This window comes from Rutidosis leptorrhynchoides, chromosome 4 (assembly GCF_046630445.1).
Source record: "Rutidosis leptorrhynchoides isolate AG116_Rl617_1_P2 chromosome 4, CSIRO_AGI_Rlap_v1, whole genome shotgun sequence".
In the NCBI taxonomy this organism is placed as follows: Eukaryota; Viridiplantae; Streptophyta; class Magnoliopsida; order Asterales; family Asteraceae; genus Rutidosis; species Rutidosis leptorrhynchoides.
Genome location: NC_092336.1, coordinates 454,216,943 through 454,361,121, shown reverse-complemented (window position 1 = coordinate 454,361,121; position 144,179 = coordinate 454,216,943). Strand labels below are relative to the sequence as shown.

The 144,179-nt window shown below is 32.4% G+C and overlaps 1 pseudogene; it reads right to left on the bottom strand.

Annotated features, from left to right (window-relative positions):
* Positions 1-29,728: 29,728 nt before the first annotated feature.
* LOC139842187 (probable protein phosphatase 2C 44) lies at positions 29,729-91,697 on the bottom strand (annotated as a pseudogene).
* Between the last annotated feature and the right edge of the window lie 52,482 nt (positions 91,698-144,179).

Genomic DNA, 144,179 nt, shown 5'->3' with positions numbered 1-144,179 from the left:
AAAATAGCTGTACAGGTTCGATAGTTTAGAAAATAAAAACATAAATCATGATTTTAATTTCTAGATTGTTTTAGCTTATAATTATAACATGAAATATGTTTTAAATCCCTCTTAGAAACTTTCTATAACCTTAATTTAATCTAAAACATCGAATTGAACTCGAATTTTATGATGAACAAGAAGTTTGACTTTTGAAACGTAACCTTTGACTCCAAAATTCTTACTCGATACTAATAATTGGGATTTGAAGCTTTCCAGAAAGTTTAAATGAAAGATTTAGAGCAGAACTGCATTAATAGATTTTGAAGTAAAACAAGAATTCGAAACTTTTGGAAAATGATACAAGAATAGAGTTAATACCTGTTCTTCATTCTTTTCTGATTGAATTTGTTTATTTAAAAGCTGTTAATGTTATTTGTAATTGATATTTGATAAAGTAAGACATAACACTGAATGTGATCGAGTCTTATAGCATTTGAGGGTCGACAAGAATTATTCTATCAGGTACAGAAATATTATAAAAAATAAAGAAGATTGTGACTTCAAACAGATTTTGTAATCTTCTGTGATTGAATCTCTAATTGGTACGATTCAGGAGACAGAAAACAAATTACATAAAGCTTGAAAACGATTGGAAACAGAATACGCATTTTTCTTGCATTTATGTATATATATACGGTATTTATATATTTATATATATATGTGTATATATATTTATATATATATGTATTTATATTTGTATAATTATATATCAAATATATATATATATATATATATATATATATATATATATATATATATATATATATATATATATATATATATATATATATATATATATATATATATATATATATATCTGTATATTAAATATATAATGAAACATAATAATATTAATTATACACATATTAATATCTAATATTAATGAAACAAATAATAATAATAATGATAATAATATCAAAAATATTAATAATAATACTAATAATAATAACTAAAATTATAATTTCACTATTAGTTATAATAATAATGATATTAACAATGTTAACAATAATATTAATAATAATGGTACTATAACAAATCAGTGTATCAAATTTCATATTATAATCTTTATTAATATTTATAGTAATAGTATTGATATTAATAATAATAATGAATGTAATAATAATATAACAACTTAAATGTATCAAATCTTATTTCTATATATAATAATATTCATAATACTGATATTAGTATTAATATTAATATTTATTTTAATATTGAATGTAATAATAACAATATTAATATAATAATTATATTTTAACTTGTAATTGCATATATATTATTAGTTATGTAATATTTTATATTTATATAATATACATTATATATTTAATATTTATACATTTTAACAATATATATAGAGTAATAGTTATGTATCGAAATCATATATATATTCAAACTACTATATATAATTATGTTTTAAATATCAAGTTTTATTGTATATCATAAATTATCTTACGTCTTTAATTCCAGAAACTAAATCGTATAATATTTTATTAATGTATTTCAAGTTATCATGTTATCATATGTATATCTACACATATATTCATATACATATATCTATTTATAATTGATTGTTCGTGAATCGTTGGAAACAGTCAAGGGTTAAATGAATATATGAACACAGTTCAAAATTTTTGAGACTTCAACATTACAGACATTGCTTATCGTGTCGAAACCATATAAAATTAAGTTTAAATTTGGTCAGAAATTTCCGGGTCGTCACAAAACACACCACAACCGCCACCATTTAAACCAAATTATACTGCTCAGATTATTATTTTTTCTGCTATTGATCATACCCGTTTACAACTACTGCAACACGTTCATTTTCTATTTTATTCAAACCACAGCCATCATTACTACTCTTCGTTGTCAATGATACAGTGAAAAGGTGATGATACCCGATTGAGTGATAGTGCTACAGCTGTGTTTCTACTCCTATTACTATTAAGATAACGATGAGAATGTGATATTGATAATCACAAATGATGAGGAGAAACTAGGAAGAATGAAGAAACATGGTAACAATGATACTGTGATATTGATGATGAGAAACGATGATGATGGATGGTAGATATCATGATGATGATTTCCTTTTTCGTTTGTTATTGAACCAAAAGCCAACTCACCAATTTAAATATATCTGGGCCACAAAACTGAATTCATTAAATCCACATCTTTTATTGTTGGGCTTATGTTTTTAGTTTGAGCCGTGATATAGTTGCTTTATTGGACTGACATATTCTAGCTTCTATATGGGCCGTTTATTTATTGTGTTAATTGGGCCGAGACCCAGTTTATACTTCCTACTGAAAACGAAATAAATGAGATAATGATAATCGATAAATATAGTGATCGTGATGATGTTAAGCTGGTGATAAAATGATGAGTTAATTAGAAGAAGAAGAAGAAGAAGAAGAAGAAGGAAGCAGATAAGATATAGGTTAAAAGAATATTAGAAGCTAACTTAAACAGAGAAACAATAAGCAGCTCAATGGTTGGGTGTTAAGCGAGAGGTCGCGGGTTTGAGCCCGTGCTGTGGCATTTTTTTTTTTAAAAAGCTTGCTTTAAAGGTAGTAATATTCTTATTATTTATATTATCATTATTATTATTATTAAAATTAAAATTAGTATTATTAGTATTATTATTATAATAATTATTACTATTAAAACTATCATTTTCATTAAAAATTATCATTTTATTAAAAGTATCCTTATTATAAAAAATAAAAATAAAATATCATTATTATTAAAAATTATTATTTTTATTATCATTAAAAACTATCATTACTATTATTATTAGAATTATCAATATTTTTATTATTATTATTATTATTATTATTATTATTATTATTATTATTATTATTATTATTATTATTATTATTATTATTATTATTTTTAGGAATATTACCATTATTCTTATGAATATTACTATTATCATTAATTTTATGAATATTATTATTATTATTATAACAAAATAATACAACTCTTTATTCATTATCATTATTAATATTATTTTATCAAATAACTACTTATATATAAAATATATATAAAATTATATATAGAAAAATACAACAATTGAAATAATATATATAAACTTGTTCGATTACGATTATATGTTTTAATATATATATATATATATAAATGATGGATTATGAATACCGAATATCGCCCCTTTTTAGCTTGGTAGCCTAAAAATTAAGGAAATGGCCCCTAATTGACGTGAATCCTAAAGATAGATCTATTAGACCTAACAAGTCCCATCCGGGTTACGGATGCTTTAGTACTTCGAGGTTTATATATATATACAGACGATACATGTATATTACAGACTGAAAGTTCTGTTTATTTTGGGGATATTCTTGATGCGCTTTATATGTTAAGGTCGGTTACCAGCGTTCATCATATGAATGATATTTTTATGCAGATTACGAAATGCTTGTATGATGTTTATGAAAATGAAATCTTGTGGTCTACTAAAAATATTAAAATGATTGATATGATAAACCTGTGAACTCACCAACCTTTTTGTTTGACACTTTTAAGCATGTTTATTCTTAGGTACGAAAGAAATCTTCCGCAGTGCATTTGATCATTTTAAAGACATTACACGGAGTCGTTCATGGCATATTTCAAAAGATGTTGCATTCAAGTCATTTGAGTTCAAAAAGATAATTATTAAGTAAATAACAGATTAATCATTCATATTATGGGATTCATATATCATTTGTATCAAAAGGTTATATTTTAAAATGAGTTTGTCTTTTAAACAAATGCAATGTTTGTAAAACGTACCATATAGAGGTCACTACCTCGCAATGTAACCAGATGTTAAAGACTTTGTCCAGATGGATTAGGACGGGCCTTTACAGTTGGTATCAGAGCTGGTTTAATGCTGTCTCGTCGGCTTAATCGTAGAGGGGGTTCTCACAGTGTTACCTGTGACGAAGCATGGCTCTTACTCCTCGCGATCATTTTATCGTTGGCTTTCGTTGAGAGGCGGGCCGTAAAATCAGTGTCTGAGGTACGCTCAATGGTCACCAAGCGGTTAGCTGGGAAGGCACAGGGTGGGACGTGGTCTCCAATATTTACAGTTGGTATCAGAGCGTAGGTCTTAGAGAACCAGGTCTTACATTAGTGTGTCTAACTGATAGTTGTTAAGATGCATTAGTGTGATGACCCGGATTTTTCTGACTACTTGATTATACTATTTACATGATTTAATAATTCTGACTTGATAAGCAATGAATTTTAATAAGTCTTGAACCTCCGGAAAGAGTTTTACACAAGCTTTTGGTCACCCTTTTATTCCTACGATTCACGAACTTCATAACTTGTATTAATTATATATATGTATATATATATGTATATATATATATATATATATATATATATATATATATATATATATATATTTATTTATTTATTTAACTTGAAAATATGATAATTTAATATCTCATTAAGTATATTAACAAGGTATTATATACACATTTTCATACTACTAATTTAAAGAGTTTTCGAACAATATATATGTTATTTTTTAAACGGCGTAATTAACTTATGTTAAAATGTATTTACATACAATGTATTCTGAGTATAAATACATCCTTAAAAGTATTGAATACACTTAATACAGATAAGGGATAGCTATATTCGTATTTCCGTTCATTTTTCTCAAGAATTCTACTCGTATTTATACGGTATTTATACAGTATTTATACGCGTATTATACGCAGCTTCTAGAAGTATTTACTATTGGTATATACCAATAGAAATCTACAATTACGTATTTATATGGTATTTATACGCGTATTATACGCAGCTTCTAGAAGTATTTACTATTAGTAATCTATAATTATTTATGTATTATGTCATGCATGACCTAATGGTTTTTAACTTATCTTAGATAATTTTCACTAAAAACCAAATTTATGAACCTATAAATAAGCACCATTTCTAACTCATTTTTACACATTCATTTTCCAAATTTTACTTACAATTTTCACACACACTTGCAAGAACTCTCTCATTTTTTGTTCTACTACTTCTTTCCAGCAACTTTACATTCTAAACTTGAGGTAAAAATTCAACTTCAACTCTTGTTCAATACATATGTTTATAGCTATCTATATAAGAGTTTATAAACTAGAACATAGTTTAGTTGATTCAAAACTTGTTTGAAAAACTAATCTAATCATTCTAACTTAACTCTAATAACACTTATTTACATGTATTATGATGTTATTCAAGTTAATATAAGAACTTATAAATTATACATATGAAGAACACCTTGAAACTTAACATATATCGTTTAATCTCCATTCGGTAAAAAGCAGGCTGTTTTGGGTTGGGAATTAAAAACCTATCTTAGACTTTGAGTTCGAGGCTAAGACTTTGGAAATATGTTAATATATGTAAATAAGACTTCCAGTAATTTTTTCATTATTTTAGACAAAGTGGAAGTATTTTATCAAAAATCATATATCGGGTGGATGCCGGGATTCTTTCAAATCTGACCACCGTCACAAAAAGAGGGTAAAACTCTAAACATTACTACTTGGGCTGAACTTTTCGAATTGGTTTTGAAAAATTAACTTCTTAAGGAATCCATAGCAATTTGATTCACTTTAAACAGAGTTGTAATGAATATTTGGCGAGCAAAACAAAATCTGCTAAAATTACCTTTATATGGACGAAATTTATCTTATAAAAACTATATTAACCATATCCTTGCTAACTTTTCCAATATCCTATATATATTTGGACATGTTATCATTAGTATAATAAAATATTATAATCTTGGTTAATTCCGAGATTGTATATATATAATAATCTTAGTACGTTCCATGACAATACGTATACAATACGTTCGGATAAATCGAAAGACACCATGTACACAATACGTCTGGGTTAATTCTAAGACAATACACGTACCATGGGTCATGATTGAGTCTATAATAATACGTATAAAATATGTCGTGGGGTAATTCTAAGATTATATATACATACCGATTATTGGACTGTTGGACTATTGGACTATTGAACTATTGGACTATTAGACTATATTTGGACTACTAACATAGGACAACTAACAAAGGACTACTAACATGAGAATGTTAAATATTAATAAGTATTCTATGAACTTACTTTATTTTATTCATATGTCGTATTATTATCTGAATCATTATTATTGTTATAAGTTCGTGAATCCAAGGACGACGACCATATTTTTAATAAGTTGAAAACTTGTTATTAATATACCTTTACTACTGTGAGTATATAGTCCCATTTTTAAACTCTAAAAATATTTTGGAATGAGAATACATGCATTTTATGTTTTACGCTATGGACACAAGTACTTAAAATATATTCTACGTTGAGTTGTACAACCTTGCATATCTTCCCTAATAGATTGGTAACTAATATTTACATATTGTAAGAACATGTAAGCGCGAATCCTATTGTTAGATCTATCGGGTTTGACAACCCCAACCAGGCTAGTCGCTCTAGTATCGTAAACGGTTGCATAGTACTTCGTTTTTACTACACTTGGTACAGTGTAGGGAGATTTCATAATAAAGGGAATATGCCACATTATTGGTTAAGTATGGTTACCGAAGCGCTCAACAACTTATAGAATATCTTTATTGAAATGTTTATAACTATGAAATCTTGTGGTCTATATTTATATCGATGCTAGCTTTAAACCTATATATCTCACCAACCTTTGTGTTGACTGTTTAAGCATGTTTCTCCTTAAGAAAGTCTTCCGCTGTTGCATTATCTGAGCAAGCTGTGCATGGAGTCTCATGCTTTTGTTTAAATGAAGTGTTGCATTCAATAAAACTTTTGTCATGTAATATATTCGACTTTTATGTCACGTTTGTAGTATTTATGTAATATGAGGATTATTCCTTAAATAATCGCCCACTTGTTTAAAACATGCATTATATATAATAATGGTGTGCTTTTTAAGAAACGAATGCAATATTTTCTAAAAACGTATCATATAGAGGTCAAATACCTCGCTATGGGACCAATGAATAACGTACTACGTTTATAGTAATATGGATGGGTCGTTTCAGTTGGTATCAGAGCGTTGGTCTTAGCGAACCAGGTCTTACATTAGTGTGTCTAACTGATAGTTGTTAAGATGCATTAATGAGTCTGGACTTCGACCGTGTCTGCATGTCAAAAGTTTTGCTTATCATTTCTTGTCAAAAATAACCTGCTCATCATTTAGTCTAGACACGTCATAGTGCAATTATTGCATAGATAGTGTATAGACAAATTCATATCTTAGCATATCTGTTACTAAAAATTTTGCCTGACAGCTTCCGAAAATTCCTCCGTAATCTACGGGATCTTTTGTACTATATATATAGGTATTCTATGTAATTAGAATATCATCTGATATCCAAAAATCATTTTATATCAAAAATCATTTCCCTGCTCTGTACGAGATGAATCCTGCAACTAGTTCAAGTTCCTCAGATTCCGACAGCTATTCCGATATGGATTTCTACCTGAGCTCCGAAAGCAGTGTAACAAGAATGGATCAATCAATTAGCCATCATCAATTCTGGATGAATCGGGGATGGGTTCGTAGCCGACTAAATTAATGGAGATAAGAAGAAGGCGATCCCTTCCATCAACCAAATTGCCCTCTTGGCGAAGAACCTGAAGCACTTACCGGCGAACCAGTTCGAAACACCATTTTCACTCTCATTGCCAGGATAGCTCGCAACGATTACGTAATATCTACTATTCTAAACCTTATTCATCCATTTATTCTAACCGCCAATCATCCCGAAGTAATAGAAGAAGTCAACGAGCTTCGCGCTCGAGTAGTGACTTTGGAGAGTATGATGCACAACTTGCAGGCATCACAGACATCACCAGCATCAGTACCACCAACACCTGTACCACCAACAACAACATCCTCATCACCCACCTCAACATCACGATCCGTACCTCGAGCATAATCTCCGTCCTACATCCCTCATTTTTGTTCTGCATATCGTTCTACATCAACATCATACGCCTCGTAGACACCAAGGAAAACCAACAACGATAAACGATGAAGTATTGATTCATAACATCATTGGAGAAATATTCTGCGGCGATTATGTAATGTTTAAAGTCTTAGAGATTATTTATTCTAGTTCTAGTCGTAGATCGGATAAACGGATGGATAGTAACGATAGAGGGTGGAGAAGAAACCTTGGCAAGTGTAATGCGTGACTCACAAACTAGACTTGTTATACAAGCACCACTAACAGAACCGCCAACATCACCGGTAGTATCACCAACACCAGCAACACCTGCAGCACCACAATATCTGCAAGCTCCATAACCACCGACAATATCAGCACCTCAATCAGAGTTATGATTCTTTCTGCAGAATTTATATGCATATTATATATATATATGAATTCTGAAACCAAAAGTTATCTTTTCGTACTAAGCTATTACATATGAACTTTTAAAGGGTAGATACTACTCGGTAAATTCATATTACTAATATGCTATGATGTACATCCTTCGTTAACAACTTAACAAACGTTAACTATATTTTCGAATTCGGCTCAATGAATTCTATTTCATAATAAACCAAGTGTATCATTCAATTACATGTTTGATTTTACACTTTCATTTCCGTTGTACTTGAGACCTTCTAGAAAATATCATTCGTGCCTTGCGAAATAAACAAGAATTCCACGAACACCAACATCTTTCACCGAGAAATAATTAAGTTCACAATTAATATGTTACACTGTACACTCTTCAATTATTCGATATTCATACTCACTATTTTCACAACGATATATATTTTTTCATAGAATCAGAACAACCATTCTCATTCAGACTCAATTACGTATTCTGATTTTGCCAGATCGGAATCCAAGTCAAGATATAACAGATAGCAACACTCTTAGATTCCCACACCTTTCAAAATCATACTTTGAATTCAAACCTATACTAGAACATCACTTTTATTCATAAACACAGAAAAATATTCGTATCATTCAAAATTCACGATGATTCATCTTAAACATCATATGTACATTGAAGATTACTACATGCATTCAAACCCTTTATGATTCTTGAAAACACCTCAAACTATCGAGAAGATGAACCAACCACACATTATTGACAGAAGGAAAGAGTTAAACTTATAGTCATACACCTGGAAAGCTCTCGAAACCTAAGTAAAACTGTAACACGTATCCATGATAAATCCTTCGGCATTATTATTACTGAAAATAACTTTGCAAATCCTTTTCAAGTATCCAGTTTTGTCACACCTTCAGCAAGACAACTTCGACTTTTCATTTGGATAAACCTCAATTAAACCTTGATATATACGATTGCCCTTTCTGTCGTTGTTACCGGGGAACCTTTTATATCCCACCATATTAACAGTAAACGTACCAGCAACTCCGTTACTATGCGACTTAAATATCTCCTAAAAATCACTATATTTATTCATTGAAACCTTATCATGTACTCATCAATGCCTTGTAACGATAATTATCATACCAGATACCGTGAAGCATCAATCGTTAACTTCGAAATTTGCAACGTTTCTACGTCAACAATTATATACATACATATAACGTCTATCTCCTGGAATTTTGAAAGCACCCCAACCTACAAATTAGTTCTTTGAGTTTCGAAAATGATGATGAAGCAGCAAAAAACGGTAATGACCTTAATGATCAAAAGTTTGACGATAAAGAGAAAATTTGGTACTGAAAAACGGATTGAGCAAACCATGAAAGAGACTGTGGACAGATCACAAGAAATAAACCTGTAATCCAGATATTCCAGTATCTGATAAAATCTTTCACGAATACCTTGCTCCTTATTTATTTTAAATCTTTGCAGAAAAATTTCAAAATATCATCTTATCTTTATTATAAATATCTTCAATATTTCTGAAGATATCTTCATAACTATTCTTGTCCAAAATCACTTATCTTTTCGTGCTATATGTGTTACATTATAAAGGAAACTGTTTTAGTTTCTATATTTCTATAATCTTCGAGTTTAAACCATGAATGTTTTTGAAGTAGTGTTGGGAATTGAAGCATGAGTTAGTATAATATAATGACGCCTGATCAACGTGGTTATACTACAGTAAGTCATGCTGAGTTTCTAATGGAACGTGATGATTCATAGATTATACCATCATCATGTGCCATGTTACATGATTCTTTCATTCTATTTAACCTCTAAACATATCAAGAACATATTTTCTTGATAGTTCTATCTTTTCCGTGATATCGGTATTTTACCAAATTAAATCGTGCTATTACAATTCCTTTCTGCTTAAAACATTAGTTATGTTCATTTGAAATTTAGTACCTACAATCGAGATATCTTGATCACTTTACTTAAAGTCGAGAAGAGAGAACAAAAGCATGGAGCTCCGAAATATAAAGAAAAATATAAAGCCCGATAACAAAACAGAAATTACAAACCGTGTATATCAATGCGTATAGAAATATAAAGACACGGCAGAATGATAAATACAACAATCCCTAGAGCATAATATAAGTAAACAAATTCCTCCGGTGGGAGCTGGAAGAGAAGGATGATTGTGGCGAACGTCAATATTAGGTCAAGAACCAGAATTAGATTGAGCATTTTCACAAACTTTTGAATGTATGAATTGAGGAAGAAAGTAGGGATGGTGAAAATATTGAGACGGAAGAGGTCAATTTATAGGGGTAATATCAGACAGAGTAATCGAGGCAGATTACCGCATTTCATTAAAGAGGATCCTAATTTCCTTAAATCCCGAAGAATCAAATCTTATATAGATTTCGAAGATTTTCTTTACATTTCGTGAAATTACGAAAATCAACCGTAACTAAGTCAAAAGTTAAGACGAAACTTTATTTTCTCAATTCCATATTTTACGATAGCTTCATTCATACTCTTCGCGTAATCGAATTGTTCTATCCATATTTTCGCAAAGATGAAAAACTCTCTATTTATTACTCATACTTATCATAAACGGGACTCGACTCATTCAAGGTATTCAAAATATTCCATTTATCTATTATATTCCCTTGATGATGATCTTATGAACAATTGAATTCATGATTAGAATTCAAGTTATATCATATTTCTTGATACGAGAATATTCTGGTTTTCGTTATCAACTTTCCCTAAACCAAATTTCGGGACGAAATTTCTTTAACGGGTAGGTACTGTGATGACCCGGATTTTTCCGACTACTTGATTATACTATTTACATGATTTAATAATTCCAACTTGATAAGCAATGAATTTTAATAAGTCTTGAACCTCCGGAAAGAGTTTTACACAAGCTTTTGGTCACCCTTTTATTCCTACGATTCACGAACTTCATAACTTGTATTAATTATATATATGTATATATATATATATATATATATTTATTTAACTTGAAAATATGATAATTTAATATCTCATTAAGTATATTAACAAGGTATTATATATACATTTTCATACTACTAATTTAAAGAGTTTTCGAACAATATATATGTTACTTTTTAAACGACGTAATTAACTTATGTTAAAATGTATTTACATACAATGTATTATGAGTATAAATACATCCTTAAAAGTATTGAATACACTTAATATAGATAAGGGATAGCTATATTCGTATTTCCGTTCATTTTTCTCAAGAATTCTACTCGTATTTATACGGTATTTATACGGTATTTATACAGTATTTATATGGTATTTATACATAGCTTCTAGAAGTATTTACTATTGGTATATACCAATAGAAATCTACAATTACGTATTTATACGGTATTTATACGCGTATTATACGCTGCTTCTAGAAGTATTTACTATTGGTATATATGAATAGTAATCTACAATTATTGATGTATTATGTCATGCATGACCTAATGGTTTTTAACTTATCTTAGATATTTTTCACTAAAAACTAAATTTATGAGCCTATAAATAAGCACCATTTCTAACTCATTTTTACACATTCATTTTCCAAATTTTACTTACAATTTTCACACACATTTGCAAGAACTCTCTCATTTTTTTTGTTCTACTACTTCTTTCCAGCAACTTTATATTCTAAACTTGAGGTAAAAACTCAACTTCAACTCTTGTTCAATACATATATTTATAGCTATCTATATAAGAGTTTATAAACTAGAACATAGTTTAGTTGATTCTAAACTTGTTTGAAAAACTAATATAATCTTTCTAACTTAACTCTAATAACACTTATTTACATGTATTATGATGTTATATTAAGTTAATATAAGAACTTATAACTTGTACATATGAAGAACACCTTGAAACTTAACATATATCGTTTAATCTACATTCGGTAAAAAGCGGCTGTTTTGGGTTGGGAATTAAAAACCTATCTTAGACTTTGAGTTCGAGCCTAAGACTTTGGAAATATGTTAATATATTTAAATAAGACTTCCAATAATTTTTTCATGATTTTAAACTAAGTGGAAGTATTTTATCAAAAATCATATATCGGGTGGATGCCGGGATTCTTCCAAATCTGACCACCGGCACAAAAAGAGGGTAAAACTCTAAAAATTACTACTTGGGCTGAACTTTTCGAATTGGTTTTGAAAAATTAACTTCTTAAGGAATCCATAGAAATTTGATTCACTTTAAACGGAGTTGTAATGAATATTTGACGAGCAAAACAAAATCTGCTAAAATTAACTTTATATGGACGAAATTTATCTTATAAAAACTATATTAACCATATCTTTGCTAACTTTTCCTATATCCTATATATATTTGGACATGTTATCATTAGTATAACAAAATATTATAATCTTGGTTAATTCCGAGATTGTATATATATAATAATCTTAGTACGTTCCATGACTGTGACGATCGCTCCAAATCCATATGGACGAACACGTCATTCATTGATTTCATTGCGAGGTATTTGACCTCTATGTGATACATTTTGTAACATTGTATTCGTTTGAAAAGGTATTTCATAAATGAATATATAAATTCCAGGTTTTTAACATCTGATGATTCCTACGTATAGACAATCACCATTTAAATGGTTTACAATAATACATCTGTTGACAATACAGTCAAAATAAGATATATGGTAATGGTTTGGTGAATGCAAGTTTCTTGTATATAGCATGTATGACTCCAAGCACATATCTTGTATCACGTATAAGCAAACAGCGGAAGACTTCTAGACACCTGAGAATAAACATGCTTCAAGTGTCAACACAAAGGTTGGTGAGTTCATAGTTTTAATATTACACATAATCCGTATATCAATGTGGATTACAAAAGTTCAGTTGTTTTATTCAAAACGTTTATCAATAGGTTTTACATAAAAGGTGGATCACAAGATTTCAGTTGTTTCATCCGAAACGTTTATCAATCGGTTCTACAAAATTGAGCACCCTGGTAACTAAACTTTAACGTTTATATAATTTGTACCCTTTGTATAATCATCTTAATAATACACGCAAACCAACGTGTACGCTTCTCAAATAGAATACGTCCGTTAAAAGGCTAGTGCTCTAGCTCGGACGGGGATATCAAGCCCTATGGATCCATATACTGTTATTCGCGCCCACCAGTCCATATCCTATGTACTGGCAGCTACTAGTTACCAAAGCTAAGGGATTTTCGGTTCAAACTCAGTGTAGAATTAAGTATGTACTCGTATCCATTGCGTTTAAAATAAAGTGCATGTATTCTCAGCCCAAAAATATATATTGCAAAAGCAATTAAAAAGGGATCAATGAAACTCACGCATATAAATATTGTATATCGGTTAATAAAGCATTTGCATGTATTCTCAGCCAAAAAATGTAGAGAGTAAAAGGGATCTTATGAAACTCACTCAAATCAGTTTTAGTTTTTGTATTCATTTTATAAAACAGCGCATGTATTCTCAGCCCAAAAATATGTATAAAAAGGGATCAATGAAACTCACTCAAATCAGTTTTAGTTTTTGTATTCATTTTATAAAACAGCGCATGTATTCTCAGCCCAAAAATATGTATAAAAAGGGATCAATGAACTCACTGTTTTATATTGATATACAATATTGCAGGAAAGCACGTAGACGCATCGGAGATGATAAACACGAGGTTTGATTCACAAAAATACCCCCGAACATTACCCATAACCTCCTTGGTAATAACCCATATTTTTCTTAGCTCTAGCTCGCTCGGAAACTCGTTTTGAAAATTACTTGGACAGCACTCCGTCGTAATATTTTATGTACATTATTATTTTTGTATCGCAAAAATAATAACATTAATAATAAAAATAATAAGATTAATAATAATCTTATTAATAATAATAATAATAATAATAATAATAATAATAATAAATAAAATAAAATACGGAGTAATATATGTTAAAACAGAAGCAGAATGATCGAGTTTTTATAGGTGTGGCCTGTCCCCAGACCCCATGCGATCGCATGGTTCTGAAGGCCATTGGCCATGCGATCGCATGGCCCATTTTTCCAGCTCACATAATTTTGTCCTAATGCTTGTCGACATAATTAAATAATATATATATAATATATAATTTAAATTAATTAATTATATATTATATTTTATTCCCGTGCATAGTTGATTTGTAATTTTTGTTCCGATAAGTCGTACGTCATCACTTGACTTATGTCCCGGTTCCGGTTTTTCGAATGTCCTTTCGTACCTTTAGAAAACTTGCATTTTACGTTTCGTGTCACGTACCTTTGTCAAAATATAGCCTTAAGTTATCCATAAACTATACCACTCAAAGTATATCTTAAACTTTAGAGTGTTTTGGTCATTTACTTCTATAAATCATCGTCTCACTATTTGTTAAAATACATTTTTAAAATAGTGTTTTAATGTAGCAAGTTACTATAGCAAAGTCAATTTTTACTGTAGCAATTCACTGTAGCAAAGTAAATTTTACTGTAGCAAATAGTGATTTTCGAAAACACTGTAGCATTTTGGGTACTGTAGCAATTTGAAAATACTGTAGCAAATTAGTGTTTTACTTGTTCATCTTAAACGTTTTAGTTAACTTATCTAAATATCAATCGAATCAATAATCGAATGTTACTATCGGTTACTAAATAACTTGAAATCATATATATTCAAATAGATATATAAACCAATAAGTTTAATGTACGGTAACATGCAATTAAAACTTTGTTACGTTTTCAAGTTATAGTATATATATGTATCTATTTACATATAATGGTTCGCGGATCGTTGAGAACAACTGAAGGGTATTTGAATAGTTTAAAATTTTTGAGATTCAGTTTTACAGACTTTACTTATCGTGTCGAAATCATTAATCATTTAAGATTAAGTTTAAATTTAGTCAAAATTTCCGGGTCATCACAGTACCTACCCGTTAAAGAAATTTCGTCCCGAAATTTGAGTGAGGTCGTCATGGCTAACAATAAAAATGTTTTCATGACGAATATGAGTTGGTAAATAGAATTTTATCACCGTTGAATAATATGGATAAAACAATCCGATTTCTCGAAGCGTATGAGAGAAGTTATCGTAAAAGAGTGAAATGAAAGAATAGAGATTCGTCTTAACTTTTGAAGTAGTAACGATTGATTTCCGGAATTTAAGGAATAGAAAATCTTCATAATCTAAATAAGATTTGATTCTTCGAGAATTAAGGAAATTTTGATTTCCTTTGATTAAATGCGTAATCTACCTCGATTGCTATGTCTGATATTTCGCTATAAATTGACCTCTTCCGTTTCATTTATTTTCACCACTCCTACTTTCTTTCCCAATTAATACATTCAAAAAATTGTCAAAATGCTTAATCCAGTTCTGGTTCTTGACCTAATATTGACGTTTGCCACACTCATCCTTCTTTTCCAGCTCCCACCAGAAGAATCTATTTATTTCTATTATGCTCTAGGGATAGTTGTATTTATCATTCTCCCGTGTCTTTATATTGCTATACGCATTGATATACACGGTTTGTAAATTTATGTGTTTTTTTCTGGCTTTTATTTTCCATTATATTTCGGAGCTTCATGCTTTCGTTTTCTCTTCCCGACCTTAAGTCAAGCGGATACTAGTCCAGAATTCGTAGCTATACATTTCAGAATGAACATAGTTAATGTTCTAAGAAGGTAATCGTAATGGTACGATCATGATTTGTCAAATTACCAGAATATCCGGAAAAGACCGAATCATCAAGAAAATATTTTCTTGATATGTTTAGAGGTTAAATAGAATAAAAGAGTTATGTAACATGGTTCATTATGAGGGTGGGATCTGTGAACCTTTATCACGTTCCATTAGAAACTCAGCATGACTTACTGTAATATAATCACGTTGATCAAGTGTCATTATATTATAGTAATTCATGCTTCAGTTCCCAACACTACTTCAAAACATTCAAATTTTAAACTTGAAGGCTTCAGAATTTAGAAACTAAAATAGTTTCTTTTATGATGTAATACAGATAGCGCGAAGAGATGAATGATTTCAGATAAGAATGCTTATGAAAATATCTTCAGAAATATCGAGGATATTTATAATAAAATATACGATGATATCTTAGAATTTCTAATATCGAAGAATGATGAAGAAGATTTATTCGTAACGGATTTTGAGTTAGTAGCAAGGTATTCGTTAATGACTTCAGCAGATACTGAATCATTTGTGTTCTTTGAAGGCAGGTTTAGTCTTTGTGATTTATCCACAGCCCTCCTTCATACTTTGCTCAATCCGTTTTCCAGTTTCAAACCTTCTCTTTTTCTCAGCTTTACCACCATACTACTCTTTATCATCAAACTTTTGACTGTTAAGGTCGTTTATAGTTTTTGCTGCTTCATCAGCATTGTTCCAATTTCAGAGAACTAGTTTCATAGTTTGGGGTGTTTTTCGAAAACTTCACATTCGAAGTATGTAATTCGAGGAGGTAGATGTTATATGTACACATATAACTGTTGGCGTAGACGTGCTGCAAGATTTCAAAATACTGATTGCAAATTCCCGATAGTTGGAACGGTAACTATTGTTACAAGATGTGGATGAGTACATGATAGGGTTTCAATGTATATATAGTGATTTCCGGAGAGATTCAAATAGCAGAGTGACGGAGTCGCTGGTACATTTACTGCTAATATGGTGGAACATAAAAGGTTCCCCAGTAACAAAAACGTATATGCCAAAGTTATAAGTCTGAAAGGTCGTCGTTGACTAGTTGAATGGGTGATAATACTGGATACTTTTAAAAAGGAATTGCAAGGTTATTTTCAGTAATAATAATGCCGAAGGATTTATCACAGATACGTGTTAAAGTTTTACTTAGGTTTCGAGAGCTTTCCAGATATATGATTATAAGTACAAATCTTTCTTCTCGTAGATATCGTGTAGTTGGTTTGTCTTCTCGTTTGTTCATTAGTTGAAGTGTTTCCAAGAATTTCGATGGGTTTGAATGCAAAATGTAATCATATGATGTTCTAGTACTGTTCTGAATTCAAAGCATGGTTTTCGAAGCATGGTTTTGAAAGATGTAGGAATCTAAGAGTGATGTTTTTCGTTTAATCTTGACTTGGATTCCGATCTATCGAAATCAGAATATGAAATTGAATGAAAATGGTTATTCTGCGATGAACAGATACGTATATCTATAGGTTTGAGCAGTATAGTTAATGATTGCTGAATCAGAATTGAAGAGTGTATAGTGTAACATATTAATGTGGAATTTATATATTTCTAGGGTATTACCTACCCGTTAAAATATTCTCATCATTAACAGTTTGTACAAAAGGATTTTCAATTACAATCTTTATGAAAATATATGTATGTATATTTCCTTCAGATGTAATATAGATTTAATGAGTTATTAAACTCATTTGGTTTTCGGTTGGAACTAGAAACGAATAATCTCTTCTATATTAAAGATTACATAATCGTCGCAGGATATTTCTCCAATGAAGTTATGAATTAATACTTCATCGTTTATGGTTATTAGTATTCTTCGTTGCCTATGGTGCGTATGAGGTTGATACTCGCGGGACAGATTGTGAGGTTAAGGTTTACGGTGCGGATGTTGTTGTTGGTGGTACTGGTACTGTTGTTGGTTGTGCTGTTGGTTCTGGTGGTGCTACCGGTGCTGCCTGTGATGCCTGCAAATTGTGCATCATATTCTCCAAAGCCACAACTCGAGCGCGAAGCTCGTTAACTTCTTCTATTATTCCAGGATGATTCGCGGTTGGTATGAGAGGATGAATAAAGTTTAAAATTCTAGTTATCATATAATCGTTGCGAAATATCCTGGAAATGAGGGTAAAGATAGTGTTTCGAACGGGTTCGTCGGTAAGTGCCTCAGGTTCCTCACCAAGAGGTGAATTCGGTTGGTGGAAAGGATCGCCTTCCTCTTGTCTCCATTGATTAAGTTGATTACGAACCCATCCCCAATTCATCCAGAATTGGTGATGACTGATTTGTTGATTCATTCCGGTTACACTGCTATCGAAACTCAGGTGGAAATTCATATCGGAATCCGAAGAACTCGAATTACTTGCAGAATTCATCTTACACGGTTAGATAAATAATTTTCGATGTGAAATGATTTTCGGATATCGGATGATATTCTAATTACATAGAATACCTTTATATAGTACAAAGGATCCGTAAATTACGGAGAAACTTTCGGAAACTGTCAAGTAAAGGTAACAGTAACAGATACGCTAAGATATTCATTTTGTCTATACACTAGTCATGCAATCCATGCAATAAGGTGTGTCTAGACTACAAATGATAAGCAGGTAATTTTCCACACAAGGAATGATAAGCAGGTAATTTCTAACAAAAAAATTATAAGCAACAACTTTTATCATGCAGACATGGTCGAAGTCCAGACTCACTAATGTATCCTAACAATAACCGGTTAGACACACTAATGCAAATTCTGGTTTGCTAAGATCAACGCTCTGATACCAAATGTGACGATCGCTCCAAATCCATATGGACGAACACGTCATTCATTGATTTCATTGCGAGGTATTTGACCTCTATGTGATACATTTTGTAACATTGTATTCGTTTGAAAAGGTATTTCATAAATGAATATATAAATTCCAGGTTTTTAACATCTGATGATTCCTACGTATAGACAATCACCATTTAAATGGTTTACAATAATACATCTGTTGACAATACAGTCAAAATAAGATACATGGTAATGGTTTGGTGAATGCAAGTTTCTTGTATATAGCATGTATGACTCCAAGCACATATCTTGTATCACGTATAAGCAAACAGCGGAAGACTTCTAGAAACCTGAGAATAAACATTCTTCAAGTGTCAACACAAAGGTTGGTGAGTTCATAGTTTTAATATTACACATAATCCGTATATCAATGTGGATTACAAAAGTTCAGTTGTTTTATTCAAAACGTTTATCAATAGGTTTTACATAAAAGGTGGATCACAAGATTTCAGTTGTTTCATCCGAAACGTTTATCAATCGGTTCTACAAAATTGAGCACCCTGGTAACTAAACTTTAACGTTTATATAATTTGTACCCTTTGTATAATCATCTTAATAATACACGCAAACCAACGTGTACGCTTCTCAAATAGAATACATCCGTTAAAAGGCTAGTGCTCTAGCTCGGACGGGGATATCAAGCCCTATGGATCCATATACTGTTATTCGCGCCCACCAGTCCATATCCTATGTACTGGAAGCTACTAGTTACCAAAGCTAAGGGATTTTCGGTTCAAACTCAGTGTAGAATTAAGTATGTACTCGTATCCATTGCGTTTAAAATAAAGTGCATGTATTCTCAGCCCAAAAATATATATTGCAAAAGCAATTAAAAAGGGATCAATGAAACTCACGCATATAAATATTGTATATCGGTTAATAAAGCATTTTCATGTATTCTCAGCCAAAAAATGTAGAGAGTAAAAGGGATCTTATGAAACTCACTCAAATCAGTTTTAGTTTTTGTATTCATTTTATAAAACAGCGCATGTATTCTCAGCCCAAAAATATGTATAAAAAGGGATCAATGAAACTCACTCAAATCAGTTTTAGTTTTTGTATTCATTTTATAAAACAGCGCATGTATTCTCAGCCCAAAAATATGTATAAAAAGGGATCAATGAACTCACTGTTTTATATTGATATACAATATTGCAGGAAAGCACGTAGACGCATCGGAGATGATAAACACGAGGTTTGATTCACAAAAATACCCCCGAACATTACCCATAACCTCCTTGGTAATAACCCATATTTTTCTTAGCTCTAGCTCGCTCGGAAACTCGTTTTGAAAATTACTTGGACAGCACTCCGTCGTAATATTTTACGTACATTATTATTTTTGTATCGAAAAAATAATAACATTAATAATAAAAATAATAAGATTAATAATAATCTTATTAATAATAATAATAATAATAATAATAATAATAATAATAATAATAATAATAATAAATAAAATAAAATACGGAGTAATATATGTTAAAACAGAAGCAGAATGATCGAGTTTTTATAGGTGTGGCCTGTCCCCAGACCCCATGTGATCGTATGGTTCTGAAGGCCATTGGCCATGCGATCGCATGGCCCATTTTTCCAGCTCACATAATTTTGTCCTAATGCTTGTCAACATAATTAAATAATATATATATAATATATAATTTAAATTAATTAATTATATATTATATTTTATTCCCGTGCATAGTTGATTTGTAATTTTTGTTCCGATAAGTCGTACGTCATCACTTGACTTATGTCTCGGTTCCGGTTTTTCGAATGTCCTTTCGTACCTTTAGAAAACTTGCATTTTACGTTTCGTGTCACGTACCTTTGTCAAAATATAGCCTTAAGTTATCCATAAACTATACCACTCAAAGTATATCTTAAACTTTAGAGTGTTTTGGTCATTTACTTCTATAAATCATCGTCTCACTATTTGTTAAAATACATTTTTAAAATAGTGTTTTAATGTAGCAAGTTACTATAGCAAAGTCAATTTTTACTGTAGCAATTCACTGTAGCAAAGTAAATTTTACTGTAGCAAATAGTGATTTTCGAAAACACTGTAGCATTTTGGGTACTGTAGCAATTTGAAAATACTGTAGCAAATTAGTGTTTTACTTGTTCATCTTAAACGTTTTAGTTAACTTATCTAAATATCAATCGAATCAATAATCGAATGTTACTATCGTTTACTAAATAACTTGAAATCATATATATTCAAATAGATATATAAACCAATAAGTTTAATGTACGGTAACATGCAATTAAAACTTTGTTACGTTTTCAAGTTATAGTATATATATGTATCTATTTACATATAATGGTTCGCGAATCGTTGAGAACAACTGAAGGGTATTTGAATAGTTTAAAATTTTTGAGATTCAGTTTTACAGACTTTACTTATCGTGTCGAAATCATTAATCATTTAAGATTAAGTTTAAATTTAGTCGAAATTTTCGGGTCATCACAATGACAATACGTATACAATACGTTCGGATAAATCGAAAGACACCATGTACACAATATGTCTGGGTTAATTCTAAGTTAATACGTGTACCATGGGTCATGATTGAGTCTATAACAATACGTATACAATACGCCATGGGGTAATTCTAAGATTATATATACATACCGATTATTGGACAGTTGGACTGTTGAACTATTGGACTATTGGATTGTTGGACTATTAGACTATATTTGGACTACTAACATAGGACAACTAACAAAGGACTACTAACAAAGGACTACTAACATGAGAATGTTAAAAATTAATAAGTATTCTATGAACTTACTTTATTTTATTCATATGTCGTATTATTATCTGAATCATTATTATTGTTATAGGTTCGTGAATTCAAGGACGACGGCCATATTTTTAATAAGTTGAAAACTTGTTATTAATATACCTTTACTACCGTAAGTATATAGTCCCATTTTAAACTCTAAAAATATTTTGGGATGAGAATACATGCATTTTATGTTTTACGCTATGGATACAAGTACTTAAAATATATTCTACGTTGAGTTGTACCACCTTGCATATCTTCTCTAATAGCTTGGTAACTAATATTTACATGTTGTAAGAACATGTAAGCGCGAATCCTATTGATAGATCTATCGGGTTTGACAACCCCAACCGGGCTAGTCACTCTAGTATCGTAAACGGTTGCATAGTACTTCGTTTTTACTACACTTGGTACAGTGTAGGGAGATTTCATAATAAAGGGAATATGCCACATTATTGGTTAAGTATGGTTACCAAAGCGCTCAACAACTTATAGAATATCTTTATTGAAATGTTTATAACTATGAAATCTTGTGGTCTATATTTATATCAATGCTAGCTTTAAACCTATATATCTCACTAACCTTTGTGTTGACTGTTTAAGCATGTTTCTCCTTAAGAAAGTCTTCCGCTGTTGCATTATCTGAGCAAGCTGTGCATGGAGTCTCATGCTTTTGTTTAAATGAAGTGTTGCATTCAATAAAACCTTTGTCATGTAATATATTCGACTTTTATGTCACGTTTGTAGTATTTATGTAATATGAGGATTATTCCTTAAATAATCGCCCATTTGTTTAAAACATGCATTATATATAATAATGGTGTGCTTTTTAAGAAACGAATGCAATATTTTCTAAAAACGTATCATATAGAGATCAAATATCTCGCTATGGGACCAATGAATAACGTACTACGTTTATAGTAATATGGACGGGTCGTTTCAATTTGTGAGTCTGGACTTCGACCGTGTCTGCATGTCAAAAAGTTTTGTTTATCATTTCTTGTCGAAAATTCACTGCTTATCATTCTAAGTCTAGACACGTCCTATTGCATTTATTGCATATATAGTGTATAGATGAATTCATATCTTAGCGTATCTGTTACTGTAAATTCTGCCTGACATCTTCCGAAGATTCCTCCGTAACTTATGGGATTTTGGTATTATATATGCATATGTAAATTATGTATTGCAGGGTGCTAAATCTACGTCCTATAATCTATTCCATATCGAAAAATCATTTATCTAACTGTGTAAAATGAATTCTGCAACCATTTCAAGTTCCTCGGATTTCGACAGCTATTCCGATATGGATTTCCACTCGAACTCCGAAAGCAGTGTAACCGGAATGAACCAACCAATCAGCCATCATCAATTCTGGATGAATTGGGGATGGGTTCGTAGTCGACTTAACCAATGGAGACAAGAAGAAGGCGATCCTTTCCACCAACCGAATTCACCTCTTGGTGATGAACCTAAAGCACTTACCGGCGAACCAGTCCGAAATACCATTTTCACCCTCATTGCCAAAATAGCTCACAACAAATATATACTATCTACAATTCTAAACCTTATTCATCCGCTCGTTTCAACCACCAATCATCCCGGTGTAATAGAAGAAGTCAACGAGCTTCGCGCTCGATTAATCAATCTGGAGAATATGGTGCACAACTTACAAGCACCAGCAACACCAGCATCAACAGTACCACCAGCATCAACATCACCTGTACCACTGACAACATTCGTATCCCACGCCTCAACATCACAATCTATACCTCGAATATAATTATCATTCTACATCATTTACCTTAGTTTTACATATCGTTCTACATCGATTATCTTCGTTCTACCTATCGTTTTACATCATTTATCTTCGTTCTACATGACGATTATGTAATCTCTAAAGTTTTAGAGATTATGTATTCTAGTTCTAATCATAAACCAGATGAGTTTAGTATTATATTAACTCATTAAATTCATGATTACATCTGAAGAAAATATATATATGTACATATATTTTCATAAAGATTGTAATTAAAAATTCTTTTGTACAAACTATTAATGGTGAGAATATTTTAACGGGTAGGTAATACCTGAGGAATATTTAGATTTCACATTAATATGTTACACTGTACATTCTTAAATTTTGATTCAACAATCGTTGACTATCCTACTTACAACCACCGATATACGTATCCGTTTACCAAGAATAACCATTTTCATTCAAATTCAATTTCATATTTGAATTTTGACAGATCGGAATCCAACAAGTGGCATAATGAAGAAATAATGGACACAATAAAATTTGTTAGAAACAAATTAATTATGTATGTAAATTTTATTAAGAATCCACGCTAACAAAATCCTAGCTAACTGTTCCTATATCCGTTATGCCTACTTCCTTATTACATTTTATTTATTGTTATTTTAATTATCGTAATTTTAATACTCGCAATTTTAATTATCGTCATTTAAATACTGTTATTTATTTTACGCACTTTAAATATCGTCATTTAAATACGGTCATAATATATTAGTCTTGGTTAAACCTGAGATAATATAATATAATCTTGATTAATTGAGACAATAGTTATGCAATACGTCGGATAAATCGGGACACATGTACACAATACGTCTAGATTAATTCTAAGACAATAGTTGTACAATGGGTCGTGATTGAGTCTTAGGCAATACGTATACAATACGTTGATTAATTCTAAGATTATATATTGGACCATTGCACTATTGGGCTATTGAACTATTGGACTATTTGCCTATTGTACTATATTTAGACTACTAACTGTGGACTACTAACATTGGATAATTAAAAAGTATTAAAATATTGATTATAACATATGAAACTAAACATTTCTTCGAGTTTGCCACTTGATTTCATCTTAAACATCATATGAATCTTAACGAATACAATCAGCGTTCAATCATCTAAAAACAAAATTTTCTTGAAACACCTCGGATTGATAACCAACGACTCAATTATGGTAATATTGAATGCTGTTGAAACATCAAAAGTTGTAAATGGTCTTAATGGTCAAAAGTTGATGATAAAGAATGGATTGTTGGAAACGTTCAATAGAAAATTTGATACTGGAAAGCGGATTAAGCAAACCATGAAGGAGATTGTGGACAAATCACAAGGACTAAACCTATACGTACATAATCCAGATGATTCGGTATCTGACGAAATCTTTAACGAATACCTTGCTCCTTACATATTCTAAATTCTTGCGGAAAATTTTCTTCATCAACCTACGATTTTAGAAATTCCAAAATATCATCATAAATATCTTCGATATTTCTGAGGATATTTTCATAATTATTCTTGTCTGAAATCATCTATTTCTTCGTGCTATCTATATTACATCATAAAAGAAACTATTTTAGTTTCTAAATTCTATAACCTTCGAGTTTAAATTATGAATGATTTCTGGAGAAGTGTTGGGAATAAAAAGCATGAGTTAGTATAATATAATGACGTCTGGCCAACGTGGTTATATTACAGTAAGTCATGCTGGAATTTCTAATGGAACGTGATGATAGTTTACAGATCTCAACCTCATCATGTGCCATGTTACATAACTCTTTCATTCTATTTAACCTCTAAACATATCAAGAAAATATATTCTTGATAGTTCTATCCTCAGTGATTCTGGTAATTTAACAAATCAAATCGTGCTATTACCTTTTCCTTTCTGCTTATAATCTTAGTTATGTTCTTTCGAACTTCATACCTACAAACCGAGACGTGTTGATCGCTTTACTTAAGGTCGGGAAGAGAAAACAAAAGCATAAAGCTTTGAAAAATAAACAGGAGTATAAATCACAGCAAATAGAAGAGATCATTAACCGTGGATGTCAATAATTATGGAAAGACAGATGCAAGGAAGGATTATGAAAACCACTACCCCAAGGGCGAAGTAGAAGTAAACAGATTCCTCCGGTGGGAGTTGGAATAGAAGGATAATTGTTGCGATCGTCAGAATGAGGTCAAGGATCAGAACTGGATTAAGTATTTTCACAATCTTTTGAAAGTATGAATTGAGGAAGAAAGAATAAGGACGGTGAAAATAATGGAACGGAAAAGGTGAATTTATAGCAAAATATCAGGCATAGCAATCGAGACAGATTACCGCATCTTATCAGAGAGGATTCTAATTTCCTTAATTACCGAAGAATCAAATCTTATATAAGATTATGAAGATTTTCTTTAAATCCCTTGAATCCCGGAAATCTATCGTGACTCCGTCAAAAGTTAAGACGAACTTTATTTTATTCATTTCACTCTTTTGTGACAGCTTCACTCGTACGCTTCACATAATCGAATCGTTTTATCTATATTAATCAATAATGATAAAACTCTATTTATCAACTCATATTCGTCATGAAAACATCTTTATTGGTAGCCATGACAACCTCACTCAAATTTCGGGACGAAATTTCTTTAACGGGTAGGTACTGTGACGACCCGAAAAATTTCAACTAATTTTAAATCAAACTCTCGATACGATTTAATATTTTTGACACGATAAACAAAGTCTGTTAGGTTGAGTCCCAAAAATTTTGAATTGTTTTCATATATGCAATTACCCTTCGACTATCTCCGACGATTCACGAACAACTATTTGTAAATAGATATGTGTATATTTAAATAAATATATATATATATAATTTGAAATATAATTTATGATGTAATTGTTAGAAATTAATTATGTAAAAATAATAATTATTATTTGAAACATTTCTATATATATATAAATAAAGTATATTGAATAAGTATATATAGTTTCGAATTTATTTTGTAATCGTCAGTAGCACTCAATTGTCATTCGAGGGATATTAAGCAAGTAAAATGCGAGCTTGTGAGAGTATAAAAATAAATATCAGATGAATCTTTTTGATCACGTTTTTCACATATAATGACTAAAATAATTAAATATAGTTAATAAAAATTTGGGGTTTTTCTGGAGATTTTTATCCGCCACTGATTTATAACGGAGTACGAAATCCAGTCCGTAAAAGACGACGGCTAATATTATGACACGTTTTAATTTTAAATTATATTATATTATAATTATTATTATATTATTATTATTCTAATCTATCGTTTGCAGTGTTGTAAAAGACGGCCGAAACGGGCTCCGAAACGGACGCCGCAACGGATTTGCCTTAGTATCGTTGCAACGGGTCTTGAAACGGAAAAAAAGACGGTCAACACTTAAAAAACGGTCAACAACGCTAAAAAACGGTAAAAAACGAGAAAAAACGGTCAAAGACGGAAAAAAACAGAAAAAACGGTCAAAGACGGAAAAAACGGTCAACTTTATATTTATATATATATAAATATATATTTATATATATATATATATATATATATATATATATATATATATATATATATATATATATATATATATATATATATATATATATATGTATAAGTCAACGTTAGTCAACATCCGTTTCGACCCCGTTTTTTCCGTTGCGACATTTTGAGGTCGCTAACGTTTCGGCCCCGTCTCACGTCTTTTTCAACCTTGATCGTTTGAGAGATATTTTAGATTTTGAATTATGTGTTTTTGTCTACATATATCCCATCCATCCTATTTATTATATCGGATCTAATCTATCTATATATTTATTATATACATATGCTTATATGAATCATCACCATCACAACCTCTCTCCTTCTCCTTATTATTTTCATTCAAACCAAGTAAAACTTTATTCCTTTGATTCTTTCTTTAATTACACTATCATCCATCCATTCATCACTTCATACAACCATAATCTTTATTATTCTTTATCGGTCTTTTAGTTTATGCTTTTTCCCCACTTCCTATCACCCTCATTGAATTAATCACCACATCACGATATTTTTTTTTTCTTTCTTTCTGTTTTGAGTCACCATCAAACTCCACAAAAACCACGAAAGTCCAACTCAACAAATTAACACATTTTGTTATTATAGTATAATTACTAGCTTAAGACCCGCGAATTCGCGGGTTTCGGCAATAAAAATTACAAATATTATTATATATGAGTACATTAATTTAATCGACAAGAATTTTATATAAGAAACAAATCAAGTCAAATGATGAAGTTGAAGAAAATTGTAGTGATTCTCAGGGTTTGAGAATCTTGGATCTATGGGACTAGAATCTGTCAACGTGATTCCCAGGGTGTCCAAAATGGCCTCAGCTTGAAGTTCTTGACCAACAATAGAGGGTTCAGTAGCATAAACTGGTTAGGTGGCAAGTGGCGGAAATAGGTGGGGGGCAGGGGGCACCTGCCCTTAGTGGATTTTCATTTTTTAGTGCAAAAATTTGGGTTTTTTCATTTTGTCCTCAGTGGATTTTTTTCCTCGTATTTTGCCCAAAAATCTCCATATTTTGGCCCAAAAAATTTGATACGTTTTTAAAAAAAAAATTGGCCCCGGTGAAAAAAATTTCTGTTTTCGCCACAGTTGGTGGCACCTAACTTGTATAAATGTTGGTTACGAATTTTGTGAAAAAAATTCTGTGATAACATAAGTTTAGAACAACACATAACTTCGACAATCATAATCAACTATATCAAAATAGGAATCGTGTTTATGATCTAAATCCATAATTGATAGAAACCCTTTTCAATTGAATGCGACAAAATTCGAGCAACATACCGGTCTTCACATTCCTCGAAGGTCTCTTCAGAGAAGTAACAAAATGTTCGGTTTTATCAAAGATAAACGATTCCGGTGATAAATTTGCAAATAAATTCGTCGAAGGCCTCTAAACTTGTTCCCCACCCCTTGTCCTCATTTTCATAGCCCTCTTACACAAATAGGTGCCAAATGTAAAAATATATTTTTTTATTTTTATTTTCTTTTTTGAAACCACCCAGACGTTTATCTCCCGCAGTTGCATAACCCGCACCCAAATGCTGCCCAGGAAGAAACCCCGCCCAATCTTATAGCATGTGCGGTAAAATCCCCCCTCCCCACTGTCAATTAATAAATTAAACTATAGAATGAATAAAAATCGATAGGAGTTCGCAAAATCAAGTAACAACAATTCTCTCTCTATATATAGACCGAATGTAAATGAAAACTTATGCTGTAACGTGTTAATCTATATCCACTTACCTGACTTAATCTGTAGTTTACCTGAACTATTATTTTTTCCTTTCAAATGGTCAAAGTCAAACAAACAACATGAGTAAACAGGCAAATAGTCAATCTCAAATTAATACCAACAACCAAGAGGATGTTGAAAATTAATGACGTTATTAGATTGAATACCTATTAATTTAAGGTAAAATTTAACTACTAAAGTACTAAATGATATGTCAAATTGTCAACTTTTGATAATATGAGTGTATTATGAGAACGAATGAAGCAAACCCTTCATAATAGTATCAAATCAAAAGCTATACATGAATCCCCTCATAGGTCTTACTATGTATAACACTTATACAAACCAAAAAATAAATAAATTATAAAAAAGAAAGAAAGAAAGAAAAGAGTACAAAGAACATGTGATTAAGAGGGGAGTGCATTTTACGCTCTATAAACAAATGCTTCTTTGCATGGCAGTATATTATATAGAAGATTTTAATATTTACTTACCCAAATAACCATCTAAACCAATATAAATATGAGAGATCGATTTGGTAAAAAGAAAGAAAGAAAGAAAAGAGTACAAAGAACATGTGATTAAGAGGAGAGTGCATTTTACGCTCTATAAACAAATGCTTCTTTGCATGGCAGTATATTATATAGAAGATTTTAATATTTACTTACCCAAATAACCATCTAAACCAATATAAATATGAGAGATCTATTACCAAATCGCATCCGTTTTCTGAATATGGACCAAGTAGAAATGATGTGGTGGTCATCCGAATCGAATAACAATGCAAGAGATATCATCTTTGCTTTTTCTTGCAAATGCCTCTGTTGTTAAATGCTTCGCTGAATCGCTGCTGCTAGGGGGTCTTTGACGGATTTTGCAACCTCAATTACCTCATGGTTGCTCATCACCTATACAAAAACATAGTAATGTAAGCTTTGATAAATTTATTTAAAATGAAAATCGGGTAAACAGGTCAAATGGCTCAAAAATCAACCAAGGTGTATTCGCAAAGCATCAGAACTCCTAAATCATTTTCTTTCAAAAAACAAGAATAACACAGGTCATTTTTAGAAGATTTTCAACGATTTGAAGCAAAACAACAAAGGTAGGTCCGGACCAACCCACCCGTTTTGATTCAATACCTGCTCGCACAGTTAACTACCTGTATTAGGAGTGGTTCAAGCTTGTAAATCTTATTCATAGAAAGTGTGCCACCATTTCAGACTCTATATTAAAAGTAAAAACTCTAGAAAATAAGATAGCTCGATTTACCCGATATTATTAATGTAATGGAAGAAGATAGGAAATTTATATATTTTCGAACATATAGTATGAAACATATAATTCTAAAAAGGAGTTAACAACTGACCTTCCATAAGCCATCACTTGCCAATATCACAAGCTCTATGGTCTTATGTCGGGTTCTGAACTTAGATGTGGTTTAAGGCTTTAGTCTCCAAATGCATGAGCAACAGCAAGTTGACCGTTGACTCAAGGTACATCACCTACAGAATAAATGACGTATTCAACTTATTACTTAATTATGACATGTGTGATAATAAACTTGTGTGATACTAAAGTGTTTGTAATAATATTTAACGCACAACTTATATAGAAAACAAAATATATCTTAAAAGAATTGGACAAGAAGTGGCCCAGGCCACTTAACCCAGTCCATACAAAGTTACCAATCGTTACCTTCTTACCCCTTACATCCGTGACCCGCCCGTTTTGTCACTTCGAATTTTTTACTAAACATAATGCTGCATGCTTAGAATTGAAATTCTTTGGACAAAGTTACCTTGAAGATTAGTTACAAATCCACCCTGTTTTTCAATCCTTCTCCATTCTACGTGCGGTTCATGGTCCATCGTAAGTTAATTGGCTGATCCTCTCTCACATAAAACAGATCTGGAATCTCTTATATTTGCCACCCACATATATTTACCATCCAACTATTGCTTTTAGTGCAGTTGAATCGCCAGGTCCTAATTGGCCAACGTTCTCAAAGAATGAAGATAGCAGGGCATTGGCGTATCATCTATGGAACTCAGTAGACCAATCTTTTTTGTTTTGTGAAAGGTTGTTGATGTGATGATGCCTAATTGATGTGCGTAGAGGTGTATACAAAATAGTTTATATTTTACTAGAAAATACTATTAAATACGATACAATTTTACACAAGTTATTTATTTATTTATAAAGTGGATATACATAAACCTTGCTACAACACTTATAGGCAGTGTACCTAATCGTACAGTAGTGTAGTTTTTAGTAAGTCCGGTTCGTTCCACAGGGATCTTAGCCAAGTTAAACGCTATATTTTTAAAACTATAATTGTAAAAATACAAATATATATATAAGTAGTATTATTATTATAAAAGGGGGTTTTTACCGTTTAACGACCGGTTTGTCAATTTTTAGTGTTTTAGCGTAAAGATAAATGACAATAATAGTGCGTAAAATAAATAACGATAAATAAAATAGCGATAATTAAAAGTGCAATTAAATATGAAATAAATAAAAGTGCGATAATTAGAAGTGCAATTAAATATGAAAATAAAGGAATTATGCTTATTTAAACTTTCGTAATCATGATGTTTGACGTGTTGATTTTAGTTTTATTATCATGGGTTAATTGTCCTTTGTCCTGGATTATTCAATATGTCCGTCTGGTTTTTGTCCATAACAGTCCATCAGTCATAAATATAAAGTGCGAGTATCCTCGTCAAATTATCCTTATATCCGAAGTCAAATATTCCAACTAATTGGGGACTTAAACTGTAACAAGGTCTTAATACTTTGTTTAATAATTACACCAGGATATCGACTGCGTGTAACCCAAGGTTTTAATACTTTATTAACAATTACGCCAAGTGTCCTTGTACATAATTCACCCCTGTTTTAATAAATTCATTAACTATTAATCCATTCCCGTGTCCGGTCAAATGAACGATTATTAGTACTTATAAATATTCCGCCCATCGTGTCCGATCGAGTTTATATGGTTATTTATAGGTACGTCTAATTGTAAATCTTTATATTAAATTAACAAATTATCATTTAATTAAACAAATATAAAGCCCATTAATAGCTCATAGTCTAATTTCCACAAGTGTCGTTCTTTTGTCCAAACCCCAATTATGGTACAAAACCCAATTACCCCGTCTTTAATATTTTAGCCCAACATCACGATTACTTCAGCTTAAATAAGCATAATAATAACTTAGTTACAAGACATTAATTTAAAAAGGAGAACATAACTTACATTGATTATTTATCGCGTAGTATTACACGGACAGAATTTCGATTTTAAAACCCGTAAAATAAACGTTACGCTACCCAAACTTGTAGAAATGTAACCACTAAATTAACTTACTCCTACTCCTAAAACTAAATTACATAAAATAAAAATTAAAAACTGAATTTGAAAATATAAAAGAGTGTGTTTGAAGCTCGAGCACAGGCCTGGTATTTATAGCATTTTGGCCTGCTACAGTAACCCATGCGATCGCATGGGTTTTATGCCTATTTCCCATGCGATCGCATGGCCGCCAGATCCAGCTCACATATTTTTTGTACACTAGCTTGTCGATATATTTAATAAATATATATAATATATATATAATTTTATATAATTATATATATATTATATTATATTCTTGTGCATAGTTGACTCGTAATTTTGGCTCCGATGTTTCGTACGTTTACGCCCGGTTTATGTCTCGGTTCCGGTTTCTCGAACGTCTTTTCGTACAATTTAATATCGTGCAATTTGCGTTCCGCGACTTGCGTTCTTGTTAATCTTTAGACGTTTTTTTTCAATAAATTAAACCACTTGGAGTGTAACTTGTACGTTTGAGCATTTTGGACGTTTTCACCTTTTAAATCTTCGTTTTCGACTTTAAATCTTCGTTTTCGAGCGATCTTCGTCTTTCGCCTTCACACTTATTTATTTTAAACAATTACAACTAAAAATAAAATAATTACAACTAAAAACTTTACATATTGGGATGATATTGCGACTAAATATATGTTCATTTGGAGCACTATCAAATATTCCCACACTTGAGCGTTGCTTGTCCTCAAGCAATCCAGAACTTGAAATTAAATCACACGAATCACTTCTTTATTCTTCACACTTTATACATTAGTGATTTTGATACGGCGGTATAAACAATGATAGTAACGATGTGGTTTACAGTCCCACATGACTATAAAAATTTAGATCCTTAAGGAAATTGGATCTTTATGAAAACATTTGATCTTTTGAAAATTCAAGCTAGGTTTTACCGTAGACAGGTTTTCCGGAATAACCCTTCACCGGTGTTTGCAAAATTATTTTTGTGGGTTGTGGGTTTCAAATTTTAAAATTTTAGCTCAAAACTTATGGTTCCACTTGCTAACCTTGTATTAGGAAAGCAACACGTCCAGTGTACTTGTTCCGTATATTACCTTTCGGTAAACGACCGTCCGGTTGTAAAGGAAAGCGATGAACAAGCAACTGTTAAGGCGATGTCTAATGACATGCGTACGATTATGGTCTAAAACGTGTCGGATGCAATTACTATCCTTGGTAGGAGCAATAGTAAAGATCACCCTATAGTTTTTCGGCCTGGCACAAGGTCCTGTCTTTGACCATGCTATGCAACCACCATTCTTACGGTTGACACCCGATTTGGTTCAGGTGACCTAATGAATTCCATGTGAATTCCTAGGATTTTACGTTCAATGGTAATGAACGCATTAAAAATGGGTTTTCAGAAAACAAATCGGTTTTAGTTTTGATCAAAATATTTTCTCGTTCAAGCTCGAGTTTAGATATCATTGAATTCCATGAGTTTGAGTTCTCAATCTTTAAGGTCAATCTCAAGGATTGAGTAATATCAGGCTTAAAAGCTGATTTTTAATCTTTAAGGAGATTATCCTTACTGGGGATCTGATTCATTATTCTTATCCAGCTAATTTGCACGGCGCCCTCCCCATTTTACGAGACAGATCCTCTCATGGTTAGGATAAGTCTGACCACTTGGCGACCCTGTTTGATGCTGAGGTCCGTGGATTTCCTGCTGATTTTAGAGATGACTTTTCTAGATTTTTCGTCAACCTACAACTGGTCTGGACGATAACTTCTTGACCTAAATCAAGAAGCGCGTGTCTTTTTCTGAAGACTTTACTTCCTATAATGATGGAATTGATTCATCGTGTAGATCCATCTTTCTCATATATTTTTATTACAGTAAACTGGGTAAAACTGATTAATATTGTCCAAAGCAAAAGCACCTGCAATAACTTTACAGAAACATGTGATAGATAGTTTTTAATTGAATAACTTGGTACATTCTCCCCACACTTGGCTTTTATTTGTTTCTTTCTTTGCCTTTTTATTCTTCTTTTTTCCATTTTAAATGAATTCAAGCATTTTAGGGTGTTTCTCAATTTATGTCCTTTCCGAGGTAACGATAATTTCGGTATTAACACCTAGTTTTCATCGTTCATAAATATGTATAAACATGATTTTGAATTCATTTATTTGAAAATTTTTAAAATTTTCACAAAATTTGGCAAATAAACCAAGTATAAACCCGAGAGAATTTATAACCCTTCCCCACACTTGTGATCATGCAATGCCCTCATTTGCATGAAATCAGACTATAATTATAAATTCATGAGGGTGATTAGTGTAGAAAAGTGATTAAAAATACCGAGTTTGCAATTACTAAGGTCGTCGAATGATAGATGGCGCGCCTCATCGTTCATTCCTTCTTGTTTTATCACACATGTTTTTCTTCAAAAACGGTTGCTTTTCTGAACTGTTTGCTAATCTTTGAAAATGCGTCTTTTACCCTTACTCATCATGCATGTTTATTAATGAGTTATGCACTAACCCGAACCCCTAATTTAACGTTAAGTGGGGTTAGACTTTCCCATACTTAGCTGACGACATGTGAAGTCGGTAGAATAAGTTCCACGAATTAGAATAGTGAGCCAGTTATTTATATCTCGGGTGGTGTATAATATATCAATGGGTTTAAAGTTTAGACCCACCCTATCATCACTACTTAATTCTTTTTTAAGTGTAGCTTTTAGTAAATGGATATGTCTCTTTTCTGGTTCTTGGTCAAATGGATCGATATACACCGACATACATATTTCTATAGGGTGGACAATTCCTAACATTTCCTTCCGTTTATTCTTGGGATCAAGGTTTTCACCTCTATTACCCAATTGGGTGAAATTCGAGGTGTCAATATCTATTACAGCTTGTAGTTCATCTTTGGTAGATGACTTGTCTATTGAGAATATTGGGTTGGAAGGTTGTGGAATGGTAAATTTCGGGATCGAAACAAATTCTTCTTCATTAATGCTACTTATCGGTCCCACCATTTTGGTCTCGGGGGTAAAATTTTTAACGTTATCGTTTTCCCAAGAGTACCAATTTGTCACCCTTACTTCTTCTTCTTCATCCATTGATGGATCATTGATTTCATCGGTAGAGGTTAATGTGTCGATATGTTGTGAAATTGGTAAAGCTGAATAAAAAGTATCATCGGGATAATTGGTGATTTCGGAGCTCTCGAATTCATCAAAATTCGATGATATGAGATTTTCTTGCACAATACTCCTCAGATCAACAGGTGTGTAATCTGATAGAGTTTCAGCTTGCCAATTTACAAACTCTCTCATTTGTTCATTTTGAGCATCGAGTTCTTCGAGTTTGATTTTCATATAATCTAAAGAATTTTCAGGCACATAATTTTTCTCGTCTTCTGGTTGTTGAGTTTGGATATATTCTTGGGAATAATCCCAATTAGAATTGTATTCCTCATAATCATTCCATTCAGGTTCCATGGGGTGCATAATTTTCCATAGGAACGTAATAATAACATTCCCATGTTGAGTGATAATCTCCACAGATTTCACAACCAGTTATTGTTTCGTCATTCGTGATCCAAGATTGACCGAACGAATTGTCATCAACACCCGTTTGAGAGTATTGATTAAATTGATTTCGGATGTCATAAAGAGTTTCCAAAATATTCTCGAGATTTTCCATAATGCGTTTATTACCAAATTTTAGCTACAATGTGGTGCATTTACTAATTATCATATTAGTTATAAAATAATATAAAAAATTATATAAGTTATCAAATTAATAGACTTTTCTGATTTTGCCCACGTTTCGAATAGCCAATAGATGCAGCAGGTAGCCAGGACCCTTTAAATCGGAAGCCCACAACTTGCCACTAACAAATCCAACCATTACTACGAACTAGAAAATTTGAATGTCTATCTATTTAACTGCTTAAAATAATTTTTTGTTTTGAAATTTTAGAGAAGAAATAGAAAAAAATTCTAAGTCCTAAAAACTAGAGCGTCGAGAAATAAGAAAGAAAAAGAGCGCGTCGAAAAATAAAAGGTCAAAAAATAAATGTCGAAAAACAAACAGTCGAAAAATAAAAATAAGAAAATAAACGTCGAAACTTAGTATTCTAAAAACTAAATCTAAAAAAATTTACGCCTAAAGGTATTAAAGCTTAAAAGGAATTCTATATCCAAAACGACAATAACTTAAAAAGTACTAAAATCTTATAACGGCGTCGCAAAATTCTAAAGCATCTAAATCTTAGTCTAAAGAAAAAGCACTTAAGGGATTTTACGGCAAAGCCTAAAAATCTAGAAATAAAAAATAACTATGGCAAAAACTATGACTTAAAACTAAATACGAACGAAAAATACAAATATTACGCTAAAACAAATAAAAAGATACAAAATATAAAAATAAACTTAAAGTTGTAAAAAGTATAATTTTTATAAAAATGTTATTTCTATATTAATATTTTATAAAACTATTAATTTTATATATTAATTAAAACTAGATTAAAACTAAATAATACAAAATAATAATAAAACTAAAACTAAATATTAAAAATTAATTAATTAATAAACCCTAATTAGGGTTAATAATATTAATTAAAATTAAATTAAACCCTAAACTTGTCGGCTGAGATTACCAGGCCTGTCAAATCAAGTCATACGATCGCATGACTTTTGCGTTATAAATCCATGCGGTTGCATGGAGTAGGGTTTCGGGCCAGGTGTTGGGCTGCTACAGTTCTCGGTCCGATTACTTTATATATATATATATATATATATATATTTTTTTTTTTTCTGTTTTATATTTAATTTTCAGTTTTTATAAAATATTTATATAAATAAAAACTTATATTTTAAGAACTAAAATAAGAATAAAGAAACTTTATAATTTTATATATATTTAACAAACTATTAAAAATATATAATTTTTGTTTTTGTTTTTATATTTTTATATTTTTAATATTTAAAACGTATTTTTACAAAAGCATATTTTTACAAAATTTTTTATTTTATTTTATATATAGCGTTTCGCTTCCGGCATTTAGGGAGTTGTCCCTGGCAGCGGCGCCAAAAATACTTGATGTGCGTAGAGGTGTATACGAAATAGTTTATATTTTACTAGGAAATACTATTAAATACGATACAATTTTACACACGTTATTTATTTATTTATAAAGTGGATATACCTAAACCTTGCTACAACACTTATAGGCAGTGTACCTAATCGTACAGTAGTGTAGTTTTTAGTAAGTCCGGTTCGTTCCACAGGAATCTTAGCCAAGTTAAACGCTATATTTTTAAAACTATAATTGTAAAAATACAAATATATATATAAGTAGTATTATTATTATAAAAGGGGGTTTTTACCGTTTAACGACCGGTTTGTCAATTTTTAGTGTTTTAGCGTAAAGATAAATGACAATAATAGTGCGTAAAATAAATAACGAAAAATGTGACAACCCGGAAATTTCCAACCAAATTTAAACTTTAATATTTATATGTTTCTGACACCGGAAATTTCCAACCAAATTTAAACTTTAATCTTTATATGTTTCCGACACGATAAGCAATATTTGTTAAGTTAAATTGCAAGAATTTTAAACTATGTTCATACATTCATTCAACCTCGACCAAGTTCCAACGATTCACGAACCATTCAACGAATATGATTATATATGTATATGTGTATATATATTATAACTTGAAACGTAAACAAAATATTAGATTAAATACTTTATATGATTGTATCTGTTTCAAAATATTTATCAATGGAATTAGAAGATAAGATCAAATGATTGAATTATCAGATATATTGAATTATGATTACAAGTCTCTGTTGAAAGGCCCACGTTGATTTGAGAAATCTTTCCGTTTTAACAATATTCGGAAAATGGTAAAGTGATTTATAAATAAGAACAAATTGTCAATCATTGAGAACTAGACAAAGGATAGTGGAAGATTGAATCTCATAAAGACTCGATTGATCTATTTAGTTTCAAACGTACAAAAACGTTTTCAATTTAAAAAGAACTTTATTATTAAAACGTATATAACTTTTATAAATATCTAGAACCACTTTTGACAACTCATTACTTAACTAGTATGATAAAGATAATGATATTTATATTTTATTTTATTAAATATATATAACGATTTAAATTAATATTATATATATTTATACGTGTATTATACGTACATAGTTTTATACTTTTACTATACTTAAACTTTACCTTTACTTTATTTTTACTGTACTTTAACTTTAATAATTCACTTTAATAATTCATACTTTAATAATTCACTTTAATAATTCATACTTTAATAATTCACTTTAATAATTCATACTTTAATAATTCACTTTAATAATTCATACTTTAATAATTCTCTTTAATAATTTAAAAATCTATTATAAATAGAATTCAATAGGTTTCATTATTTCATAGAAACTTGAAAATATTTTTCTCTAAACTCTCTCAATCGATTTACATATATATATATATATTTACTCTGTATTATTTCAAGATATTATTAGTATACATAAAATATTACGACGGAATTATGGGTTATAGCTATGGAGGAAAATATTATGAGTGATTTCGAAATTGTTTTTCGAGTAGGATAGGATTAAGGAAATTATGGGTTATAGCTATGGAGGTGATTGAGTATGGTTCATGGGTATGCTCGTGAGGTCAATATAGTGTCTATCATTTCCGTTGCGTCTACGTACCTTTCCTGCAATATTGAATCTCAATATTGATACGTGAGTACTCATAATTTAACTTTTACATACTAATAGTGTATCCCTGACTAGTGCTCGAGTATTTAGGATTATGCATGCTTGTACTTTTGATATTGCCCTTAGACAGGTTAGGTTGAATCTTGAATTAGTTACACTTGCGGTTGAGATAAGGTATAAGATATGCATGTCCTTGGAAAGCTAGCGAAAAATTAAGAACTTTTCCTTTAGATATCGAATGGTTTCGATGAACGGATTAGAAGTTATAATCAATTGAATTTTCGATATTTTTATTAAAAATGATTATTATTATTATCGTCGTTTTTATCGTCGTTCTAGTTTTATCTTATTATTATCATTATTATTATCTTTATCAATAAAAGGGATTTATCATTAAAAATTGTTATTTTTATTATTACTATCGTTATTATCGTTAAAGTTATAATTAGTATTATTATTATTATCCAATTATTATTATTATTATTATTATTATTATTATTATTATTATTATTATTATTAGTATTATTATTATTATTATTATTATCATTATTAATATATATATATATATCATTATTTAAAAATGGTTATTGTTATTGTTATTATTATTATTACTATATTATCATTAAGATAATTATTAGTATTATCGTTAATAATGTTATAGTAACTATCATTATTAATATTAGTGTAATTAAAACAAATATTTGTAACACCTAATTATTTTGATTACTATTATTATCATTATTATGAACACGATATAAAAGACGATTAAAAGCTATTAAATGAAACGATTAGGAAATAATGAGTAAGAGTATCATGATGAAATTAAAATATTATAAGATATTGATTTAGATAAAATTATCGTTCTTATTATTTTTATCATTACTATTATTATTAAAAGTATCGTTAGTATTAAAACTATCATTTTAACAAAAATTATCATTTTAATAGAAATGTCATTGTTACTATAAAATATCATTATTATTATTATTTTAAATAGAATTATTATTTTAAAGATAATATTAAAAATTATCGTAAATATTAAAGTTATCATAATTAGAATTATCGTTTTATCATAATGTCATCTTAGTAATTATAAATATTGATATTTTTATAATAATAATTATTATTACAAAATAATACAACTTTTACTTACTATCATTATAGATATTATTTTATCAAATAAATATGTGATACAAACATATTTTACTACGTGTAATAACTTACTTTAATAATACGTATCATATTATCTTTATGATATTAAATGAACCCTATAAATTTTATTACTTAATATATATAAAAGTATATTTTATTATATAAATGTAATATAAAATTTTATTTATTAATAAATAAATTATATTATTTACTCTAATAAATCTTTTAAAAATATTTAAAAATATAAAATGACGATATTTAAACTATATATTAATCATGTATAGATTTTTGGAAATTATTTTGAGTCATATTTACTTTTGTTGACTTTTGCATATTAGTCTCGAGCATTAGGATTGTGGTACACTATGACTTGACCTAATTTGTTAGACAAATATTGACCAACACATAAATATATATAATTAATTTAGGTTCGTGAATCCGAGGCTAACCTTGCACTTGTTCAATGACGTTATATGTATTTTTACTACGAAATACAGTATGGTGAGTTTCATTTGCCTTTTTACCCTTTATATTTTTGGGACTGAGAATACATGCGCTTTTATAAATGTTTGATGAAATAGACACAAGTAATTGAAACTACATTCTATGGTTGAATTATCGAAATCGAATATGCCCCTTTTTATTAAAGTCTGGTAATCTAAGAATTAGGGAACAGACACCCTAATTGACGCGAATCCTAAAGATAGATCTATTGGGCCTAACAAACCTCATCCAAAGTACCGGATGCTTTAGTACTTCGAAATTTATATCATGTCCGAAGGAGGATCCCGGAATGATAGGGGATATTCTTATATGTATCTAGTTAATGTCGGTTACCAGGTGTTCACCATATGAATGATTATTTTTGTCTCTATGCATGGGACGTATATTTATGAGAACTGGAAATGAAATTCTTGTGGTCTATTAAAATGATGGAAATAAATGATTATGATAAACTAATAAACTCACCAACCTTTTGGTTGACACTTTAAAGCATGTTTATTCTCAGGTGTTAAAGAAATCTTCCGCTGTGCATTTGCTCATTTTAAAGATATTACTTGGAGTCTTTCATAGCATATTTAGAAGAACGTTGCATTCGAGTCATTGAGTTCATCAAAGATTATTATTAAATCAATTTATAGTTGGATAGTGGATATTATGAAATGGTATGCATGCCTGTCAATTTTCGATGTAAAGAAAGTTTGTCTTTTAAAAACGAATGCAATGTTTGTAAAATGTATCATATAGATGTCAAATACCTCGCAATGTAATCAACTATTGTGAATCGTTTATAATGTATATGAACGGGTCCTTTCAGTTGGTATCAGAGCGGTGGTCTTAGCGAACCAGGTCTGCATTAGTGTGTCTAACTGATAAGTCGATAGGATGCATTAGTGAGTCTGGACTTCGACCGTGTCTGCATGTCAAAAGTTTTGCTTATCATTTTGTGTCAAAAATTAACTACTTATCATCCTCAGGAAATTACCTGCTTATCATTTTTAGTCTAAGACACGTCTTGCTGCATTGATTGCATGAATAGTGTATAGACAAAAATTCATATCTTAGCATATCTGCTAAATCATATCTTATCGTATCTGTTACTTTAAACTTTGCCTGACATATCCAGCAAAGTCCTCCGTAATCTACGAAATCTTTTGATATATATATATATATATATATATATATATATATATATATATATATATATATATATATATATATATATATATATATATATATATATATTCTATGTAATTACAATACCATCCGTTAGCCAAAATCATTTCATATCGGGAAAAAAAAATCCTTTATCCAATCGTACGAAATGGAATTCGTCATCAGTTCAAGTCACTCAGATTCCGAAATGGAATCCCATTCAAGCTCCGAAAGCAGTGTGACCGGAATAGATCAACCAATCAGTCATCACCTATTCTGGATGAATTGGGGATGGGTTCGTAGCCTCCTCAATTATTGGAGACAAGAAGAAGGTGATCCCTTCCATCCAACACATTGCCCTCTTGACGAAGAAACTGAAGCACTTACCGGCGAACCTGTCCGAAACACCATTTTCTCGCTCATTTCCAGAGTATCTCGTCACGATTATATATTACATCAAATTTTAGATTTTATTTATCCGCTCGTCCGAACCAACAATCACCCCGGTGTAATAGAAGAAGTCAACGAGCTTCGCGCTCGGGTAGTGGCTTTGGAGAATATGGTGCAGAGATTACAAACACCAGCAGCAGCATCAGCAGCATAATCAGTACCACCATCATCAACACCAACAGTACCATTACCACCTCCAACCACAACCGCGTCGTAAACCTCAACTTCACAATCTGTCCCACGAGCTTCAATGTCATACGCACCATAGATACCAAGGAGTACCAACAACAATAATTGACGAAGTATTAATTCATAACTTCATTGGAGAAACATTCCGCGGCGATTATGTAATCTCTAAAGTCTTAGAGATTATCTAATCTAGCCCTAACCATAAATCAGTTAAGCGAACCAAAATGATAGAAGGAAGAGTAGAAACCCTGACAAAAATGGTGTGTGATTAACAAGCTAAGCTTGCTTTACCAACAGCATCAACAGTACCGTCAGCGTTACCAGCATCGTCAGTACAGTCAACATCCGAATCAACAACACCGATAACATCAGAAACTCCGTCAGTTCAAGAATCACTGTGGACATCATTACGAATCAATAACGTGTATATTGTATCAACGAGTTATGAAGAATTAACTCATTCCCTCTGAAGAAATTATATGTATATGTATATGTATATATATATATATATATATATTGAAATAAATCTTTCCGTGCTAAGCTATTGTGTGTGAATCTTAACTACTCGGTTAATTCATATTACAAATATGCAATAATGTACGTCCTTCGACCGCATCTTAACCAGCGTTAACTACAATCTCTGTCGCAATTCAACAAATTCCAATTCATAATAAATCAAGTATATATTTGATTTTACACTTTCATCATCGATGTACCCGAAACTTTTCAGATAACATCATTCGTACTTTGCGAAATTCACAAGAATTCCACGAACCGAACATCATACATCAACAAATAACGAAGTATTGATTCATAATTTCAATGTCATTAAAGAAATACTGCGTAAAAGTTATGTACTTTTTAAAGCCTTTAGGGATTATTCAATTCTAGTTTCAACCGTAAATCAAATGAGTTTAATTTAACATTAACTCATTAACATCTGAAGAAAATATACATATATATATATTTTCATAAAGACTGTAGTAAAATTCTTTTGTACAAAATATTAATTGTGAAAATTTTTTAACGGGTAGGTAATACCCGAGAGATATATAAATTCACAATTAATATGTTACATTCTTCGAATCTGATTCAGCAAATCATCCATTATACTCCCTACTTTCACAACAATATACATTCTTTTATAGAAATCAAAACAACCATACTCATTCAAAATTTAATTACATATTCTGATTTTGAAATCTCAAAATTCAACTTGAGATATGACCAAAATCATCACTCTTAGATCCTTACATCTTTCACAAGCTATATTTTGACTTCAAAACTGTGTTAGAACATCAAATGTATGTTAACGATTACAATCTGTGTTCAAACCCTTCGAAAATTTCTGAAGACACTTCGAATGATGAGCAATCGAGATGATGATCCAACCACATGTTACCCACAGTTATGTACCCGAAAAACTCTTGAAACCAAAGTAAAAGTTTAAACAACGTATCTGCATCAGATTCTTTGGCATTTATTAGCAAAAATAACTTTGCGACTCCTATTCAAAGTAGCCAGTTTTGTCACAGCTCCAGCAAGTCAACTTCGACTTTTCAGTCAGACTAACCTTATTATAACCTTGAGATATACACCATCGTTACCAGGGAACCTTTTATATTCCACCACATTATTAGCAGATGTACCAATAACTTCATTACCCTTTGACTTTAGCCTCTCCAAAAAGTCATTATAATTATTCATTAAAACCCCATCATTTACTCATTCGCATCTTGTAATGAGAATTGCCATACAAATCATTGGGAATTAGCAATCAGTATTTTGAAATCTCGCAGCATGTCTACGCCAACAGTTATATGTGTATATATAACGTCTATCTTCTGGACTTAATTTGAATGTGAAGTTTCTGAAAAACACTCCGAACTACGAATTGGTTCTCCAAAAATGGAAAAAAAAATGCTGATGAAGCAGCAAAAACTATAAACGACTTTAAATGGTAAAAGCTGGATGATAATGATGAAGTGTGTTGGCAAAGCGCAGGAAAAGAGAAGTTTTGGAACTGGAAAACGGATTGAGAAAAGTAGGAAGGAGGCTGTGGACAAATTACAAAGACTGAACCTGACTTCAAAGGATCTAAATGATTCAGTACCTACTGAAGTCATTAACGAATACCTTGCTCCTGACTCTAAACCCCTGCGGACAATATTCTTCATCATTATCTGATATTAGAAATTCTAAAATATCATCATATCTTTCATTATAAATATCCTCCATATTTCTGAAGATATTTTCTTAATTTTTCTTATTTCAAATCATTTACCTCTTCGCGCTATCTGTATTACATCATAAAAAAAACTATTTTAGTTTCTAAATTCTGAAACATTCAAGTTTAAAATAGGAATATTTTGAAGTAGTGTTGGGAACTGAAGAATGAATTAGTATAATATAATGACACTTGATCAATGTGATTATATTACAGTAAGTCATACTGAGTTTCTAAATAGAACGTGATGATTCACAGATCATAACATCATCATGTGCCATGTTATACGACTCTTGTATTATATTTAACCTCTAAAATATCAAGAAAATATTTCTTGATGATTCGACCTTTTCCATGGTATTCTAGTAATTTGACAAGTCAAGATCGTGCCATCACAATTTCCTTTATAGAACATTAACAATGTTCATTCCGAAATTCATATTTGTGAATTCTGGACCATTACAAGCGGTGCTTAATCGCAAGAAGAAGAAACGAAAGGACAAAACTCCGAAATAGAAATTGGGGTATAAATTGCAGCAAATAAAAGAGAGTATTAACTGTGAATGATAATGATTATAGAAGACAGAAGCAGAGACTTTGAAATAAAAGGGAACATATAAATCCCAACGACAAACCAGAAATTATAAACTATATATATCGATGCATATAGCAATATAAAGACACGAGAGAACTAGAAACACTATAAACCCAAGAGTATAGTAGAAGTAAATAGATTCTTCCGGCGGTAGATGAAAAAGAAGAATGACCGATATGAAAGTTAGAAGTATATCGAGAATCAGAACTGGATGGAGCATATTGATGAATACTTTAAAATCTGAGTTGAGGGGGAAAGAATAGAAGGTGATGAAACATGACTAGGAACTTAGAAATCCACAGATTTAACTCACACAATGGCGGAATAAGTGAATCAAACCCTCTAGTGAATAGGTTAAGTTTTTTTTGATTAATTTAGTCAAACCACAACTAAATCAAGTGTGATTAGATCAACACCTAGAGCTATTATTCACCACCTGGGTGATTTGGACTGAGAGAGAATCGGAGGAGCTCACTAGATCTGAGTGTGTGTAACAAATGAGAGGCTTAACCTAAAATGAAGAACATAAGACTTTATATACCCCTGCTGTTGACTCACCCATACGATTCATTCATCACACGTACGAGTTGGCTTCATCAGTCGTACGGGTGATCACTCACTCGTGTCTTCTCATTTAGGTTGTAATTGTGACTTAGCTCAGCATCAACCGTGCGTATGAGCCTTTCAGCTGTACTAGTGAGGCTTCACTCGTACGTCTGACTAAGTCTATGAAATGTCCCGTTCTTATTGATTAAAAACGTTCCATATTAATTGATTTCGTTGCGAGGTTTTGACCTCTATATGAGACGTTTTTCAAAGACTGCATTCATTTTAAAACAAACCATAACCTTTATTTCATCAATAAAGGTTTAAAAAGCTTTACGTAGATTATCAAATAATGATAATCTAAAATATCCTGTTTACACACGACCATTACATAATGGTTTACAATACAAATATGTTACAACAAAATAAGTTTCTTGAATGCAGTTTTTACACAATATCATACAAGCATGGACTCCAAATCTCGTCCTTATTTAAGTATGCGACAGCGGAAGCTCTTAATAATCACCCGAGAATAAACATGCTTAAAACGTCAACAAAAATGTTGGTGAGTTATAGGTTTAACCTATATATATCAAATCGTAACAATAGACCACAAGATTTCATATTTCAATACACATCCCATACATAGAGATAAAAATCATTCATATGGTGAACACCTGGTAACCGACATTAACAAGATGCATATATATAAGAATATCCCCATCATTCCGGGACACCCTTCGGATATGATATAAATTTCGAAGTACTAAAGCATCCGGTACTTTGGATGGGGTTTGTTAGGCCCAATAGATCTATCTTTAGGATTCGCGTCAATTAGGGTGTCTGTTCCCTAATTCTTAGATTACCAGACTTAATAAAAAGGGGCATATTCGATTTCAATAATTCAACCATAGAATGTAGTTCACGTACTTGTGTCTATTTTGTAAATCATTTATAAAAGCTGCATGTATTCTCATCCCAAAAATATTAGATTTTAAAAGTGGGACTATAACTCACTTTCACAGATTTTTACTTCGTCGGGAAGTAAGACTTGGCCACTGGTTGATTCACGAACCTATAACAATATATACATATATATCAAAGTATGTTCAAAATATATTTACAACACTTTTAATATATTTTGATGTTTTAAGTTTATTAAGTCAGCTGTCCTCGTTAGTAAGCTACAACTAGTTGTCCACAGTTAGATGTACAGAAATAAATCGATAAATATTATCTTGAATCAATCCACGACCCAGTGTATACGTATCTCAGTATTGATCACAACTCAAACTAAATATATTTTGGAATCAACCTCAACCCTGTATAGCTAACTCCAACATTCACATATAGAGTGTCTATGGTTGTTCCGAAATATATATAGATGTGTCGACATGATAGGTCGAAACATTGTATACGTGTCTATGGTATCTCAAGATTACATAATATATAATACAATTTGATTAAGTTATGGTTGGAATAGATTTGTTACCAATTTTCACATAGCTAAAATGAGAAAAATTATCCAATCTTGTTTTACCCATAACTTCTTCATTTTAAATCCGTTTTGAGTGAATCAAATTGCTATGGTTTCATATTGAACTCTATTTTATGAATCTAAACAGAAAAAGTATAGGTTTATAGTCGGAAAAATAAGTTACAAGTCGTTTTTGTAAAGTTAGTCATTTCAGTCGAAAGAACGACGTCTAGATGACCATTTTAGAAAACATACTTCCACTTTGAGTTTAACCATAATTTTTGGATATAGTTTCATGTTCATAATAAAAATCATTTTCTCAAAATAACAACTTTTAAATCAAAGTTTATCATAGTTTTTAATTAACTAACCCAAAACAGCCCGCGGTGTTACTACGACGGCGTAAATCCGGTTTTACGGTGTTTTTCGTGTTTCCAGGTTTTAAATCATTAAGTTAGCATATAATATAGATATAGAACATGTGTTTAGTTGATTTTAAAAGTCAAGTTAGAAGGATTAACTTTTGTTTGCGAACAAGTTTAGAATTAACTAAACTATGTTCTAGTGATTACAAGTTTAAACCTTCGAATAAGATAGCTTTATATGTATGAATTGAATGATGTTATGAACATCATTACTACCTTAAGTTCCTTGGATAAACCTACTGGAAAAGAGAAAAATGGATCTAGCTTCAACGGATCCTTGGATGGCTCGAAGTTCTTGAAGCAGAATCATGACACGAAAACAAGTTCAAGTAAGATCATCACTTGAAATACGATTGTTATAGTTATAGAAATTGAACCAAAGTTTGAATATGATTATTACCTTGTATTAGAATGATAACATACTGTAAGAAACAAAGATTTCTTGAGGTTGGATGATCACCTTACAAGATTGGAAGTGAGCTAGCAAACTTGAAAGTATTCTTGATTTTATGTAACTAGAACTTGTAGAATTTATGAAGAACACTTAGAACTTGAAGATAGAACTTGAGAGAGATCAATTAGATGAAGAAAATTGAAGAATGAAAGTGTTTGTAGGTGTTTTTGGTCGTTGGTGTATGGATTAGATATAAAGGATATGTAATTTTGTTTTCATGTAAATAAGTCATGAATGATTACTCATATTTTTGTAATTTTATGAGATATTTCATGCTAGTTGCCAAATGATGGTTCCCACATGTGTTAGGTGACTCACATGGGCTACTAAGAGCTGATCATTGGAGTGTATATACCAATAGTACATACATCTAAAAGCTGTGTATTGTACGAGTACGAATACGGGTGCATACGAGTAGAATTGTTGATGAAACTGAACGAGGATGTAATTGTAAGCATTTTTGTTAAGTAGAAGTATTTTGATAAGTGTATTGAAGTCTTTCAAAAGTGTATAAATACATATTAAAACACTACATGTATATACATTTTAACTGAGTCGTTAAGTCATCGTTAGTCGTTACCTGTAAGTGTTGTTTTGAAACCTTTAGGTTAACGATCTTGTTAAATGTTGTTAACCCAGTGTTTATAATATCAAATGAGATTTTAAATTATTATATTATCATGATATTATCATGTATGAATATCTCTTAATATGATATATATACATTAAATGTCTTTACAACGATAATCGTTACATATATGTCTCGTTTAAAAATCATTAAGTTAGTAGTCTTGTTTTTACATATGTAGTTCATTGTTAATATACTTAATGATATGTTTACTTATCATAGTATCATGTTAACTATATATATATCCATATATATGTCATTATATAGTTTTTACAAGTTTTAACGTTCGTGAATCACCGGTCAACTTGGGTGGTCAATTGTCTATATGAAACATATTTCAATTAATCAAGTCTTAACAAGTTTGATTGCTTAACATGTTGGAAATATTTAATCATGTAAATATCAATCTCAATTAATATATATATATATAAACATGGAAAAGTTCGGGTCACTACAGTACCTACCCGTTAAATAAATTTCGTCCCGAAATTTTAAGCTGTTGAAGGTGTTGACGAATCTTCTGGAAATAGATGCGGGTATTTCTTCTTCATCTGATCTTCACGCTCCCAGGTGAACTTGGGTCCTCTACGAGCATTCCATCGAACCTTAACAATTGGTATCTTGTTTTGCTTAAGTCTTTTAACCTCACGATCCATTATTTCGACAGGTTCTTCGATGAATTGAAGTTTTTCGTTGATTTGGAGATCATCTAACGGAATAGTGAGATCTTCTTTAGCAAAACATTTCTTCAAATTCAAGACGTGGAAAGTGTTATGTACAGCCACGAGTTGCTGAGGTAACTCAAGTCGGTAAGCTACTGGTCCGACACGATCAATAATCTTGAATGGTCCAATATACCTTGGATTTAATTTCCCTCGTTTACCAAATCGAACAACGCCTTTCCAAGGTGCAACTTTAAGCATGACCATCTCTCCAATTTCAAATTCTATATCTTTTCTTTTAATGTCAGCGTAGCTCTTTTGTCGACTTTGGGCGGTTTTCAACCGTTGTTGAATTTGGATGATCTTCTCGGTAGTTTCTTGTATAATCTCCGGACCTGTAATCTGTCTATCCCCCACTTCACTCCAACAAATCGGAGACCTGCACTTTCTACCATAAAGTGCTTCAAACGGCGCCATCTCAATGCTTGAATGGTAGCTGTTGTTGTAGGAAAATTCTGCTAACGGTAGATGTCGATCCCAACTGTTTCTGAAATCAATAACACATGCTCGTAGCATGTCTTCAAGCGTTTGTATCGTCCTTTCACTCTGCCCATCAGTTTGTGGATGATAGGAAGTACTCATGTCTAGACGAGTTCCTAATGCTTGCTGTAATGTCTGCCAGAATCTTGAAATAAATCTGCCATCCCTATCAGAGATAATAGAGATTGGTATTCCATGTCTGGAGACGACTTCCTTCAAATACAGTCGTGCTAACTTCTCCATCTTGTCATCTTCTCTTATTGGTAGGAAGTGTGCGGATTTGGTGAGACGATCAACTATTACCCAAATAGTATCAAAACCACTTGCAGTCCTTGGTAATTTAGTGATGAAATCCATGGTAATGTTTTCCCATTTCCATTCCGGGATTTCGGGTTGTTGAAGTAGACCTGATGGTTTCTGATGCTCAGCTTTGACCTTAGAACACGTCAAACATTCTCCTACGTATTTAGCAATATCGGCTTTCATACCCGGCCACCAAAAATGTTTCTTGAGATCCTTGTACATCTTCCCCGTTCCAGGATGTATTGAGTATCTGGTTTTATGAGCTTCTCTAAGTACCATTTCTCTCATATCTCCAAATTTTGGTACCCAAATCCTTTCAGCCCTATACCGGGTTCCGTCTTCCCGAATATTAAGATGCTTCTCCGATCCTTTGGGTATTTCATCCTTTAAATTTTCCTCTTTTAAAACTCCTTGTTGTGCCTCCTTTATTTGAGTAGTAATGTTATTATGAATCATTATATTCATAGATTTTACTCGAATGAGTTCTCTGTCCTTCCTGCTCAAGGCATCGGCTACCACATTTGCCTTCCCCGGGTGGTAACGAATCTCAAAGTCGTAATCATTCAATAATTCAATCCACCTACGCTGCCTCATATTCAGTTGTTTCTGATTAAATATGTGTTGAAGACTTTTGTGGTCGGTATATATAATACTTTTGACCCCATATAAGTAGTGCCTCCAAGTCTTTAATGCAAAAACAACCGCGCCTAATTCCAAATCATGCGTCGTATAATTTTGTTCGTGAATCTTCAATTGTCTAGACGCATAAGCAATCACCTTCGTTCATTGCATTAATACACAACCGAGACCTTGCTTTGATGTGTCACAATAAATCACAAAATCATCATTCCCTTCAGGCAATGACAATATAGGTGCCGTAGTTAGCTTTTTCTTCAATAACTGAAACGCTTTCTCTTGTTCATCATTCCATTCAAATTTCTTCCCTTTATGCGTTAATGCATCAAGGGTTTTGCTATTCTGGAAAAGTCTTGGATGAACCTTCTGTAGTAACCAGCTAGTCCTAAAAACTGGCGTATGTGTTTCGGAGTTTTCGGGGTTTCCCACCTTTTAACAGTTTCTATCTTTGTCGGATCCACCTTAATACCTTCTTTGTTCACTATGTGACCGAAGAATTGAACTTCTTCCAACCAAAATGCACACTTTGAAAACTTAGCGTACAATTCTTCCTTCCTCAATACTTCTAACACCTTTCTCAAATGTTCACCGTGTTCTTGGTCATTCTTTGAGTAAATAAGTATGTCATCAATGAAAACAATGACAAACTTGTCAAGGTATGGTCCACACACTCGGTTCATAAGGTCCATGAACACAGCTGGTGCATTAGTTAAACTAAACGGCATGACCATAAACTCGTAATGACCGTAACGTGTTCTGAAAGCAATCTTTGGAATACCATCTTCTTTCACCCGCATTTGATGATACCCGAAACGTAAGTCAATCTTTGAATAAACAGACGATCCTTGTAGTTGATCAAATAAGTCGTCGATTCCCGGTAGTGGATAGCGGTTCTTGATGGTAAGTTTGTTCAACTCTCGGTAGTCGATACACAACCTGAATGTACCATCTTTCTTCTTGACAAACAAAACAGGAGCTCCCCACGGTGATGTGCTTGGTCGAATGAAACCACGCTCTAAAAGTTCTTGTAATTGGCTTTGCAGTTCTTTCATCTCGCTGGGTGCGAGTCTGTAAGGAGCACGAGCTATTGGTGCAGCTCCTGGTACAAGATCTATTTGAAATTCAACGGATCGATGTGGGGGTAATCCCGGTAATTCTTTCGGAAATACATCGGGAAATTCTTTTGCAATGGGAACATCATTGATGCTCTTTTCTTCAGTTTGTACTTTCTCGACGTGTGCTAGAACAGCATAGCAACCTTTTATTATTAGTTTTTGTGCCTTAAAATTACTAATAAGATGTAGCTTCGTGTTGCCCTTTTCTCCGTACACCATTAAGGGTTTTCCTTTTTCTCGTATAATGCGAATTGCATTTTTGTAACAAACGATCTCTGCTTTCACTTCTTTCAACCAGTCCATACCGATTATCACATCAAAACTCCCTAACTCTACTGGTATCAAATCAATCTTAAATGTTTCGCTAACCAGTTTAATTTCTCGATTCCGACATATATTATCTGCTGAAATTAATTTACCATTTGCTAATTCGAGTAAAAATTTACTATCCAAAGGCGTCAATGGGTAACTTAATTTAGCACAAAAATCTCTACTCATATAGCTTCTATCCGCACCCGAATCAAATAAAACGTAAGCAGATTTATTGTCAATAAGAAACGTACCCGTAACAAGCTCTGGGTCTTCCTGTGCCTCTGCCGCATTAATATTGAAAACTCTTCCGCGGCCTTGTCCATTCGTGTTCTCCTGGTTCGGGCAATTTCTAATAATGTGGCCCGGTTTTCCACATTTATAACAAACTACATTGGCATAGCTTGCTCCGACACTACTTGCTCCGCCATTACTCGTTCCGACACCATTTGTGTAACGACCCGGATTTTTCCAATCGTTTTATACTTATGAGATTAATATTTACATAAATTAAACCTTACCAACATGATAAGCAATCCAAATTATTGAGACTTGTGTTTTTGAAAAGAGTTTTACATAACGTTTGATCGTCCAATTTGACCGATGATATCACGAACTATATAACATACGATAATTATACGTTTGTGTATATATATGTATTTATATATATTTAACATGATCTAAGGATGGTTTAACATCTCATTATGTACTAATGACAATGAGTTATAAGTATATTTTGAAACTACTAACTTAAGTTTTCAAAACGATAACTATATGTAACATTCTTTGATATATATACTTATAACTTTTAATGCTTATACATGTATCGTATATATAATGTATTTAATCACTTTTTAAGGACTTAAATACATAAAACAATATAAGTATATTCACAAAAGATAGCTATATTTGAATTCTCATTCCGTTTCCTCAAGATTTCTATACGTATATCTAGGGTATATGTACCCGTATCATACCCAACTTCTATATGTATTTACTATTGGTATATACACATCAAATCAACATCCTAATCAACATTATTACTGCCCTAGATATGAGGTAACTAGGATTTGTCAAGTAGCATGAATTATTAGTAAGAAAACAAAATTAGGAATCCTTTTCTTTCTTTATAAACTAAAAACGTTTTTATGAATGAACACCATTTCTTCACTCCATTTTCTCATACCTACACCCTCATTTCTCTCTAAAAATACTCCTAACTTCATACTTGATCATCTCCAAGCATTTTCCCCATCATTTAGCTTCAATTACAAGCCTTAAACACCATAAGAAAACTCTTTCAAGAACATATCAAAATAACCACCCATTTGAAGAAGTATACTTCCAACCTTTTGATCTAACTCCACCACTCTTTGATTCCAAGATTTTTTATTATCTCTTACAGTAACTTTGTCCAAGTAACTTGAGGTAGTAACCTTGTTCGATTCATAATTATATAGCTATCTTATTTTATGTTGTAAAATTTTAACAACAAGAACATAGTTTGAATGATTTCAAACTTGTTTGCAAACTAAATAGATCCTTCTAACTTAACTTTTAAAACACTTCAAGACCTGTAATATATCATAATGATATGCTAACTTAACAATATATAACTTGGTTTTACAAAGAACACCTTAAAAACTGAATCTACGTCGTCGGAGTGCAACCGGGGGCTGTTTTGGGTTGGATAATTAAAAACCATCTTGAACTTTGAATTGGAAGTTCATGTTCTGGAAAAATGATATTTCTTATGAATATGTTAGCACATAAAAATTTCATGGTTTAACTCAAAGTGTAAGTATTTTTAAAAAAATGATCATTAAATGTTGTTTTTATGATGGAAAATGATCACTTTCATAAGTTTTACCAAAGTTTGACCTATAACCTGTGATTTCGAATACAAACTAAGGTATTTTCAGTTCATATTCTTAAAATATAACTCGATCCAAGGAAGTGGCAAGTTGAACCAACAAAAACGGAGTTGTAATGAAGAAACTATGACTAAAACAAGATTGGGTATCCGAAGCTAGTTTAGCTACGAAAATATTTGGAGATAAAGTAAATTAATCATATCTTTTCTAATTAATTTAATATTTTATATATAATTACTTATGATTTGATTTTATATATTTCAGGACCACCCGTAAACAACACGAGAAGATTAATCATAAGTCCTCATGATTGTACGCAACACGTCATTTGACAACACGGTACTTTATGTACGCAACACGTCATTTGACAACATGGTACCATGGGTCGAGATTAATTCTGATCAATAAAAATACGATGGGGTCTTTATTTATTTTATTGAGCAACTAATTGTGGACCACTAACATCGGACTGCTAACTACGGACTAAGAAAATATTAAAAGTATTAAAAGTATATATATATATATATATATATATATATATATATATATATATATATATATATATATATATATAATGATTACTTGAAAAAAAAATATGTTGATATATTATATATATATGGTTAGGTTCGTGATATCTATCGGAGACCAAGTCGAGTTAAATACCTTCAAGGCAAAAGTGAGTATATAGTCCCACTTTTAAACTCTAAATATTTCGGGATGAGAATACATGCATTTTATGATTTACGTTATGGACACAAGTGAAAAAAAAAATATATTCTACGTTGAGTTGTACCACTGGCATACTTCCCTGTAGCTTGGTAACTACTATTTACATGTGGTATTGTAAACGCGAATCCTGTTGATAGATCTATCGGGCCTGACAACCCCAACCGGACTGGACGACCAATATTCAACGGTTGCACAGTACTTCGTTTCGGTGACTACACTTGGTACAGTGTAGTGAGATTTCATAATAAAGGGAATATGCGACGTTGATTAAATGTTAAGTATGGTTATCAAGTGCTCAACAACTTAGAATATTTTTATTAAAACGTTTATATATGAAATCTTGTGGTCTATATTTATAACGCTGCTAGCATTAAACCTATATCTCACCAACTTTATGTTGACGTTTAAAGCATGTTTATTCTCAGGTTCCTAGAAGTCTTCCGCTGTTTGAATATATGTTAGAGAAACCATGTGCATGGAGTCATACATGTTTTATTCGAGGAAGCATTGCATTCACAAAATCATCACCGTGTATTTATTTTGACTGCATTGTCAACGAAAGTATTCTTGTAAACTGTTATTTACGGTGATTGTCTATATGTAGAAATCATCAGATGTCGAAAACATTGAATTTTAAATATTCATTTATGGTATATCTTTTCAAAAGAATGCAATGTTTATAAAACGTATCATATAGAGGTCAAATGCCTCGCGATGTACTCATATGTTATTGTATTCGTCCCTATGGATTGGGTCGGGTCGTTTCATGTGGTATCAGAGCAGTGGTCTTAGCGAACCAGGTCTGCATTAGTGTGTCTAACTGATAAGTCGTTAGGTTGCATTAGTGAGTCTGGACTTCGACCGTGTCTGCATGTCAAAATTTTGCTTATCATTTTGTGTCGAAAATCATCTACTTATCATCTGTAGGAAATTACCTGCTTATCATCTTAAGTCTAAACGTGTCTTACTGCATTCATTGCATGAATGGTGTATAGACAAAATTCATATCTTAGCATATTTGCTAATTCATATCTACGCGTATCTGTTACTCTAAACTTTGTCTGACATATTCCGTAAATCCCTCCGTAATCTATGAGATCTTTTGTTCTATATATGTGGATATTCTATATAATTAGAATACCACCCAATAGCCGGAAAATCATTTCATATCGAAAAATCCTTTATTCAATCATATGAAATGGAACTCGTCACTAGTTGAAGTCCCTCGGATTCCGATATGGAATACCACTCAAGCTATGAAAGCAGTGTGACCGGAATGGATCAACCAATCAGTCATCATCTATTTTGGATGGATTGGGGATGGGTTCGTAGCCTCCTCAATCATTGGAGACAAGAAGAAGGTGATCCCTTCCATCCACCAAATTTCCCTCTTGACGATGAACCTGAAGCACTTACCGGCGAACCTGTTCGAGAAACCATTTTCTCTCTCATTTCCAGAGTATCTCGTCACGATTATATACTACATCAAATTCTAGATTTTATTTATCCACTCGTCCGAACCGACAATCACCCCGGTGTAATAGAAGAAGTCAACGAGCTTCGCACTCGGGTAGTGGATTTGAAGAATACGGTACGAAGGTTACAAACACCATCAGCAGCATCAGCAGCATAACCAGTACCGTCAATAACATCAACATCGCAAGCCTCAATACCCTAAGCACCAGCAGCATCACCAGCATCAACGTTATCACCATCATCAACATCAACATTATCATTACCACCACCAACAATCACATCCGCATCACACGCCTCAATATCACCATCCGTACCTCGGATATCAACGTCACACGCACCATAGATACCAAGAAATACCAACAATAACAAACGATGAAGTATTGATTCATAACTTTATCGGAGAAACATTCTATGGTGATTATGTAATCTCTAAAGACATAGAGATTACCTATTTATGCCTTAACCATAAATTAGATGAGTGGACAGAAATGATAAAAGGAAGAGTAGAAACCCTGACAAGAATGATGCGTAAGGTACAAGCTAGACTTATTTTACCAACAGCATCAGCAGTACCCTAGCCTCACCAACACAGTCAGTGCTATCAACATCGTTAGAATCGTCAGCAACTTTAACATCACAAGCTCCACTAGTTCAAGAATCACCATGGACATCATCAATAACGCGTATATTGCATCAACGAGTTATGAAGTATTAACTCATTCTTCTGAAGAATTTATATAAATATTTTATATATATGAATTCGGAAACCAAAATAAATCTTTTCGTACTAAGCTATTAAGTATGAATTGAAAAAGGGTAGATACTACTCGTTTAAATTCATATTACAAATATGCAATGATGTACGTCCTTCGTCAGCAACTTAATCATCGTTAACTACAATCCCTGTTTCAATTCAATGAATTTCGTTTTATAATAAATCAAGTGTATTATTCAATAATATGTTTGATTTTACACTTTCATCTTCAATGTACTCGAAGCTTACTGGGAAACAACATTCATATCTTGTGAAGTTAGCAAGAGTTCAATGAGTATCAGCATGATTCACTAAGGAAATATATATAAGAATAAATAATGAAGTATTGATCCATAACTTCATTAATATTATGTGAAGAATATGTGGTTCCTAATCGTTTTAGAGATTACTTATTCTAGCTCAAATCGAAAATCAAATGAGTCTAATATTATATTGACTTATTAAATTCATGATTACATCTGAAGAAGATATATATGTACATATATTTTCATAAAGATTATAATAAAATTCTCTGGTACAAAACATTACTTGTGAAATTTTTTTTTAACGGGTAGGTAATACCCGAGAGATATATAAATTCACAATTAATATGATTATATTCTTAAACTCTGATTCAACAATCATCAACTATACTCACTACCTTCACAATAATATACATTCTTTCATAGAAATCAAAACAACCATTCTCATCCAAATTTGATTACGACAAAACGAAATCCAAGTCAAGACTTAACAGAAGACATCACTCTTAGGACTCTTACATCTTTCAAAACTATACTTTGACTTCAAAACTATGCTAGAACATCATTCGATTCTTGGAACCCAGAAAAATATTTGTATCATTCAAAGTCCTAAAATATCATATGTATATTAACGATTACAATCTATGATCAAACCCTTCGAAATTCCTGAAGACACTTCAAATAATGGACAATCGAGATGATGATCCAACCACACATTACCCGCAGTCTTGCACCTAAAAAGCTCTCGAAACCAAGGATATAATTTAACACGTATCCGCGTTAAATCTTTTAGCATTTATTAGCAAAAATAACTTTGCGATTCCTTTTCAAAATAGCAAATTTTGTCACAGTTTCAGCAAGTCAACCTCGACTTTCCATTCGAAGTAGCCTTATTATAACCTGTAATACATACGATTACCCTTTTGTTACCAGGGAACCTTTTATATTCCACGACATTATCAGCAGATGTACCAGCAACTCGTTACCCCTTTGGCAGAATCAACAATTGGTATTTTGAAATCTCGCAGCATTTCTATTTCGGCAGTTATATATATATACAACGTCTATCCCCAATAATTACATATTTCAAATGTGAAGTTTCTGAAAAATGTTCCAGTCTACCAATTAGTGCTATTAAGTTTTGGAAAAAAACTGATAAAGTGGTAAAGACAGTAGACAACAATTACGGTCAGAAGTTTGACAATAAAGAATAATAGATTGGAGAAGCTAGAACAAAAAATTTGGTACTGGAAAACGGATTGAGCAAAGTATAAAGGAGGTCGTGGACAAATCACAATGACGAAATCTACCTTCAAAGGATTCAGTGTCTGCTGAAACCGTTAGTAAACCTTACTCCTTATTCTAAACCTTCACAGACAGATTTTCCGCGTCATTCCCTGATCTTAGATATTCTAAGATATCATCGTATTTTTCATTATAAATATCTCCGATATTCCTGAAGATATATTCCCAACTATCCTCATCAAAAATCATTTATCTCTTCACAATTTTTGCGTTACAACATAAAAGAAACTGTGTTAGTTTCTAAATTCTGAAAAATTCGAGTTTAAAATATGAATGTTTTGAAGTAGTGTTGGAAACTGAAGCATGAATTAGTATAATATAATGACACTTGATCAACGTGATTATATTACAGTAATTCATGCTGAGTTTCTAAATGGAACGTAATGATTCACAGATCATAACGTCATCATGTGCCATGTTACACAACTCTTACATTCTACCCAATCTCCAAACATATTAAGAACATATCTCCTTGATAATTCTATCTTTTCGGACATTCTGGTAACTTACCAAATCAAGATCGTGCAATTACTATTTCCTTCTTAGAACATTAACTATGTTTATTTCTAAATCCATACCTACGAATTCCGGACCATTATTCGCTTGACTCGAAGTCGGGAAGAGGAAACAGAAGTATGGAACTGTTGAATATAAAAGAAAATATAAAGCTCGACAACAACAAATAAATTACAAACCGTGTATATCAATACGTATTGCAATGTAAAGGCACGGGAGAATTAACAATACTATAACCCCAAGGTAATAGTAGAAATAAATAAAATCCTCCGGAGGTAGATGAAAAAGAAGAATGACAGAGATGAAAGTTAAGAGTATATCCAAGATCAGTACTGGATGAAGCATACTGATAAATGTTTTAAAGTATGAATTGTGGGAGGAAGAATAGAAGGTATGAGTTGTAAGGAAATGAAGGGAGGTGGATTTATAGTAAAAGATCCGGTAGAGCAATCAAAATAGATGATCGCATTTAAAGCGGATTCTAATTTCCTTGATTATCGAAGAATCAAATCTCATTATGAAGATTTTACTCCAAATCTCTTGAACTTGGAAATCAATCCTATCTACGTCAAAAGATATGACGAATCTATACCTACTCATTTCACCCTTTGGTGATAGCCTCACTCGTACTCTTCACAAAAATCAAATTGCTTTATCAATAATACTTGATGATAATAAAACTCTAATTTCCAACTCGTATACGTCATGAAAACATACTTATTGTCAGCCATGACCATCCCATTCAAATTTCGGGACGAAATTTATTTAACGGGTAGGTACTGTAATGACCCGGATTTTTCCAATCGTTTTATACTTATGAGATTAATATTTACATAAATTAAACCTTACCAACATGATAAGCAATCCAAATTGTTGAGACTTGTGTTTTTGAAAAGAGTTTTACATAACGTTTGATCGTCCAATTTGACCGATGATATCACGAACTATATAACATATGATAATTATACGTTTGTGTATATATATGTATTTATATATATTTAACATGATCTAAGGATGGTTTAACATCTCATTATGTACTAATGACAATGAGTTATAAGTATATTTTGAAACTACTAACTTAAGTTTTCAAAACGATAACTATACGTAACATTCTTTGATATATATACTTATAACTTTTAATGCTTATACATGTATCGTATATATAATGTATTTAATCACTTTTTAAGGACTTAAATACATAAAACAATATAAGTATATTCACAAAAGATAGCTATATTTGAATTCTCATTCCGTTTCCTCAAGATTTCTATACGTATATCTAGGGTATATGTACCCGTATCATACCCAGCTTCTATATGTATTTACTATTGGTATATACACATCAAATCAACATCCTAATCAACATTATTACTGCCCTAGATATGAGGTAACTAGGATTTGTCAAGTAGCATGAATTATTAGTAAGAAAACAAAATTAGGAATCCTTTTCTTTCTTTATAAACTAAAAACGTTTTTATGAATGAACACCATTTATTCACTCCATTTTCTCATACCTACACCCTCATTTCTCTCTAAAAATACTCCTAACTTCATACTTGATCATCTCCAAGCATTTTCCCCATCATTTAGCTTCAATTACAAGCCTTAAACACCATAAGAAAACTCTTTCAAGAACATATCAAAATAACCACCCATTTGAAGAAGTATACTTCCAACCTTTTGATCTAACTCCACCACTCTTTGATTCCAAGATTTTTTATTATCTCTTACAGTAACTTTGTCCAAGTAACTTGAGGTAGTAACCTTGTTCGATTCATAATTATATAGCTATCTTATTTTATGTTGTAAAATTTTAACAACAAGAACATAGTTTGAATGATTTCAAACTTGTTTGCAAACTAAATAGATCCTTCTAACTTAACTTTTAAAACACTTCAAGACCTGTAATATATCATAATGATATGTTAACTTAACAATATATAACTTGGTTTTACAAAGAACACCTTAAAAACTGAATCTACGTCGTCGGAGTGCAACCGGGGGCTGTTTTGGGTTGGATAATTAAAAATCATCTTGAACTTTGAATTGGAAGTTCATGTTCTGGAAAATTGATATTTCTTATGAATATGTTAACACATAAAAATTTCATGGTTTAACTCAAAGTGTAAGTATTTTTAGAAAAATGATCATTAAATGTTGTTTTTATGATGGAAAATGATCACTTTCATAAGTTTTACCAAAGTTTGACCTATAACCTGTGGTTTCGAATACAAACTAAGGTATTTTCAGTTCATATTCTTAAAATATAACTCGATCCAAGGAAGTGGCAAGTTGAACCAACAATAACGGAGTTGTAATGAAGAAACTATGACTAAAACAAGATTGGGTATCCGAAGCTAGTTTAGCTACGAAAATATTTGGAGATAAAGTAAATTAATCATATCTTTTCTAATTAATTTAATATTTTATATATAATTACTTATGATTTGATTTTATATATTTCAGGACCACCCGTAAACAACACGAGAAGATTAATCATAAGTCCTCATGATTGTACGCAACACGTCATTTGACAACACGGTACTTTATGTACGCAACACGTCATTTGACAACATGGTACCATGGGTCGAGATTAATTCTGATCAATACGAATACGATGGGGTCTTTATTTATTTTATTGAGCAACTAATTGTGGACCACTAACATCGGACTGCTAACTACGGACTAAGAAAATATTAAAAGTATTATAAGTATATATATATATATATATATATATATATATATATATATATATATATATATATATATATATATATATATATATATATAATGATTACTTAAAAAAAAAATATGTTGATATATTATATATATATATGGTTAGGTTCGTGATATCTATCGGAGACCAAGTCGAGTTAAATACCTTCAAGGCAAAAGTGAGTATATAGTCCCACTTTTAAACTCTAAATATTTCGGGATGAGAATACATGCATTTTATGATTTACGTTATGGACACAAGTGAAAAAAAAATATATTCTACGTTGAGTTGTACCACTGGCATACTTCCCTGTAGCTTGGTAACTACTATTTACATGTGGTATTGTAAACGCGAATCCTGTTGATAGATCTATCGGGCCTGACAACCCCAACCGGACTGGACGACCAGTATTCAACGGTTGCACAGTACTTCGTTTCGGTGACTACACTTGGTACAGTGTAGTGAGATTTCATAATAAAGGGAATATGCGACGTTGATTAAATGTTAAGTATGGTTATCAAGTGCTCAACAACTTAGAATATTTTTATTAAAACGTTTATATATGAAATCTTGTGGTCTATATTTGTAACGCTGCTAGCATTAAACCTATATCTCAACAACTTTATGTTGACGTTTAAAGCATGTTTATTCTCAGGTTCCTAGAAGTCTTCTGCTGTTTGAATATATGTTAGAGAAACCATGTGCATGGAGTCATACATGTTTTATTCGAGGAAGCATTGCATTCACAAAATCATCACCGTGTATTTATTTTGACTGCATTGTCAACGGAAGTATTCTTGTAAACTGTTATTTACGGTGATTGTCTATATGTAGAAATCATCAGATGTCGAAAACATTGAATTTTAAATATTCATTTATGGTATATCTTTTCAAAAGAATGCAATGTTTATAAAACGTATCATATAGAGGTCAAATGCCTCGCGATGTACTCATATGTTATTGTATTCGTCCCTATGGATTGGGTCGGGTCGTTTCAATTTGTTCCTTTCGTTCTATTAACCCCTGGTTCGTAGACCTCACACTTCGCCGCGCTATGACCATTTCTTTTACACTTGTTGCAAAATTTGGTGCAGAACCCCGAGTGATACTTTTCACACCTTTGGCATAGCTGCTTCTGATTGTTGTTGTTGTTGCGGTTATTATTGTTGTTGGGATGATTGTTGTAGTTGCTGTTATTGTTGTTGTTGTTGTTGTTGTTGTTGTTGGGCCGTTTGTTGTAGTTGCGATTGATGTTGCGATTGTTGGGATAATTGTTGCGATTGCTGTTGTTGTTGTATTGGTGATTCTTATCACCATTTTCCTCCCACTTTCTTTTGACTTGCTTCACATTGGCCTCTTCAGCAGTCTGTTCTTTAATTCTTTCTTCAATCTGGTTCACTAGTTTGTGAGCCATTCTACATGCCTGTTGTATGGAGGCGGGCTCGTGTGAACTTATATCTTCTTGGATTCTTTCCGGTAATCCTTTCACAAACGCGTCGATCTTCTCTTCCTCATCTTCGAATGCTCCCGGACACAATAAGCACAATTCTGTGAATCGTCTTTCGTACGTGGTAATATCAAATCCTTAGGTTCGTAACCCTCTAAGTTCTGTCTTGAGCTTATTGACCTCGGTTCTGGGACGGTACTTCTCGTTCATCAAGTGCTTGAATGCTGACCACGGTAGTGCGTACGCATCGTCTTGTCCCACTTGCTCTAGATAGGTATTCCACCATGTTAACGCAGAACCTGTGAAGGTATGCGTAGCGTACTTCACTTTGTCCTCTTCAGTACACTTACTTATGGCAAACACCGATTCGACCTTCTCGGTCCACCGTTTCAATCCGATCGGTCCTTCGGTTCCATCTAATTCCAAAGGTTTGCAGGCAGTGAATTCTTTGTAGGTGCATCCTACACGATTTCCTGTACTGCTAGATCCAAGGTTATTGTTGGTATGTAGCGCAGCCTGTACTGCGGCTATGTTTGAAGCTAGAAAAGTACGGAATTCCTCTTAATTCATATTCACTGTGTGTCGAGTAGTCGGTGCCATTTCCTTCAAAATAGTCAAATGGAACAAGTTAATCATACAGAATATTAAGAGTAGTTAATAGTATTTCGTAGCATAATATGAACTCATTTATAAAAGCTTTTTCTTCATATTAGCGTTTTATAAGTTTAAATTCGGGTAGTACCTACCCGTTAAGTTCATACTTAGTAGCTAATATAAAATTCAACTACTACAATTCTATATGAAAAACTGATTATAATAATATTTCGCGTTCAAACTTTTACACAATATTTTACAAACTTACAATACCGCTTATTTTACAGATAGCATGAAATATAGCACACAATAAATTTGATACAAGATGGTTGTGAAGATAATTCTAGCTAGTACACAAGTCGTTCAGCAAAGGCAATAAAGACACGTAATTCATACGTCCAGAAACAAGTCATGCATTCTGGTTTTACTAGGATTACTTCCCATCCTTGGTCTTGTGGAACATAACCGTTATGGCCGTTGATAAGACATCGTGTTGTAACGTCGTCAAAGGGACGAGGGTTACGTAATGTCCAACAGTCCCGTAACAATCTAAAAACCTCATTTCTTACCCCAATTACCGACTCCGTCACTTGTGGGAACGTTTTGTTTAATAGTTGTAGCCCGATGTTCTTGTTCTCACTTTGGTGAGAAGCGAACATTACTAATCCGTAAGCATAACATGCTTCTTTATGTTGCATGTTAGCCACTTTTTCTAAATCACGAAGTCCAATATTCGGATATATTGAGTCAAAATAATTTCTTAACCCATTGCGTAAAATAGCATTTGGGTTCCCCGCAATATATGCGTCAAAGTAAACACATCGTAACTTATGGATTTCCCAATGTGATATCCTCCATCTTTCGAACGAAAGCCTTTTATAAACCAAGGCATTCTTGGAACGTTCTTTGAATGTCTTACAAACTGATCTCGCCTTAAATAGTTGTGCCGAAGAATTCTGACCGACTCTAGACAAGATTTCATCAATCATGTCTCCGGGTAGGTCTCTTAAAATATTGGGTTGTCTATCCATTTTGTGTTTTTATACTGTAAAATAGACAAGAGTTGGATTCATAAAAAAATACTTATTAATACAAGCAATTTTTACATATATCATAAAGCATAAGCACACTATATTACTTATATTACACCACACGAATACAACTATCTTATTCCGACTCGCTTGTTTCTTCTTCTTCGGTTTTGGTTCGTTTTTCCAAGTTTCTAGGGATATATGATGTTCCCCTAATACGAGCCGTCGTTACCCACATTGGTTTAGAAAAACCTGGTGGTTTAGAGGTTCCCGGGTCATTGTTACAACTTAAGGACTTCCGGGGTTGACGATACATATAAAGTTCATCGGGGTTGGAATTAGATTTCTCTATTTTTATGCCCTTTCCCTTATTATTTTCTTTTGCCTTTTTAAATTCAGTTGGGGTAATTTCTATAACATCATCGGAATTCTCGTCGGAATCCGATTCATCGGAGAATTGGTAATCCTCCCAATATTTTGCTTCCTTGGCGGAAACACCATTGACCATAATTAACCTTGGTCGGTTGGTTGAGGATTTTCTTTTACTTAACCGTTTTATTATTTCCCCCACCGGTTCTATTTCTTCATCCGGTTCCGATTCTTCTTCCGGTTCCGATTCTTCTTCCGGTTCCGACTCTTCTTCCGGTTCCTCTTCGGGAACTTGTGAATCAGTCCACGAATCATTCCAATTTACATTTGACTCTTCATTATTATTAGGTGAGTCAATGGGACTTGTTCTAGAGATAGACATCTATCACATAATATCAAACGCGTTAAGAGATTAATATATCACATAATATTCACATGTTAAAAATATATAGTTTCCAACAAAATTTGTTAAGCAATCATTTTTCAAGTAAACACGGTCGAAGTCCAGACTCACTAATGCATCCTAACAAACTAGATAAGACACACTAATGCAAAATTCTGGTTCTCTAAGACCAACGCTCGGATACCAACTGAAATGTCCCGTTCTTATTGATTAAAAACGTTCCATATTAATTGATTTCGTTGCGAGGTTTTGACCTCTATATGAGACGTTTTTCAAAGACTGCATTCATTTTAAAACAAACCATAACCTTTATTTCATCAATAAAGGTTTAAAAAGCTTTACGTAGATTATCAAATAATGATAATCTAAAATATCCTGTTTACACACAACCATTACATAATGGTTTACAATACAAATATGTTACAACAAAAAAAGTTTCTTGAATGCAGTTTTTACAAAATATCATACAAGCATGGACTCCAAATCTCGTCCTTATTTAAGTATGCGACAGCGGAAGCTCTTAATAATCACCTGAGAATAAACATGCTTAAAACGTCAACAAAAATGTTGGTGAGTTATAGGTTTAACCTATATATATCAAATCGTAATAATAGACCACAAGATTTCATATTTCAATACACATCCCATACATAGAGATAAAAATCATTCATATGGTGAACACCTGGTAACCGACATTAACAAGATGCATATATATAAGAATATCCCCATCATTCCGGGACACCCTTCGGATATGATATAAATTTCGAAGTACTAAAGCATCCGGTACTTTGGATGGGGTTTGTTAGGCCCAATAGATCTATCTTTAGGATTCGCGTCAATTAGGGTGTCTGTTCTCTAATTCTTAGATTACCAGACTTAATAAAAAGGGGCATATTCGATTTCGATAATTCAACCATAGAATGTAGTTCACGTACTTGTGTCTATTTTGTAAATCATTTATAAAACCTGCATGTATTCTCATCCCAAAAATATTAGATTTTAAAAGTGGGACTATAACTCACTTTCACAGATTTTTACTTCGTCGGGAAGTAAGACTTGGCCACTGGTTGATTCACGAACCTATAACAATATATACATATATATCAAAGTATGTTCAAAATATATTTACAACACTTTTAATATATTTTGATGTTTTAAGTTTATTAAGTCAGCTGTCCTCGTTAGTAACCTACAACTAGTTGTCCACAGTTAGATGTACAGAAATAAATCGATAAATATTATCTTGAATCAATCCACGACCCAGTGTATACGTATCTCAGTATTGATCACAACTCAAACTATATATATTTTGGAATCAACCTCAACCCTGTATAGCTAACTCCAACATTCACATATAGAGTGTCTATGGTTGTTCCGAAATATATATAGATGTGTCGACATGATAGGTCAAAACATTGTATACGTGTCTATGGTATCTCAAGATTACATAATATACAATACAAGTTGATTAAGTTATGATTGGAATAGATTTGTTACCAATTTTCACGTAGCTAAAATGAGAAAAATTATCCAATCTTGTTTTACCCATAACTTCTTCATTTTAAATCCGTTTTGAGTGAATCAAATTGCTATGGTTTCATATTGAACTCTATTTTATGAATCTAAACAGAAAAAGTATAGGTTTATAGTCGGAAAAATAAGTTACAAGTTGTTTTTGTAAAGGTAGTCATTTCAGTCGAAAGAACGACGTCTAGATGACCATTTTAGAAAACATACTTCCACTTTGAGTTTAACCATAATTTTTGGATATAGTTTCATGTTCATAATAAAAATCATTTTCTCAAAATAACAACTTTTAAATCAAAGTTTATCATAGTTTTTAATTAACTAACCCAAAACAGCCCGCGGTGTTACTACGACGGCGTAAATCCGGTTTTACGGTGTTTTTCGTGTTTCCAGGTTTTAAATCATTAAGTTAGCATATCATATAGATATAGAACATGTGTTTAGTTGATTTTAAAAGTCAAGTTAGAAGGATTAACTTTTGTTTGCGAACAAGTTTAGAATTAACTAAACTATGTTCTAGTGATTACAAGTTTAAACCTTCGAATAAGATAGCTTTATATGTATGAATTGAATGATGTTATGAACATCATTACTACTTTAAGTTCCTTGGATAAACCTACTGGAAAAGAGAAAAATGGATCTAGCTTCAACGAATCCTTGGATGGCTCGAAGTTCTTGAAGCAGAATCATGACACGAAAACAAGTTCAAGTAAGATCATCACTTGAAATACGATTGTTATAGTTATAGAAATTGAACCAAAGTTTGAATATGATTATTACCTTGTATTAGAATGATAACCTACTGTAAGAAACAAAGATTTCTTGAGGTTGGATGATCACCTTACAAGATTGGAATTGAGCTAGCAAATTTGAAAGTATTCTTGATTTTATGTAACTAGAACTTGTAGAATTTATGAAGAACACTTAGAACTTGAAGATAGAACTTGAGAGAGATCAATTAGATGAAGAAAATTGAAGAATGAAAGTCTTTGTAGGTGTTTTTGGTCGTTGGTGTATGGATTAGATATAAAGGATATGTAATTTTGTTTTCATGTAAATAAGTCATGAATGATTACTCATATTTTTGTAATTTTATGAGATATTTCATGCTAGTTGCCAAATGATGGTTCCCACATGTGTTAGGTGACTCACATGGGCTGCTAAGAGCTGATAATTGGAGTGTATATACCAATAGTACATACATCTAAAAGCTGTGTATTGTACGAGTACGAATACGGGTGCATACGAGTAGAATTGTTGATGAAACTGAACGAGGATGTAATTGTAAGCATTTTTGTTAAGTAGAAGTATTTTGATAAGTTTATTGAAGTCTTTCAAAAGTGTATAAATACATATTAAAACACTACATGTATATACATTTTAACTGAGTCGTTAAGTCATCGTTAGTCGTTACCTGTAAGTGTTGTTTTGAAACCTTTAGGTTAACGATCTTGTTAAATGTTGTTAACCCAGTGTTTATAATATCAAATGAGATTTTAAATTATTATATTATCATGATATTATCATGTATAAATATCTCTTAATATGATATATATACATTAAATGTCTTTACAACGATAATCGTTACATATATGTCTCGTTTAAAAATCATTAAGTTAGTAGTCTTGTTTTTACATATGTAGTTCATTGTTAATATACTTAATGATATGTTTACTTATCATAGTATCATGTTAACTATATATATATCCATATATATGTCATTATATAGTTTTTACAAGTTTTAACGTTCGTGAATCACCGGTCAACTTGGGTGGTCAATTGTCTATATGAAACATATTTCAATTAATCAAGTCTTAACAAGTTTGATTGCTTAACATGTTGGAAATATTTAATCATGTAAATATCAATCTCAATTAATATATATAAACATGGAAAAGTTCGGGTCACTACAGTCTAACATAGTCAAATATCTAAATCTCGTTCCTGCAGTTCCTGTAACCACATACAAACACGGATAGGATAATAACGAGCAATCATGGTGGCCTATAAACTGTTGTACCTGCAATGGACGTGGGTAGATGTCTAGGGACTTGCATAAAATGCATCAACAGAAGGTGTGAGTTGTAAGGAAACGAAGGAGGTGAATTTATAAGAAAATCTCCGACAGAACAATTAAAATGGACGATCGCATTTAAAGCGGATCCTAATTCCCTTGATTACCGGAGAGTCAAATCTTATTAAGAAGATTTTCTTCAAATCTCTTGAAATCTGGGAATCAATCATATCTACGTCAAATGATAAGATGAATCTACACTTACTCATTTCACTCTTCTATGTTAGCTTCATTCGTACTCTTCATATCAATGGATTGTTTATCTAAATTATTCGCTGATGATAAAACTCTAATTTTCAGCCCGTATGTGTAGTGACCCGAACTTTTCCATGTTTATATATATTAATTGAGATTGATATTTACATGATTAAATGTTTCCAACATGTTAAGCAATCAAACTTGTTAAGACTTGATTAATTGAAATAGGTTTCATATAGACAATTGACCACCCAAGTTGACCGGTGATTCACGAACGTTAAAACTTGTAAAAACTATATGATGACATATATATGGTTATATATATAGTTAACATGATATTATGATAAGTAAACATATCATTAAGTATATTAACAATGAACTACATATGTAAAAATAAGACTACTAACTTAATGATTTTGAAACGAGACATATATGTAACGATTATCGTTGTAACGACATTTAATGTATATATATCATATTAAGAGATATTCGTACATCATAATATCATGATAATATAATAATTTAAAATCTCTTTTGATATTATAAACATTGGGTTAACAACATTTAACAAGATCGTTAACCTAAAGGTTTCAAAACAACATTTACATGTAACGACTAACGATGACTTAACGACTCAGTTAAAATGTATATACATGTAGTGTTTTAATATGTATTCATACACTTTTGAAAGACTTCAAGACACTTATCAAAATACTTCTACTTAACAAAAATGCTTACAATTACATCCTCGTTCAGTTTCATCAACAATTCTACTCGTATGCGCCCGTATTCGTACTCGTACAATACACAGCTTTTAGATGTATGTACTATTGGTATATACACTCCAATTATCAGCTCTTAGAAGCCCATGTGAGTCACCTAACACATGTGGGAACCATCATTTGGCAACTAGCATGAAATATCTCATAAAATTACAAAAATATGAGTAATCATTCATGACTTATTTACATGAAAACAAAATTACATATCCTTTATATCTAATCCATACACCAACGACCAAAAACACCTACAAACACTTTCATTCTTCAATTTTCTTCATCTAATTGATCTCTCTCAAGTTCTATCTTCAAGTTCTAAGTGTTCTTCATAAATTCCAAAAGTTCTAGTTTCATAAAATCAAGAATACTTTCAAGTTTGCTAGCTCACTTCCAATCTTGTAAGGTGATCATCCAACCTCAAGAAATCTTTGTTTCTTACAGTATGTTATCATCCTAATACAAGGTAATAATCATATTCAAACTTTGGTTCAATTTCTATAACTATAACAATCTTATTTCAAGTGATGATCTTACTTGAACTTGTTTTCGTGTCATGATTTTGCTTCAAGAACTTCGAGCCATCCAAGGATCCATTGAAGCTAGATCCATTTTTCTCTTTTCCAGTAGGTTTATCCAAGGAACTTAAGGTAGTAATGATGTTCATAACATCATTCGATTCATACATATAAAGCTATCTTATTCGAAGGTTTAAACTTGTAATCACTAGAACATAGTTTAGTTAATTCTAAACTTGTTCGCAAACAAAAGTTAATCCTTCTAACTTGACTTTTAAAATCAACTAAACACATGTTCTATATCTATATGATATGCTAACTTAATGATTTAAAACCTGGAAACACGAAAAACACCGTAAAACCGGATTTACGCCGTCGTAGTAACACCGCGGGCTGTTTTGGGTTAGTTAATTAAAAACTATGATAAACTTTGATTTAAAAGTTGTTATTCTGAGAAAATGATTTTTATTATGAACATGAAACTATATCCAAAAATTATGGTTAAACTCAAAAGTGGAAGTATGTTTTCTAAAATGGTCATCTAGACGTCGTTCTTTCGACTGAAATGACTACCTTTACAAAAATGACTTGTAACTTATTTTTCCGACTATAAACCTATACTTTTTCTGTTTAGATTCATAAAATAGGGTTCAATATGAAACCATAGCAATTTGATTCACTCAAAACGGATTTAAAATGAAGAAGTTATGGGTAAAACAAGATTGGATAATTTTTCTCATTTTAGCTACGTGAAAATTGGTAACAAATCTATTCCAACCATAACTTAATCAACTTGTATTGTATATTATGTAATCTTGAGATACCATAGACACGTATACAATGTTTCGACCTATCATGTCGACACATCTATATATATTTCGGAACAACCATAGACACTCTATATGTGAATGTTGGAGTTAGCTATACATGGTTGAGGTTGATTCCAAAATATATATAGTTTGAGTTGTGATCAATACTGAGATACGTATACACTGGGTTGTGGATTGATTCAAGATAATATTTATCGATTTATTTCTGTACATCTAACTGTGGACAACTAGTTGTAGGATACTAACGAGGACAGCTGACTTAATAAACTTAAAACATCAAAATATATTAAAAGTGTTGTAAATATATTTTGAACATACTTTGATATATATGTATATATTGTTATAGGTTCGTGAATCAACCAGTGGCCAAGTCTTACTTCCCGACGAAGTAAAAATCTGTGAAAGTGAGTTATAGTCCCACTTTTAAAATCTAATATTTTTGGGATGAGAATACATGCAGGTTTTATAAATGATTTATAAAATAGACACAAGTACGTGAAACTACATTCTATGGTTGAATTATCGAAATCGAATATGCCCTTTTTATTAAGTCTGGTAATCTAAGAATTAGGGAACAGACACCCTAATTGACGCGAATCCTAAAGATAGATCTATTGGGCCTAACAAACCCCATCCAAAGTACCGGATGCTTTAGTACTTTGAAATTTATATCATATCCGAAGGGTGTCCCGGAATGATGGGGATATTCTTATATATGCATCTTGTTAATGTCGGTTACCAGGTGTTCACCATATGAATGATTTTTATCTCTATGTATGGGATGTGTATTGAAATATGAAATCTTGTGGTCTATTATTATGATTTGATATATATAGGTTAAACCTATAACTCACCAACATTTTTGTTGACGTTTTAAGCATGTTTATTCTCAGGTGATTATTAAGAGCTTCCGCTGTCGCATACTTAAATAAGGACGAGATTTGGAGTCCATGCTTGTATGATATTGTGTAAAAACTGCATTCAAGAAACTTATTTTGTTGTAACATATTTGTATTGTAAACCATCATGTAATGGTCGTGTGTAAACAGGATATTTTAGATTATCATTTTTTTGATAATCTACGTAAAGCTTTTTAAACCTTTATTGATGAAATAAAGGTTATGGTTTGTTTTAAAATGAATGCAGTCTTTGAAAAACGTCTCATATAGAGGTCAAAACCTCGCAACGAAATCAATTAATATGGAACGTTTTTAATCAATAAGAACGGGACATTTTAGTTGGTATCCGAGCGTTGGTCTTAGAGAACCAGAATTTTGCATTAGTGTGTCTTATCGAGTTGGTTAGGATGCATTATTGAGTCTGGACTTCGACCATGTTTACTTGAAAAATGATTGCTTAACAAATTTTGTTGGAAACTATATATTTTTAACATGTGAATATTATGTGATATATTAATCTCTTAACGCGTTTGATATTATGTGATAGATGTCTACCTGTAGAACAAGTCCCATTGACTCATCTAATAATAATGAAGAGTCAAATGTAAATTGGAATGATTCATGGACTGATTCACAAGTTCCCGAAGAGGAACCGGAAGAAGAGTCGGAACCGGAAGAAGAATCGGAACCGGAAGAAGAAATAGAACCGGTGGGGGAAATAATAAAACGGTTAAGTAAAAGAGAATCCTCAACCAACAGACCAAGGTTAATTATGGTCAATGGTGTTTCCGCCAAGGAAGCAAAATATTGGGAGGATTACCAATTCTCCGATGAATCGGATTCCGACGAGAATTCCGATGATGTTATAGAAATTACCACAACTGAATTTAAAAAGGCAAAAGAAAATAATAAGGGAAAGGGAATAAAAATAGAGAAATCTAATTCCAACCCCGATGAACTTTATATGTATCGTCGACCCCCGAAGTCCTTAAGTTGTAACAATGACCCGGGAACCTCTAAACCACCAGGTTTTTCTAAACCAATGTGGACAACGACGGCTCGTATTAGGGGAACATCATATATCCCTAGAAACTTGGCAAAACGAACCAAAACCGAAGAAGAAGAAGAAACGAGCGAGTCGGAATAAGATAGTTGTATTCGTGTGGTGTAATATATGTAATATAGTGTGCTTATGCTTTATGATATATGTAAAAATTGCTTGTATTAATAAGTATTTTTTTTATGAATCTAACTCTTGTCTATTTTACAGTTTAAAAACACAAAATGGATAGACAACCCAATATTTTAAGAGACCTACCCGGAGACATGATTGATGAAATCTTGTCTAGAGTCGGTCAGAATTCCTCGGCACAACTATTTAAGGCGAGATCAGTTTGTAAGACATTCGAAGAACGTTCCAAGAATGTCTTGGTTTATAAAAGACTTTCGTTTGAAAGATGGGGGATATCACATTGGGAAACCCATAAGTTACGATGTGTTTACTTTGACGCATATATTGCAGGGAACCCAAATGCTATTTTACGCAACGGGTTAAGAAATTATTTTGACTCAATATATTCGAATATTGGACTTCGTGATTTAGAAAAAGCGGCTAACATGCAACATAAAGAAGCATGTTATGCTTACGGATTAGTAATGTTCGCTTCTCACCAAAGTGAGAACAAGAACATCGGGCTACAACTATTAAACAAAACGTTCCCACAAGTGACGGAGTCGGTAATTGGGGTAAGAAATGAGGTTTTTAGATTATTACGGGACTGTTGGACATTACGTAACCCTCGTCCCTTTAACGACGTTACAACACGCTGTCTTATCAACGGCCATAATGGTTATGTTCCACAATACCAAGGATGGGAAGTAGTCCTAGTAAAACCAGAATGCATGACTTGTTTCTGGACGTATGAATTACGTGTCTTTATTGCCTTTGCTGAACGACTTGTGTACTAGCTAGAATTATCTTCACAACTATCTTGTATTAAAGTTATTGTGTGCTATATTTCATGCTTTATGTAAAATAAGCGGTATTGTAAGTTTGTAAAATATTGTATAAAAGTTTGAACGCGAAATATTATTATAATCAGTTTTTCATATAGAATTGTAGTAGTTGAATTGTATATTAGCTACTAAGTATGAACTTAACGGGTAGGTACTACCCGAATTTAAACTTATAAAACGCTAATATGAAGAAAAAGCTTTTATAAATGAGTTCATATTATGCTACGAAATACTATTAACTACTCTTAATATTCTGTATGATTAACTTGTTCCATTTGACTATTTTGAAGGAAATGGCACCGACTACTCGACACACCGTGAATATGAATGAAGAGGAATTCCGTACTTTTCTAGCTTCAAACATAGCCGCAGTACAGGCTGCGCTACATACCAACAATAACCTTGGATCTAGCAGTACAGGAAATCGTGTAGGATGCACCTACAAAGAATTCACTGCCTGCAAACCTTTGGAATTTGATGGAACCGAAGGACCGATCGGATTGAAACGGTGGACCGAGAAGGTCGAATCGGTGTTTGCCATAAGTAAGTGTATTGAAGAGGACAAAGTGAAGTACGCTACGCATACCTTCACAGGTTCTGCGTTAACATGGTGGAATACCTATCTAGAGCAAGTGGGACAAGACGATGCGTACGCACTACCGTGGTCAGCATTCAAGCACTTGATGAACGAGAAGTACCGTCCCAGAACCGAGGTCAATAAGCTTAAGACAGAACTTAGAGGGTTACGAACCCAAGGATTTGATATTACCATGTACGAAAGACGATTCACAGAATTGTGCCTATTGTGTCCGGGAGCATTCGAAGATGAGGAAGAGAAGATCGACGCATTTGTGAAAGGATTACCGGAAAGAATCCAAGAAGATATAAGTTCACACGAGCCCGCCTCCATACAACAGGCATGTAGAATGGCTCACAAACTAGTGAACCAGATTGAAGAAAGAATTAAAGAACAGACTGCTGAAGAGGCCAATGTGAAGCAAGTCAAAAGAAAGTGGGAGGAAAACGGTGATAAGAATCACCAATACAACAACAACAGCAATTACAACAATAATCGCAACAATTATCCCAACAATCGCAACATCAATCGCAACTACAACAAATGGCCCAAAAACAACAACAACAACAGCAACTACAACAATCATCCCAACAACAATAATAACCGCAACAACAACAACAATCAGAAGCAGATATGCCAAAGGTGTGAAAAGAATCACTCAGGGTTCTGCACCAAATTTTGCAACAAGTGTAAAAGAAATTGTCATAGCGCGGCGAAGTGTGAGGTCTACGGACCAGGGGTTAATAGAACGAAAGGAACAAATGGTGTCGGAACGAGTAATGGAGGAGCAAGTAGTGTCGGAGCAAGTTATGCCAATGTAGTTTGTTATAAATGTGGAAAACCGGGCCACATTATTAGAAATTGCCCGAACCAGGAGAACACGAATGGACAAGGCCGTGGAAGAGTTTTCAATATTAATGCAGCAGAGGCACAGGAAGACCCGGAGCTTGTAACGGGTACGTTTCTTATTGACAATAAATCTGCTTACGTTTTATTTGATTCGGGTGCGGATAGAAGCTATATGAGTAGAGATTTTTGTGCTAAATTAAGTTACCCATTGACGCCTTTGGATAGTAAATTTTTACTCGAATTAGCAAATGGTAAATTAATTTCAGCAGATAATATATGTCGGAATCGAGAAATTAAACTGGTTAGCGAAACATTTAAGATTGATTTGATACCAGTAGAGTTAGGGAGTTTTGATGTGATAATCGGTATGGACTGGTTGAAAGAAGTGAAAGCAGAGATTGTTTGTTACAAAAATGCAATTCGCATTATACGAGAAAAAGGAAAACCCTTAATGGTGTACGGAGAAAAGGGCAACACGAAGCTACATCTTATTAGTAATTTGAAGGCACAAAAACTAATAAGAAAAGGTTGCTATGCTGTTCTAGCACACGTCGAGAAAGTACAAACTGAAGAAAAGAGCATCAATGATGTTCCCGTCGCAAAAGAATTTCCCGATGTATTTTCGAAAGAATTACCGGGATTACCCCCACATCGATCCGTTGAATTTCAAATAGATCTTGTACCAGGAGCTGCACCAATAGCTCGTGCTCCTTACAGACTTGCACCCAGCGAGATGAAAGAACTACAAAGCCAATTACAAGAACTTTTAGAGCGTGGTTTCATTCGACCAAGCACATCACCGTGGGGAGCTCCTGTTTTGTTTGTCAAGAAGAAAGATGGTACATTCAGGTTGTGTATCGACTATCGAGAGTTGAACAAACTTACCATCAAGAACCGCTACCTACTACCGAGAATCGATGACTTATTTGATCAACTACAAGGCTCGTCTGTTTATTCAAAGATTGACTTACGTTCCGGGTATCATCAAATGCGGGTGAAAGAAGATGATATTCCAAAGACTGCTTTCAGAACACGTTATGGTCATTACGAGTTTATGGTCATGCCGTTTGGTTTAACTAATGCACCAGCTGTGTTCATGGACCTTATGAACCGAGTGTGTGGACCATACCTTGACAAGTTTGTCATTGTTTTCATTGATGACATACTTATTTACTCAAAGAATGACCAAGAACACGGTGAACATTTGAGAAAGGTGTTAGAAGTATTGAGGAAGGAAGAATTGTACGCTAAGTTTTCAAAGTGTGCATTTTGGTTGGAAGAAGTTCAATTCCTCGGTCACATAGTGAACAAAGAAGGTATTAAGGTGGATCCAGCAAAGATAGAAACTGTTGAAAAGTGGGAAACCCCGAAAACTCCGAAACACATACGCCAGTTTTTAGGACTAGCTGGTTACTAAAGAAGGTTCATCCAAGACTTTTCCAGAATAGCAAAACCCTTGACTGCATTAACGCATAAAGGGAAGAAATTTGAATGGAATGATGAACAAGAGAAAGCGTTTCAGTTATTGAAGAAAAAGCTAACTACGGCACCTATATTGTCATTGCCTGAAGGGAATGATGATTTTGTGATTTATAGTGATGCATCAAAGCAAGGTCTCGGTTGTGTATTAATGCAACGAACGAAGGTGATTGCTTATGCGTCTAGACAATTGAAGATTCACGAACAAAATTATACGACGCATGATTTGGAATTAGGCGCGGTTGTTTTTGCATTAAAGACTTGGAGGCACTACTTATATGGGGTCAAAAGTATTATATATACCGACCACAAAAGTCTTCAACACATATTTAATCAGAAACAACTGAACATGAGGCAGCGTAGGTGGATTGAATTGTTGAATGATTACGACTTTGAGATTCGTTACCACCCGGGGAAGGCAAATGTGGTAGCCGATGCCTTGAGCAGGAAGGACAGAGAACCCATTCGAGTAAAATCTATGAATATAATGATTCATAATAACCTTACTACTCAAATAAAGGAGGCGCAACAAGGAGTTTTAAAAGAGGGAAATTTAAAGGATGAAATACCCAAAGGATCGGAGAAGCATCTTAATATTCGGGATGACGGAACCCGGTATAGGGCTGAAAGGATTTGGGTACCAAAATTTGGAGATATGAGAGAAATGGTACTTAGAGAAGCTCATAAAACCAGATACTCAATACATCCTGGAACGGGGAAGATGTACAAGGATCTCAAGAAACATTTTTGGTGGCCGGGTATGAAAGCCGATGTTGCTAAATACGTAGGAGAATGTTTGACGTGTTCTAAGGTCAAAGCTGAGCATCAGAAACCATCAGGTCTACTTCAACAACCCGAAATCCCGGAATGGAAATGGGAAAACATTACCATGGATTTCATCACTAAATTGCCAAGGACTGCAAGTGGTTTTGATACTATTTGGGTAATAGTTGATCGTCTCACCAAATCAGCACACTTCCTGCCAATAAGAGAAGATGACAAGATGGAGAAGTTAGCACGACTGTATTTGAAGGAAGTCGTCTCCAGACATGGAATACCAATCTCTATTATCTCTGATAGGGATGGCAGATTTATTTCAAGATTCTGGCAGACATTACAGCAAGCATTAGGAACTCGTCTAGACATGAGTACTGCCTATCATCCACAAACTGATGGGCAGAGCGAAAGGACGATACAAACGCTTGAAGACATGCTACGAGCATGTGTTATTGATTTCGAAAACAGTTGGGATAGACATCTACCGTTAGCAGAATTTTCCTACAACAACAGCTACCATTCAAGCATTGAGATGGCGCCGTTTGAAGCACTTTATGGTAGAAAGTGCAGGTCTCCGATTTGTTGGAGTGAAGTGGGGGATAGACAGATTACGGGTCCGGAGATTATACAAGAAACTACCGAGAAGATCATCCAAATTCAACAACGGTTGAAAACCGCCCAAAGTCGACAAAAGAGCTACGCTGACATTAAAAGAAAAGATATAGAATTTGAAATTGGAGAGATGGTCATGCTTAAAGTTGCACCTTGGAAAGGCGTTGTTCGATTTGGTAAACGAGGGAAATTAAATCCAAGGTATATTGGACCATTCAAGATTATTGATCGTGTCGGACCAGTAGCTTACCGACTTGAGTTACCTCAACAACTCGCGGCTGTACATAACACTTTCCACGTCTCGAATTTGAAGAAATGTTTTGCTAAAGAAGATCTCACTATTCCGTTAGATGATATCCAAATCAACGAAAAACTTCAATTCATCGAAGAACCCGTCGAAATAATGGATCGTGAGGTTAAAAGACTTAAGCAAAACAAGATACCAATTGTTAAGGTTCGATGGAATGCTCGTAGAGGACCCGAGTTCACCTGGGAGCGTGAAGATCAGATGAAGAAGAAATACCCGCATCTATTTCCAGAAGATTCGTCAACACCTTCAACAGCTTAAAATTTCGGGACGAAATTTATTTAACGGGTAGGTACTGTAGTGACCCGAACTTTTCCATGTTTATATATATTAATTGAGATTGATATTTACATGATTAAATGTTTCCAACATGTTAAGCAATCAAACTTGTTAAGACTTGATTAATTGAAATAGGTTTCATATAGACAATTGACCACCCAAGTTGACCGGTGATTCACGAACGTTAAAACTTGTAAAAACTATATGATGACATATATATGGTTATATATATAGTTAACATGATATTATGATAAGTAAACATATCATTAAGTATATTAACAATGAACTACATATGTAAAAACAAGACTACTAACTTAATGATTTTGAAACGAGACATATATGTAACGATTATCGTTGTAACGACATTTAATGTATATATATCATATTAAGAGATATTCGTACATCATAATATCATGATAATATAATAATTTAAAATCTCTTTTGATATTATAAACATTGGGTTAACAACATTTAACAAGATCGTTAACCTAAAGGTTTCAAAACAACATTTACATGTAACGACTAACGATGACTTAACGACTCAGTTAAAATGTATATACATGTAGTGTTTTAATATGTATTCATACACTTTTGAAAGACTTCAAGACACTTATCAAAATACTTCTACTTAACAAAAATGCTTACAATTACATCCTCGTTCAGTTTCATCAACAATTCTACTCGTATGCGCCCGTATTCGTACTCGTACAATACACAGCTTTTAGATGTATGTACTATTGGTATATACACTCCAATGATCAGATCTTAGCAGCCCATGTGAGTCACCTAACACATGTGGGAACCATCATTTGGCAACTAGCATGAAATATCTCATAAAATTACAAAAATATGAGTAATCATTCATGACTTATTTACATGAAAACAAAATTACATATCCTTTATATCTAATCCATACACCAACGACTAAAAACACCTACAAACACTTTCATTCTTCAATTTTCTTCATCTAATTGATCTCTCTCAAGTTCTATCTTCAAGTTCTAAGTGTTCTTCATAAATTCCAAAAGTTCTAGTTTCATAAAATCAAGAATACTTTCAAGTTTGCTAGCTCACTTCCAATCTTGTAAGGTGATCATCCAACCTCAAGAAATCTTTGTTTCTTACAGTATGTTATCATCCTAATACAAGGTAATAATCATATTCAAACTTTGGTTCAATTTCTATAACTATAACAATCTTATTTCAAGTGATGATCTTACTTGACCTTGTTTTCGTGTCATGATTTTGCTTCAAGAACTTCGAGCCATCCAAGGATCCATTGAAGCTAGATCCATTTTTCTCTTTTCCAGTAGGTTTATCCAAGGAACTTAAGGTAGTAATGATGTTCATAACATCATTCGATTCATACATATAAAGCTATCTTATTCGAAGGTTTAAACTTGTAATCACTAGAACATAGTTTAGTTAATTCTAAACTTGTTCGCAAACAAAAGTTAATCCTTCTAACTTGACTTTTAAAATCAACTAAACACATGTTCTATATCTATATGATATGCTAACTTAATGATTTAAAACCTGGAAACACGAAAAACACCGTAAAACCGGATTTACGCTGTCGTAGTAACACCGCGGGCTGTTTTGGGTTAGTTAATTAAAAACTATGATAAACTTTGATTTAAAAGTTGTTATTCTGAGAAAATGATTTTTATTATGAACATGAAACTATATCCAAAAATTATGGTTAAACTCAAAAGTGGAAGTATGTTTTCTAAAATGGTCATCTAGACGTCGTTCTTTCGACTGAAATGACTACCTTTACAAAAATGACTTGTAACTTATTTTTCCGACTATAAACCTATACTTTTTCTGTTTAGATTCATAAAATAGGGTTCAATATGAAACCATAGCAATTTGATTCACTCAAAACGGATTTAAAATGAAGAAGTTATGGGTAAAACAAGATTGGATAATTTTTTTCATTTTAGCTACGTGAAAATTGGTAACAAATCTATTCCAACCATAACTTAATCAACTTGTATTGTATATTATGTAATCTTGAGATACCATAGACACGTATACAATGTTTCGACCTATCATGTCGACACATCTATATATATTTCGGAACAACCATAGACACTCTATATGTGAATGTTGGAGTTAGCTATACAGGGTTGAGGTTGATTCCAAAATATATATAGTTTGAGTTGTGATCAATACTGAGATACGTATACACTGGGTCGTGGATTGATTCAAGATAATATTTATCGATTTATTTCTGTACATCTAACTGTGGACAACTAGTTGTAGGTTACTAACGAGGACAGCTGACTTAATAAACTTAAAACATCAAAATATATTAAAAGTGTTGTAAATATATTTTGAACATACTTTGATATATATGTATATATTGTTATAGGTTCGTGAATCAACCAGTGGCCAAGTCTTACTTCCCGACGAAGTAAAAATCTGTGAAAGTGAGTTATAGTCCCACTTTTAAAATCTAATATTTTTGGGATGAGAATACATGCAGGTTTAATAATGATTTATAAAATAGACACAAGTACGTGAAACTACGTTCTATGGTTGAATTATCGAAATCGAATATGCCTTTTTTATTAAGTCTGGTAATCTAAGAATTAGGGAACAGACACCCTAATTGACGCGAATCCTAAAGATAGATCTATTGGGCCTAACAAACCCCATCCAAAGTACCGAATGATTTAGTACTTCGAAATTTATATCATATCCGAAGGGTGTCCCGGAATGATGGGGATATTCTTATATATGCATCTTGTTAATGTCGGTTACCAGGTGTTCACCATATGAATGATTTTTATCTCTATGTATGGGATGTGTATTGAAATATGAAATCTTGTGGTCTATTATTATGATTTGATATATATAGGTTAAACCTATAACTCACCAACATTTTTGTTGACGTTTTAAGCATGTTTATTCTCAGGTGATTATTAAGAGCTTCCGCTGTCGCATACTTAAATAAGGACGAGATTTGGAGTCCATGCTTGTATGATATTGTGTAAAAACTGCATTCAAGAAACTTATTTTGTTGTAACATATTTGTATTGTAAACCATCATGTAATGGTCGTGTGTAAACAGGATATTTTAGATTATCATTTTTTTGATAATCTACGTAAAGCTTTTTAAACCTTTATTGATGAAATAAAGGTTATGGTTTGTTTTAAAATGAATGCAGTCTTTGAAAAACGTCTCATATAGAGGTCAAAACCTCGCAACGAAATCAATTAATATGGAACGTTTTTAATCAATAAGAACGGGACATTTCAGTATGCATCATGAAAACATACTTATTATCATTCACAACCTTTTCACCCAAATTTCGGGACGAAATTTCTTTAACGGGTAGGTACTGTGACAACCCGGAAATTTCCAACCAAATTTAAACTTTAATATTTATATGTTTCTGACACCGGAAATTTCCAACCAAATTTAAACTTTAATCTTTATATGTTTCCGACACGATAAGCAATATTTGTTAAGTTAAATTGCAAGAATTTTAAACTATGTTCATACATTCATTCAACCTCGACCAAGTTCCAACGATTCACGAACCATTCAACGAATATGATTATATATGTATATGTGTATATATATTATAACTTGAAACGTAAACAAAATATTAGATTAAATACTTTATATGATTGTATCTGTTTCAAAATATTTATCAATGGAATTAGAAGATAAGATCAAATGATTGAATTATCAGATATATTGAATTATGATTACAAGTCTCTGTTGAAAGGCCCACGTTGATTTGAGAAATCTTTCCGTTTTAACAATATTCGGAAAATGGTAAAGTGATTTATAAATAAGAACAAATTGTCAATCATTGAGAACTAGACAAAGGATAGTGGAAGATTGAATCTCATAAAGACTCGATTGATCTATTTAGTTTCAAACGTACAAAAACGTTTTCAGGTTAAAAAGAACTTTATTATTAAAACGTATATAACTTTTATAAATATCTAGAACCACTTTTGACAACTCATTACTTAACTAGTATGATAAAGATAACGATATTTATATTTTATTTTATTAAATATATATAACGATTTAAATTAATATTATATATATTTATACGTGTATTATACGTACATAGTTTTATACTTTTACTATACTTAAACTTTACCTTTACTTTATTTTTACTTTACTTTAACTTTAATAATTCACTTTAATAATTCATACTTTAATAATTCACTTTAATAATTCATACTTTAATAATTCACTTTAATAATTCATACTTTAATAATTCACTTTAATAATTCATACTTTAATAATTTACTTTAATAATTCATACTTTAATAATTCACTTTAATAATTTAAAAATCTATTATAAATAGAATTCAATAGGTTTCATTATTTCATAGAAACTTGAAAATATTTTTCTCTAAACTCTCTCAATCGATTTACATAGATATATTTACTCTGTATTATTTCAAGATATTATTAGTATACATAAAATATTACGACGGAGTGCTGTCCGAGTGATTTCGAAATTGTTTTTCGAGTAGGATAGGATTAAGGAAATTATGGGTTATAGCTATGGAGATGATTGAGTATGGTTCATGGGTATGCTCGTGAGGTCAATATAGTGTTTATCATTTTCGTTGCGTCTACGTACCTTTCCTGCAATATTGAATCTCAATATTGATACGTGAGTACTCATAATTTAACTTTTACATACTAATAGTGTATCCCTGACTAGTGCTCGAGTATTTAGGATTATGCATGCTTGTACTTTTGATATTGCCCTTAGACAGGTTAGGTTGAATCTTGAATTAGTTACACTTGCGGTTGAGATAAGGTATAAGATATGCATGTCCTTGGAAAGCTAGCGAAAAATTAAGAACTTTTCCTTTAGATATCGAATGGTTTCGATGAACGGATTAGAAGTTATAATCAATTGAATTTTCGATATTTTTATTAAAAATGATTATTATTATTATCGTCGTTTTTATCGTCGTTCTAGTTTTATCTTATTATTATCATTATTATTATCTTTATCAATAAAAGGGATTTATCATTAAAAATTGTTATTTTTATTATTACTATCGTTATTATCGTTAAAGTTATAATTAGTATTATTATTATTATCCAATTATTATTATTATTATTATTATTATTATTATTATTATTATTATTATTATTATTATTATTATTATTATTATTATTATTATTATTATTATTATTATTATTAGTATTATTATTATTATTATTATTATCATTATTAATATATATATATCATTATTTAAAAATGGTTATTGTTATTGTTATTATTATTATTACTATATTATCATTAAGATAATTATTAGTATTATCGTTAATAATGTTATAGTAACTATCATTATTAATATTAGTGTAATTAAAACAAATATTTGTAACACCTAATTATTTTGATTACTATTATTATCATTATTATGAACACGATATAAAAGACGATTAAAAGCTATTAAATGAAACGATTAGGAAATAATGAGTAAGAGTATCATGATGAAATTAAAATATTATAAGATATTGATTTAGATAAAATTATCGTTCTTATTATTTTTATCATTACTATTATTATTAAAAGTATCGTTAGTATTAAAACTATCATTTTAACAAAAATTATCATTTTAATAGAAATGTCATTGTTACTATAAAATATCATTATTATTATTATTTTAAATAGAATTATTATTTTAAAGATAATATTAAAAATTATTGTAAATATTAAAGTTATCATAATTAGAATTATCGTTTTATCATAATGTCATCTTAGTAATTATAAATATTGATATTTTTATAATAATAATTATTATTACAAAATAATACAACTTTTACTTACTATCATTATAGATATTATTTTATCAAATAAATATGTGATACAAACATATTTTACTACGTGTAATAACTTACTTTAATAATACCTATCATATTATCTTTATGATATTAAATGAACCCTATAAATTTTATTACTTAATATATATAAAAGTATATTTTATTATATAAATGTAATATAAAATTTTATTTATTAATAAATAAATTATATTATTTACTCTAATAAAATCTTTTAAAAATATTTAAAAATATAAAATGACGATATTTAAACTATATATTAATCATGTATAGATTTTTGGAAATTATTTTGAGTCATATTTACTTTTGTTGACTTTTGCATATTAGTCTCGAGCATTAGGATTGTGGTACACTATGACTTGACCTAATTTGTTAGACAAATATTGACCAACACATAAATATATATAATTAATTTAGGTTCGTGAATCCGAGGCCAACCTTGCACTTGTTCAATGACGTTATATGTATTTTTACTACGAAATACAGTATGGTGAGTTTCATTTGCCTTTTTACCCTTTATATTTTTGGGACTGAGAATACATGCGCTTTTATAAATGTTTGATGAAATAGACACAAGTAATTGAAACTACATTCTATGGCTGAATTATCGAAATCGAATATGCCCCTTTTTATTAAAGTCTGGTAATCTAAGAATTAGGGAACAGACACCCTAATTGACGCGAATCCTAAAGATAGATCTATTGGGCCTAACAAACCCCATCCAAAGTACCGGATGCTTTAGTACTTCGAAATTTATATCATGTCCGAAGGAGGATCCCGGAATGATAGGGGATATTCTTATATGTATCTAGTTAATGTCGGTTACTAGGTGTTCACCATATGAATGATTATTTTTGTCTCTATGCATGGGATGTATATTTATGAGAACTGGAAATGAAATTCTTGTGGTCTATTAAAATGATGGAAATAAATGACTATGATAAACTAATGAACTCACCAACCTTTTGGTTGACACTTTAAAGCATGTTTATTCTCAGGTGTTAAAGAAATCTTCCGCTGTGCATTTGCTCATTTTAAAGATATTACTTGGAGTCTTTCATAGCATATTTAGAAGAACGTTGCATTCGAGTCATTGAGTTCATCAAATATTATTATTAAATCAATTTATAGTTGGATAGTGGATATTATGAAATGGTATGCATGCCTGTCAATTTTCGATGTAAAGAAAGTTTGTCTTTTAAAAATGAATGCAATGTTTGTAAAATGTATCATATAGATGTCAAATACCTCGCAATGTAATCAACTATTGTGAATCGTTTATAATGTATATGAACGGGTCCTTTCAATAAATAAAATAGCGATAATTAAAAGTGCAATTAAATATGAAATAAATAAAAGTGCGATAATTAGAAATGCAATTAAATATGAAAATAAAGGAATTATGCTTATTTAAACTTTCGTAATCATGATGTTTGACGTGTTGATTTTAGTTTTATTATCATGGGTTAATTGTCCTTTGTCCTGGATTATTCAATATGTCCGTCTGGTTTTTGTCCATAACAGTCCATCAGTCATAAATATAAAGTGCGAGTGTCCTCGTCAAATTATCCTTATATCCGAAGTCAAATATTCCAACTAATTGGGGACTTAAACTGTAACAAGGTCTTAATACTTTGTTTAATAATTACACCAGGATATCGACTGCGTGTAACCCAAGGTTTTAATACTTTATTAACAATTACGCCAAGTGTCCTTGTACATAATTCACCCCTGTTTTAATAAATTCATTAACTATTAATCCATTCCCGTGTCCGGTCAAATGAACGATTATTAGTACTTATAAATATTCCGCCCATCGTGTCCGATCGAGTTTATATGGTTATTTATAGGTACGTCCAATTGTAAATCTTTATATTAAATTAACAAACTATCATTTAATTAAACAAATATAAAGCCCATTAATAGCTCATAGTCTAATTTCCACAAGTGTCGTTCTTTTGTCCAAACCTCAATTATGGTACAAAACCCAATTACCCCGTCTTTAATATTTTAGCCCAACATCACGATTACTTCGACTTAAATAAGCATAATAATAACTTAGTTACAAGACATTAATTTAAAAAGGAGAACATAACTTACATTGATTATTTATCGCGTAGTGTTACACGGACAGAATTTCGATTTTAAAACCCGTAAAATAAACGTTACGCTACCCAAACTTGTAGAAATGTAACCACTAAATTAACCTACTCCTACTCCTAAAACTAAATTACATAAAATAAAAACTAAAAACTGAATTTGAAAATATAAAAGAGTGTGTTTGAAGCTCGAGCACATGCCTGGTATTTATAGCATTTTGGCCTGCTACAGTAACCCATGCGATCGCATGGGTTTTATGCCTATTTCCCATGCGATCGCATGGCCGCTAGATCCAGCTCACATATTTTTTGTACACTAGCTTGTCGACATATTTAATAAATATATATAATATATATATATAATTTTATATAATTATATATATATTATATTATATTCTTGTGCATAGTTGACTCGTAATTTTGGCTCCGATGTTTCGTACGTTTACGCCCGATTTATGTCTCGGTTCCGGTTTCTCGAACGTCTTTTCGTACAATTTAATATCTTGCAATTTGCGTTCCGCGACTTGCGTTCTTGTTAATCTTTAGACGTTTTTCTTCAATAAATTAAACCACTTGGAGTGTAACTTGTACGTTTGAGCATTTTGGACGTTTTCACCTTTTAAATCTTCGTTTTCGACTTTAAATCTTCGTTTTCGAGCGATCTTCGTCTTTCGTCTTCACACTTATTTATTTTAAACAATTACAACTAAAAATAAAATAATTACAACTAAAAACTTTACATATTGGGATGATATTGCGACTAAATATATGTTCATTTGGAGCACTATCACTAATCATGAACCAACAAATACATATCATCATGATTCATTACAGAATTGTTTGTATGCTGATTTTTAAGCAATGATGATAGCCCAATTGAAGTACATATATTTAGGTGTTAGACATTATTAAACATGGCAAAGAAGAACGACAAACCTATTTGAATAAGATAAACAACTTGTGGAAGCAATTCGTCTCTAGACATGTAAGTAAGACGAGTGAGTTGTAAAGATAATACCTGTTGAAGGAATGGTGTAATCATTAGAAGCAAAATATGATAAACACAAATTTACTTACTTCCGAGTTCCAACATCAACACCATTACAACATTTGTACAGTTAGAATTGAACCTATTTTAAAAATGCTCTTGAATCTTCATTCTTTTGCATCAGTTCATCCAATCCAACAACATTTAATTAGCTTAGAAAGATAATGTAAAAAAAGGAACATGCCTATGAAAGGTTGTATGACACTGAATTACCATACATATTTATTCTTCATTCCTAACCAAACATGAAAACACATATAAACATATGAAAGTTATAAACATACCCACGGATTGTAAATTTATAATGATCATAATTTTTTGAAAAGATGAGTCATCATTTTTTACTTTCTAATGGTCATACCTGTGATATATCAGAGATTTGTGTAACAGTTGGGTGACTTGGTAATACATAAAAGCGGCTGCAAAAAAAAAATTACATTTTTATATACAAAAAAATAAAAATTAACTATTTGAAACTTATATGATCCATTATTTTCGTATATCCTGTTAAAACAGTGCCTCATGTGTTCGGAAATTCCCACCTGCTGGCTGCTGTTATGCATTGTTAAGTTAAAATGTAGCAGAATACTTTAAAAATGATCTAACGTGGGTTTACCACCAGGTCGATCTGCTGCATTTCATTCGTATGTGATTTTCAAATGAATCAACATGTATATTGGTTATCGTTTCATACCTGTAGCAGTGGGCAAGTCGTTAGACATACATAATCTGATCATGATATGAACCCTACACAAATAACAACTTTATCAATAACAACTAAATCAGTATACACAAATAACACCTACCTGTGTTCTTCTTACATGTGATCTTCTTCCCTTTTGTCTTTAACAACATCAAATATTATAGACATACATTATTATTCAATATGATCAAAATAAAATAAAAACTCATATCTGATTGAATGCTATATCTTCTATTATAGCCATGTCCAAACGATTCCACTCAAGCATTTTATCAAATACCTGAAATGCAAACCAAATTTGGCATTCAGTCCTTAAACGGGCATATTTAAATAAAAAATATAGCATTCATTCTATCCAAAAATCAAATAGAATAAAATTAAAAATATTTGAAGGAAGGGTACATACATCGCTGTGTATAAACTTGTATCCCAAATATTAAAATATGTTCTTTAAACATAAATCGATAAAGCATGCCTGAGCCTAATGAATAGTCTAATAGAAAAAGTTGTTTTGGCACATATCAGGCCCAGAAACAGCTAAATTCCATTTAGTCAAGCAGATGACCTGACCATATCCCAATTTAAGTTCTTGCATGTATAACGAAAGCCAATTTGCTATTAGTAACAACTGACCTGTTTTGTTGTGAAAATCCTTGTTTAATCCAGTTTAAGTATGATGAACATTTATGATGACCTGACCCGTTTTGCTATTAGTGACACCTGACCTAATGAAATTTCATTTGAATCAGTAGCAATTCTTATTCTTATTAAATCTAACAAAAGACTCCTAAATTGACCATCGAAAAAATTAACTGTAAATGAATCGTTGTACTACTAACCCTAAATTGGGTTTCGGTATAGACATTCATCGTTGTACAATAAGAACCCTAAATCAGAAAATCATAACAAAAATATTATAACAACTAACCTTTGTTTCCCTAATTAATGATGATGATGATGATACAGTAAAGAATAAACCGCCAAACTTGTATCGATAAAGATAAAAAAATAAAAAATTTAAAATCAACTAACAACTCGAAATGACTATGAAAAAATTATCTGTAAATGAGTAGTTGTACTACGAACCTTAATTTGGCATAGAGTAAGAACCCTAAATCACAAAATCGAAACAAAAATATTATAAAAACTAACCGTTGTTTCCCAAATTAATGATGATGATACAGCATAGACCAACCCGCTAATACTGAAATTCTATTGATTAATGGGTTTGATTTATGAAGAAAATTCATTTAGAAGGAACCGATTTTGAAGAGGTTGACCTAGGTTTTTCTTGTGCGACGTATTCGCCTATTGTGAATTAGCTGGGCTCCAAATTTCAGGGGCATTAATGGAATAAAGTCATTGGTGATTGAGTTATAAGCTTATAATTAAATCAAACGGTTTATAAGTAGGGGTAGTGTTCGTCAATAATTCAATCCAATGGTCAAGATCAAGTATTTTGAATTTAATGTATCTCAATTAAGCTTTTCTTATAATATATAGTATAGAAGTATAGATAGATATAGATAGATATAGATAGTATAGAAGTATAGATATTGATAGATAGATAGATAGATTATATTATATATATATATATATATATATATATATATATATATATATATATATATATATATATATATATATATATATATATATATATATATATATATATATATATATATATATATATATATATATATATATATATATATATATATATATATATATATATATATATATATATATATATATATGGATACATGTATCAATCACCACCTAAAACACTCAATTACCTTTATTAAACCCCACCACTTGGAGATATTCGTCTCTGTTTTTAGATTACCACTTAAACCACCATCTAATTTTATATATATATATATATATATATATATATATATATATATATATATATATATATATATATATATATATATATATATAAACATATTACTTGAAAACCCACAAACCACCTCCCTTCTTCTCCTTCTTTCTTTCTTGATTCATCTTTGTCCACCTCACAACCATCACCATAACCCGCCAACCATACCACAATCGTAAACCCCCAACCAACATCATCACCTTCTTCGACACCACACAACAAGTACTTGTTGTTTTGCTGAACCGAAACCCAACCACATAGGATTACTAATTGTAAGCTACTGCTATTGCTTGTCACTGTACGAGGACCCCCTGCAACCCTTGTTAGAGGCTACTGCTACTGTCAAACTACTTAATTCCGTTCAGTCAACAGCCAAGAACCACCATGTTGGCTGCCATAAGTTGCGTGCAGCTGCTACAGCTATATTTTTTTTCTGTTCAACTTTAAATCGAACACAACACAACCCATTTAAATTGCTACTATTAATCATAAACCATTATCAACTATTACCTCCTTCTGTTCCTGGTTCTTTTCGCTATGAAACACACCACAACCGCCACCATTTAAACCAAATTCTACTGCTCAGATTATTTTTTTCTGCTATTGATCAGACTCGTTTACAACTGCTGCAACACGTCCATTTTCTGTTTTATTCAAACCAAAGCCATCATTACTACTCTTCGTTGTTAATGATACAGTGAAAAGGTGATGATACTCGATTGAGTGATAGTGCTACAGCTGCGTTTCTACTCCTATTACTATTAAGATAACGATGAGAATGTGATATTGATAATCACAGATGATGAGGAGAAACTAGGAAGAAGGAAGAAACATGGTAACAATGATACTGTGATATTGATGTTGATAAACGATGATGATGGATGGTAGATATCATGATGATGATTTCCTTTTTCGTTTTTTATCGAACCAAAAGCCAACTCACCAATTTAAATATATCCGGGCCACAAAACTGAATTCACTAAATCCACATCTTTAATTATTGGGCTTATGTTTTTAGTTTGGGCCGTGATATAGTGGCCTTATTGGACTGATATATTCTATCTTCTATATGGGCCGTTTATTTATTGTGTTAATTGGGCCGAGACCCAGTTTATACTTCCTACTGAAAATGAAATAAATGAGATAATGATAATCGATAAATATAGTGATTTTGATGATGTTAAGAGGGTGATAAAATGATGAATTAATTAGAAGAAGAAGAAGAAGGAAGCAGATAAGATATAGGTTAAAAGAATATTAGAAGCTAACTTAAACAGAAAAACAATAAGCAGCTCAATGGTTGGGTGTTAAGCGAGAGGTCGCGGGTTTGAGCCCGGGCTGTGGCATTTTTTTTAAAAAGCTTGCTTTAAAGGTAGTAATATTTTTATTATTTATATTATCATTATTATTCGTATTAAAATTAAAATTAGTATTATTATTATTATTATTATAATTATTACTATTAAAACTATCATTTTAATTAAAAATTATCATTTTATTAAAAGTATCCTTATTATAAAAAAATAAAATAAAATATCATTATTATTAAAAATTATTATTTTCATTATCATATTATTATCATTAAAAACTATCATTACTATTATTATTAGAATTATCAATATTATTATTATTATTATTATTATTATTATTATTATTATTATTATTATTATTATTATTATTATTATTATTATTATTATTATTATTATTATTATTATTATTATTATTTTTATGAATATTACCATTATTCTTATGAATATTACTATTATCATTAATTTTATGAATATTATTATTATTATTATTACAAAATAATACAACTCTTTATTCATTATCATTATTAATATTATTTTATCAAATAAATACTTATATATAATATATATATATAAGTATATATAGAAAAATACAACAATTGAAATAATATATATAAAATTGTTCGATTATGATTATATGTTTTAATATATATATAAATGATATAGGTTCGTGAATCCGAGGCCAACCCTGCAATTGTTCAGTTCAGTCGTATGAATATTCTTACTACAAAATATAGTATCGTGAGTTTCACTTGCTCCCTTTTTAAATGCTTTTACAATATATTTTTGGGCTGAGAATACATGCGCTGCTTTCATAACTGTTTTACGAAATAGACACAAGTACTTAAAACTACATTCTATGGATGGATTATGAATACCGAATATCGCCCCTTTTTAGCTTGGTAGCCTAAGAATTAGGGAAATGGCCCCTAATTGACGCGAATCCTAAAGATAGATCTATTGGACCTAACAAGTCCCATCCGGGTTACGGATGCTTTAGTACTTCGAGGTTTATATATATATACAGACGATACATGTATATTACAGACTGAAAGTTCTGTTTATTTTGGAGATATTCTTGATGCGCTTTATATTGTTAAGGTCGATTACCAGGCGTTCATCATATGAATGATATTTTTATGCAGATTGCGAAATGTCTGTATGATGTTTATGAAAATGAAATCTTGTGGTCTATTAAAAATATTGAAATGATTGATATGATAAACCTATAAACTCACCAACCTTTTTGGTTGACACTTTTAAGCATGTTTATTCTCAGGTACGAAAGAAATCTTCCGCTGTGCATTTGATCATTTTAAAGACATTACACAGAGTCGTTCATGGCATATTTCAAAAGACATTGCATTCAAGTCATTTGAGTTCAAAAAGATAATTATTAAGTCAATAACAGATTAATCATTCATATTATGGGATTCATATATCATTTGTATCAAAAGGTTATATTTTGAAATGAGTTTGTCTTTTAAACGAATGCAATGTTTGTAAAACGTACCATATAGAGGTCACTACCTCGCAATGTAACCAGATGTTAAAGACTTTATCAAGATGGATTAGGACGGGCCTTTACAGTAACTAATCCAAAGGTATGGAAACTCTACTTTTCCTAATTGGGAAGGATTATTTACTACTCGTAGGCCTGTATATAAGGATTGGTGTGTTGAATTATTAAGTACTATAGAAATAAATACCGAGGTACAAGTGTTAGAAGATAAAAGTTTTCTTAGATTTCTGTTAGGTAGGAGGATTGACAGGATGTCCATGATGGACATGGCTAAAGCCTTACTTATTTACACACCCGCTGAGTTAAGAACACCCGATTGTAAAAATTTGATTTGGCTAGGCGAAAGGGTAGATAGAGATTTTGATGCTAATGCCATTTGGAGTAGAATGTCAAAATTTGAGGTGTTTAGGCGGGGTGGTAAACACTCCTATTTGGATATAGACAGAGCGGAGCTTCGCGTGATTCATAGATTTTTAGCGAACTCGATTACACATAGGGGTAAAAATAAGGAAAAGATTACTTTACACGATATGTTCTACCTTAAGTGTATTCGAGACCATAGAAGCTTTGTTAACATCCCATACTGCGTTGGTTATTATTTGTCTAAAGTTGTAGAAGGATTATAGGGAGGTAGTATAATAGGAGGTGGTATTTTTGTTACTCTTATTGGAGAGTATTTAGGGGTGAATAAGGAACAAGGGGGTCCAATGGCTGAGGTTTCTGAACAAACTGAAACTATAGGTCTATCGGTTTATCATGGGGCACAGGTACATTCAAGGAGACAAAACAGGGCAATACCATATCAGGGTAGCCGACCACAAATGGAAAGAGGGTCGGACGAGGAAATGGAGGAAGCTGATATTAGGGATGTCGTGAGAGACAGTTATATAGATGTATATCAGCGTATGGAGGAGTTGGATATGAATGCCGAGAATTGACATAATGAGTATAGGGAATGGAGAGCCGAAGATGTTTATGAGACATCTAGGAGGCGACAACATGATTGATGGAACGTTCATCAACATCAAATCATGAGCCATCTTTCATATCAGATACCCGATAACTACATTCTGACTCAACCTGCACATTACCCGCCATTTCAGAGTGATATAAGACCGCCTTATCCCCTATATGACCCGAACCAAGCCTATCAAGACACATATAACCAACCTTGGGACCCGAACAACAACATGAACTGGAACCCGTATCCAGATTGATTATCTATTCTGTTGGTTATTATTTATACTTATTATGTTTAAACAATTTAATATTTTTATTTTTGAAATTTTTAACCTTTTATTATTATGCTGATATTATGTAGTTTTTATTAATTTGAAAGTGGGATATTAAGTCCCATTTCAAATTACCTTGCATGTTTATATTTGTATTGTATGCATATTGTCAATTGTACACAACATGGTAAAACAGCGCACTCTCAAAAACTGTCATTAAGTTCAGCAAAAGCTACTAATTTTGACGACAATAGGAAAAACAAATGTGATGTAACAAATGACGGAATGAACAAATAATGTGCACCATTTATCATTCAAACAAACAACAATATGTTTGGAAACTTTGGTAAATTTTAACTATCTTTTTACACTAATCACCCTCATGAATTTAAATTTTTACTGATTTCTTGCAAATGAGGGCATTGCAAGATCTTAAGTGTGGGAAGGGATTAAATTCTTTCGGGTTAATTTCAATTGCCAAATTTTATAAAAATTTGAAAAAATTTCAACTAAATGAATTCAAAATCATGTTTATACATATTTATGAACGATAAAACTAGGTGATAATACCAAAATTATTGTTACCTCGAAAAGGACATAAATTGAGAAACAACCCAAAACGCTAGAATTCATTTAAAATGGAATAAAGGAGAATAAAAAGGCAAAGAAAAAAAAAAAAAAAAAAAGCTAAGTGTGGGAAGAATTTACCAAGTTATTTAAAACATATATCACATATTTTTGTACAAGATTATTGCAGGTACTTTTGTTTTGGACGATATTAATCAGTTTTACCCGGTAAATTGTAATATAAATAGAAGAAAAGATGGATCTACACGATGAATCAATTCCATCATTAAAAATGAAGTAAAGTCTTCAGAAAAAGACACGCGCTTCTTGATTTAGGTCAAGAAGTTGTCATCCAGACCACCTGTAGGTTGACAAAAAATCTAGAAAAGTCATCTCTAAAATCAGCAGGAAATCCACGGACCTCAGTATCAAACAGGGTCGCCAAGTGGTCAGACTTATCCTAACCATGAGAGGATATGTCTTGTAAAATGGGGAGGGCGCCGTGCAAATTAGCTTGATAAGACTAATGAATCAGACCTCCAGAAAGGATAATCTCCTTAAAGATTAAAAATCAGCATTTAAGCCTGATATTACTCAATCCTTGAGATTGACATTAAAGATTGAGAATTGCAAACTCATGGAATTTAATGATATCTAAACTCGAGCTTGAACGAGAAAATATTTTGATCAAATTAAAACCGATTTGTTTTCTGAAAACCTATTTTCAATTCGTTCATTACCATTGAACGTAAAATCCTGAGAATTCATCAGAATTCATTAGGTCGCCTGAACCAAATCAGGTGTCAACCGTAAGAACGGTGGTTGCATAGCATGGTCGAAGACAGGACCTTGTGCCAGACCAAAAAATTTATAGGGTGATCTTTACTATTTCTTCTACAAAGGATAGTAATTGCATCCAACACATTTTGGACCATTATTATATGCATGTAATTAGACATTGCCTTAACAGTTACTTGTTCATCGATTCCCTTTACAACCGGACGGTCGTTTACCGAAAGGTAATATACGGGACAAGTAAACTGGACGTGTGCTTTCCTAATACAAGGTTAGCAAGTGGGTGACACAAAACTGCAAGTTTTGAGCTAAAATTTTAAAATATGAAACCCACAAAAATTTTTTGCAAACACCGGTGAAGGGTTATTCCGGAAAACTTGTCTAGGGTAAAATCTAGCTTGAATTTTCAAAATAGATCAAATGTTTTCATAAAGATCCAATTTTCTTAAAGGATCTAAATTTTCATAGTCATGTGGGACTGTAAACCACATCGTTACTATCATTGTTTATACCGTTGTATCAGAATTACTGATGTTTAAAGAATGAAGAATAAAAAAGTGATTCGAGTGAAGTTTTATTTCAAGTTCTATATTGCTTGAGGACAAGCAACGCTCAAGTGTGGGAATATTTGATAATGCTAAAAATGAACACATATTTCATAGCATTATCATTCCAGAAAGACAAGCTTTTAGTTGCAATTGTTCTATTTTCAAGTGATAATCGTTTAAATAAAAAAATAAGAAGACGGAAGACAAAAACGAAGATTTGAAGACATAAATGACTAGAATACTCAAATGTACAAGTTACACTCCAAATGATACTATTTATTGATGAATTATGTCTAAAGATTGATAAGAGTACAAGCAGCGGAACGCAAAGTACAAGATATCTAAGCATACGAAAGGACGTTCAAAAATCCGGAACCGAGACATAAACCGAGCATCAACGCGCAAGTCAACGGAGCTAAAATTACAAGTCAACTATGCACAAGAATATAATATATATATATATATATAAATATATATATATATATATATATATATATATATATATATATAAATATCAGCAGCCCACATTTTAATCGAAGATGGGAGCATGGCCAGGCTAGCCATGCGATCGCATGGGAATAACACTGAAATTCCATGCGATCGCATGGGCCTCAGGATCACAAAATGTCTATAAATTGATTCGTTTTCTGCCGAACACCATACACCTTCACAATTTTCTTTCTTCCTCTGTAAGAATAATATTTATATTTATATTTATATTTATATTTATAATATTAAGTTTAAGTTAAGATTAATAATAATTGGGTTATTGTAACGAATGTTTTACGGTTTTTAAAGTCTGAACTCTGTCCGTGTAACGCTACGCGATTAATAATCATTGTAAGTTATGTTCAACCTTTTTAAATTATTGTCTCGTAACTAAGTTATTATTATGCTTATTTAAGCCGAAGTAATCGTGATTTTGGACTAAATATTAAGACGGGGTTATTGAACTTTGGACCATAATTAGGGTTTGGACAAAAGACCGACACTTGTGGACATTGGACTATTGACTATTAATGGACTTTATATTTGTTTAACTGAATGATAGTTCGTTAATTTAATATAGAGATTTACAATTTGATGTATATATAAATGAAATGCCCCGTCACTATTGATTATAAACGTTTCATATTAATTGGTTTCATTGCGAGGTTTTGACCTCTATATGAGACATTTTTCAAAGCCTGCATTCGTTTTAAAAACAAACCATAACCTTTATTTTATCGACAAAGGTTTAAAAGATATAATATAGATTATCAATTAATGATAATCTACAAATATACGTTACACACGACCATTACAAAATAGCTTAATAATATGTTACAATAAAGATATTCCGAATGCAGTTTTTAAACAATATAATACAAGCATGCCGACTCCAAATCTTGTTTTAATAGCATGCAACAGCGGAAGTCTTTAATAATCACCCAAGAATAAACATGCTTAAAATGTCAACAAAAATGTTGATGAGTTATAGGTTTAACCTATATATCAAATTATAGTAATAGGCCACAAGATTTCTTTCATAAACATACAGGAATAACCATCTGTAAAAATCATTTATATGATAAATTGCCTGGTAACCGACATTAACAAAAATGCATAAAGAATATCCCCAAACGTACAGGAATAACCATCTGTATATACAAGTATCATCTGTATAATAATCGAAGTACTAAAGCATTCCATTTTCCAGAATGGGGGGTGTTAGTGCCCATAGATCTATCTTTAGGTTTCGCGCTAATTAGTGCGTACACTAATTATTAAGTTACCAAGCGAAAAGAAACATAGGCATATTCGGTATACCAAATCCATCATAGAATGTAGTTTCGTTACTTGTGCCTATTTTGTAAACCATTTATAAACTGCATGTATTCTTTCATCCCAAAAATATTAGATAGTAAAAATGGGACTATAACTCACTTTCACAGATTTTCAATTCGTCAAAAATCAGACTTGGCCACGGATCGATTCACGAACCTATAATAAATATATATATATATATATATATATATATATATATATATATATATATATATATATATATATATATATATATATATATATATATATATATCAAAGCATGATAGAAATACATTCACGTCATATTTTTAATTATGTGTTGATGATTTAAGTTGTCAAGTTAGCAGTCCAACGTTAGTAGTCCAACGTTAGTAGTCCAATGTTAGTAGTCCATATATATAGTCCAATATATCACCCTGGAATAATCAAGACGTATTATATACGTATTGTACAAGACTCAATCATGACCCAAGGTACAACTATTGTCTTAGAATTAATCTAGACGTATTGTGTACATAGTGCCTTTCGATTTATCCGACGTATTATATAACTATTGTCTTAATCAATCAAGATTATATTATATTGTCTCGGACTTAATCAAGACTAGTATATTACAAGGAAATAGTCATGACATGTTTAAATACATGTATAATACAAGAAAAGTTAGCTAGGATATGGTTAGTATAGATTTTGTAAAAACAATCCCGTAGTCATTTTAGCCATTTTTAACCAACATTGTTTTGTCCATATCTTTGATGTCTTGGAAGTTCTTGAAGTAGAATCTTGACACGAAAACAAGTTTAAGTAAGATTACCACTTGATTTAAGATAGTTATGTTTATAGAATTTAATCAAAGCTTAAATATAATTATTACCTTAATTTAGAATGAATACCTACTGAGATGAATGAATATTTCTTGAAGTTAGAAGATTATTTAAAATGGATTTGAAAGATTGAATGTAATCTAGCAAATTTGAAAGGATTTTCGAAGTGTTCTTGAAGTGTTTTTCCTATGATGATTATAGCTTGATTATTGAAGTAGTTTTTGATGAAGATGATGATTAGTTTACTAGAAATTTCGTTCTTGAGGGTGTGTGTATGTTTTAAGAGAGAATTAGAAAGAAATTGGAAATGAAATGAAGTGAATGATGAGTGGTGAGTGGTGAGTGGGGTTAAAAGGAGTTCTTGTTTTGTTTTCTTGCTCATAAGTTATGCTAGTTGTCTAATGGTTGGTTTCACATGTTTGTTAACTCATCAAGGGCTGCTAAGAGCTGATCATTAAGTATATATACCAATAGTATATACATCTAGAAGCTGGGTATTATACGGATGAAAATACCGTATGAATACGAGAAGAATTCTTGATGAAAACGAACGAGAATACGATTACAACTATCTTTGTCAAGTATAAGTATTTTGATATATGTGTTTAAGTCTTTCAAAAGTGTATTAATACTTCTTAATACATTACATATATATACATTTTAATTAAGTCGTTATTTCGTCGTTAATCGTTACATGTATATATTGTTTCGAAACCCTTAAGTTAGTAGTCTCGTTTTATGTATATAGTTCATGGTTAATACACTTAATGATATACTTAATTATCAGTTTATTATGTTAAACATAGTGTATTAATATATCTTAATACGATACATATGTATTTATTTTAATTAAGACGTTATTACGTCGATAATCGTTATATATATATCGTTTCGAATTCCTTAATTTAGTAGTCTCATTTTATGTATTTAACCCATTGTTAATATACTTAATGAGATACTTACATATCATCATATCATGTTAATTATATATATATATATATATATATATATATATATATATATATATATATGTATATATATATATATATATGTATATATATATATATATATGTCCATATATATCATCATGTCGTTTTTACAAGTTTTAACGTTCTTGAATCGTCGGACAAACTAGGTGGTCAAAGTTTATGTAAAATCCGTTTCAATTAATCAAGTCTTAACAAATTTGATTGCTTAACATGTTGGAAACATATAATCATGTAAATAATAATCTCATATAATATATTCATGGAAAAATTCGGGTCGTTATAGTACCTACCCGTTAAATAAATTTCGACCCGAAATTTTAAGCAGTTGCAGGTGTTGACGCATCATCTGTGTCATAACTCGTCCTTAACCATAAGAACGTGTTAGATAACGTATGATTTCATTGCGAGGTATTGACCTCTATATGTGACATTTTTAAAAGAAAAACTGCATATATTATACATTACAAACCATAACCATTATTTTTGTTACAAGATTTAGACGATAAAAAGATGATTATCGTTTAGCGATAATCTTCGACTTACAAACTTTACAAATAATGATAACAACACGATTTCGAGCATATTTTACAACACAAGTTCTTGGATATGCAGTTTTGTTTTTGACACAGATATGCGTACGCAAGATCTTGCTTAGATTCAACATGATGCAGCGGAAACTTCTAATTATCACCTGAGAATAAACACGTTTAAAACGTCAACATAAAGTTGGTGAGATATAGGTTTAGTGCCGGTAGCAATATATATATAGACCACAAGATTTCGTATATAAACATTTTCATAAAAATATTCTAAGTGGTTGAGCACTTGGTAACCATACTTAACATTCAATCACGTCGCATATTCCCTTTAATATGAAATCTTACTACACCGTACCAAGTGTAGTCACAAAACGAAGTACTGTGCAACCGTTGAATACTGGTCGTCCAGTCCGGTTGGGGTTGTCAGGCCCGATAGATCTATCAACAGGATTCGCGTTTACAATACCACTGTAAATATTAGTTACCAAGCTACAGGGAAGTATGCCAGTGGTACAACTCAACGTAGAATATATTTTTCAGTTACTTGTGTCGATAACGTAAAACATAAAATACATGTATTCTCATCCTGAAATATTTAGAGTTTAAAAGTGGGACTATATACTCACTTTCGTCTTGAAAATATATATAATTTGACTTGGTCTCCGGTTGATATCACGAACCTATCCATATATAATATATCAATACCTTTTTTTTTAAACAAACGTCACATATATATACTTGTTATACTTTTAATACTTTTAATAATTCCTTAGTCCGTAGTTAGCAGTTCGTTGTTAGTAATTCAGTTTTAATGGTTCATTTTTAGATGTTTAATATACCCGCAATGAAATAAATAAAACCCCCAACGAAATAAATAAAACCCCATCGTATATGTATTGGTCGAGATTAATCTTGACCCACGGTACCGGTGTTGTCAAATGACGTGTTGCGTACATAAAGTACCGGTGTTGTCAAATGACGTGTTGCGTACAATCATGGGATCTTATGATTAATCTTCTCGTGTTGTTTACGGGTGATCCTGAACCATATAAAATTGAATTATAAGTACATATATATAAAATATCATGTTATCTTAGAAAGATGTGATTTTATTTAATTTTTCCCAATTAATCCCGAAGTTAAACAAGTCTTGGATAACCAATTTTGTTTCGGTCATAGTTTCTTCGTTACAAATCCGTTTTCGTTGATTCAACTTGCCATCTCCTTGGATCGAGTTCCTCTTTATGACTATGAACTGAAAATACCTTGGTTTGTATTCAAAATCACACGGCATAGGTGAAACTTTAGTGAAACTTATGAAGTTAAACATTTTCCTTTATTTAAACAACCTTAAATGATTATTTTTCTAAAAATACTTATACTTTGAATTAGATCATGAAATTTTTATGTGTTATCATATTCATAGTAAAAATCATTTTTCCAGAACATAAACCTCCAATTCAAAGTTTAAGATAGTTTTTAATTATCCAACCCAAAACAGTCCCCGGTGGCACTCCGACGTCGTAAAAACAGTTTTTAAGATATTCTTTGAAAAACCAAGTTATACCTTGTTAAACTAGCATATATTTAACTTATATTACAGGTATTGAAGTATTTTAAAAGTTAAGTTAGAAGGATCTATTTAGTTCGCAAACAAGTTTGAAAACTTTCAAACTATGTTCTTGTTGTTAAATTTTTATACCACAAAATAAGATAGCTATATATATATGAATCGAATAAAGTTATGAACATAGATTCTACCTCAATTTCCTTGGACAAGGTTGCTGTAAAAGAGGAGTAAGAACCTAGAACTAAAAGGGTGATGGAATTGGATGAAAGATTGGAAGTAAGTTTGTGTTCTTGGAAGGATTCTTGAAGTGTTTTTGTAAGGGTTTTCTTATGGTGATTAAGTGATGTTTTTGAAGCTAAAAACTTATGAGGATCTTGAAGAACACTTGAAGGTTGAAGATAAGAGAGTTTAGAAGATCATTTAACTTGAAAGAAATTTGCTATGAAAGTGTATGTGTGTGTATATAGGCGTATATATGTATATGTATATATAGACTTTATTTTTTTGATTTTTAGCTTAAAAGTCTTCATACATGATCCCACATGTATTGACTAATCAAAGGCTGCTAAGATCATATAATTGAGGTCTAATAATTGGTATTTTTCAATAGTAAAACTTCTAGAAACTGCGTATTTATACAGGTACATATACCCTAAGTATACGTGTAGAAATCTTGTGAAAACGGAACGAGGATTCAAATATAGCTATCTTTTGTGAATATACTTATATGGTTTTATGTATTTAAGTCCTTAAAAGTGATTAAATACATTACTTGTACGATATATGTATAAACATTATAGGTTATAAGTATTTATGTCAAATAACGTTACGTATGGTTATCGTTTTGAAAACTTAAGTTAGTAGTTTCAAAATATACTCATAACTTATTGTTATTAATACAAAATGAGATATTAAAACATTCTTAGATCATGTTAAATATGTATATATACATATATATACACAAACGTATAATTATCATATATTGTATAGTTCGTGATATCATCGGTCAAACTAGACGGTCAAACGTTGTGTAAAACTCTTTTCAAACACATAAGTCTCAACAATTTGGATTGCTTATCATGTTGGTAAGGTTTAATTTATGTAAATATTAATCTTATAAGTATAGAACGATCGAAAAAAGTGCGGGTCGTTACATTACCTCCCCGTTAAATAAATTTCGTCCCGAAATTTTAAAATTGTACCTATTTTGCGTCATCGAGAAACAAGTGTGGATACTTTTGTTTCATCTGATCCTCCCGTTCCCACGTAAACTTGGGACCTCTTCGAGCATTCCAACGAACCTTAACGATCGATATGTTGCTCTGCTTGAGCTGTTTAACTTCACGATCCATGATTTCGATTGGTTCTTCGACGAATTGTAGTTTCTCGTCGATATGGATTTCTTCAAGAGGAATGGTAAGGTCTTCCTTTGCAAGACACTTCTTAAGGTTCGAGACATGAAATGTATTATGTACTCCGGCGAGTTGTTGCGGTAACTCGAGTCGATAAGCTACCGGTCCAATGCGTTCGATGATCTTTAACGGGCCTACGTACCTTGGGTTTAGTTTACCTCTTTTACCGAAACGTATTACACCTTTCCAAGGTGACACCTTTAGCATAACCATGTCACCGATCTGAAACTCTAATGGTTTCCTTCGAACATCGGCGTAGCTCTTTTGGCGACTACGGGCTGTTTTCAATCTCTCCTTGATTTGTACTATCTTCTCAGTCGTTTCGTGTATGATCTCGGGACCAGTTAATTGTCGATCTCCTACTTCATTCCAACAAATAGGAGATCTACACTTCCTTCCGTACAATGCTTCGAATGGCGCAGCTTTAATGCTCGCATGATAACTATTATTATACGAGAATTCTGCTAATGGTAGATATTTATCCCATCCGTTTCCAAAATCGATCACACATGCCCTGAGCATGTCTTCAAGAGTCTGAATCGTTCTTTCACTCTGCCCGTCGGTTTGCGGATGATACGCGGTACTCATATCCAAACGAGTTCCTAGGGCCTCCTGTAGTAATTGACAGAACTTTGATGTAAATCTACTATCACGATCGGATATAATGGAAATAGGTATTCCATGCCTTGAAACAACTTCCTTTATATACAATCGTAATAGTTTCTTCATTCTATCCGTTTCCTTTATAGGCAAGAAATGTGCAGACTTGGTGAGACGATCAACAATCACCCAAATGGTGTCGTATCCCCAGGCAGTCTTTGGTAACTTCGTGATGAAATCCATGGTAATACCATCCCATTTCCATTCTAGGATTTCTGGTTGTTGAAGTAACCCTGACGGCTTCTGGTGTTCAGCTTTGACTTTGGAACAAGTTAAACATTCCCCAACATATGTTGCAACGTCTGTCTTTAAATTAGGCCACCAATAATGTGTCTTAAGATCTTGGTACATCTTTCCAACTCCAGGATGTATCGAGTATCTTGTCTTATGTGCCTCATTCAATATCAACTTCCTTAATCCACCCAACTTCGGTACCCAAATACGGTTTGCAAAATATCGAATTCCATCTTTCCGTATAACGAGTTGCTTCTCATACTTCTTCATTATTTCATTTCCTATATTTTCTTTAGTAAGTGTTTCTCGTTGAACTTCTTTGATTTGTGAGTTGAGATTCATGCGGATTTTTATGTTCATCGCTCGTACTCGAATTGGTTCTCGTTCCTTTCTGCTTAGAGCGTCGGCCACCACGTTTGCTTTCCCGGGATGATAACGAATTTCACAATCATAGTCGTTTATTAACTCGACCCACCTACGTTGTCTCATGTTCAGCTGTTTCTGATCAAAAATATGTTGAAGGCTTTTATGATCAGTAAACACAGTGCATTTAACCCCATACAAGTAGTGTCTCCATATCTTCAATGCAAACACGACTGCTCCCAGTTCTAGATCATGCGTCGTATAATTCCGCTCGTGAATCTTCAATTGTCGGGATGCGTATGCAATAACTTTCTTTCGTTGCATAAGAACGCAACCAAAACCTTGTCGCGAAGCGCCACAATATATTTCAAAATCATCGTTCCCTTCTGGTAACGATAAAATAGGCGCCGTAGTCAACTTCTTTTTCAGTAATTGAAATGCACTCTCCTGCTCAGAAGTCCATTCATATTTCTTCCCTTTTTGCGTTAACGCTGTCAACGGCTTAGCTATTCGGGAAAAATCTTGAATAAACCTTCTATAATAACCGGCTAAACCCAAAAATTGGCGTATCTGCATTGGTGTCTTAGGAGTCTCCCATTTTTCAATGGCTTCAATTTTTGCTGGATCAACCTGAATTCCTTTGCTACTAACAACGTGGCCAAGAAATTGCACTTCTTTCAACCAGAAAGCACATTTAGAAAATTTAGCATATAGCTGTTCTTTTCTTAACAACTCTAATATCAACCTTAAATGCTGCTCATGCTCTTGCTCACTCTTGGAATAGATAAGAATATCATCAATGAAAACGATAACAAACTTATCTAGATATGGACTACAAACTCGATTCATGAGGTCCATGAATACAGCTGGCGCATTCGTCAATCCAAACGGCATGACCAAAAATTCGTAATGACCGTAGCGTGTCCGAAAATCAGTTTTCGGTATATCTTCTTCTTTGACGCGTAGTTGATGATAGCCCGATCTTAGGTCGATTTTCGAATAAACACATGATCCTTGTAGTTGATCAAATAAGTCATCAATTCTCGATAGTGGATACCGATTCTTGATAGTTAACTTATTTAATTCACGATAATCTATACACATTCGGAAAGATCCGTCTTTCTTCTTGACGAATAAAATTGGAGCTCCCCACGGTGAAGTACTTGGTCGTATGAATCCACGATCCAGTAATTCTTTTAACTGACTCTGAAGTTCTTTTAACTCAGATGGTGCAAGTCTATATGGAGCACGAGCCACTGGTGCAGCTCCTGGTACTAAATCTATTTGAAATTCTACAGATCTAAATGGAGGTAATCCCGGCAACTCTTCCGGAAATACTTCAGGAAAATCTCTTGCCACAGGCACGTCATTGATGCACTTCTCTTTTTCTTTCTCTTCGACTTTATTAACATGTGCTAAGATAGCATAGCACCCTTTCTTCAAGCACTTTTGAGCTTTCAAATAACTAATGAGTTTTAGCTTTGAGTTACCCTTCTCTCCATAAATCATTACTGGCGTTTTATTCTTACGAGGAATGCGAATTGCCTTCTTGGCGCACACAACTTCAGCTCCTATTTTGGACATCCAGTCCATGCCAACTATTACATTAAAACTTCCTAATTCTACGGGTATCAAATCAATCTTAAATGTTTCTCCAGCTAAATTTATTTTACAATCACGGCAAATTTTATCGGCTTTAATTAGTTTACCATTAGCTAACTCAATCATGTACTTAGCATCTAGAGGTAATGATGAACAATTCAATTTAGCGTGAAAGTCTCTACACACGTAACTTCTATCAGCACCAGTATCAAATATAATAGATACGGATAAGTTATTAATGGTAAACGTACCCGTAACAAGCTCCGGGTCTTCACACACCTCTCTAGTATTAATAACAAATGCTCTTCCTCGTGCAGATCCATTATTCTTCTCTGGATTCGGACACTGGCTCTTATAATGACCCTGTTTTCCACACCCATAACAAGTAATGGTAGCCAAAGCAGTTCTATTTGCATTGGTGGCAGGAGTCTTGGTACCATTTGTATTTGTAACGAGAGCCCTACAATCTTCAGCAAGATGACCCTTTCGATTACATTTGTTGCATACCACATTACAGTAACCAGAGTGATGTTTGTGGCATCGGTTGCATAAAGGATTTTGTCCTTTATAACCAAAGCTTAAACCACTACCCGCACCTTGCGTGTTTTCTTGTTTCTTAAAAGATTGTTGTTGGTTACCTCGATCATAATTTCCATTCCACTTTCTTTTGTTACCTAATACCTTCACATCAGTATTGGATACTTTCTTATCCATGATGACCTGATCCATTAGCTCGTTCGCCATAGTTATAGCTTCATGAATTGTCTTAGGTTTCGATGCTGTAACATTTGCCTTGACCTTTTTGGGCAAACCATCTTTGTACATTTCAATCTTCCGTTCTTCGGTTGGAACCAATTCAGGACATAGCAAAACTAATTCCATGAATCGTTGATTGTAGTTGGTGATTTCAGTACCAATAACCTTCAGAATTCGTAACTCATCTTCCAACTTCCTAACCTCGTTCCTTGGACAATATTCGTTGATTAACATTGTTTTGAATTCTTCCCACGGAGTATCATAAGCTACATCTCCTCCTACAGCCTTCACATAATTTTTCCACCACGTGAGTGCACTATCTTGTAAAGTGCACGATGCATACTTGGTCATGTCCTTTTCAACACAACCACTGATTTTAAACACAGTCTCCATCTTTTCTATCTACCGGGTTAAACCGATCGGTCCTTCTGTTCCACTGAATGATGAGGGCTTGCAAGCTTGAAAAGTTTTGTAAGTGCACCCCACACGAGGATTTGGGTTAACTGCAGCACCTCTTGCAGCCTCGACCCATAACATTCTGTCGTTCACTCGCTGATTGATGAGTTCCTGGATTTCTTGTTCCGTCATTCGGTTCAATCGCGCCATATTCTTCTATAAAAATGAAAAGAAAATAATTATTCACATGGAATATTATAGATGTAGTGTATATTTACAGTACATTATAGCTTATTAATAATATGAACCAGGTATTATTATAAAAGCCTTTTCTTCTTATTAGCGTTTTATAATTATATCTAGGGTAGTACCTACCCGTTAATGTCCATACTTAATAGCTTAGTACAGAATCAATTACTACCATCTAAATAATACTTAACCATGGAAAATTATTGCATTTCACACTTCACTATTTTACATATGCTTATCTTACATCGAACATTAAGCAAACCACACTAATAATATTATACAAAACATTATATGATCCCATGGTTTAATACGGCAGCGCATCGTTTGGTCTATTTTCTAAGACGTTTAGGTTCAATGAATCGCTTAACGCTTATCCTGGCTGTCTGCCTATATTTTGGCTGTGGGACTGAAGAACTGGATGCCGGGATAGAACGAATAGGAATAGCGGGAATAGGGGTGGTAGTGTCTAGTGGAGTTGGTGCCACATCATCCTTACTAAACTCGGGATTTGAATTTTCTAATTCATTAGCCTTTCATTTCTTTCCTAGTTCGAACTCGTCTTTTGTAATTTCCTGTATTTCTTCCTCGGGTTCACTTTCCTCCTCGGGTTCACTTTCCTCCTCGGGTTCACTTTCCTCCTCGGGTTCACTTTCCGGGTTCTCTATAGTCGGTTCATCCGGAATTTGTGAGTCTTCCCCAAAGATATTATTTTCGTCATCGGATAGGTTAATGACTGGAACACCATCTGAAGATTCTGGTTCGGAGTCGCTGAACGTGATGACAAGTTTTGAGCCCGACATCTATCACACAACAACTAACCCATTAGTACTACATAATATTTACATATAAATTTTAACCAACAATGATAAGCAATGGTTTTTAAATCAGACCCGGTCAAAGTCCAGACTTACTAATGTATCCTAACGACTTATCAGTTAGACACACTAATACAAACCTGGTTCGCTAAGACCACCGCTCTGATACCACATGTCATAACCCGTCCTTAACCATAAGAACGTGTTAGATAACGTATGATTTCATTGCGAGGTATTGACCTCTATATGCGACATTTTTAAAAGAAAAACTGCATATATTATACATTACAAACCATAACCATTATTTTTGTTACAAGATTTAGACGATAAAAAGATGATTATCGTTTAGCGATAATCTTCGACTTACAAACTTTACAAATAATGATAACAACACGATTTCGAGCATATTTTACAACACAAGTTCTTGGATATGCAGTTTTGTTTTTGACACAGATATGCGTACGCAAGATCTTGCTTAGATTCAACATGATGCAGCGGAAACTTCTAATTATCACCTGAGAATAAACACGTTTAAAACGTCAACATAAAGTTGGTGAGATATAGGTTTAGTGCCGGCAGCAATATATATATATAGACCACAAGATTTCGTATATAAACATTTTCATAAAAATATTCTAAGTGGTTGAGCACTTGGTAACCATACTTAACATTCAATCACGTCGCATATTCCCTTTAATATGAAATCTTACTACACCGTACCAAGTGTAGTCACAAAACGAAGTACTGTGCAACCGTTGAATACTGGTCGTCCAGTCCGGTTGGGGTTGTCAGGCCCGATAGATCTATCAACAGGATTCGCGTTTACAATACCACTGTAAATATTAGTTACCAAGCTACAGGGAAGTATGCCAGTGGTACAACTCAATGTAGAATATATTTTTCAGTTACTTGTGTCCATAACGTAAAACATAAAATACATGTATTCTCATCCCGAAATATTTAGAGTTTAAAAGTGGGACTATATACTCACTTTCGTCTTGAAAATATATATAATTTGACTTGGTCTCCGGTTGATATCACGAACCTATCCATATATAATATATCAATACCTTTTTTTTTAAACAAACGTCACATATATATACTTGTTATACTTTTAATACTTTTAATAATTCCTTAGTCCGTAGTTAGCAGTTCGTTGTTAGTAATTCAGTTTTAATGGTTCATTTTTAGATGTTTAATATACCCGCAATGAAATAAATAAAACCCCCAATGAAATAAATAAAACCCCATCGTATATGTATTGGTCGAGATTAATCTTGACCCACGGTACCGGTGTTGTCAAATGACGTGTTGCGTACATAAAGTACCGGTGTTGTCAAATGACGTGTTGCGTACAATCATGGGATCTTATGATTAATCTTCTCGTGTTGTTTACGGGTGATCCTGAACCATATAAAATTGAATTATAAGTACATATATATAAAATATCATGTTATCTTAGAAAGATGTGATTTTATTTAATTTTTCCCAATTAATCCCGAAGTTAAACAAGTCTTGGATAACCAATTTTGTTTCGGTCATAGTTTCTTCGTTACAAATCCGTTTTCGTTGATTCAACTTGCCATCTCCTTGGATCGAGTCCCTCTTTATGACTATGAACTGAAAATATATTGGTTTGTATTCAAAATCACACGGCATAGGTGAAACTTTAGTGAAACTTATGAAGTTAAACATTTTCCTTTATTTAAACAACCTTAAATGATTATTTTTCTAAAAATACTTATACTTTGAATTAGATCATGAAATTTTTATGTGTTATCATATTCATAGTAAAAATCATTTTTCCAGAACATAAACCTCCAATTCAAAGTTTAAGATAGTTTTTAATTATCCAACCCAAAACAGTCCCCGATGGCACTCCGACGTCGTAAAAACAGTTTTTAAGATATTCTTTGAAAAACCAAGTTATACCTTGTTAAACTAGCATATATTTAAGTTATATTACAGATCTTGAAGTATTTTAAAAGTTAATTTAGAAGGATCTATTTAGTTCGCAAACAAGTTTGAAAACTTTCAAACTATGTTCTTGTTGTTAAATTTTTATACCACAAAATAAGATAGCTATATATATATGAATCGAATAAAGTTATGAACATAGATTCTTCCTCAAGTTCCTTGGACAAGGTTGCTGTAAAAGAGGAGTAAGAACCTAGAACTAAAAGGGTGATGGAATTGGATGAAAGATTGGAAGTAAGTTTGTGTTCTTGGAAGGATTCTTGAAGTGTTTTTGTAAGGGTTTTCTTATGGTGATTAAGTGATGTTTTTGAAGCTAAAAACTTATGAGGATCTTGAAGAACACTTGAAGGTTGAAGATAAGAGAGTTTAGAAGATCATTTAACTTGAAAGAAATTTGCTATGAAAGTGTATGTGTGTGTATATAGGCGTATATATGTATATGTATATATAGACTTTATTTTTTTGATTTTTAGCTTAAAAGTCTTCATACATGATCCCACATGTATTGACTAATCAAAGGCTGCTAAGATCATATAATTGAGGTCTAATAATTGGTATTTTTCAATAGTAAAACTTCTAGAAACTGCGTATTTATACAGGTACATATACCCTAAGTATACGTGTAGAAATCTTGTGAAAACGGAACGAGGATTCAAATATAGCTATCTTTTGTGAATATACTTATATGGTTTTATGTATTTAAGTCCTTAAAAGTGATTAAATACATTACTTGTACGATATATGTATAAACATTATAGGTTATAAGTATTTATGTCAAATAACGTTACGTATGGTTATCGTTTTGAAAACTTAAGTTAGTAGTTTCAAAATATACTTATAACTTATTGTTATTAATACAAAATGAGATATTAAAACATTCTTAGATCATGTTAAATATGTATATATACATATATATACACAAACATATAATTATCATATATTGTATAGTTCGTGATATCATCGGTCAAACTAGACGGTCAAACGTTGTGTAAAACTCTTTTCAAACACATAAGTCTCAACAATTTGGATTGCTTATCATGTTGGTAAGGTTTAATTTATGTAAATATTAATCTGATAAGTATAGAACGATCGAAAAAAGTGCGGGTCGTTACAATCTGGGAATAAGTGTGGGTATTTGTGCTTTATCTGATCTTCACGCTCCCATGTGAACTCGGGTCCTCTACGAGCATTCCATTGAACCTTAACGATTGGTATTTTGCTTTGTTTAAGCCCTTTAACCTTACGATCCATTATTTCAATGGGTTCTTCAACGAATTTTATTTTTTCGTCGATCTTAATTTCGTATAAACGAATAGTGAGATCTTCTTTAGCTAAGCATTTCTTCAAATTTGATACGTGGAAGGTGTTATGTACGCCGACGAGTTGTTGAGGTAGTTCAAGTCGATAAGCCACTGGTCCAACACGATCAATAATCTTGAATGGACCAATGTATCTCGGGTTTAGTTTCCCCCATTTTCCAAAACGAATGACACCTTTCCAAGGTGATACCTTAAGCATGACCATGTCACCAACCTCAAATTCTAAAGGTTTCCTTCTGACATCGGCGTAGCTCTTTTGCCGACTCCTGGCTGTTTTCAACCGTTGTTGAATCTGAATGATCTTCTCAGTTGTTTCCTGGATAATCTCCGGACCCGTAATCTGTTTATCCCCCACCTCGCTCCAACAAATTGGAGATCTGCACTTCCTACCATAAAGTGCCTCGAACGGTGCCGCATCAATACTCGAGTGATAACTGTTGTTGTAGGAAAATTCTGCTAATGGTAGATGTCGATCCCAACCATTTCCAAAATCAATAACACATGCTCGTAGCATATCTTCAAGTGTCTGTATCGTCCTTTCACTCTGCTCATCAGTTTGTGGATGATAGGCAGTACTCATGTCTAGACGAGTTCCCAATGCTTGATGTAATGTCTGCCAAAATCTTGAAACAAATCTGCCATCCCGATCAGAGATAATAGAGATTGGTATTCCATGTCTGGAGACGACTTCCTTCAAGTATAGTCGTGCCAATTTCTCCTCTTTATCTTCTTCTCTCATTGGTAGAAAGTGTGCTGACTTGGTAAGACAATCGACTATTACCCAAATAGTATCATAACCACTTGCAGTTCTTGGCAATTTAGTAATGAAATCTATGGCAATATTTTCCCATTTCCATTCCGGGATTTCAGGTTTTTGAAGTAGACCTGATGGTTTCTGATGTTCAGCTTTGACTTTAGAACAAGTCAAACATTCTCCTACGTATGTAGCAATATCAGCTCTCATACCCAGCCACCAAAAGTGTTTTTTGAGATCTTGGTACATTTTCCCCGCTCCGGGATGTATTGAGTATCAGGTTTTATATGCTTCCCTAAGTACCATTTCTCTCAAATCCCCAAACTTTGGTACCCAAATTCTTTCAGCCAAATACCGGGTTCCGTCCTCCCGAATGGTAAGCTGTTTATCCAATCCTTTGGGTATTTCTTTTTCAAAACTTCCATCTTTCAAAACTCCTTGTTGCACCTCTTTTATTCGAGTAGTAAGGTTAGTATGAATAATTATATTCATAGATTTTACCCGCATAGGTTCTCTTTCCTTTCTACTCAAAGCGTCGGCTACCACATTCGCCTTCCCCGGGTGATAATGAATCTCACAGCCGTAATCATTTAGTAGCTCAACCCACCTACGTTGCCTCATGTTCAGTTGCTTCTGATCAAATATGTGTTGGAGACTTTTGTGGTCGGTATATATGGTACATTTGACCCCATATAAGTAATGTCTCCACATCTTCAATGCAAAAATGACAACGCCCAATTCTAAATCGTGAGTCGTATAATTCTGCTCGTGAATTTTCAATTGTCTAGACGCATAAGCAATTACCTTCGTTCGTTGCATTAACATACAACCAAGAACTTACTTTGAAGCATCACAATAAATCTCAAAATCATCATTCCCTTCAGGCAATGACAATATAGGTGTCGTAGTTAACTTTTTCTTCAACAATCGAAATGCATTCTCTTGCTCATCCTTCCAGTCAAATTTCTTCCATTTATGCGTTATTGCAGTCAAGGGTTTTGCTACTCTGGAAAAATCTTGGATGAATCTTCTGTAATAACCAGCCAATCCTAAGAATTGACGTATGTGCGTTGGAGTTTTCGGGGTTTCGCACATTTCTATAGATTCAATCTTTGCCGGATCAACCTGAATGCCTTCCTTGCTCACTACATGACCGAGAAATTGTACTTCTTTTAACCAAAATGCACACTTAGAAAACTTAGCGTACAGTTCTTCCTTCCTCAACAGTTCTAGCACCATTTTCAAATGTTCTTTGTTCTCTTGGTCATTCTTATAGTAAATAAGTATGTCATCGATGAAAACAATGACAAATTTGTCTAGATATGGCGCACACACCCATTTCATGAGGTCCATAAACACAGCTGGTGCGTTAGTCAATCTAAATGGCATAACCATAAACTCATAATGACCGTAACGCGTCCTGAAAGCAGTCTTTGGGATATCATCCTCCTTCACCCGCATTTGATGATAACCGGAACGTAAATCAGTCTTCGAATAAACTGACGAACCTTGCAGTTGGTTAAATAAATCTTCGATTCTCGATAGTTGATAACGGTTCTTGATGGTAAGCTTGTTCAACTCTCGGTAGTCGATACACAACCTGAACGTACCATCATTCTTCTTGACAAAAAACACAGGAGCTCCCCACGGTGTTGTGCTTGGTCGAATGAAACCACACTCTACAAGCTCTTGTAATGGGCTTTGTAGTTCCTTCATTTTGTTGGATGCAAGTATGTAAGGAGCACGAGCTATCGGTGCAGATCCCGGTACAAGATCTATTTGAAATTCAACGGATCGGTGTGGAGGTAGTCCCGGTAATTCCTTCGGAAATACATCGAGAAATTCCTTTGTGATGGGAACATCATTGATGTTCTTTTCTTTGGATTTGACCTTCTCGACGTGTGCTAAAATTGCATAGCAACCTTTCCTTATTAGCTTTTGCGCCTTCAAGCTACTAATAAGATTTAACTTCGCGTTACCCTTTTCTCCTTACACCATTAAGGGTTTTCCCTTCTCGCGCAGAATGCGAATCGCATTCTTGTAACAAACGATCTCTGCTTTCTCCTTGATCATCCAGTCTATGCCGATTATTACATCAAAACTCCCCAATTCTACCAGTATTAAATTAATTTTAAATGTTTTGCCAACCAGTTTAATTTTTCGGTTTCGGCATATTTTATCGGCTTTAACTAGTTTATCGCTTGCTAATTCAAGTAAACACTTATTATCCAACAGCATTAATGGGTAACTTAATTTGGCACAAAAATCTCTACTCATATACCTTCTATCCGCACCAGATTCAAATAAAACATAATCAGGTTTTTCATCAATAAGAAACGTACCCGTAACAAGCTCCAGGTCTTTTTGTGCTTCTGCCACATTGATGTTAAAGACACTTCCACGGCCTTGTCCATTTGCATTCCCTTGGTTCGGGCACTTGCTCCTAATATGGCCCGATTTTCCACATCCATAACAGACAACGTTTAACAACCCGTCCTTATCCACCTGGACGAAGTCATCAACATTTGATCCCATTGCGATGATCGACTCCAAGTAATGTCCTTAAATTGAGCAAATGCACAGTGGAAGACTTAATTCATACCTGAGAATAAACATGCTTTAAAGTGTCAACCAAAAGGTTGGTGAGTTCATAGGTTTATCATAACAATCATTTCAATATATTAATATACCACAAGATTTCCGTTTTCATAAACGTTTTAATAAAAATATTCTAAGTGGTTGAGCACTTGGTAACCATACTTAACATTTAATCAACGTCACATATTCCCTTTATTATGAAATCTCACTACACCGTACCAAGGGTAGTGACAAAACGAAGTACTGTGCAACCGTTGAATGCTGGTCGTCCAGCCCGGTTGGGGTTGTCAGACCCGATAGATCTATCAACAGGATTCACGTTTACAATACCCATGTAAATATTAGTTACCAAGCTACAGGGAAATATGCCAGTGGTACAACTCAACGTAGAATGTATTTTAAGTACTTGTGCCTATTTCGTAAAGCATTCATAAAAGCAGCGCATGTATTCTCAGCCCAAAAATATATATTGCAAAAGCAATTAAAAAGGGAGCAAATGAAACTCACCATACTGTATTTTGTAGTAAAAATACATATGACGGCATTGAATAAGTGTAGGGTTGGTCTCTGATTCACGAACCTATATTAGTAATATATATCAAATACTATAAAGAACTTATTTTAGTACAATCTATATTTTAATTGTTATGTATATATATACACTTTCATATTCGTTTTAATATTTTAATAATTAAAAAGTTAATTAAATATGTTAGATACTTATTTCAAAATATGTTTATATATATTTAAGCTTATATAAGTTAAATTAGTATTTAAAATAAAAATGGTTTTATATTTATTAATATTTACATAATTTATAAATATAATCTTTTAATAAGGATTACTTATAATTATATTCATGGTATAGTTATCATATTTTCTATTTTTCTTATTATGTATTTAATAATATTAGTAGTAATAATAATAATAATAATAATAATAATAATAATAATAATAATAATTATAATGTTAATAATAGTAATGATATTAATATTACTTATGATAATAATAATGTTAATGATAATAATAATAATAATAATAATAATAATAATAATAATAATAATAATAATAATAATAATAATAATAATACTTTAACTAATGAAAATAATAATAATAATAATAAATTACTACCTTAAGAGTAAAAGTTCCAAAAATCAAATAAAACTGTCTCTAGCAGAGACTCGAACCTGCAACCTCCTGTTAACCACACTAACGCCTAAACCACTAGCCTGCTTGTTACTTCCTTGAATTATCTCTTACTCGTAATTACTTTAAGCCGAATTTCGGCCCAATAACGAATAGCCCATCAGCATTTTTAGTGGATTAAAGGCTCACTGCCCAAGTCAATTTTCAGTTTTTTTTTTACAACGAACAGAAGCTGGAGCCAGGAAACAAAACACTGTTATCATTATCTATATATTTTTATCATTATCTCATTATCATCTTTTTAGTTTATCATCTTAAATGTGCATCGTCTTCTTCCTCCCACCTTAATTATCTTGATGTATCATTATCAAAATAATAATAATAATATCACGTATTACCTTCTCCTTATCAATTCATCACATGATCGATCAGAAATAAAAAAAACAGACGTAGCAGTAGCTATTCGATGGAGGTGTTGGAGGTTTGTAGTGATTGTTTGACGGTATTGTTAATGGTTGTTTTGTTGTGTGCGTGTGGTGGGTTTACATGGGTTGTTTTCGGATACAATAAAAAAAAACAAATGTTCGCAGTGTGGTGGTGACGGGTGACGTGGTGGTGAAGGGTGTTGATTAGAAACAAAATATACGTTGGTACTCGGACTGAATAGCAACAGCAAAAATGGTTCATGGTTTCTCAAGATGATAGTGGTAGTGATGGATGCTTGGGACTGTCACGAATAATAAGAGAAAAAAAAATAATAAAACGCGAAGGATGATTTGAAGTGGAGGTGGTGGACGATGGTTGTAGTGGTGGCTAGTGTAGATGGTGGTGATGGCTTCGAGTAGCAGCACTAAAGTGTTTGCAACTTGGTGGTTTCCGGTTTGTTTTGCTCGATCAACACAAAAAACGACACATCGATTTTGTTGATGGTTTTTGATAGTTTCATGGTGATTGAGGATGGTTGTATGGTGGTGATGGCCAAGGATGGTGGCGGTGGGCTGTGGTGATTCATGGTTGAAATGGTTGATTGAAGAAGAATATAAGATTGTAGTTTTTCCTTAACTCGAACTCAGTAATATATATATAGACACATATATAGATATAGATATAATATAATACATATAATATAATAATAAATATAATAATAATAATATTAAATAAATCAAATGTGCAGGCATGGAAAGTAATGAAAACAGTTAAGCCACCTAATTTCTTATAATCTTATACCGACACTTTTTCCCGAATGACTATATCGTGTCCATTGCTAAACAGTTACGGAATAAAAAGTGTTCCTAAAAATCCCAAATTTTTAGATTAAATATATTTAATTATTTCACTCATTATCTGTTTGAAACCTGATCAAAAAAGTGCGTCTACTATTTATTTTTAATTCCAAATAATCTGTACGGAGTATTAAAATTCAACTCATCAAAGTAAAAAAAAAAATATTTTTAATAACTCTAAACTTTACATAACTTAATTATAGATCAATATTTAATTCCAACTTCTCATAAGTTCGAGTCTTAAACTTGTTTAATATCGTTCATAAAAATTGACCTGTCATTCGAGCTCGATCTCAACTAATAATTTAATATTTTAAAAATTAATAAAATAGATTCTAAATATGTTTTTAATAAAGCTAAAATTGATACAACCTATTTTCGGATCATCGTTTATTCTAAAATCACATAAGTTCATTTTTAACTCGTTTAATATCGATGAGATGATAACTGAGTGTCCTTGTCGTTTACTAAATAAATTCGAAACCACATATATATATTTAATATACTTCATTTATATATATAGATATATTTTAAATAATAACTTTTATATATTATTATTAGTTTACATAATTAATTCTAACAATTACAATATATAATATTTCATTTTAAATATATGCATACATATTTACAAGTAATCATATCGTGAGTCGTCGGGAATTGTCAAAGGTCAAATGATAACATGAAAATAGTTCAAAATTTTTGAGACGCAACATAACGGACTCTTCTTATTGTGTCAAAAATACAAAATCGTATCGACAGTTTAGTTTAAAATTAGTCGAAATTTTCCGGGTCGTGACAGTACCTACCCGTTAAAGAAATTTCGTCCCGAAATTTGATCGAGGTCGTCATGGCTAACAATAAAAATGTTTTCATGACTAATATGAGTTGATAATTAGAGTTTTATCATTATTGATTAATATAGATAAAACGATTCGATCATGTGAAGCGTACGAGTGAAGCTATCACAAAAGAGTGAAAAGTTTCATCTTAACTTTTGACGTAGTCATGGTGGATTTCCGGAATTCAAGGGATTTAAAGAAAATCTTCTAATCAGAATGAAATTGTAATAGCACGATTTATTAGCAAACTGTTGGAATTACGGAAGAACAGAAATATCAAGGAAATATTTCCATGATATGCTTAGAGATTAAGTAGAATGAAAGAGTTATGTAACATGGTTCATGATGACGTTATATTCTGTGAATCATCACTTTCCATTAGAAACTTAGCATGACTTACTGTAATATAATCACGTTGGCCAAGCGCCATTATATTATACTAACCCATGCTTCAATTCCCAACACTTCTCCGCAATTCATTAATAATTTATACTTAGATTTTACAGAAGTTTCCAATATAATGGAATACAAATAGCACGAAGAGGTAGATAATTTCGGACAAGGACATTTATGAAAATATCCTCAGAAATATCGAAGATATTTATGATGATATTTTGGAATTTCTAAGTTCGAAGGTTGATGAAGAAAGAATTTCCGCAAGATTTTAACATGACTTCGGAACAAGATATTCTCTAAAGATTTCAGTGGATCTAGAATTACCTGGATTCTTTGAATATAGGGTTTGGTCCTTGTATTTGTCCTTAGTCTCTTTCATGGTTTGCTCAATCCGTTTTTCAGTACCAAATTTTCTGTCGAGTGCTCCCAACACTCCATTCTTTTATCATCACTTTTGGCCATTAAGACCATTTACTACATGCTGTTTCGTTAGCATTTTTAAAGTTTCGGATCTCGATCATCGGTTATCAAACCGAGGGGTTTTCAGGAGAATTGTGTTTTTAGATGATTAATCGCTGATGGTAATATGGTGGAATATAAAAAGTTCCCCAGTAACAATAAAGAGTACACATATATATCAAGGTTATAATAAGGTTGTTTCGGATGAAAAGTCGAAGTTGATTTGCTGGAGCTGTGATAAAATTTGCCATTTTGAAAGGGATTACCAAGATTTTGGGTAATAATAACACTAAGGAATTAGCACAACTACGTGTTAAACGTTTACTCAGGTTCCGAGTATTTTTCAGGTGCATAACTATATGCATCAATCTTTTCTTCCGTATATGAAGTGCGGCTGGTTCATCCTCTCGATCGAGGTGTTTTCAAGAATCACGAAAGATTTGAACATGGATTGGAATCGTCAAGATTCAAATGAAGTTTAAGATGAAATCAAGTGGCAAACTTGAAGAATTGTTTAGTTTCATATGTTATAATCAATATTTTAATTCATTTTAATTGTCCAATAATGGCAGTCCTTAGTTGATAGTCCAATAATTGGTTTATATATATATAATCTTAGAATTATCCAACGAAGTATTGTATACGTATTGTCTTTGCATTAACCCAGAGACGTATTGTAAACGTATTGTCTTAGAATTAACTAAGACGTATTGTGTACGTATTGTCTTAGGATTTATCAAAACGTATTGTATACTTATTGTGTTAGGATGTACCAAATATTCGAATTAATAAATACATATCATGACCCGTGTACAACTTATTGTCTCAGAATTAATCCGACGTATTGTGTACATGTGTCCCGATTTTAAAATGCGTAAAATAAATAACGATAATTAAAATTGCGAGAATATAAATTGCGATAATTAAATTGCGGTAAATAAAATGTAACCAGTTAGCTAGGAACAGTTAGCGCGGATTCTTAACAAAATTCTTTATAATTAATTTGTTTGTTTCTAACAAATTTTATTTTGTCCAATGTTTTCTTCATTATGCCACTTGTTAAATTCTGATAGGTCAAAATCCAAATATGAAATTGAATTAAAATGGTTATTCTGTGGTGTACAGTTTCATATATCGGTGAATGTAAACAGGGTAATAGATGATCATTGAATCAGTTTTGAAGAATGTACAGTGTAACTTATTAATGTGAAATCTAAATATTCCTCGGGTATTACCTACCCGTTAAAATATTTTCACCATTAACAGTTTGTACAAAAGAATTTTTAATTACAATCTTTATGAAAATATACTTACATATATATTTTCTTCAGATGTAATAATGGATTTAATGAGTTAATAAGATATTAAACTCATTTGATTTATCGTTAGTACTAGATTACATAATCTCTAAAACCTTAGAAATTACATAATTGCCATGTCGAGTGAAGATAATCGATGTAGAACGATATGTAGAACGAAGATAAAGTAGATAGAATGATACGTAGAACGATGATTATACTCGAGGTACAGAATGTGATGTTGAGGCATGTGATGTTGAAACTTGGGTTGTTGATGGTAGTGATGGTACTGTTGATGTTGTTGATGGTGGTACCGTTGCTTCCGGTGATGCTGCTGGTGTTTATGGTATTGAGGCTTGCGATGTGGACGTTACTGGTGCTACTGGTGTTGCTGATGGTGCTTGTAATCTTTGCACCATACGTTCCAAAGCCACTACTCGAGCGCGAAACTCGTTGACTTCTTCTATTACACCGGGGTGATTGTCGGTTCGGACGAGCAGATAAATAAAATCTAGAATTTGATGTAGTATATAATCGTGGCGAGATACTCTAGAAATGAGAGAGAAAATGGTGTTTCGGACAGGTTCGCCGGTAAGTGCTTCAGGTTCTTCACCCAGAGGTGAATTCGGTTGGTGGAAGGGATCACCTTCTTCTTGCCTCCAATAATTAAGTAGACTACGAACCCATCCCCAATTCATCCAGAATTGGTGATGACTAATTGGTTGATTCATTCTGGTTACACTACTTTCGGAGCTTGAGTGGGACTCCATATCGAAATCCGAGGGGCTTGAACTAGTGGTGAGTTCCATTTTGCTCGGTTAGATACAGAGTTTTTGGTATGAAATGAATTTCGGATATCGGATGATATTATAATTACATAGAATACCTATACATAGTACAGGAAATCCCGTAGATTACGGAGGGAATTAAGGAAACGTGTCAGACAAGACTTAATGTGATGGGATGTGAATTTGTCTGTACACCGTCTATGCAATAATTGCAATAAGACGCATCGAGACTGAAAATGACAAGTAGATATTTTTTGACAAATGGTGGTAAGCAAACACTTTTAACATGCAGACCAGGTTCAAGTCTAGACTCATAAATATAACCTAACAACTACTAGGTCGAAGTCCAGACTCATTAATGCATCCTAACAACTACTAGTTAGACACACTAATGCAAGACCTGGTTCGCTACGACCACCGCTCTGATACCAACTTTAATAACCCGTCCTTATCCACCTGGACGAAATCATCAACATTTGGTCCCATTGCGATGATCGACTCCAAGTAATGTCCTTAAATTGAGCAAATGCACAGCGGAAGACTTAATTCATACCTGAGAATAAACATGCTTTAAAGTGTCAACCATACTTAACAATCATTTCAATATATTAATAGACCACAAAATTTCCGTTTTCATAAACGTTGTAATAAAAATATTCTAAGTGGTTGAGCACTTAGTAACCATACTTAACATTTAATCAACGTCGCATATTCCCTTTATTATGAAATCTCACTACAAGATTTCCGTTTTCATAAACGTTGTAATAAACGTTGTAATAAAAATATTCTAAGTGGTTGAGCACTTGGTAACCATACTTAACATTTAATCAACGTCGCATATTCCCTTTATTATGAAATCTCACTACACCGTACCAAGGGTAGTAACAAAACGCAGTACTGTGCAACCGTTGAATGCTGGTCGTCCAGCCCGGTTGGGGTTGTCAGGCCCGATAGATCTATCAATAGGATTCGCGTTTACAATACCCATGTAAATATTAGTTACCAAGCTACAGGGAAATATGCCAGTGGTACAACTCAACGTAGAATGTATATGTGACGACCCAAATTTTTCTGACTACTTGATTATACTATCTACATGATTTAATAATTCTGACTTGATAAGCAATGAATTTTAATAAGTCTTGAACCTCCGAAAAGAGTTTTATATAAGCATTTGACTGCCCTTTTATTCCTACGATTCACGAACGTCATAATTTGTATTAATTATATATACATATATTTAACTTGAAAATATGATAATTAAATATCTCATTAAGTATATTAACAAGGTATTATATATACATTTTCATACTATTAATTTAAAGAGTTTTCGGACAATATATATGTTACTTTTTAAACGACGTAATTAACTTATGTTAAAATGTATTTACATACAATGTATTATGAGTATAAATACATCCTTAAAAGTATTGAATACACTTAATAATATATAAATACAGATAAGGGATAGCTATATTCGTATTTCCGTTCATTTTTCTCAAGAATTCTACTCGTAATTATACGGTATTTATACAGTATTTATACGGTATTTATACAGTATTTATACGGTATTTATACGAGTATTATACGCAGCTTCTAGAAGTATTTACTATTGGTATATACCAATAGAAATCTACAATTACGTATTTATACGGTATTTATACGCGTATTATATGCAGCTTCTAGAAGTATTTACTATTGGTATATATGAATAGTAATCTAAAATTATTGATGTATTATGTCATGCATGACCTAATGGTTTTTAACTTATCTTAGATATTTTTCACTAAAAACCAAATTTATGAGCCTATAACTAAGCACCATTTCTAACTCATTTTTACACATTCATTTTCCAAATTTTACTTACAATTTTCACACACACTTGCAAGAACTATCTCATTGTTTGTTCTACTACTTAATTCCAACAACTTTACAATGTAAACTTGAGGTAAAAACTCTACTTCAACTCTTGTTCAATACATATGTTTATAGCTATCTATATAAAAGTTTATAAACTAGAACATAGTTTAGTTGATTCTAAACTTGTTTGAAAAACAAATCTAATCTTTCTAGATTAACTCTAATAACACTTATTTATATGTATTATGATGTTATATTAAGTTAATATAAGAACTTATAACTTGTACATATGAAGAACACATTGAAACTTAACATATATCGTTTAATCTCCATTCGGTAAAAAGCAGGCTGTTTTGGGTTGGGAATTAAAAACCTATCTTAGACTTTGAGTTCGAGGTTAAGACTTTGGAAATATATTAATATATATAAATAAGACTTCCAGTAATTTTTTCATGATTTTATAAAAAGTGGAAGTATTTTATCAAAAATCATATATCGGGTGGATGCCGGGATTCTTCCAAATCTGACCACCGGCACAAAAAGAGGGTAAAACTCTAAAAATTACTACTTGGGCTGAACTTTTAGAATTGGTCTTTAAAAATTAACTTCTTAATGAATCTATAGCAATTTGGTTCACTTTAAACGGAGTTGTAATGAATATTTGGCGAGCAAAACAAAATCTGCTAAAATTAACATTGTATGGACGAAATTCATCTTATAAAAACTATATTAACCATATCCTTGTTAACTTTTCCTATATCCTATATATATTTGGACATGTTATCATTAGTATAACAAAATATTATAATCTTGGTTAATTCCGAGATTGTATATATATAATAATTTTGGTACGTTCCATGACAATACGTATACAATACGTTCGGATAAATCGAAAGACACCATGTACACAATACGTCTGGGTTAAATCTAAGACAATACGCGTACCATGGGTCATGATTGAGTCTATAACAATACGTATATAATACGCCGTGGGGTAATTCTAAGATTATATATACATAGCGATTATTGGACTGTTGGACTATTGGACTATTGGACTATTAGACTATATTTGGACTACTAACAAAGGACAACTAACAAAGGACTACTAAAATAAAAATGTTAAAAATTAATATATAAGTATTCTATGAACTTGCTTTATTTTATTCATATGTCGTATTATTATCTGAATCATTATTATTGTTATAGGTTCGTGAATCCAAGGACGACGGCCATATTTTTAACAAGTTGAAAACTTATTATTAATATACTTTTACTACCGTGAGTATATAGTCCCATTTTTAAACTCTTCAAATATTTTGGGATGAGAATACATGCATCTTTTGTTTTTCGAAATAGACACAAGTACTTAAATATATATTCTATGTTGAGTTGTACCTTTGTATATATCCCTAATAGTCTGGTAACTATTTGTTACATGTGGTTAACATGTAAGCGCGAATCCTATTGATAGATCTATTGGGTTTGACAACCCCACTCGGGCTAGTTAGCACTAGTTCATAACGAGTGTTTAGTACTTCGTTTTACTACACTTGGTACGGTGTAGAGATAACTTTGAAAAGGGAATATGCACGGAAAACATCTGTTAAGTATGGTTACTGGGCACTCAACAAACGTATAGAATATCTTTGCAGAAACGTTTATAACATGAAATCTTGTGGTCTATTATTATATCTTATGCTGACTTTAAAACCTATATCTCACCAACCTTTGTGTTGACAGTTTAAAGCATGTTTATTCTCAGGTCCCTAGAAGTCTTCCGCTGTTTGCTTATACGTTATACAAGCTACGTGTATGGAGTCATACATGCTTTATTCGAGAAAACTTTGCATTCACAAAATCATCATCATGTATCTTATTTTGACTGTATTGTCAATGAATGTATTATTGTAAACTATCATTTACGGGGATTGTCTATACGTATAAATCACCAGATTTCAAAAACTTTGGATTTTATATATTCATTTATGGTGTGTCTTTCAAAAGAATGCAATGTTTACAAAACGTATCATATAGAGGTCAAATACCTCGCTATGGGACCAATGAATGATGTACTGCGTCTAAAGAGATTTGGACGGGTCATCACAGTTGGTATCAGAGCGTTGGTCTTAGCAAACCAGGTCTTGCATTAGTGTGTCTAACTTATAGTTGTTAAGATGCATTAGTGAGTCTGGACTTCGACCGTGTCTGCATGTCAAAAGTTTTACTTATCGTTTCTTGTCGAAAATAACATGCTTATCATTCTTAAGTCTAGACACGTCTTACTGCATTGATTGCATGATTAGTGTATAGACAAATTCATATCTTAGCATATCTGTTACTGTAAACTTTGCCTGACAGCTTCCGAAAGTTCCTCCGTAATCTGCGGAATCCCTTGTACTATATATAGAAATTCTATGTAATTAGAATATCATCCGATATCCTAAAATCTTTTCATATCAAAAATCCCTTATCTAACCGTGTAAGATGAATTCCGCTACTAGTTTGAGTTCCTCGGATTCTGACAGCTATTCCGATATGGATTTATACCTGAGCTCCGAAAGCAGTGTAACCGGAATGGATCAACCAATTTGCCATCATCAATTCTGGATGAATTGGGGATGGGTTCGTAGCCGACTCAATCAATGGAGACAAGAAGAAGGCGATCCTTTCCATCAACCAAATTGCCCTCTTGGCGAAGAACCTGAAGCACTTACCGGCGAACCAGTTCGAAACACCATTTTCACTCTCATTACCAGAATAGCTCGCAACAATTACGTAATATCTACTATTCTAAACCTTATTCATTCGCTCGTTCCAACCGCCAATCATCCCAGAGTAATAGAAGAAGTCAACGAGCTTCGCGCTCGAGTAGTGACTTTGGAGCGTATGATGCACAACTTGCAGGCATCACAGACATCACCAGTATCAATACCAACAGCACCTGTACCACCAACAACAACATCTGCATCACCTGCCTCAACATCACAATCCGTACCTCGAGCATAATCTTCGTCCAACATCTCTCATTTTTGTTCTGTATATCATTCTACATCAACATCATACGCCTCGAAGACACCAAGGAAAACCAACAAACGATGAAGTATTGATTCATAACTTCATTGGAGAAATATTCCGTGGCAATTATGTAATCTCTAAAGTCTTAGAGATTATTTATTCTAGTTCTAATAATAGATCAGATGGTTAGAGGGATAGAAATGAGAGCGTAGAGTAGAAACCCTGACACAGAATGATGCGTGACTTACAAGCTAGACTTGTTATACAAGCACCACCAGCAGAACCGCCAACATCACCAGCAGTATCACCAACACCAGCAAAACCTGCAGCACCACAAACTCCACAAGCTCAATAACCATCGCAAATATCAACACCTCAATCATTATTAAGTATATTGTATTACCAAGTTATGAAATATTAACTGATTCTTTTCAAGGAATTTATATGTATATTTTATATATATAAATTTTGAAACCATAATTTATCTTTTCTTACTAAGCTATTACGTATGAATTTTTAAAGGGTAGATACTACTCGATTAATTCATATTGATAATATGCTACGATGTACATCCTTCGTTAATAACTTAACAATCGTTAACTATAATCTTTGCATCAACTCAATGAATTCTATCCCCTAATAAACCAAGTGTAATATTCAAATATAGGTTTGATTTTACACTTTCATTTCCGATGTACTTGAAACCTTCTAGAAAACATCATTCGTGCCTTGCGAAGTTCACGAGTATCAACATCTTTCACCGAGGAATGTCAATAAGATTAAATAACGAAGTATTGATTACATTAGCAAAATACTCTACGAAGATTATCTAAAGTTTTAGAGATTATTCATTTTTAGTTTCATCCAATAATCAAATGAGTTTAATATGAACTCATTAAATCTGTATTACATCTGAAGAAAATATACATACATATATTTTCATAAAGACTGTAATAAAAATTCTCTTGTACAAAATATTATTTGTGAAATTTTTTTTAACGGGTAGGTAATACCCGAGAAATATTTAAGTTCACAATTAATATGTTACACTGTATACTCTTCAATTATTCGATAATCATTATCTATACTCACTACTTCCACAATGATGTATATTCTTCCATAGAAATCAGAACAACCATTCCCATCCAAATTCAATTACATATTCTGATTTTGACAGATCAGAATTCAAGTCAAGATATAACAGATAACATCACTCTTAGATCCTTACATCTTTCGAAACCTTACTTTGAATTCAAAACTATAATAGAACGTCACTCTTATTCATAAAACCCAGAAATATGTTCATTTCATTTAAAATCCTAAATGATTTCATCTTGAACATCATGTGTATATTGACGATTACAACATGCGTTCAAACCCTTCATGAGTCTTGAAAACACTCCAACTGATGAACAATCAGGAGGATGAACCAACCACACATTATCTACGAAAAAGATTTACACATATATTCATACACCTGGAAAACTCTCGTAACTAAATAATAGCCTAACAAGTATCTGTGCTAGATCTTTTGACATTGTTATTACTAAAAATAACCTTACAATCCTTTTTCAAAGTATTCAGTTTTATCACACTTCCAACAAGTCAACTTCAACTTCTCGTTCGGATTAGCCCTATTATAATCTTGATATATACGTTCGCCTTTTTGCTTTTATTACTGGGGAACCTTTTATATTTCACCATATTAACAGTAAACGTATCAGCAGCTTCATTACTCTTTGGCGTAAGTGAAATGTCCCGTTTTTATTGATTAAAAACGTTCCATATTAATTGATTTCGTTGCGAGGTTTTGACCTCTATATGAGACGTTTTTCAAAGACTGCATTCATTTTTAAACAAACCATAACCTTTATTTCATCAATAAAGGTTTAAAAAGCTTTACGTAGATTATCAAATAATGATAATCTAAAATATCCTGTTTACACACGACCATTACATAATGGTTTACAATACAAATATGTTACAACAAAATAAGTTCCTTGAATGCAGTTTTTACACAATATCATACAAGCATGGACTCCAAATCTTGTCCTTATTTAAGTATGCGACAGCGGAAGCTCTTAATAATCTCCTGAGAATAAACATGCTTAAAACGTCAACAAAAATGTTGGTGAGTTATATGTTTAACCTATATATATCAAATCGTAACAATAGACCACAAGATTTCATATTTCAATACACATCCCATACATAGAGATAAAAATCATTCATATGGTGAACACCTGGTAACCGACAATAACAAGATGCATATATAAGAATATCCCCATCATTCCGGGACACCCTTCGGATATGATATAAATTTCGAAGTACTAAAGCATCCGGTACTTTGGATGGGGTTTGTTAGGCCCAATAGATCTATCTTTAGGATTCGCGTCAATTAGGGTGTCTGTTCCCTAATTCTTAGATTACCAGACTTAATAAAAAGGGGCATATTCGATTTCGATAATTCAACCATAGAATGTAGTTTCACGTACTTGTGTCTATTTTGTAAATCATTTATAAAACCTGCATGTATTCTCATCCCAAAAATATTAGATTTTAAAAGTGGGACTATAACTCACTTTCACAGATTTTTACTTCGTCGGGAAGTAAGACTTGGCCACTGGTTGATTCACGAACCTATAACAATATATACATATATATCAAAGTATGTTCAAAATATATTTACAACACTTTTAATATATTTTGATGTTTTAAGTTTATTAAGTCAGCTGTCCTCGTTAGTAACCTACAACTAGTTGTCCACAGTTAGATGTACAGAAATAAATCGATAAATATTATCTTGAATCAATCCACGACCCAGTGTATACGTATCTCAGTATTGATCACAACTCAAACTATATATATTTTGGAATCAACCTCAACCCTGTATAGCTAACTCCAACATTCACATATAGAGTGTCTATGGTTGTTCCGAAATATATATAGATGTGTCGACATGATAGGTCGAAACATTGTATACGTGTCTATGGTATCTCAAGATTACATAATATATAATACAAGTTGATTAAGTTATGGTTGGAATAGATTTGTTACCAATTTTCACGTAGCTAAAATGAGAAAAATTATCCAATCTTGTTTTACCCATAACTTCTTCATTTTAAATCCGTTTTGAGTGAATCAAATTGCTATGGTTTCATATTGAACTCTATTTTATGAATCTAAACAAAAAAAATATAGGTTTCTAGTCGGAAAAATAAGTTACAAGTCGTTTTTGTAAAGGTAGTCATTTCAGTCGAAAGAACGACGTCTAGATGACCATTTTAGAAAACATACTTCCACTTTGAGTTTAACCATAATTTTTGGATATAGTTTCATGTTCATAATAAAAATCATTTTCTCAGAATAACAACTTTTAAATCAAAGTTTATCATAGTTTTTAATTAACTAACCCAAAACAGCCCGCGGTGTTACTACGACGGCGTAAATCCGGTTTTACGGTGTTTTTCGTGTTTCCAGGTTTTAAATCATTAAGTTAGCATATCATATAGATATAGAACATGTGTTTAGTTGATTTTAAAAGTCAAGTTAGAAGGATTAACTTTTGTTTGCGAACAAGTTTAGAATTAACTAAACTATGTTCTAGTGATTACAAGTTTAAACCTTCGAATAAGATAGCTTTATATGTATGAATCGAATGATGTTATGAACATCATTACTACCTTAAGTTCCTTGGATGAACCTACTGGAAAAGAGAAAAATGGATCTAGCTTCAATGGATCCTTGGATGGCTCAAAGTTCTTGAAGCAAAATCTTGACACGAAAACAAGTTCAAGTAAGATCATCACTTGAAATAAGATTGTTATAGTTATAGAAATTGAACTAAAGTTTGAATATGATTATTACCTTGTATTAGAATGATAACCTACTGTAAGAAACAAAGATTTCTTGAGGTTGGATGATCACCTTACAAGATTGGAAGTGAGCTAGCAAACTTGAAAGTATTCTTGATTTTATGAAACTAGAACTTTTGGAATTTATGAAGAACACTTAGAACTTGAAGATAGAACTTGAGAGAGTTCAATTAGATGAAGAAAATTGAAGAATGAAAGTGTTTGTAGGTGTTTTTGGTCGTTGGTGTATGGATTAGATATAAAGGATATGTAATTTTGTTTTCATGTAAATAAGTCATGAATGATTACTCATATTTTTGTAATCTTATGAGATATTTCATGCTAGTTGCCAAATGATGGTTCCCACATGTGTTAGGTGACTCACATGGGCTGCTAAGAGCTGATCATTGGAGTGTATATACCAATAGTACATACATCTAAAAGCTGTGTATTGTACGAGTACGAATACGGGTGCATACGAGTAGAATTGTTGATGAAACTGAACGAGAATGTAATTGTAAGCATTTTTGTTAAGTAGAAGTATTTTGATAAGTGTATTGAAGTCTTTCAAAAGTGTATAAATACATATTAAAACACTACATGTATATACATTTTAACTGAGTCGTTAAGTCATCGTTAGTCGTTACATGTAAGTGTTGTTTTGAAACCTTTAGGTTAACGATCTTGTTAAATGTTGTTAACCCAATGTTTATAATATCAAAAGAGATTTTAAATTATTATATTATCATGATATTATGATGTACGAATATCTCTTAATATGATATATATACATTAAATGTCGTTACAACGATAAACGTTACATATATGTCTCGTTTCAAAATCATTAAGTTAGTAGTCTTGTTTTTACATATGTAGTTCATTGTTAATATAATTAATGATATGTTTACTTATCATAATATCATGTTAACTATACATATAACCATATATATGTCATCATATAGTTTTTTACAAGTTTTAACGTTCGTGAATCACCGGTCAACTTGGGTGGTCAATTGTCTATATGAAACCTATTTCAATTAATCAAGTCTTAACAAGTTTGATTGCTTAACATGTTGGAAACATTTAATCATGTAAACATCAATCTCAATTAATATATATAAACATGGAAAAGTTCGGGTCACTACAGTACCTACCCGTTAAATAAATTTCGTCCCGAAATTTTAAGCTGTTGAAGGTGTTGACGAATCTTCTGAAAATAGATGCGGGTATTTCTTCTTCATCTGATCTTCACGCTCCCAGGTGAACTCGGGTCCTCTACGAGCATTCCATCGAACCTTAACAATTGGTATCTTGTTTTGCTTAAGTCTTTTAACCTCACGATCCATTATTTCGACGGGTTCTTCGATGAATTGGAGTTTTTCGTTGATTTGGATTTCATCTAACGGAATAGTGAGATCTTCTTTAGCAAAACATTTCTTCAAATTCGAGACGTGGAAAGTGTTATGTACAGCCGCGAGTTGTTGAGGTAACTCAAGTCGGTAAGCTACTGGTCCGACACGATCAATAATCTTGAATGGTCCAATATACCTTGGATTTAATTTCCCTCGTTAACCAAATCGAACAACGCCTTTCCAAGGTGAAACTTTAAGCATGACCATCTCTCCAATTTCAAATTCTATATCTTTTCTTTTAATGTCAGCGTAGCTCTTTTGTCGACTTTGGGCGGTTTTCAACCGTTGTTGAATTTGGATGATCTTCTCGGTAGTTTCTTGTATAATCTCCGGACCCGTAATCTGTCTATCCCCCACCTCACTCCAACAAATCGGAGACCTGCACTTTCTACCATAAAGTGCTTCAAACGGCGCCATCTCAATGCTTGAATGGTAGCTGTTGTTGTAGGAAAATTCTGCTAACGGTAGATGTCGATCCCAACTGTTTCCGAAATCAATAACACATGCTCGTAGCATGTCTTCAAGCGTTTGTATCGTCCTTTCGCTCTGCCCATCAGTTTGTGGATGATAGGCAGTACTCATGTCTAGACGAGTTCCTAATGCTTGCTGTAATGTCTGCCAGAATCTTGAAATAAATCTGCCATCCCTATCAGAGATAATAGAGATTGGTATTCCATGTCTGGAGACGACTTCCTTCAAATACAGTCGTGCTAACTTCTCCATCTTGTCATCTTCTCTTATTGGTAGGAAGTGTGCTGATTTGGTGAGACGATCAACTATTACCCAAATAGTATCAAAACCACTTGCAGTCCTTGGCAATTTAGTGATGAAATCCATGGTAATGTTTTCCCATTTCCATTCCGGGATTTCGGGTTGTTGAAGTAGACCTGATGGTTTCTGATGCTCAGCTTTGACCTTAGAACACGTCAAACATTCTCCTACGTATTTAGCAACATCGGCTTTCATACCCGGCCACCAAAAATGTTTCTTGAGATCCTTGTACATCTTCCCCGTTCCAGGATGTATTGAGTATCTGGTTTTATGAGCTTCTCTAAGTACCATTTCTCTCATATCTCCAAATTTTGGTACCCAAATCCTTTCAGCCCTATACCGGGTTCCGTCTTCCCGAATATTAAGATGCTTCTCCGATCCTTTGGGTATTTCATCCTTTAAATTTCCCTCTTTTAAAACTCCTTGTTGCGCCTCCTTTATTTGAGTAGTAATGTTATTATGAATCATTATATTCATAGATTTTACTCGAATGGGTTCTCTATCCTTCCTGCTCAAGGCATCGGCTACCACATTTGCCTTCCCCGGGTGGTAACGAATCTCAAAATCGTAATCATTCAATAATTCAATCCACCTACGCTGCCTCATATTCAGTTGTTTCTGATTAAATATGTGTTGAAGACTTTTGTGGTCGGTATATATAATACTTTTGACCCCATATAAGTAGTGCCTCCAAGTCTTTAATGCAAAAACAACCGCGCCTAATTCCAAATCATGCGTCGTATAATTTTGTTCGTGAATCTTCAATTGTCTAGACGCATAAGCAATCACCTTCGTTCGTTGCATTAATACACAACCGAGACCTTGCTTTGATGCGTCACAATAAATCACAAAATCATCATTCCCTTCAGGCAATGACAATATAGGTGCCGTAGTTAGCTTTTTCTTCAATAACTGAAACGCTTTCTCTTGTTCATCATTCCATTCAAATTTCTTCCCTTTATGCGTTAATGCAGTCAAGGGTTTTGCTATTCTGGAAAAGTCTTGGATGAACCTTCTGTAGTAACCAGCTAGTCCTAAAAACTGGCGTATGTGTTTCGGAGTTTTCGGGGTTTCCCACTTTTCAACAGTTTCTATCTTTGCCGGATCCACCTTAATACCTTCTTTGTTCACTATGTGACCGAGGAATTGAACTTCTTCCAACCAAAATGCACACTTTGAAAACTTAGCGTACAATTCTTCCTTCCTCAATACTTCTAACACCTTTCTCAAATGTTCACCGTGTTCTTGGTCATTCTTTGAGTAAATAAGTATGTCATCAATGAAAACAATGACAAACTTGTCAAGGTATGGTCCACACACTCGGTTCATAAGGTCCATGAACATAGCTGGTGTATTAGTTAAACCAAACGGCATGACCATAAACTCGTAATGACCGTAACGTGTTCTGAAAGCAGTCTTTGGAATATCATCTTCTTTCACCCGCATTTGATGATACCCGGAACGCAAGTCAATCTTTGAATAAACAGACGAGCCTTGTAATTGATCAAATAAGTCGTCGATTCTCGGTAGTGGGTAGCGGTTCTTGATGGTAAGTTTGTTCAACTCTCGGTAGTCGATACACAACCTGAATGTACCATCTTTCTTCTTGACAAACAAAACAGGAGCTCCCCACGGTGATGTGCTTGGTCGAATGAAACCACGCTCTAAAAGTTCTTGTAATTGGCTTTGCAGTTCTTTCATCTCGCTGGGTGCGAGTCTGTAAGGAGCACGAGCTATTGGTGCAGCTCCTGGTACAAGATCTATTTGAAATTCAACGGATCGATGTGGGGGTAATCCCGGTAATTCTTTCGGAAATACTTCGGGAAATTCTTTTGCAATGGGAACATCATTGATGCTCTTTTCTTCAGTTTGTACTTTCTCGACGTGTGCTAGAACAGCATAGCAACCTTTTCTTATTAGTTTTTGTGCCTTCAAATTACTAATAAGATGTAGCTTCGTGTTGCCCTTTTCTCCGTACACCATTAAGGGTTTTCCTTTTTCTCGTATAATGCGAATTGCATTTTTGTAACAAACGATCTCCGCTTTCACTTCTTTCAACCAGTCCATACCGATTATCACATCAAAACTCCCTAACTCTACTGGTATCAAATCAATCTTAAATGTTTCGCTAACCAGTTTAATTTCTCGATTCCGACATATATTATCTGCTGAAATTAATTTACCATTTGCTAATTCGAGTAAAAATTTACTATCCAAAGGTGTCAATGGACAACTTAATTTAGCACAAAAATCTCTACTCATATAGCTTCTATCCGCACCCGAATCAAATAAAACGTAAGCAGATTTATTGTCAATAAGAAACGTACCCGTAACAAGCTCCGGGTCTTCCTGTGCCTCTACCGCATTAATATTGAAAACTCTTCCACGGCCTTGTCCATTCGTGTTCTCCTGGTTCGGGCAATTTCTAATAATGTGGCCTGGTTTTCCACATTTATAACAAACTACATTGGCATAACTTGCTCCGACACTACTTGCTCCACCATTACTCGTTCCGACACCATTTGTTCCTTTCGTTCTATTAACCCCTGGTCCGTAGACCTCACACTTCGCCGCGCTATGACCATTTCTTTTACACTTGTTGCAAAATTTGGTGCAGAACCCCGAGTGATTCTTTTCACACCTTTGGCATAGTTGCTTCTGATTGTTGTTGTTGTTGCGGTTATTATTGTTGTTGGGATGATTGTTGTAGTTGCTGTTGTTGTTGTTGTTGTTGTTGTTGTTGGGCCGTTTGTTGTAGTTGCGATTGATGTTGCGATTGTTGGGATAATTGTTGCGATTATTGTTGTAATTGCTGTTGTTGTTGTATTGGTGATTCTTATCACCGTTTTCCTCCCACTTTCTTTTGACTTGCTTCATATTGGCCTCTTCAGCAGTCTGTTCTTTAATTCTTTCTTCAATCTGGTTCACTAGTTTGTGAGCCATTCTACATGCCTGTTGTATGGAGGCGGGCTCGTGTGAACTTATATCTTCTTGGATTCTTTCCGGTAATCCTTTCACAAACGCGTCGATCTTCTCTTCCTCATCTTCGAATGCTCCCGGACACAATAGGCACAATTCTGTGAATCGTCTTTCGTACGTGGTAATATCAAATCCTTGGGTTCGTAACCCTCTAAGTTCTGTCTTGAGCTTATTGACCTCGGTTCTGGGACGGTACTTCTCGTTCATCAAGTGCTTGAATGCTGACCACGGTAGTGCGTACGCATCATCTTGTCCCACTTGCTCTAGATAGGTATTCCACCATGTTAACGCAGAACCTGTGAAGGTATGCGTAGCGTACTTCACTTTGTCCTCTTCAGTACACTTACTTATGGCAAACACCGATTCAACCTTCTCGGTCCACCGTTTCAATCCGATCGGTCCTTCGGTTCCATCAAATTCCAAAGGTTTGCAGGCAGTGAATTCTTTGTAGGTGCATCCTACACGATTTCCTGTACTGCTAGATCCAAGGTTATTGTTGGTATGTAGCGCAGCCTGTACTGCGGCTATGTTTGAAGCTAGAAAAGTACGGAATTCCTCTTCATTCATATTCACGGTGTGTCGAGTAGTCGGTGCCATTTCCTTCAAAATAGTTAAATGGAACAAGTTAATCATACAGAATATTAAGAGTAGTTAATAGTATTTCGTAGCATAATATGAACTCATTTATAAAAGCTTTTTCTTCATATTAGCGTTTTATAAGTTTAAATTCGGGTAGTACCTACCCGTTAAGTTCATACTTAGTAGCTAATATACAATTCAACTACTACAATTCTATATGAAAAACTGATTATAATAATATTTCGAGTTCAAACTTTTATACAATATTTTACAAACTTACAATACCGCTTATTTTACATAAAGCATGAAATATAGCACACAATAACTTTGATACAAGATAGTTGTGAAGACAATTCTAGCTAGTACACAAGTCGTTCAGCAAAGGCAATAAAGACACGTAATTCATACGTCCAGAAACAAGTCATGCATTCTGGTTTTACTAGGACTACTTCCCATCCTTGGTCTTGTGCAACATAACCGTTATGGCCGTTGATAAGACAGCGTGTTGTAACGTCATCAAAGGGACGAGGGTTACGTAATGTCCAACAGTCCCGTAATAATCTAAAAACCTCATTTCTTACCCCAATTACCGACTCCGTCACTTGTGGAAACGTTTTGTTTAATAGTTGTAGCCCGATGTTCTTGTTCTCACTTTGGTGAGAAGCGAACATTACTAATCCGTAAGCATAACATGCTTCTTTATGTTGCATGTTAGCCGCTTTTTCTAAATCACGAAGTCCAATATTCGGATATATTGAGTCAAAATAATTTCTTAACCCGTTGCGTAAAATAGCATTTGGGTTCCCCGCAATATATGCGTCAAAGTAAACACATCGTAACTTATGGGTTTCCCAATGTGATATCCCCCATCTTTCAAACGAAAGTCTCTTATAAACCAAGACATTCTTGGAACGTTCTTCGAATGTCTTACAAACTGATCTCGCCTTAAATAGTTGTGCCGAAGAATTCTGGCCGACTCTAGACAAGATTTCATCAATCATGTCTCCGGGTAGGTCTCTTAAAATATTGGGTTGTCTATCCATTTTGTGTTTTTAAACTGTAAAATAGACAAGAGTTAGATTCATAAAAAAAAATACTTATTAATACAAGCAATTTTTACATATATCATAAAGCATAAGAACACTATATTCCATATATTACACCACACGAATACAACTATCTTATTCCGACTCGCTCGTTTCTTCTTCTTCGGTTTTGGTTCGTTTTGCCAAGTTTCTAGGGATATATGATGTTCCCCTAATACGAGCCGTCGTTATCCACATTGGTTTAGAAAAACCTGGTGGTTTAGAGGTTCCCGGGTCATTGTTACAACTTAAGGACTTCGGGGGTTGACGATACATATAAAGTTCATCGGGGTTGGAATTAGATTTCTCTATTTTTATGCTCTTTCCCTTATTATTTTCTTTTGCCTTTTTAAATTCAGTTGGGGTAATTTCTATAACATCATCGGAATTCTCGTCGGAATCCGATTCATCGGAGAATTGGTAATCCTCCCAATATTTTGCTTCCTTGGCGGAAACACCATTGACCATAATTAACCTTGGTCGGTTGGTTGAGGATTCTCTTTTACTTAACCGTTTTATTATTTCCCCCACCGGTTCTATTTCTTCTTCCGGTTCTGATTCTTCTTCCGGTTCCGATTCTTCTTCCGGTTCCGACTCTTCTTCCGGTTCCTCTTCGGGAACTTGTGAATCAGTCCACGAATCATTCCAATTTACATTTGACTCTTCATTATTATTAGGTGAGTCAATGGGACTTGTTCTAGAGGTAGACATCTATCACATAATATCAAACACGTTAAGAGATTAATATATCACATAATATTCATATGTTAAAAATATATAGTTTCCAACAAAAATGTTAAGCAATCATTTTTAAAGAAAACACGGTCGAAGTCCAGACTCACTAATGCATCCTAACAAACTCGATAAGACACACTAATGCAAATTTTCTGGTTCTCTAAGACCAACGCTCGGATACCAACTGAAATGTCCCGTTCTTATTGATTAAAAACGTTCCATATTAATTGATTTCGTTGCGAGGTTTTGACCTCTATATGAGACGTTTTTCAAAGACTGCATTCATTTTTAAACAAACCATAACCTTTATTTCATCAATAAAGGTTTAAAAAGCTTTACGTAGATTATCAAATAATGATAATCTAAAATATCCTGTTTACACACGACCATTACATAATGGTTTACAATACAAATATGTTACAACAAAATAAGTTCCTTGAATGCAGTTTTTACACAATATCATACAAGCATGGACTCCAAATCTTGTCCTTATTTAAGTATGCGACAGCGGAAGCTCTTAATAATCTCCTGAGAATAAACATGCTTAAAACGTCAACAAAAATGTTGGTGAGTTATAGGTTTAACCTATATATATCAAATCGTAACAATAGACCACAAGATTTCATATTTCAATACACATCCCATACATAGAGATAAAAATCATTCATATGGTGAACACCTGGTAACCGACAATAACAAGATGCATATATAAGAATATCCCCATCATTCCGGGACACCCTTCGGATATGATATAAATTTCGAAGTACTAAAGCATCCGGTACTTTGGATGGGGTTTGTTAGGCCCAATAGATCTATCTTTAGGATTCGCGTCAATTAGGGTGTCTGTTCCCTAATTCTTAGATTACCAGACTTAATAAAAAGGGGCATATTCGATTTCGATAATTCAACCATAGAATGTAGTTTCACGTACTTGTGTCTATTTTGTAAATCATTTATAAAACCTGCATGTATTCTCATCCCAAAAATATTAGATTTTAAAAGTGGGACTATAACTCACTTTCACAGATTTTTACTTCGTCGGGAAGTAAGACTTGGCCACTGGTTGATTCACGAACCTATAACAATATATACATATATATCAAAGTATGTTCAAAATATATTTACAACACTTTTAATATATTTTGATGTTTTAAGTTTATTAAGTCAGCTGTCCTCGTTAGTAACCTACAACTAGTTGTCCACAGTTAGATGTACAGAAATAAATCGATAAATATTATCTTGAATCAATCCACGACCCAGTGTATACGTATCTCAGTATTGATCACAACTCAAACTATATATATTTTGGAATCAACCTCAACCCTGTATAGCTAACTCCAACATTCACATATAGAGTGTCTATGGTTGTTCCGAAATATATATAGATGTGTCGACATGATAGGTCGAAACATTGTATACGTGTCTATGGTATCTCAAGATTACATAATATATAATACAAGTTGATTAAGTTATGGTTGGAATAGATTTGTTACCAATTTTCACGTAGCTAAAATGAGAAAAATTATCCAATCTTGTTTTACCCATAACTTCTTCATTTTAAATCCGTTTTGAGTGAATCAAATTGCTATGGTTTCATATTGAACTCTATTTTATGAATCTAAACAAAAAAAATATAGGTTTCTAGTCGGAAAAATAAGTTACAAGTCGTTTTTGTAAAGGTAGTCATTTCAGTCGAAAGAACGACGTCTAGATGACCATTTTAGAAAACATACTTCCACTTTGAGTTTAACCATAATTTTTGGATATAGTTTCATGTTCATAATAAAAATCATTTTCTCAGAATAACAACTTTTAAATCAAAGTTTATCATAGTTTTTAATTAACTAACCCAAAACAGCCCGCGGTGTTACTACGACGGCGTAAATCCGGTTTTACGGTGTTTTTCGTGTTTCCAGGTTTTAAATCATTAAGTTAGCATATCATATAGATATAGAACATGTGTTTAGTTGATTTTAAAAGTCAAGTTAGAAGGATTAACTTTTGTTTGCGAACAAGTTTAGAATTAACTAAACTATGTTCTAGTGATTACAAGTTTAAACCTTCGAATAAGATAGCTTTATATGTATGAATCGAATGATGTTATGAACATCATTACTACCTTAAGTTCCTTGGATGAACCTACTGGAAAAGAGAAAAATGGATCTAGCTTCAATGGATCCTTGGATGGCTCAAAGTTCTTGAAGCAAAATCATGACACGAAAACAAGTTCAAGTAAGATCATCACTTGAAATAAGATTGTTATAGTTATAGAAATTGAACCAAAGTTTGAATATGATTATTACCTTGTATTAGAATGATAACCTACTGTAAGAAACAAAGATTTCTTGAGGTTGGATGATCACCTTACAAGATTGGAAGTGAGCTAGCAAACTTGAAAGTATTCTTGATTTTATGAAACTAGAACTTTTGGAATTTATGAAGAACACTTAGAACTTGAAGATAGAACTTGAGAGAGTTCAATTAGATGAAGAAAATTGAAGAATGAAAGTGTTTGTAGGTATTTTTGGTCGTTGGTGTATGGATTAGATATAAAGGATATGTAATTTTGTTTTCATGTAAATAAGTCATGAATGATTACTCATATTTTTGTAATCTTATGAGATATTTCATGCTAGTTGCCAAATGATGGTTCCCACATGTGTTAGGTGACTCACATGGGCTGCTAAGAGCTGATCATTGGAGTGTATATACCAATAGTACATACATCTAAAAGCTGTGTATTGTACGAGTACGAATACGGGTGCATACGAGTAGAATTGTTGATGAAACTGAACGAGAATGTAATTGTAAGCATTTTTGTTAAGTAGAAGTATTTTGATAAGTGTATTGAAGTCTTTCAAAAGTGTATAAATACATATTAAAACACTACATGTATATACATTTTAACTGAGTCGTTAAGTCATCGTTAGTCGTTACATGTAAGTGTTGTTTTGAAACCTTTAGGTTAACGATCTTGTTAAATGTTGTTAACCCAATGTTTATAATATCAAAAGAGATTTTAAATTATTATATTATCATGATATTATGATGTACGAATATCTCTTAATATGATATATATACATTAAATGTCGTTACAACGATAAACGTTACATATATGTCTCGTTTCAAAATCATTAAGTTAGTAGTCTTGTTTTTACATATGTAGTTCATTGTTAATATAATTAATGATATGTTTACTTATCATAATATCATGTTAACTATACATATAACCATATATATGTCATCATATAGTTTTTTACAAGTTTTAACGTTCGTGAATCACCGGTCAACTTGGGTGGTCAATTGTCTATATGAAACCTATTTCAATTAATCAAGTCTTAACAAGTTTGATTGCTTAACATGTTGGAAACATTTAATCATGTAAACATCAATCTCAATTAATATATATAAACATGGAAAAGTTCGGGTCACTACAGTAAGTCTCTCCGAAAAATCACTATCATTATTTATTGAAATCCTATCATGTACTCATCAACGTCTTGTAATGATAATTGTCATACCATATACCGGGAAGCATCAATCATTATTTCGAAATTCGCAACGTTTCTACGTCAATAGTTATATATATACATATAACGTCTATCTCCTGAACTTATATACTTCAATTTTGAATTTCTGAAAAACACCCCAGTCCGTGAATCAATTCTAGGAGTTTTGAAAAGCTAATGAAGCAGCAAAAACTGTAAACAACCTTAACAATCAAAAGTTTGACGATAAAGAATAGTGTGTCGAGAAAGGCTCAGAAAAAGAGAAAAATTTTGTACTGAAAAACGGATTGAGCAAACCATGAAAGAGACTGTGGACATATCACAAGAAATAAACCTGTAATCCAGATGTTCCAGTATCTGATGAAAATTTCCACGAATACCTTGCTCCTTACTTATTTAAATCCTTGCTGAAAATTTCAAAATATCATCATATCTTCATTATAAATATCTTCGATATTTCTGAAGATATCTTCATAACTATTCTTGTCCGAAATCACTTATCTCTTCGTGCTATCTGTGTTACATCATAAAGGAAACTGTTTTAGTTTCTAAATTTCTATAAGCTACGAGTTTAAATTATTAATGTTTTTGAGGTAGTGTTGGGAATTGAAGCATGAGTTAGTATAATATAATGACGCCTGATCAACGTGGTTATATTACAGTAATTCATGCTGAGTTTCTAATGGAACGTGATGATTCACAGATTATACCGTCATCATGTGCCATGTTACACGATTCTTTCATTCTATTTAACCTCTAAACATATCAAGAACATATTTTCTTGATAGTTTTATCTTTTCCGTAATACCGGTAATTTACCAAATTAAAATCGTGCTATTATAATTCCTTTCTGTTTAAAACATTAGTTATGTTCATTCGAAATTTCGTACCTACAAAATCGAGACGTCTTAATCACTTTACTTAAAGTCGAGAAGAGAAAACAAAAGGATGGAGCTTAGAAAAATAAGGGAAAATACAAAGCCCGATAACAACACAGAAATTACAAACCGTGTATATCAATGCGTATAGCAATATAAAGACACGGGAGGATGATAAATACAACAATCCCTAGAGCATAGTAGAAGTAAACAGATTCCTTCGGTGGGAGCTGGAAAAGAAGGATAATGGTGGCGAACGTCAATATTAGGTCAAGAACCAGAACTGGATTGAGCATTTTCACAATCTTTTGGATGTATGAATTGAGGAAGAAAGTATAGGGATGGTGAAAATAATGGAACGGAAGAGGTCAATTTATAGTGGATATATCAGACAGAGCATTCGAGGCAGATCACCGCATTTAATTAAAGAGAATCGGAATTTTCTTAATTACCGAAAAACCAAATCTGAGATAGATTACGAAGATTTTCTTTACATTCCTTGAAATCCAGAAATCAACTGTGACTACGTCAAAAGTTAAGACGAATCTTTATTTTCCTAAATTCCATCTTTTATGATAGCTTCACTCATACTCTTCACGTAATCGAATTGATCTATCCATATTTCTCAATGGTGAGAAGCTCTATAATTATTGAGCTCATGCTTATCATAAAATGGAACTCGACTCATTCAAGGTATTCAAAATACTCCATTAATCTATTTCCTTGATAATGATTATATGAACAAATCAAATTCATGATATGAATTCAAGTTACATCATATTTCTTGATACACGAATATTCTTGTTTTCATTATCAAACTTTCCTTAGCCAAATTTCGGGACGACCCAAATTTTTCTGACTACTTGATTATACTATCTACATGATTTAATAATTCTGACTTGATAAGCAATGAATTTTAATAAGTCTTGAACCTCCGAAAAGAGTTTTATATAAGCATTTGACTGCCCTTTTATTCCTACGATTCACGAACGTCATAATTTGTATTAATTATATATACATATATTTAACTTGAAAATATGATAATTAAATATCTCATTAAGTATATTAACAAGGTATTATATATACATTTTCATACTATTAATTTAAAGAGTTTTCGGACAATATATATGTTACTTTTTAAACGACGTAATTAACTTATGTTAAAATGTATTTACATACAATGTATTATGAGTATAAATACATCCTTAAAAGTATTGAATAAAAATAATAATATATAAATACAGATAAGGGA